Here is a 112,551-nt window from a genome sequence, read left to right as displayed (position 1 = left end):
ACCTGCCCTGGTTAGTTCTCAACCAAAGCTAAGTCTCATGCCATGGGTAGGAGCAACTGTTCCTCAATTTTTGCAGGGGGCAGACATAAGAATATTTCAAATATACTGTCTTTTAAAGTTTGGTACATGAACAGTAAAGAAAATTCCAATTCTTCATGGACATAAAATGGTGTAAATGGTACAAATATATATTTTCGTCGTCAATTTATATGTAGTGGCTATACAGCAATTATTAACACAATTATGTAACATATATAAATATCTGAAGAACAGATGGTTGCTTCAAAAAAAATTTAATCCAAATAATTTTATTAGCTCAGGCATCTTCAGTGCACTTTTTCATTAATGTGGATATTAATCTTTAAAACTACTGATAAGACTGACTCAAATAAATGGGAAAACCTTTGTAGAGAACAATACAAATATATTTGCTTTCATGTAGGAGTATTGTTCTCTTATACTGGAGGAGGTTGTCCCTACCAAATTTCCCTGGGACATGGATAATGTATGCCATAATGGATTATGCACAGTCCAAAACACTGTCAGATAGGCTTAAAAAGGAACTGAAGTTTCTGCTGCTGAGGCCACAGAATTAAGAGGTCTGGCATGATTGACTCCTGGCTGTTTCTAATGTAAGGACCTCTAGCAAATTTCAGTTTGATTTTGCATGCCAGTATTTTTAGAAAATTGGTTTTTCTAAACACTTGTGAAAGACACATTTCCCTCAGAAAACTGCAGCTCAGAGATGCTTGAAAATGTCACCACAGTTCATAAACTATGTAATCACAGGCAGAAGTACAATTTAAGGAACTTGATCTCTAATCCAATGCCTTAGGCATTATGGTCTGAGCTTTCATAATGTTGTATTAGATTGCTTGTTTACAGTTTATTTTTTGGTCAGGAAAATAAGTTCAGTCTTTTACTACTAATACACTTACAGTTCTTTGCTGTAGATGTATAATTGTAGGGAAAAAATTGATTTGTTGCACTCTAATGTTAAAATATGAGTGTGTAACATCTGTCCATCAAATACCAATGAAGTTACCTACTCACACTGAATACTGAAAACATTGTAATTCTGGAAGGCTGGTTTATTTTGATGTTCTACTTCATGATAAATCTTCTTGTATATTAAAAAAACAAACAACCTACCATGTTTTTCCATGCACTTTTTCTCATTAAAACAAATTATTTTAAAAAATACCACGACTTGTCACTACAGTTTTGCCAGCCTGTTCAGAATTGGGTTTTGATGTCTTTACAAAATAAACTGCTATTCCCCCTCTTAGAGCTTTTTGTTTGTGCTCTAAGTGGAAAGAATGCTGTTTGGCAGGTCTCTCTTCAAGGTCATTGAAAGCATGTAGTTAATAGGAAATACACAACCACAAGGGCTCCAGTAAATTCAGTTTCAGCTGTTAAGCAGCTTCACTCACTGCTGTGAGCCTGGTGCTGGAAATGCCCACACAAGGCCCAGGGGGAGGGCCATGGCAGGCACACAGCTTTGCTGGGCAGGTCTGCAAAGCCATGATCAATTCCTCAGGTTCCTGTCACTTTTAGCACATATTTGTTAGGCAGCTGACTGAACTGGCTTTTATTGGGTGCATGATGACACTTTTCACAATGCCTTTGTGAAGGGGGAGTAGTTTGCATGTCTGTAAGAACACCCCTTCATCCTTTCTACCTCATTCACTCCCGAAATAAAAACAAAACCAAACCGAAATTGAACATGCTTTTGTATTTAATGATACCGTCTTATTTAGAGTGAAACTTACCCCGTGCTTTTTCTTTTCACAGCTAAGGTGCATCGGTTTTTGACGTTTGTCAATGGCACTTTATTGGCAGCTACAGGTCTGAATTCACACATTCAGAAAGCAAATCGACTGCTGAGAACAGATGCCATTGCAGAGCTATTTGTGCGTTCCCACTGACCTACCTTTAATTGCAGCAAAGCCTTTACTGCATTCACATCTGAGGTAAACCAGGACGAATTTCAGCACCTGTTTTCTCACCGGCTTTGTCACATTTTGACAGCATCCAAAATACACTCTGTGCTTTCCAAATAAAGATTCTATAAAATAAGACAAGAGGCAGGTAGAAGAGAGACATACATAATGCAAAAACCCCCAGTATAACCCAACTGCATCTATTTCACTTTTGATATACCATGGTTAAAAACCCAAATGTTCCTTCCCTAATTCAAATCCTTGGCTTCTTGCAGCAGCTACCAGTAGCTCTGGTTCCACATTTTTCAGCTACAATGAATAATTCTTCTGTCATTCTATCAACAGGTTGTTGATACCACCAACAGAGATGTGTGGATTGCCTAGTCAAGCACAGGTAACAGACTACCAGTAGCAGTGAAAATACAAACAGCTTTTTGATGCCATTAAATACTCATCACAACAAAATCCAACTCATTTCAAAATTCAAATGCACCTCAGATTTCAGCTGAACAGGATACATTCTGAAAATCAACTGAGGCTAGAAGATGAAAGGTCCTGCATCTGTTGCCAGTCTGTATATATTTTGTGCATGAACTTTTTTTACCTTAAAAATTATTTTCACAGTAATCCCTAATTTCTTAGCAAGGTGATGTGAATAGCTTTACCTAATTTGCCTGTAAATGTACTGATTTACATATATTCACAAATATGCATGCATAAATGTAGTACATTATTTACCTAAAAGAGTTTCTAGGTCTACCAAATAATTTTCTATTAAAGGTACACATTTCTTCTGGAAGTAAAATGCACTTTTTGGGACATAATCTGATTTCTGTGCAGAGCACTCCTTAGTCAGGAAGTCCTTCTGCAGTTCCTTGCTCTGTGGTACCAAGGCATTTGTTTAGGCTGGGTTTGCACCTCTGCATTCCTTTGCCTCACATCCATCAAACCCCATCATATCTGGTAGCTCCCACTATTGCTTCCTTTCTAGGAGCTTTTGCCACAGGGGAGCAACACCAACCTTACACAAGCTTAGTGCTGAAGTGCATTTAGGAAACTCCAGGACAGGTTTCTCACAATCACTAATGAAAGCGGTCATTTTAGTGGTTTCCCCTAATGATCCCTTATCTGTTTAACACACTTTATCCCCTACTTCTCCTCATGTGACACCATTGATGCCGACCCCCCACTCCCTCTGGAGAAGGGCCATGGTTGGCATGATTGCAGCTCATGGTGCAGGAACGGAGGGGGCACAGCCTGACAGAGTCTTCACTTTAACTGCTTCTATCCAGTACAGCATTTGAAACTGCCTCCTCAGACTCATAAATTAGTACAATATGATGCTGGCACACCAAAAAAAACAATGCCTTAGCCTGCTTTGGCTCTTGTATAGATGAGAAAAATATCACATTTCTCAAGTGTGATCAAATAGGTTCTCCCTGCTCTCTGCATGTAGCAATGCAGGGTACCACACAGGCCCAGAAACTGGGTGTTACAAATAGGAGCAACTTCGCTGAACATCAAGAGTGGCAATTTCATGAACTGAAAAGCCTGAGGGATCAATCCATTGTTACAGAAAATGGGAATATGAAACAGGTAAATTGTATGTCTGGTTCCAGGCATTATCTCTGGAGGATATTGGATTATTTCCATCTGCAGCAGATGCATGAATCATTAAAAGTTAAAGTACTGGAAAATTGCTAACCCATCCAGCCACTTTAATGTGTTCTGCCCTGCTTTGAACAAGGCTGCAGATCTCTCTGTGGTTTTCTACTCCGGTTTAACAAGTTTAGCAAAAAATACATTCTTGTAATTGATTTTTACCATGGGAAAAATAAAAATCTCTGCACAGCAAAGCTAGGACAAAACTAACATTGAGAAACTCTGATCACTTTTTAAGGAGCATAAGTTCTGCAGAGTACAGTTGGTTATTATTTGGGTGTTAACAATTTTGTACTGAGAATTCCTTGGCTAAGGCATTTAGTTTATTTAACTTGCATAGAGGTCAATCTCATTCCCCTTGTTTTCAGAGAGCAGCACTAAGCCAAAATCCACCTCCTTCAGAAAAGAGCTAAAACACTTCCAAGAAGGTTGTTAATTGGATCAGTTCCCAACTTTAAGACCATGAAAAGTCATTCAACTAAAAGCTACAGTTCAGTTAATTATCATCACCTTTTTTTCCCTTCTGACTACATAATGCTTTGCAGTGCTTTGGATAATCTGTCAGGAGAATGATTAGAAAAAGTTATTACTTGACAGTAACTTCCTGATTGCAATTAAATTAATCCAAATTCACAGGAGAAGAAACATAGATTTTTAAAAAAGCTTTTGCCCTCTGAAACATCTTCTTCTGAAACTTTGGTATTTTGGATTTCATTATAGTAAGTTAAAATTGAGTTCTTGGTATCAAGTTGCCACCTGTGTTAGATGAAAAAATCCTTGCAGAACTACCTGTAAGAGCCAGAGGAAGAAGTGAGAGCATGTGTGGCACAAGGCAAATCCTATGGAACATCCTCAGCTGACCAAGGACAGCTAAAGAACTTGGACTCTTCCTGGGCATAAATTTGCCAGGAGGGCTTTCTGAGAGGTGGAGAATGATAGCAGAGCAACTCCTTGCTTTGCAGGAGTGAAAATAAAGGTCATCTCTATACAACATAGGGGAAGCACTAAAGGCATGCCTTCCATCGACACCAGAAGCACAATCCCATGCATTTTGTATGACTTGGGCAATCAGGGAAGGTAAACACAAGAGGAACCCACTGACCACATTAGAATTCTTACCCTGAAGTGACAGAACTTGAACACAGAGGAAATACTTGGTTTCTGTTGGCATGATGTAATTCCTTTGATAAAGAAAGGATGGTAAAGTGAGAAAGTTTCATCAACAGCACTCAAGTACATATAAACAGACTCATACCATGCACAATTCTCCACAGGAAAGAAAAGATTCTCATACAGAAAAAAATAATTACATGGTGTAACTCAAACTTGTGAGATGAAGCACATGACAAAGTCCAAACAAAGTCCAAACTATGTTTAGAACATGGCTGAGAACATGTGGAAAAGGCTGTGGGTAAGGAGGCTGCCAGTTTAAGCCAAAGACAGACACAGCTGTCTGGTAAAATTAAATAGTGCAATAAAAGGGTTAACCATTAAAGCCTTCTACCTCATTAGAAAACAGATATTTTATTCAGCACCACTTATTGAACAATATTTATTTGTAATACAGGAGAAATGCTACCAAGGGTGGCACCACCAGGAGACATTTGAAGACATCAGACACACACCAAAGAGTATTTTTTTAGTTCCTATACATACCATATACCATCAATCTAGAATGCTTAGTGCTCAGCATATGGTGTTAATGCTGGCATTCATTCCAATGGGTAGATGACTGACCAGTCACTGCAGGCTTAACCAGACATCATGATGAGGTTTATTTTTACCTGTAAACATTGCCCACAGCACCTGCCAGCACAACTACAGAACTGAATGTAGAAGTGGAAAGTGTTCATGAAAACAAGAAATTGAAGCTGCCTTTACACATATTCCCTACCCTCTTCCTTGAATGAAGGTTTTGCACATGCCAAGGAAGTTGCCTTGGTCCAGGTGGTCCTTCAGTTAAAGGACAACACTGAACCATCAGGAAGTTTTGACAGGCTAGAGGTGGGTAGGGGATCACGTATCCACAAGAGTACTGTGGACTCAAAAGGTACAGAACTGATACAGAATCTCTGCAACACCCAAAGCAACACTCTACCTTTCTGTATTATAAAGGTAATGGATTCAAAAAAAGAAACAAATAAACAAAAAACCCCAAACACAAAAAGCAGAACCCCAAAACCCCAACCTATAAAAAAGAGGGAACAGCTGTTGAAATTAAGAATTTCACGTCAACAAGAATAACTTATAGCAAAGACTATAGAAAGCATTCACCAAATAAGCCCTTTGCCAAAATAACATTAATTTCATACCATACAAAACAAATGAACACAGATTACTACCTACCGTCAAAATTAAGGTCACATATTAAAAAAACAAAATGAAGAATTTGGTATGAACCAGTCAAAATGTGAGAGCTCTTAGTGAAATAATGGGAACTTTGTTGGAGATGCCTGATGAACTACAGAGGTGCTAACAAGTAAAGTCAGGCATTGTGACATCTTAGAAAGAAGGTATTGCCAAAAATTCAACCTGGCTCACTGAGAAGGGAAATTAAAAAGGCAAATGAAAAGAAATGTAAGTAATATTTACAGTGTGACAAGACTGTAATCTTCTACTGTATCAGTCTAATGCATTTAGTCTCCTTCTGAACTCAAAATGGGGACATATTACAATTAAAAGTGGCTCTTCCTCCCTTTAATTCATCCACAGCATTCTCCCATTAAACAGTACACTGTGTAGGATGAAGAAGTTACTAAAAAAGGAGAGGAAGGAGGAGGGGGTGGGGAAAGTTACTTTATGCAAATGAAGTTTAAAGTAATTTGAATTATTAAAATAAAATTAAAATGCTATTTTAGAACTCAATATGGAAAAAAATAAAGACATCACAGTTATTTTCAAATATTCTTGACAATCTATTCAGACTTTTAAACCAGGGCTTTGATCTGAGAGAGAGACTTGACAAAATAGTGACAGAGAAAGAAAAAGTGTGGCAGTGGACTGACAGGAAGGCTTTCATCAGACTGCTCGAGAAAATAGGATTATAACCTATTTTACCTGCCCTCCCACCCTGCTCCTCCTCCCTGGTACTGAATGCGGATCTGACACTTGAATCCTGAAATGAAGCTTCCCCCTCCTGTTACAGGCAATGTTAAGCAGTATAACCTGGCCCTGTGGCACTCTGAGCTCCAGGGGTGTGATGCACACCTGGTCTGGGAGCCCCAGAGCAGGGAACCGCTCTCCTGGCTGCTGACAGCACCAAAGGCTGCCCTGGCTGTTCACCCTCAGCAGTTTGAATTCACAACTCCACACCAGGGGACAAATGTAACAACCAAGTAATCTCCAAACATTCATTCAAGCCTGAAATGCAGAGTAAACAGGTGAACACACTGCAGCAATTAAGACTGGGAAGACACTGAAAAGCAGCTAGAGAGAAGAGCTTGAAGTTGCTCATATAAGCACATCCAACTTGATGGGACAACTTCAACAAAATCTTACATAGACATTGCAGCAAGACAGTTTTGAAGAGCTGTTTAACTGAGTCATCTCTGAAGTCCTGGAGAAGATAATCCAGGGCCACTACATTTTTGAGTACTACAAAGTTTACACAAGAGTATTTAAAGATTAAAAATATTTTATTTACACTTTTCTTTATACACATTTTATACATTTTTTTTTTCAGTTTGAAACCCAAACAGAGCACATATGCAAGTCTGAGCATACTGTATCCATAGCAAGGGAAAATTACTTTCTGCCAAAAAAAAAGGACAAGAAAAAATGCTTTAAAACAGTTAAAAAGAGGCAATTCTTAAATTATTTAGATAAGTTTATAGCAGTCCAAGGGTAATCATTAGACAGGTAATCCAAATGTATATATGAGGACATATACATATAATTTTGATTTTCTATAGGAAAAGTATTTCCAATAGCTAGACACAAACACAGTACAGTTTGAAAATAACTTTTCCTGTTAACTTATCAAATACATTCTTTTCAATACAAACAATCTGACATTGTACACTGGAATTGTGGGATATTATAGTGGAATTGCAATCTCCAGCATATAATAATTTATTTTAGAAAGATCTACAAAAATAACAATATATAGGGAAAAATATTTAACATAAAAACATAATTCACTCTTCCCTTCACCTGCTCCAACACTGACATAAAAGTTAGGTGGGTCCCTCTGAGGTAATAAAAGCCCCCCTAAATATAGCTAACTTTACAGTCCTACAGAGCATTTCATTTCCTAGACTTACAGTAAGATTTTTCTACCATAACCATAAATAAAAACTATCTGCAAATAGAAATTATTTTCCCCTAGCTACCAACATAATATTAATCCAATAAGTATTTAAAATTGATTTTTGAAAGCTATTTTTAAAAGATTACATAAATTGAACTTAGAGAAGTGTAAAAAAATTAGTAGAGGGACACACAGGAAAGCTGTGCTCAAAACAAATTAGTTTTTCCACCACCTGCCACATACAACTATGTTTTATGAAGTTTACCCACACAAAATAGAAATTTTCAAGTTACTCACCAACTTTCAAAAATAGAATACAGATGCAAAAGTAGTCATTAGCATTTATTTTAAGCAGCTTTTAGTTGTTTAACAAACATGAAAATCTCAGACTGTTAGCTACAGGACACCAGCAAGCTCTGTCTAAACAGATAATGTGTTTTCCAGTTATGTTCTTTCCCACTCTCCTTTGGTAAACCCCGCCATGTGTGACAGATGATTTTTCAAGTAACTTCACCAGCTAGATATGTATTTTTTTATTAGCAGGAGAGCAGGAAGGATGTTTTCTTTGATGACCCCAACCCTATAAACTCTTAAGCACAGGCTTAGTAACACATGTGCTTACATGTTTTCCTTCAAGTACCTTAGAGTTTTCTGTTTCTTTGTATTGGACTGTTCACATACGTGAAAGTCCACATCTGAAGTGTTAAAAGAATCTGGGGCCCAATTCACTGTTTATTTTTTTAAGAAAAAGTATATTAAAAAGGCAAAATACCTCTACAAATGCAACTACTTCTAAAAAGACTGACATATGCAGGCTGACACAAACTACAAGTTTATTTTAAAGAACTGTTGGTGTCTCCCCACAGTGCTTACTCTCCCTTTGCTAAAGAATGGACATCATGAGTTAAGCAATGGGGTTTTTACCTCAGTTTCAATTTGCACCTGCTGAATTTTATCTTTGTTTCTTGAGTGCCAAGTGAAGCTTCATCCCTGACACAAGAAGGTACCGTATTATCAGCATGAAAAAATGCAGCACTTGGGATTCTAAGGCAGGAGGGCCTAAAGAATCAATAGCTGCAAAGCTCAGGAACCAGGGAAGTGTTGCAGTCAAACCCTCAGAGCTAGTTCTAACAGGACTGCTATCATACTGCAGGAAGTAGGGCATCCACATTTTTCAAAAGTAACATAAAAGCATGCTGCCAGGTAGCTCATATGCTGCCACTTGCTAGCAGCGCTTTCTGAAACAGCAGGACCTCTGTAAAACCAAGGTCTGCCTTCTTCCAGCTGAATTCATGGGTAAAGTTTCTTTTTGTCAGCTGATGCCTCCCCACAATGAAACTACCAACACTCTGTGGCAGAAAGTGAGCTATTTTTTCCTTATGCTGTACTTATAAAAAAAAAATCTGTCCCTTAAAACCAGACTTAGGAGCATGTGAAATGGGAACTGGCAGTATCCGGTCCCTTTACAGGAACACTGTGCTTTTTGTCCATTGTCTTGTCTGAAAAGAAAATTTCTTCCTGAAGTTGGTTGCTAAATTAAGAAATGAAGCTGATATATTTTTTCTGTATATGTGAAAAAAACCCCTAGATTGTAACTCACTATGTCCACCTTCCTAAAAAAAGGCAAGTACATTTGCTTTTCAAAGCAAGTCATATGTTGAATTTTAAATATGTGGGTGACTTTAGACTTGCTGGTATTCCATTTTGGCATGGGAATAGAAGTACCTCCCCAAATCTAATAACCAAAGATCGTAACTTAGCTATTCCTTGACAAATGAGAGGCATTTAAATGTTTTTTAAAACCCATCTTAATCTGACCATAATGCTCAAAATTTGATAGTATAATAGGCAATTCTTATTACCCATCTTAGGTTTGTTCCTATTCAGGTACTAAATTATCTGGAGCTAAATACTAAGAACAAACATAAAAAAATCAATTTTAAAAAATCCCTCCAAGTAACCAAAGTAACTGTCTCAAAAGTTCCATTATGTTATAAAGGAGAAGAGAAGCTAATTTTTATATTTCAGGTCTGAAACAACGAAAGCACAGTAGATATGTAAACTGACAAAACATTCTCACGTATCCCCACCATTCTAATCCCAAGCAAATTCCAAGCATTCCAAATGCTGGAAAGCTTACAGCCAGCCTCTCAATGGAGACACAGCTTCAGGGAAGCTGAAACCAACAGTTCAATTATAATTTCACTGAACAATTACTACTACAATCCTAAACAAGACCTTCCAGAACTGGGCACCTGAAGATAAACATGAGCTTAAAAGCAAGAGCACCAAAACCCATCTGGTTCATTTTTCAAGTGTCAGCACTCACCAATGACTTTAGTGGCAGTTGCTGAGTGCACAGAGCTTCTAAAGGTGCTTAAATGCAGACTCAAAAATGTAACTTGAGACACCCCTATCCTTACCATTACTTTTAATAAAGTCCCGGCCATGTCTCTAGGACATCTGACTCCTGAACACCAGATATCCAGAGCCAGGGCTGCTCCCCACACTGGCACTGGCCCCACACAAAGTGAAGTGCTCTACTCTATGTAACGTGCCCTTGACAGCTGCCTCATATAGAATTAGCTTGCTGCCCCATTAAGAAATGAGCTGGTGACAAAAAAAGAAATAGTAACAAAAGCACCAAACAAACCAACAAAAAAAACCAACCCCAACAAACAAACAAAAATCCCCCAACCTGTTTTTTTTTCTCTTGTTCCCCAATATTCCATGAACTATGTACAGTCAGCACACAGCCAGCACCTACCAGAGTCAGTTTATCTCTCCCCACGTAAGGTGATGTTCACGTCTCACAGGGAAACTGAGGTTTTAGTGTAAGCCACATTTATTTTTAAGTTAGGCTATCAAGAAAGTAAATTAGATTTCTAATTCAGTAAACTGAATTCTTATTAAAAAAGACAAATTTAGCTGCAAACTAGTCTGCATCAGAAGGCTGAATATCAGTATTTGGTCCAGCCCCTTCTGGTGTACATAACTTATCACTACAGCTATGATGGCAAACATTCCCTCCTTCTTTTAAAACATATGAAGATACTCGATTAATAAATCATTTCTAACAATAAACAAACCCTAAAAAATCTGCTGATTTGCCATATAGCTCCAAATACATTTCAACCCAGAACATAATTCCTACAAAGATCCAGGAACACAACATGAGAAGTTTTACACATTGTTTTAACTTCTATTATTTGAGATTTCATTTACACAACTAGATGTTATTTTTAACATAGAAAATTTAGGGTGATTTTGGTCCCTTTGTAAGTGCATTCTTTTGAACTCCCTGAGTATTGTACATTCCTTTTCTATAGTGAATTCTGACTGGAAGATGCTGAGTAAAGTGGTTTTGAATTGCTGCATATAAAGTCTGTTGCTTAAAATGAAACACAGCAGCATAAGATTTTACAAAATCTGCAGCTCATGTTTCAGCATCTGAACTACATGTGAGCCTTCAGCTTCACCAGATCGCTCCTGTGGGTTCTAGAAGTGGCTAATTTACATCCACAAAGATAATCCAAATGCATTTACTGTTATTATTTATGTCTTGGCAGATAATTCTTATCAACCTACTGTCATTTATACCAGCAAGTTAACACCATGGAATAGTCAAAGCCCTCTTGGACCAGCCATCTCTATTCAGGCACTCCAAGGTCAGTAGCCATAGCTGTGTAGGTTTTTATAAAAGAAACAGAAATTATACTAACAAACCAATCACCTAACTCCACATTTTCCAAACACAGTAGTTCTTAACAGTTAATAATTAAATAATAATAAGATTATACCACTTCAATATGAGTACTCATATTGAAGTGTGAGTATAATAAAGTATTGACAATAAACTGTAGCATATCCAGTATCCAGTTCCAAAAATAATCGTGGTTTACAGCACGGCTGAATATTTGCTTATTGACGTTTTCAGTTTCAATGAAAAAAGAAAACTGGGCAGCACATTGAAACCAAAAAGAAATTCAGGTAAAATGAGTTTACTTTTTAAAAAATAATTTATAAAATAACAAATAAGCAACAGTTCATTATGTAGCAACAATATAAAGAGTTTAAGGTTACTGGATCAATCAGTATATACTAAAGATACTTTTATACCAAATGAGGCTTCCAGTTTCACTCAAGAACTTTGAACTATTTAGCTCATGAAAGAATACCCTAAATTCAACAGATATGGCTGAATCTGTGCACTAGTTAAAATATAATATTGTAACTGCACATAAAAAGATGCATTTATATACAGTTTTTACAGTGTATGCACATGTGTGTATACATTTTTTTACTCAGCAACAAACACAACACAGACAATAGAAGGCAGCATAGAAATAGTGTTTTGAATGTAAAAATGCTTTGTTTTCAATTTAGTAGAAAATGTGTAATTTGCATTTTGGCAGACTTACTGGTACAGCCATACAAAACCAGGAAAAGGGTCATGCAAAAGGGTTAAAATTCTTTTCCAAAGTAAATAAGGGAAAACAAAAACACCTAGTAGATTTGAGAGTACTTTGCAGTTAATAGGAAAAGCATCTAAAAGACAACATAAAATACAGAAATGGTTGGCTTTTACTTTATACCTCGCTGTACCCAAGTACAGGTGATGAGCTGTATTTTGATGCTCAATAAAAAATGAAAATAACATCTTTCTTCTCTTCCTTTCACAAATATTTTTGTCAAACTCAACTTATTTCAAAAGCACAGTGGTAAAATGGCCATTAAAAAAACAGAACAGACTGTGGACATAAAATGTTATCAAAAAAAAGCAGACTCAAAAATATACTTTTTCTCATACTTACAATTACATTTATTAAAAAAAAAAAACAAACAACAAAGCTTTCACAAGGTCAGACCAACTATCACCTTTTCTAATAAACTTGGTAAGTACACTGCCTGTACATCCTGTTTCTCTTGAGAATTGAACCATTGTTCTTATACACAAGGAAATGTCTCTGCAGGAATTCAACTGGTTTGTAATTTTTTCCAACAAATTAGTATAGCTCTTTTGTATTTGACTGGGTTGTTCCTTCTGTTTTAGCTGCAACGTCTAACATGCTCCAAAACATACTCAGGGAAGTGCAGGCTGCAGACCTGTAAGCCATCCAGCTTGCATGGCATCCTTGGATACTCATCTTCTTTCCATTTGTTTTCCTCTGGATCAAAAGTGAGAATTGAATCACTGTAATGACCATTGTAACAAAGGCCTCCAAGAACCATTATCTGCTTGTCCAAAACAGCTACACCATGACCACTCCTACCTATTGGCATAGAAGCCAGTATAGTCCATTGATCGGTATCGGGGTCATAAACCTCTGTAGATGGACATCCCTGAGATTCAAAGGAAGCTCTCAGGATCACACAGACACCACCAAAGACATAAAGCTTACCATTATAAGAAATCATTTTGTGAAAGCATCTGGCATAATTCATTTTGCATTTGTTCTCCCAACAGTTAGTGACCACTTGAGTTCTCCGTGTTCGCTGCTCTACCGTCCCTTCTTTACTGGGATCAAACACACACACTTGCTTAGAAGTTGAAGAGGATGTAATTCCACCAGTGATATACAACTTGTTACCAAGCACAGTCCCTTCATGTCCGTACTTATTGACTGGATAGGGATCCACAAATTCCCATTTATCTTCAGTAATGTCATAGCGTTCAGTGGAGTAAAACGTTTCATCCCTGGTTCTGCCAGCCACTGCATAAACGTACCTGCCAATCACTCCGACAGCGAACTCAGAGCGTGGCACAGACATGTCTGCCATTCGTAACCAAGTGTTCTGTCTTGGGTCATACCTAAACACTTTGGATGAAGCATGGAACTCGCCATCTGGCCCCAGTTCTTCCCCACCTAATAAGAACACGAAGTTATTTACAATGGCAAGGCAGTCTGGTCGTAAAGGTACTTGAGGACCCTCTAGTTCCCACCAGACCCTCGGTTTGTGCAAGAGAAGAATTTTACTGTTTACCATACTGTGTCCTATCATTCCTCTAAATACTGCAGTCTGGGGTTTGGCAGAACGAATTTTGTTCGATTTCATTTCCATCAAAGGCTGTTGGTGAACGCTATGAAAGTAATTCATGGCTTGGTCAACCTCATGTCGCAGCTGCCGGGAGTATCGGTAAAACTCTGATGTTTTTACCTATGAATACATTTAAAAGATATTAAAATTCTGACCAAGAGAAACAATCCAGAAAACCTAAATCACTATATGTCATTAGAAGATTATTTTACTTTGTTTCATTCAGGCAGTCTTGAGAGCAATTGCATTTATGCATGAAGGTTCAAACTGATGTATTGTTATCCAAAATCCAGAAGGCAATTTAGTGATTAAGAGCAGTGACTAACATTTTCAGCAGAATAATCACATGCAGAATTTATGCTGGAATTAGGCACAACTGAAATCCCCAAGTCTAAGAGTCATTATTTCTTCTCCTGAAAACAGCTTCTGTTCATCTTCTGCTTAATCGATAAAGTACCCAAATTAAAAATTCCATCTTTTCTTGGGTTTCAACGACATTCTACACACCCATCCTGTGGTTACCAAGGTCTACTCTAGTCTGTTTTTTTTCTGAATTCTCACAAATGAAGCCTGAGCTCTCAATGATAGGTTCTGCTAACAGGGCTATTTAATTGCCATGGGGTGGGAAGGGAAGGTACTCAACTGCCTTCCTTCAGAATATGTGCTTGCATCACCATGGTTTATGGTTTCCCTCTGTGAGTCTCCACGTTAACACATGCCTTTAACACAAGAAGGAAACATCTCCACCTATAATCCTTTGGTTGTGCATTTCTTTGGCAAATTGCAGAGGCAGGTTTGAACTTCCACTTCTGAGGTGAGAGTTACAACCTAAAAGCCATCCCTACTCAGTTTATTAGAGTTACAGGGGAAAATAAGAATTCCTTCTGGGACCCTTCCTACTATCTAAGCCAATTCAAGTGCCTGACGCTGGTCCTGAGACCACTCCAAAACATATTCCTGTCTTGAACAATTTAATTAATCTAGCTCAAGGCAGTCCTCAGCTCACCGTGGGAATCTCTTCAGAGGCCTCACTCTTCCTGTACAGTCTGGTGTAACACAGCATTCTGAATCACACCTCTAAAACAAATCAAAACCTGCTAGATGTTGCCAAATCCACAAATCCTAAATCAGATTTAATCCTAAATGCCAGTTTCTTTCACATAAAATTGGATTGCTTTCAAACAGTCTAAGAGCCTTTAGTATTCACCAGCTCCAAATAAGAAGCAATGCTTGGAAAAAAAATCAGAGGCCACTCTGAAATTTCAAGTGATCACAAGGTAACACCAGGAGCTACTATTTTAAAGTATCTTTTACCTCACCTCCTCCTATCCTCTGTCCCAAAGAACAAATGCCTCAGGGGTGGTGGTATGAATTTTGACATATATGGAAAGCAATTTGGAAATTAATGTTCTTTATGTCTTGTGAATTAAGTAGCTGTTTGTTCCATAAACACATACCATTAAAATTTTGTTAGCCATCTGGTAATCATATCTTCCTTGCATAGTAATTAAGACATTCTGCTGTCAAAGAATGATTGTTTAAAAAAATCTTTTGAACTGCTATTATTGAACACAATTCACAGTTTTTGAGACAGTTTGAAACACCAGATTTCAAAAAGAAAGCCAAATACTAACCTACGATTGTAAAGCAATGTATTGCTCTAGAGTTACAGTGACTTGATGTTTTTATTTACACTTTTTCTTTCTTCCACTTTAATCTTGACAAGTTCAACTTATCTTTGTTTGAAAAAAAGAGGATGGTCACATGTAGATCATATATATTATTCTTGAAGCATTGTCCAGCCTCTTTCTGCTGTTCTTACCAGGACTGATTTGGGAGCAAAAAGGTCTAGTCAGGTATGGTACTTACAGAAAACCCACAGTAAGCCCAACTCTTCTGAGAACAACAGCTCTGTTTTCTTGTTGCAAATAAATAATATATCATACAGAGACAGACTTGCTCATATGATATTTGTTAGAATAAACCATATACCTTGCCTGACTGAAAAGACTGAACATAAATTACAGAAAATATGCTGGCAGGAAGAACCACAGCACAGAAAAATGGTGACATATAAAGGTTAAAAAAAATGAAAAAGGAAGTTAAAATAACAAAGAATCGTGCCTGGGCTACTTTGTCCTTAAAAGGAACTTTCAAATTCTAAACCAACAGGACTACTTCAGGTATTCCCAAACTGGAGCTATCCTCTTTGGAGTTCAATAAAAATATAAATTCTCTTTTTTCCACCTATATGCAGTTCAGGTTTTCATGGACAATTATGGAAGACAACAGGATCAACATGCTTACAATGTGAAGCATATCAGTAAAACCTGGCAGAGATGGACTTTTTTTTCTTTCTCCCTCAGCATTTACAACTCTGTTATTAGATCTAGAAATTGGAATGCCAGCCAGAAACAGGAATTAAAATAAGCCTACAACCTCATCACTGTACTCCTCCACACAGCCTAAGTCTCACCCCATGAGAGCATGCCAAAGGAAACAAGGAGTATCTCTAATTCCAGAGAGAGACCCTCAAGACCAGGGAATCAATCTATTAGTTTACTACTGCTTATCTTGACAAAGGCACTCATGTCAAAGCAAAGGCTCAAGCTCTTACCTTAAATAAAGAAGACATGATGGAGCAAATGCAACTCCAGTTATTAATACCCCTCTGTGACTGCAGTTATGGGGAAACTTCGACAAGCACAAGTTGGAAGAGCTGAACATGAAAATACACAAGCACTAGCAATTCCTACAATATGCAGAAAAAAAATCCCGCAAAACAAGAGCGATGAACCAACACTTCTGGGAAGAAAAGGTAACTACAGCAGTCCTAGACTTGGCTGTCAAGGAAAAATATCCCTGTTTTTAACCATCCACCTTCCACCAGCATAACCTCTGCCATACAGGAGCAGTACCTCTCCTGAGGCTCAAATGATGAATGTTAGGATATGCCTATAGGAAAGTACAGACTGCTCACACTTGCTTAATGGAAATGAAAACAAAGCAAATGTAGGTCATTTGACCCACTTTCAGTCACACATTATGAAATGTTCCAGAAATATTTGAAAGCCCTGTTCAGCCCCTAGTAAGAAAAACCCTCTGCCTACACTTTCAAGTAATTTTACAGTAATTGTCATTACTTGTGTATATAATCAAAAAAGAGAGGCATTAAAATTTAGGTGGTTTGGTATTAAAACAACTCTAAGTTGTGAATGTCAGCAGATGAACGCCCATGGCCTTTTGCAGGAACTTCTATCTGACACCCAAAACATGCAGAAGGAGAGCCCTCAGCCTTCAAAAGCAAGCTCTGCCACTACCTGTAAGTAGCAACAAGGAGTTGATCAGCAAATATCAAAGTGCTTATCAACAGACCAATTTTCCTGTTAGGTTCAAATGGAGAAGCTCTGGAAGGAATGTGTCCACCATAAACAACACTCAAACACACGGATTTCAGCAGAACAGGTGGAAATGTACAGCAATTGTCAGGAACCCTGAAGTAAAACAAATGTGCATTCATAAAGAGTACATCATCAACTGTGAATTGATAAAAATATATAAATGCTTCAAAGCATTTTTGAAGTTTTTCTTTAAACTGTTCTGTTATCTTGCTGAAGGGTTTCAAAGTCATTTTAAGTTGGACTTCCTTAACAACCCCAGTCATACCTGTTAAAAAAGGAATTTAATCCAACTGCTAGAACTTTGCTCATGTGATTTTCTTTACATTCTTTACATTCTTTCCAATTATTTCTTTAATTTTCTGGAGAAAACCCTCTTAAAGAGGTCATACTGGGACAAAACCTAATGTAAGAGTTTCCACAAGATCTCCAGAGATGGAGAATAGGAACTATCTCAGTGTATGAACTACCAGTGGTTCACAGTCAGTCTTTCTGCTACATAGACTGAGAACAGCATAAACAAAATCAAATGTGTTATTCCATAATAAAAGATGTAAAAATAATTAAAAGCATCCATCCCTCTACTTGCCCTCTGGGGCATCCCTCCAATGCATTTGAGCTTTAATGCATTTCCTCTTCTTCATTTTAAACCAGTGAAACACTCCATAAAAAGTGCTGGCTTTCCAAGTCAATGCAGTGATTAATCATTGCCTTTTTTTCTGCTGTATTGAATTCATGCTTTTCTAGTTGTAGCAGCTATGGAAGTCTCAGAATCTTCCATTTATATTATATGAAGAAGTAAAACAAAAAATTAAGCCATTACTTTCTAATTTGAAAAGTTATCTCCATAAAAGATCAGCTGTGTCCCACATTATGTTCATCAGCTTTCCCCCTCCCCAAAACCAATTATGCTAATTAATAAGCTGCAGGAAGAGCAATGAAATGCAAGGTAAGTGTTCTGTAACACGTTTGACTTCAGTATACAGACTTTAAAAAAAAATTCCTCATACAACCATTTACAGCCACTGCTCTATCTGTATTCTTGTTACTTAGGTTTATAAGAAAAAGCTTTAAAAATCAGAAAAAAGGCTTCTTTTGAACTGTCCAAACTAAACAGCTATCAGTTGTGCACCTGGTAACTGAATTTTAGTATGTTATTAAATGGGGTGGCTATTAACTTGCTTCCTTCGGTAGAACTGGTAAAAAACTGCAAAGACAAACAAAAACAAAAGCACAGAAAAATCCCAATGGCTCATAATGTCACTTTATCATCTCTTGTCATGTAAACAGAGGATTGTTTTAAAGATTCCCACTTATTGTGTTTATGTTTTCTAAGCCTGCCATTTCTGAATATGTGATGCAACTCAAACCCAGCTACTAAGAGTACAGAAGCAATGCTCCACCTTTCCAATGAACAATGATGGCATCTGTATCACATTTCTAATAAACAAATTCTTACTTGAAACAAAACCCTAAAGTTATCTTACTAGAGATTAACCTGAATCAAAACTGAAAATCCATAAACTCCACTAACAAGGATCCTTATTATTTTCACATCTATTTATCTCTGGCCATATTCTAATCACAATTATAAGGTGGTATGAGAACTGCTCAGTACCAGTGAAAGGCTTTGAAGGGCTATTCTGCAAGAACAGAAATCACTTAAGTGTTTTCAGCCTAACCACAGAAAGGCACAGCCTCTGTGCAGCAAGGACAATGCCCTCAAATCGATTACTCAGCTGTTCCTTTTTAGAAGCTTTTTAGAAGGAAAGAGAAATTGTCAAAATCAAGCTGGAGTCTAACTCAATCTAACCTCTCCAATGAGAGTGGAATCAAAAATCTATATGCCACAATTAAGAAGCTCTGCATGTAATAAATACTGCTAGCAAATCTATTCACATCAACAGTACCTTAACACCCAAAAATACTGAGCACAGCACCTATTTACAGTAAGAGGGGCCCCTAACTTCATCCACACTTCTTATTCTACACTTCAGCAAACCAAGTTGTGTAAGTAGATACATACGTATTACTATAAATGGAGGTAAATGGGAAAAAAATTCAACACACTTACGAAAGGTAAAATCACAGTAACATAAAATTACAATGACATCTTCTTAAAAATTATTATTTTCTAGGAACAGGACAGCAGATATTCAAAGATAATGTGCTATTGATCCTACCTCTACAACAGAAGCTCATGAACCTAATGATCAGTAAGTATTTGATTCAAGCTAGCAATTAATAAGCATGAGCTAGTCATAATAAACCTTACAGGCTGGACATAAAAAATTTCTGGCCTTTAAGGATATAGATTTTGAAACAACATGTCAATCTGAGTAGTACACAGAAACTAAATGGAGCTTAAACAGTATATTTCAGGGAAATCATGACATGGTTGCCTCCAGTAACAAGGAGATTAACTCAGTGATCCAGGTGAAAGGCACTCCAACTCCTATCTCCCAACTTCCTCAAGACTTACAGAGCCATGGATATGTTTAGTAAAAAAGGAAAGCACATGGATATATCACATGGATAATATCACATGGATAGTGAAACTTGTGCTTTTCCCCAAATACTTTGCCTTTACTTTCTAACTACTCTCTAAATCCTTACTTGATTTATATACCCATTTTTTCCCATACATCTACATGTACTTTAAGGGCTGAGGAACAAAAGGAGTACCAACTCATAGTTCAGAAGCCATTCTTCCAGGACATTCTGTAGTAAGCAAACATGTTCTACCTCCACTTTAAATGCACTTCAGCCTCCAGGTATTAATCTAGACTCACTGATTTAATTTTTAAATTGTACATCTCTCCAAAAAAAATGATGTAAGGAACAGAATGGCTTAAGAGGACAAAAGTATCCTTACCACAACTTGCACAGTTAAGTTATATATGTTATTTATATCCTACAGTGAAAGGCATCTGAGAAATGGGTATTAAAAAGATTACACTACAGTACATAACAAGTCAGCCAGTGTACAGCAAAACAGAGTTTGGTGAACTGGAAGAGTCAACTTCAGACTGTATTTGGTACATTCATGCATTTACTATGTGCTGGCTTCAGGAAAAGGGTGGATTCTGTTTGTGGATCTCCAAGAAAGGGAGTTTTACCACTATTTCCCTATTCTACACAGACAAGAAAGGCTCTCCCTGAGTTACTGCCAGAACAGTGAACAGACATGCTCTTTTATTAAAAAAATAAAGTGTTGTATATTCTGATGTTGTCTCCAACTGCAGTTGTCCTTTGTCACTTGTCCTGCTGGATGACTTAATACTCTCCAGCCAGGGCAGAACACAAATGCATTCCTAGCTGCAGTAACAAATGACATCATTAGCTCTGCTTCCCTCTGCTGAGCTGTCTCACTCCATAATCTGCATTGGCTTTTCTCTGCTCCCACATACAATTAACAGAGAGGGTATTAGCAGATAAAGCTTTTACACATAGGTACATAACCTGGCATGCTCGAACCAAGTGCTCTCCTGAAGCTGTACCTATTGGGCCATTTGGGAGCTGTCAAGATAAAACACGAGGAGCACTGTACGCAGGATTTATACCTATGATCCCAAAACCAACTCCAGAAGTTATACCCAAATATAATGCTGAAGACCAACATAGACTTTCATTTGCAGTTACAGAAATTTAACTGAAGCACAAACTTGATGCTTGAGCTTGCATCCCCAAAATTCATAATGCTGAAGCAGACTCACATAAATCCTGCCTTATTAGATTAACCTCAAAAAATATGTTGTGAATTCTGCAGGTTTTATTACTGAAGGGATTAAATGATGTAATAATATGGTAGAAGTGCTATTTAATACAAGATACTACACAGTATCCTGCAGAGTTCAGCTCCGACTAGTTAAAAATGTTTTAACCCAATATAAATGTTACATTCGTGTTCTAAAATATGTTTAAGTACTTATTTTATTTATGTCTATAATCCAATATAGCATCATAAATATAATTAATGTATTATTACTTCCTATACTCACTTCACACACACAGAAAAAAATCCAAAATATAAAAATTCACTAGTCTGAAGTAATTAATAGCTCTTATAATCTGAAATACAAATAAGAATTACTGCTTAGATGATCCAGTGGCCCTTAAAACCATTAAACCTGCTTAGATGATCCAGTGGCTCTTAAAACCAATACAACCGTGTCCGTATATTCACTAGATACTAAAGTATAAATATATGGAATATTAATTTGTAAGAAGCACAACAAAAGCATGGGTTCTGAATTCCTATTAATTTGCTGAGAGGTGAAAAATACAGAAGTTGAAGTTGTATCTTATAACACCAAATTAACATTGTTAAAACAGCACCGATCAAGAAATTCCTAACCTGAACACTGTTACTGGCCTGTAAGAGAACTGCTTACAAAGTATTGTAATCCTGTACTGTTAATAAATATTCAGAGATTCTGAAGAAGTAGAAAACAAATTTTTTGTCTGTTTTTCAACAGAAGAGTAGAAAAGGCAAGTTCTTGTTTAACTCTTACTACATACAATGAGAGTTAACTATAAGATCACCTGTTACAAAGAGTCCTCTGATATTTAAAGTAAATAATTACATTTGACACCATCAATAATTTTTTCATTGTATTATGTCTCGTGTACAACCAAGTGTATGTGTAACTTTGCACGATCGGGGCTTACTTCCACCTGCTGTGTAATAGCAGAAGCACTGAAGATACAACAACAAGAACACTCTGCAGATTTAAGAGCAGATGCTACCTTTCATTTGTAAATAACTCTCCCCTGTACTTAAGCCACATAAGATCTTCAGTCACTATTTTTGATTATATTGGTAACAATCATCATAACATACACCCTACATATTATGTGCAGGTCTAAACCCTCTGGAAAGCAAAAAGCAACTTGTGGGAAACAGTTAAGAACATTTGAAATTCAACTAGATACAAGTGACCTTATTTCAAAAGGTCTTTTCCATATTAAGTCACATATAAACATGTACTGCAAACATACCTGTTCTCCAGCCACTGTAGTATTATTGTCTAATAACCAAAGACAACACTTCTAGATGTTTGCCTTCTCTGCTTTTCTTTATTAGAAAAATAAATGCTATCATTTTGTTCCTTTGCATAGCTTCTGGAATCTTACCTATTTAATGGCATGCTGCCCTAGCTAAATGGAGAATCCTGCCTACTGCTTTTCAAATGCACCAACCTTCTCAAAAACACTGGATGGTGTCATCAAACAAAACCTGATGTTCTGAATGATGGTGTCCGTATGTCTCCAGCGTCTTCTATCATGGCGTAGCCAGGCCTGAACAGCTTCATACAGCTCTATCTCTGGAAACCTGCTCAGATGATCATTATCCAAGTAAGACATGAGCTTCTCAAAGCTCAGATATGAAAGAAAGTCAGGTCTGGACATGAGTGGCACAAAATTCTCTAGCAGAAAGGAATCCAATTTTTCCCTGACTCCTTCGATGTTTACACCAAAATCATCCAGAAGTCTCATAATTTCTGCACAGTTTTCTAAGCAGATTTTAGCTAAGAGAAAAGAGCAGCAAAACTTTACCACCTCTATAAGCTGGACATACATGGCAGCCTGAAGGATTTCATGAACAGTGTTCATACTCAGTTCAATAGTTCCATAGTACATGAATTGGAGGACATGACTGAAGCCTGTAGCTGTCAGACCTTTCAAATGGATTTTGTCCTGATCTCGTTCTCGCATGTCTGCTGTGAACATAATCCTGAAGTAATCACTCTGGGTGGCAAGCAGTGCTTTATGGGCCTGAAATTGGTGGTCTTCAATGACAAGTGTGACATCAAGAAGCAATCCCTCCTCATACAGTGCTCTGAATCCTGCAGAGACACTGGTGTCATGGATGGAGGAGCTAAACCCTTCCACGTCCCCTGCCATGAATCACCTGGGGGGAAGAAAGAAAATAAATAAAAATAAAAATAAATCATAATTTCTAATAACATATTAAAAGTTCTTCCTGACCAGATAAATCCTAACTGAGATTGCTTTGATTAGGACTTAAAAGTCTTCACCATTCTTTCTGTTCTGTCTCCAGCTGAAAAATCAACTTAGGAAATAACTTAAAACACAAACTTTAAATATTCCTCCCCAAACCAAATATTCTCATTTTAAAGACAGGGTAATGAACAAAAATAACTATGCAATACTGCCAAAATGATTCCTTACTCCAAGTTAATCCACGGTCACATAATGAACTAAAAAGGTTGTCATGGTTTTTTTCCTCTCCCCCGTCAATCCTTCTAAAGATTTTATCTCAGGGGAGCAATAAAACACCCACTCTTGGATATCAAAGGTCTCAAAAAAAGGAAGCCAAACTTCCTTAACCTCAGAAACAAGCTTCAGTAGATCTGTACATGGTATGATCTTAAAAAAACCCCAACATTTATTATGCTTTAAAATCTATGTCAATTTACTCAAGTTATTTGTAGGAAAATGAACATTTTCACAGATACTATTTGAGATTGTGTGCTTCACTTCTCCTGTAAAAACAGCCCCAACATGTTCCCCTCCATCTCTTACTATAGTGATTAATATTAAGTTATGAGATCTATGAAGTGCAAAATACTAAGGCAACAAGAAGCACTGACAAGAATAGGTCACAAAAAATAATATTCTGTATAGTGGGCTTAGTGAAGCTTAATTGCTCATTAAGCATTTGCAGATATAACATTCCTTATATGTAAGCAAAAATTAAACTGCAAATAAACCAAAAAAATCCAACAGGTGCAGGATCCTACCCTGTTGAAGTCAATTCAATATTCAAAATAAAAACCTATTCAAAATCCAGAAACTTCTCAAAATGTTGCTCAACTTCTTTGGGTTTAGGTAGGGTGAAGTTGCCCAACGCAGCTTGAACCAATTAACAATTCACCAAAGGACCACAGCACACTGCATTCTCCTTCTCTGTCACATTCCAGGATCTGAGCTCCTGCTGCCTACTTAGAGCCATTTCTGGGGCTCACTGGGCTACTCCAGAAAGTCAATTCAACCCATAAACATGACTAAAAACTAAACTAAGAGCCTAGAGGGACAGATGTGAAAAAGACACAACACAAACATGACCACCCCGCTCCCCAGCACACACAAAACCGCAGAACTAGCAATCTTTCTGCTTCCCAGTGAGCTGATTTCTGACTTGACACTGTGGGGTTTGGCACAAGAACCAACCTGATGCAGAGGGCAGGACACATACTTGTGCAGGACGAGAGAGAAAGAGCAACAACTTCCCTACTTGGCATTCATTTACTATTAGAATTGGTTCAGCTACTTTTGTTCCACTTCATCCCACCTTAAATTACACTTCATTTTTCCCTCAGATATTTGTTGCATTTAATTCTGAATTTTCTATAACAAATGAAGCTAATAATGTTTTGGTACTGGTAACGCACATGAAAATCTAAATAATACCACACATTAGAAAAACCTGCAGATTCTCAAGGTCATAAAACTTCACACAAGTCTATGGACCCAGAAGTGACTCCAGGCTGGCCTGTGTTTCACAGCCCCACAAAGCAGTTTCCACTTACCCCCACTTCCTCAAGCACCACATTCTGGCTGCTGCCATCGTAACAGGAATGCATTTTATTAGACTCATCAATGGTTAATCATCTCCTCTCCTTCACTCCTCAGCACACACCCTGGAAAACCAAACTGGAGATACCCTTTGTCTGTGCAAAACTAAACTGGTGAATGGGTGTTTGTAGCCACACCTTGTGGAATTAGCAGCACTCTCACACTGCTGAAGCCTGATGATGGGTTCTGTGCACAATAAAGCCAATGCTGGGAGTGTTCTTTACAATTAAGGCATTCTCACAGAACTCAAATTCCTAGAAGTAAGAGCAGGAGCAAAGAACAAAGATGACAAACCAATCACTTTCTCACCAGTATCCAAGACAGCACCTTCCCTTCAATGTCACTGAAGACAAAGAAACATGCAAACTGCTCTGCAACCTCACATTGTGAGTCTCTTACTCCTCAACATCAAATGCCTACCAGAAAGAAAAATTACCATCAGATATTTTTCTTTGTTGTTGCCAACTCTTACACAAAAGCAGATGAGGAAGGAACCACTTCACGAATTTTTACCACCTCAAAAAGAAACACCCAACTGAAGAGGAAGCATAAAGCCTGACTTTACAGAATTTTGCTTTCTAACTGGATTTCTGATATTAAATAAAAAGGTAAGAACCAATATCAGCTTACTTCCTTCTTTCTTTGGAGTACTTGTAACTCCTCTCCGCCCATCCCCAGCTCTCTGATGTTAAATAATAGCTGAGCTCATCCTTCCTGTTCAGAGATTTAATGATCACTTGCCTTTAAATGGACTACTTATTTTCATAAAACATACAGTGACTTAAAACAACTCTCACTGCTGTCTGAAATCAGCCAAGAGCTCCAGTGGTTACAGACTCTCAGACAGTACAACTGTGTAAGTTACGGAGCTTCAGGAGACCAACTAAGACTTGGCTCAGCATCTGTTCCATGATCAGGGCTAAAAATGGAAAGGACAGCTGGAATTTGCAAATGTGAGAATGAGAACAGAATGATAAAACAATGTATCAGGGGAGAAAAGTAAAAAATGAAGCAACATTCCTCAAGGGCCAGAAGCAATTGTATATTCATCTGGAAATAATGGGATCTCCCATCACACAGATAATCCTACTGAAGGGATTTCTTCAAAAGAGTATGTTCATATCTGTGTACCTGAACAGCACTGAAAATCCACAGCAGCAAGCTCCAAACACACAGGAGGACCTTTGCCCTTACTTTGACAAAGGTAATTACATTATGGATACTCCTCAAAAAATAGCAGACAAATTAACTTGTACACAGGATGGCCCTAAAAGAAAGGCCTCTTTCATCACCCTCAAGAAGTAAAATTGAAAATTTGGAAGTGAAGTTAAGCAGAGAGACATGGTAGATGCACCTCCAGTGTTGCTTTTAAGGAGTAAAACAAGTAAATAATACTCAACAGAATCAAACAAAAACTCCAAATCCAAACCAAACAACCCCCAAACAAACAAACAAAACACAAACAAAAAACCCCAAACCAAACCAGCACCAGAGAGTCCTGGGCAACTGGCCCTAGGTGGCCCTGCAGGTGGCACAGATGACCTCCAGAGGTCCCTCAGGACCTCATCTAGTCTGTGAATCTGTGATCCTGTTGCTTTTGCACAGACACTGCAATGATGTGGGGATTTTTCTGCGATCTTCTTTTAAATTCTAATTATATAGAAATAAGACAAATATATACACACAAAAAAAATCATGTATATGTTATTTCCTTTGAATTTTAAATCTAACAAGGCAGCAGTCACTGAAATACTGAGAAATAAAATCCACCTGTATTTAGGGAACACCCTTTAAGGTTGCAATTTTTACATCTCCCTACAACTGGCTATTCCATAAAAAATATTTAAAACACTAAGTCAGCCACAAATCTTCATAATACTAACAAAGGGGTCAACACTTGGAAATTATTACTTCTGAATGTTTTAAAAATGTGGGTGTTTAAATCACTTAATCCTTCTTTTCACATTCCTGCTGATATTACTTTTAGTAAATCTACAGTTTTCAACATTAACATATTTTTCCTCCTAAACAGCAGTGAGCATTTAATGGATTATTTAGGTAGACACAAAAGCAGTAAGACTTCTCCTTACACCATCTAAAGAGGCTTCAGAATTCTAGGAGTGAAAAGCAAAAGGACTACTTGTCTCTCTGCATTAAATAAAATGAGTAAATATCCTTTTCTTGGCATAAAGCCATAGACATTATCAGCAGATAAAATTTTCTTTAAAACAAAAAAATGCATTGCCAGTGCAAATACACAAAGGGGTTAAAATAGTACAAAAACTGGGAAAGTAGATAATTAAATGCATATTATGCTTAATTGGTAAAAATCTTCATTTCTAAAGCTAACATCCTCCATCAAAAGCAAATAGCAATGTGGTAGTTCAAACATTAAAAAAGCAATACAAAATACTCTCAAACCAAGCATTTTTTCTAAAGCATAGCTATGCCATTCCTCCCACACATACACTTGCAATCTTTGATGTAATTCTAAGCACTATTCAAATGCTGCAGTTATTTCCCAGAGGACAATACATAACAAGGTTTTTTTTCATATTTTCAATAAAAATGGAAAATTCAGTTAGATTTTCTTCATGCATGCAAATCACAGCTGCACCCTTAATCCAATGAAAGACATGGAGCCTGCAGTGGTCTATAGCAAAACTGGAACAAAAAAATTCCAATGTATAAACAATGAAGGGGAGGCAGGGGGCAATGTACATTGACATTTGTTATTGTTCTGCACATATTAAAGCTGATCAGGATAATGCAGCACAGGAAGTAAGACTCTGCTGAAAAGCCAAAAGAGAAATACATTTAACCTTATTAGCTGTTCCTTACATTTTTTCCTCTTTAAGCACATAATGCATTAGATTCTACAGTGCTCTGACTGCAAAACCACTTACTTGGAACACTGATTCCTCATCTTTATTCTGCAGCTGTGATAAAAGTCTGACAACCCTCCTCTAGACTGCTTTTTCTTGCTAAACAAGAGAACCTTCTTTCTTCAGGGTGTGTGAGGCTCTTAGTCACAAGCAGAAGAAATAGAGTCTAAATGCACTGGCTATTGAGAAGCAAGCTATACAATATCTGCTTTTGACTCATGCCCTCCTGGATTTAAAACCTCTCCAAAAGCAGCACTACCTGAAAAAGGGCCCTTTGAATATGCATCTTTATGTAATATGTAAGCGTATATGCATTTTCTAGGGACAGAAATTTATTGTCCTTTACCAAGTCTAGCACACCAGCTCAAAGGAAAATTTCAGCTTTCCTTGACTGTTGTTCCTTAGTAACTCATTTGGGATGTTGAGACAGAATGAGCAAGATTTGTTTTGTTTACTAATTATGGAGTACTTGTTCATTTTACCTATCCCATTAGATATTCTAAGAATCATCTTTGTGGACAAGCTGAACCACAAATTTTCACATACTAAACCACTATTATCTATGAGTTAAACCGTAAGGATATTTCACCAGACACACAGAACCATACTTTGGTTACACAAAGTACTAAAATAGAGCTTAAAACACAATCTCTTCCATCCACTAAATGCAAGCATTTAAATGTAAATTTTAAAGCCATTATGCATGCTTTATTTGGTGAAGTGACAGCAAAGGCTGCCTAGAGCAGAATTCTTTTGACCCTAGTTTTGTTAACATGCTTTTCTGCAGGAAGAGGACATTTCTCCATAGTCAAATGTCATACACACACATGAAAAAACAACAAGTATATGAACACACTAGCAAACATTCACAACTGCACACATGGCTGAAGGCTGGGCCTCTGAATGCAGTGTACTGTGTTGAGTAAGAATGCAACTATAAAGTACACAGTATAAATAATTTATCCTCCAAATTAAACCTTTGTTTACATGGTTTAAAACTAAACCCATTAAATTTTGTCCACCATTTTTCATCACAATCCCCCACTAACAGCAACAGAAGGAGTGATGTCACGTGGGATAGATCAATAACTTGTGGCTATCAAAGTTTTCCATTGCTACAACAACTGCAAATGTAGGGAACAAAGCAAAACATGCAGTTTCCATGTGTTTTATCTGAAATCCTTTGTAATTAGTACACTAAATTTGGGAAACAATTTATCTTCAACACATTGGTATGTTCACATTTAAGATTTCATCCAATCCATCTTGAGAATTCCAAAAGCACTGGATCACTTGAGAATGGAGAAGTTAGGAGCTTACCAATCCCTGCCAGGCAGAGGAAGCAGACTGCCAGAACCAGCCGCCCACACTCCATTTCTTAGGACACTGAGCTGACCAGGACAGCTCCCCTGACAATCCCTGCCTGTGCTGCTGTCTGGGAGCAATCTGAATCAGCACATAGCAACAGTGGCACTTGGTGTCACTGTGGTCATCACTGCTGTGTCAGAAGCATCAGAACCACTTACAACTAAAGCTGCTAAAACTCAGCCTGGATTGTGCCTTGGCTCAGCATGGTTATTCTTCACTCTGTGTGCCAGAACCTGTAACTGCACTTCACAGACACTGAGATAGCTTGAACCATCTGTCTAAAAGGTCCTTGCATCACAACACCTGTACAGAAAAACCTGCTCCCAAACACAGAGCAAGCTCAGCTCAAGGCTCTTCCAACTGCACTGATACCAGAACAGGTGCCCTGTGTAAAATAGTTGATACATCCACCAAAATGAGAATTATCTTTAACTGGAAATACTTGCATTACTAATACCTAAAAGCTAAATGATTAGTAGAGTTGAAAACTACAGATTTGCCACTGCTCTCAAAGTGGACAGGAGTGCTCTATCCTGAATGGTATCAGTCCTTCTTTTATATATATATATATGTATTTGTGTCTTATAGAATGATTAATCTTTTCAAATGTAAGAAAAAGGTATGAATAAAGCCTGATTCCCTCATTGTGAAGATTTTTATGGAGAAAATTATAGTGTATTTTATACAGAAAAGTAGCAAGCTAAGAATCTGTTAGTAACAAAAAATCCTATCTTTTCTGACTTATAAATTTTTAGTATAGTAAGATGGAAAAGAGCAAGAAGTAATATTCAAATTACATTAGTAAAAAATATTTTAAATTAGGATTGCTAAACTACTCCCTCCATTTGTCTTTCTATCTGTATCTTTATTGCTAACTTAGTAAGTACTCTGAGCATCTTCTGAGAAATGACATTAATTGTGCCCTTTGTTCAAGACACACAAGGTTTTAACCTCACTGCCAAATGTCCAACTCACTTGTCAGAAACACAGAAATCTCGAACGTATTTAATTTCTACACATATCCCCCAAACTGGCAGCTAGATGAATGAAAAAGGTCTGACGTCTCCAGCATGAACTCAATGGTTATCTGCTGTACTCTGCTTGCTGAAAGGTAAATCAACACATGTGCAGATCCAAACCAGCCACAGGGTATAATTATGGAAAGTGAAAGGAGATGAGTGTCACTGGGAAAGTTTATAGGACATGTGGTAGAAATTACACACGTTTTCTAGGTGATGGAAGGGAAAACAGAGGAAGTATGTTGGTGCATGGTGGTATGCTCAGGGGGTCTGAACGTGAACTGGGGCAATGGTGGTGCAAGAGCTGGGTTATTCTACAGGTAAGTTTATATAACAAGTCCAAAGAAAGCCAGACTTCAGTAGTTCTTTCCTTTTATCTAGTAATAGCTTTATGATTCTCTTATTCCTCTTCTAAATGGGAGGAAAAAAACCCAAACCTCAAACAATAAAAAGACAAGAACTTTAAATTTTTAAGGGACGTTCCAGCATTCACCAAATGGATCCAGCTCTAGTACCAACCCTGCCTAGCTCTCTCTACTAGTACAGATCACGGATACTTTTTTCACGATCAGCTACGATCGGGGGGGGGGGGGCCAGGTAAAACGGCCATTTTCGGGGCAGGAACTCGGATGACCTACTTCAGCTGCCTGCTGGCCCCGCTCCGCTGGGAGCAGAGCTCGCAGGCCGAGCTCCCCGGCAAGGGGGGCTGCCAGGCCCGGGGTCCGCGACGTGCGGCCGCAGGAACCCGAGGGGCCCGGCGGGGCTGCGGCCGCCCCGGAGCCGCCAGGCGTTCGCCGTGCCCGCCCGATCCCCGCTGCAGCCCGCCCGCTCCCCGCCTGCCGCCCGCGGGCACTCGGCCCGCCGTCCCCAGCCCGGGGAGGAGGGTCCCTGAGGGCCAGGAGGGCGCCCGGGCCGCCCTCGATGGGGCGGGCGACGGCGGCGGGAGGGCCCGGGGATCCTTCACCCACCTCTCGGCAGCGGCGGCGCTGAGGACGCGGCTCCTCCCGCTGGAGCGGCGGAGAGGGGCCCTGGCTCCGTGTACCATACAGCCGGGGGCGGCGGAGGGAGGCGCCGGGGGGCTGCGGAGAGGGGCAATGGCTGAGGCGAAGCCGGGAGGAGGAGGAGAAGGAGGCGGAGGAAGAAGGGGGGATCCTGGGCTCCCTCCTCCCCGCCGTCCGCGCTCGGGGGGGAGGCGGGAGCCGCCCCCGCCGTGCCGCCCGGGCACCGGCGCTCCCGGCCCGGCCTCGCCCCGGGGTTCCCGCCGCCCTCACGCTTGTTTACCTTCCGCGCTGCCCCGCGCGGCCGCGGGCGCCATGTTCCCCCGGCAGCACCGCGCCGGCCGTCACTTCCGCCGCACCTGAGCCGCGCGGGCGGGCCCGGGCCGAGGAGCGGCACCGGCATCCCGGCACCGGCACCGCCCCGTGCGGCCTCAGCCAGAGGCCGGAGCCCCGGCATGCCCTGAGGAGCACGGCTGGAGACAGCGACACCGAGAAGCATCATCTGCGTCCGGCCCGCGAGGACGCGCATCCACACGCGTCCGCTTGCAGAGGGTCCGTGCTGCGCTGCTCTCTCCCACCCGCTGCCTCCGGGCTGCGGCCAATTCCTCCGAGGCTACAGCAGCTCCCGGTTTGCTACGGCAGCTGCCTGGTGTAGCGCTGCATCCCGCCCCGGGCTACAGAAATCCCCGCTCGATTCGGGCTGAGCTCCTCCCAGGACACCGGCCAGCCCAGGTGCTGCGGGCTGATCCCCGCTCCGCTTTCCGCAGTGCCGGCCCGCGTGGGAACCGGGGCACCCGAGCCGCAGGGTCAGGACCGGCAGCCCCTGAGCAGCGAACAAACTGCACACAGGGAGCACTGCCCTGAATGGGGTGAGCAGGGCTCTGCCTTAGCACAAACACCACCCCTTAGCTTTCACTATTTTGCCTTTGCCTGACAAACTCAGATTTTATTGTAAGAGATGAACTAACCTACGTGGACCTTTGGTTTGCCACTACCACCCCCAAACCATTTGCTACCCTTCCATCTCACTCACTGTTTTAATAGTAGGCCACAGGCTGCCATCCTCTCCCTGTTTACTGCTGTTCCCATCACTTTCACAGCCTATTTTCAGTCTCTCATTACCACCCCCTCCCCATTCTTGATTTATAAAACAAGTGTACCTTCTCTATACCTGCCACCCCCAAGCTGAATGTCTTCCTCACCTTTCAGGGCTTCACACAATGAACCAGCTATTCCACGTGGTGCCTCTCAAAGACTTCCCAATGCTCTTTCCACTCTGCTCACCTGCCCACCTACTGCTCCCTGTGCTACAATCAGCTTCCCATTCAATCCTTCATCCCAATGGCCAGGCCTTTCAACCCCTTACTATTCCATCTCCTTCAGTCATGCAGTAAATGTGCCCCATCTCCCCAGTCACTGTTTTAAAACCTGTTACTTGTGCACTTACAGTGAAAAACCCGGCCTTTATGGACTGACCCTGCCAAGACAGCAGGTGTTGCTGCCACCTATGTCTCAAAGGAGAGACATTCCCTCCCTTATCCATGAGGGACATCTGCTGCAGCAAGCACGTACCCACCCATATCAAATGCTTCAACAAAGAAAAATTAGTAGAAACCAGGTTTATCAGATACAGAAATGATACAACCAAAATTTCATGCATCCTTCTGCACCCCTCAGACTTTTGACCTTCATAGGTCAGGAAGGGTGGAAAACCCCAAGCAAGACTTTCATGTTTTACCTGACTGTCATTTTGCTGTCTGCAGTTTGTGTCAGGCTGAGGTGTGAGATGATCTTCAGGTCTCTCCTACACACTGTCACAGAAGAGGACCTCAAACCTAGCCACAAAACAAAACCACAACAGCTTTGACATTTAAAACAGCTTAACATTTCAAAGCAAAAAAAACCCTCCCATCCCCTTCTCACTGAACAATTTGCTTCTACCAAAAAATCAAAATATGTTAATAATGTCTCAGTTCTGGTCTCCTAAATAAAATCAAATTATTATATTTAGGCCTCTGACAATGACCACTGGTATCAAGATTATCTTACTGAATATTAATTTAAATTGAGATTTGGGTTGACCCCTCTGATTTAGGCATCTCTACAAAGTCAGTGGCTAAACAGTTACCACTGGCTTAAATGAGATTATTGCCATGAATAAAATTGTGGATATAGTTTTTTGAGCTGTATTAATACACTAGTTACGATTTAATTCTAATATTTTTAAACTTTAATTAATACATATTCATGTCCAATACACATATATTGACATATAACATAATGTCAACTCCTAGAAATGTTCTTACCTATTTTAGTTGGGGTTGTTCAGCCTAGACAAGAGAAGGCTCTGAGGAATCCTTATGGAAGCTTTTGGTGCTTAAAGGGGGCTCAGAATAAGGCCAGAAAATGGACTTTTAACAAGGGCATGTAGTTAATAGAACAAGGGAGAATGGCTTTAAACTGAAAGAGGGCAGGTTGAGATTAGGCGCTAGGAAGAAATTCTTTACTGTGAGGGTGGTGAAGCACTGGCACAGGTTTTCCAGAGAAGCTGTGGATGCCCCATCCCTGGAAATGTTCAAGGCCAGGCTGGAAGGGGCTCTGAGCAACCTGGGATAGCAAAAGATGTTTCTACCCATGGCAGGAAGATTTGAACTCAATGATTTTTGTGTCTCTTAGAACCTAAACCATTCTATGATCCTACAATAATTAGACATTTGCAGACTTTAGACTTTTCTGGGTTTTCTTTATACTACAAACATTTCCAAATAAGTGAATCAAAATAGCAAGAGTACTTCAGAATATGTAAAATGTACAATCTCATTATTAAAATAGAAGCAACAGTTTGTGTATTTTTTGTATATTTCTGACAGGGTGTTTGGCAAGGATTAAGTCCTTTTTAAAGGCTGTTTCAAATGTGACAAAAACTATTTCCATAATTTTACACACATTGCACTGCATTTATTGCATAATTTAAACAGCTAAGTAACTACAGAGTCCAGTATTTTCAGTTCATTTTCATAAAAGAGGGATTATAGATGTGTGAACATCGAGGCAACCACAACCAAGTATTGCATCATGTTCCCACTACACCTCGTGTATCTCAGTTGTTTTTCCCAGAAGTGAGGTATTTAATACAAAATTGAAAACACCATGTGGCCTGATAAAAGATTGGATATGAAAATTTATTTTCCAGACCAACATACAACATGACTGGGTTGCAAGACAAAATACATTTTGTCATTGGCAACACCATCATAGATACTGGAAGGTTTCTTACAATGTGTTTTTGTTAATTTCTTCAGATCAAGAACAGTGGCAATGTGTTTGCTCTAGGTACATCCAGCAGAACTCACTCCTAGCTCTTGGATCAGGAAAGCATGGAAATAGTAGCATTGGTGAAAGTGGGAGGTCACAACCACTGTTAAACCAGGCACACCAGTTTCACAAGGATTTCCATTATCACGTTTCAGTCACGTGGTTGTCTGCCCCAAACCTGCTTTTTTTGACCTGCAAAGCCAGCCTAAGTTTGAGAACAAACGTGTTTTCCAACAGACAAAGCCACTGCTGTTGGCACAACACACAGGAATTTGAGATAACACATTACCTGCACTGAAACCTGCTTCCCTGACCACGGAGGAAATACTATCAGCAACATCTTCTATGCCTGTAAGAGGTTCCCATGTAGAGGTCCACTTGATTTCCCACAGGGAAGGGTTGGGAATTTGGCCTTTACTCTCTGGTGAACCTCTAACCTGGCTCTCATCATTGGATTAGGGATTTTATTCAATTTATAAAGCATTTTTGTCATAACCAACTCTGGAAACAGCAGGTGTTTGGTGGGATTTTTACCTGTTTTGTACAAAACATTCAGGTTGTTCTTATGTTGGGGCAGCTCTCACATCCACATGCTTTCCCTAACAATAATATTTGTCGCCCAGTCTACAAAGACAATAATAAGAAAAAGGCTGAAATTAGAAAGATCTCCTCATGCTGCTGGCCAGCAGAGGTTATAATACACGTATAAGACGAGTTATAACACGCGTATAACACGTTATAACACAGGTTATGACACACGTATAACACACGTTATAACACGTTACTGTTCAAGCAGACTCCGCGGTCGATGTGCTCATTTCGGTACATACACGGACACCGTGCTTCAGTCCTCCCCCCGGGTGCCTTTCTGCACCGCATCCCCGGGACACCCCAAATAAACCCGCACAGCCACAAACCCTGAGCCCGGCACCCTGAGCCTTCTGCCGCCGGTGTGCCTTTCACCGGGCCCTTCCCACAGCCACGGCGCTGTTCCGCGGCCCGCGCCGGCTCCTGGCGCTCTTGGCGGGGTGTTCGGGCCGTCAGTCCCGGCGGGCTCCGGCTGGGCCGAGCTGCGCGCTCCCGCAGCCGCGCCGTGCCCGCGCTCCCGTTGCCCGCCGGCCGCGCTCCCACCCCGCGCGCGCTGCGCGGTCCCGCCGCAGGCCCCGGTTGCATCACCCGGCGTGAGGGCGACCGGGGGTCCTTTGCAGGGCTGCCCGGAGGCGCGCCTGACTCGTGGCCGCCCCGCCGCGGAGCCGATGGAGGCTCGCCGGCGCTGATCGCTGTTTGTCCTTGAGCTCGGTTTCCGCTCCCGGGCCGGTCGGTGCCGCGCTGTGGGCGGCAGGCTGCGGGCCGGCAGCGGCCGTGCCGGGAGGAGCCGGCAGTCAGGCGGCCGCGCGGGACTCCTCACTTCCTACTCGGGCCAAGATGGCGGGGGACGAGGCGGGAGTGACTCTGGGGCAGCCGCACCTGAGCCGGCAGGATCTCGGAACCTTGGTGAGCGCCGCCCGTGGGGCGACCCAGAGCCACATCGTCTCCCGGGGCTCGGCGGGGGCGGCCGGGTGGGCGAGGGGTGCGGCCCGAGGGGCTCCGAGCCTTCTGCTGGGGCCCGCCGTGGCCGCTGCGCTCCGAGGGGCGCGGGAGGCGATGGCGCCTCGGGGAGCCGCGTTCAGCACGCCGGGCGGCGGGGGACGCGGGCCGAGAGCAGGGAACACGGGCCGAGGGCAGGGAGCGGGGGTCGAGGGCAGGGGGACGCGGGCTGAGCGGCGGCGCAGGGAGCGGGGAGCAGGTCCTGCCGGCCCTGCTGGGTGTGGGGCGCCGGGCGAGGCGCTTCTCCGGCCCGTGAGTGCAAGGCTCAGCGGCTCCGTGTCCCGCCGGCGCGGCTGAAGCTTTTATGGCTCACTGGTGGGTGCAGTTTTCCTCGTGCGAGGTTTGGCCTGTTCTGTGGTATTAAAGACTTTTGTTTTTCCGAAGTGGAACCATAAATTTGAGGTGTTTAATTACAGCAAGCTCGTGGAGTTCGCTACCAGCCCTGTCTTCGTTGGTTTGCCAAGAAAATTTTCTCGGCTATTAACAACTACCGAGAAATACCAGTTCTATCTACCACTGCTGCCAGTTGCAGCGGTCTCCTGGTGTGGCAGCCTTGCCTATTAAATATGTCACCTGGGCTGCCTCACTTATTACGCTTATGAGCTAGTCTAAGTGTGTATGTAATGTGTATTTCAAATTCAAGTGTATTATAATGTACATAGTCAAAAATCCTGCTGCTGTGTCCCCCGTGTTTAAACTGGAGCAGCTAATTTGTCTTTACAGTAATAATATTGGCTGTTCTTGGGGCTTGAGCACAGGAATTCCCTACTGTGAGCATGTTAGTTATTTCAGATAGTTTCTTTTCTTCCTGTCATTGTTGACCATGGCATTTCCTAGTTGGAAAAGGCACAGATAGAGACTGGCTGGAACATCAGCAGGAATTCTCTTTAAGGCCTGTTCTGCCGGCCCTTGAGTGCTTATGGCTGAGTGAAGCTTCTTGCTGAGCGATAGCTTTATACCAGTCTTGAGGCAAAACCTCCATGCGTGCATGATTTCATGCACCAGGAAGAATTCTCCTGGTGGCAGGAATTGCATCACGCTGAAATTCTGGTCGTCCGGCCACATGGTGCCATCTGCAGGTCATGTTCCCATCACTGGGAAGTCATTTTTAGTTCAATATATGAGAAATAGAAATTTAATTATGTGTCTTAGGTGTTCAAAACTTGCTTTGTATTGAAGATGAACATTTTATTCATGTCATACTTGAGAGCAGAATGACTGAGCTTACGTTTTTACACAGATGTGTTTGATAATTTTGCATAGAGCCTTCATGTAACAGTGTAAACAATATGTGATTTAATGTTTGTATTATTTGAATCTTAAATTTTGTCCTGCACCAAGGACTCTTCTGGCATCATGAATCTTTGCTTGAAGTGAGTGGCTCATCCATATGACTTCAATTCAGGATGGATATTAGCTTTACAGAGGAACATTTCAGTGGATTTCAACACTTGTCCATTATTTGGTCTAACAGCTTTAAAAAACCTAAACAACTCTTGCAGTTGTTTCTTTATATATACAGAGTGTATTTGTGAGGTTTCTGTTTTGCCAGTGGCTACCAATAGGTTCACACAACAGACTATTTAGGACAGCAGGATTTTTATCTGGTACCTAAAGCAGCAAGAACAGTATCTGAGGAAAAAAATAGCCACTAAAAAAATTAAAAGCCATAGTGCTAATGAAACTTCTGGACCCACTGACTCCAAAGTGTTAGTTGTAATTAAGTATTGGCTGTAATGGAACCTTACACCAATTAAACAACTGTTTATTGACAAAGCTGTGTTTGTAAAATATTAGTGCAGTTCCTCATTTAGACTGTTAAAAATGAATTTGCCTGTTATGTGTAATTTAGGTTCAGGGGTATTCAGGGTTTGGGGTGTTTTGTTAAAAGTTTCTTTTGAGGTTTCTTGTTTTGTTTACTCCCATCTTTAACACTTTGCAGCCAACACTGATTTACAGTCAGGGTTTTGAATTGAAGCCTGTACTGTTTCACAAGCAGGACTTGGTTCACTTTTCACATGTATTTCACACACTTACAAGACTGGAATGCACATAATATAACTGGATTTTGCTGAATAGAACTATCAGTTAATTTTCAAGTTTCTAAATTTTTAACTTTCTAAACATTTATATACAAGATGAATAAATTCTAAAATCTCCCTTATACAGGATGTTACCAAGTTGACGCCTCTTTCACCAGAAGTCATCAGCAGACAAGCAACAATTAATATAGGTAAAAAATCCTTATAAAAAAGAGGGGTGCATTAAGGTGACTCTTTTTGATGCTCATGCAGTAGCAGATGGTGCCTATGTGGTAACACTTCCAAGAAATGTGTACAGAAACAGTTACATAGTAGTTTTAGGGACTTGTCCAGACCTTTTGACTTGAAAAGCACCAATTTTACTTCAGGAACGCAATTGAATGGCGTGGGGAATAGTTGCTAAAGCAAAATCTGTTTTACCTTGAAATAAAGGATTGAAATGAGCTTCATTAAAATGCAAAGATCTGTCCATTGGGAGCACAATTTCAGGTCTTGTTTGTTTAAACAAAAATGATTACAAATTCCATATATATACCTTATGGACTTACTGGCTGTGGAGAATTTGGGGTAACTGTGTATTGATTGCTGTGAAGCATTGCACAAAATTAAAACTGTGGTTTATTAACAAATATTTCCTTTTAAAACACAGGTACAATTGGTCATGTAGCCCATGGAAAGTCGACAGTAGTCAAAGCTATATCTGGAGTTCATACTGTCAGATTTAAAAATGAACTGGAAAGAAATATCACAATCAAGCTGGGTTATGCTAATGCAAAGGTGAGTCATCACTGTAAATGCAGCAGCTCTGTTGCTAATATATTTCACAGGGGATGTAAGATTACAGGTAACTAACCCTTAAGGAATTAAACCTTTTTTCAATTTAAAAAAATCACAGATTTACAAGCTGGATGACCCAAGCTGCTCTCGACCAGAGTGCTACCGATCCTGTGGAAGTAGCACCCCAGATGAGTTCCCTACAGATATTCCTGGCACCAAAGGGAACTTTAAACTAGTCAGGTAACTGCTTTAAATTACTGGAATAAATTGTGTTTACTTGCCTTTGTATGAAAACAGGATTGAGCTGAGAGCTGAATGGGTTCTGGCAGACTGCACATTCTTAGATGGGGTGCCTCTGGGCTAAGGCATTGTCTAAACTGAATTCATTGGTGGTGGTGAGCACTCCATGGTACAGCACAGCTGTGTCTGCTGGCCTCAGCTACTTGCAGGACTTTGAAGTTAAACATTTCTGCTATCAGTAGAAGTACATTTTAAATCAGGCAGATTGAGAACTAATGTGGACCTCACAAGCACATCTTTAAAATATCTTTTGGAAGGGTGATCTTTGTTGAACTTTTTCTTCCTAAGGGCAGAGTTTCCAAAGTTTTTTAAATGAATATATGAAAGCCGGATGCTTAATGTGAGATCAGGCCTCTCACTGGAGGCCAAGTGTTCTTCATTTACTTGATTTCTGATGAAGTATAGCACTGTCTTTATGCAGTGGTTATGTGGGTCTGCACAACAGTTGCTCAAATGAGAGTAGTCATGAAGACTGTTGTACAAGATTCTTAGCTTGTGTTTATGACACAATACATGTGGGGCTGTAACCATGTGTCTTTCCTTTTCTCAGATTCCCAGCAGAGCACTTGTACTAAGATTAATTTCTTCTGTTGGAGCGTGACAGGCAGGCAGGCAGGCAGTCAGTCATTGTGAAACAACTGGTTAAAAGCTTTGCATTCTTTATCCTACTGGTTATTTGTTTGTAGTAGATTCCTAACATCATCAGCAAAGCACCAAATTAGTCCGTTGCTTTTTGGTGGCCTGCCACTAAGAACAAGGATTCTTCACTAGATAGGTTCAGGAAAGAATATAGTGAATCAACTATCTTGGTCTGCACAATAAAACCCTGAGGTTGGAAATGTAAGATCATGTCTGTAGACAAATCTTTGAAGTGCAGTTATAACCATATAATTAAAGATGCATAGTTTCCTAAAATTGAAGAATGGGAGGTGCCTTTTAAAAGAGTTAAGAGAAATCCCATGTGGTATGTTGGGGTTTGGATTAGTGGTGGTGCATTGGTTTGATTTTGAGCTTTTATAATGGTGCATTTAATCTAGTTTAGAGTAAATTGGTGAAATATTAAAGAGGTACTTAATGTGGACATGTGATATTAAATCTGAAAACTCAGAAAAAGTATCCAGTAGCTGTTTAGTAGCATTTGTGTTCTTTCAGAACTTTTTTGAAAATACTATTTTAAAGATACTTTTAACTTCTATATCTGGCTAATCACTGACATAAATCAGTCAGAGGAATTGTTGATAATGGGCTTTTGGATCTCTCTTTCACCTTCTCCTGCAACAGGCATGTCTCTTTTGTGGATTGCCCTGGCCACGATATTTTGATGGCTACCATGCTGAACGGTGCAGCAGTAATGGATGCAGCTTTGCTGTTGATAGGTAACATTTGCTACCCAAAAGCAGAGCTCTGTTTTGTAGTAGCATGAGGCAGCTTTATGTGGGCTTTAAAATCTCCTGGGATGTGGTGAGCAATTTAAACAAGTGAATGCTTTTGAGATGTGTTAAAGAAAATAAAGTGCTGCTACAATGGTAATGTACTGTAACAAGCTGGTTTTATACACAGCTATCCATACCCACTAGTCTGGTAGCTGGCCCCATTGATAGGAGATAGGTAATGTTAAACCCTCTTGTCATATAGTACTGTAAAATTTTATCACTTTATGGAAACAGATTAGCTGCACTTTGAGTTTCTCTGAAGGTTCAGTTTCCTTTAAATATGCATGTAGTCTTTGTCATACAGTGGAGTTTACAAACAACAGTACAAACAGTAGCCCAGATAAATATAGGCAAAATTTAAGTACGGGAGATGTAGTACAATCCAGATAACTTCTGTTCTGATTTTCAAGCAACAGAAAGTGAGTAGAATGGATTTTTCTATGTAGAACATTCTAGTGTTCTCTAGTGATACATACTATTTATCTTACCTTGATAGGTATGTTAACAAAAGATAATCAGCTTCAGATATTGTAATTTAAAGTCTGAGATAGATGATGAGCTATCATTTCTTCTGCCTGTTTATCTCTAGAAAGTGTGATAGACCAAACTTCAGGCAAGATTAACCACCATAATCACACATCAGCCAATACTGGCTTCTTAGCTGAAGTCTAAACCATGCTGATAGCAGCCCTATTCACATACTTGATTGAATTATAGCAGAATTTGGGGATCTTGGTATTTTTATGACTTTACTGATAAGAAAATATTAAGATACTTCTTGAAAGGTAATTTGTGTACTACACTACAGTCAGCTCTGAGATATCTGAAGAGCTAAAGGATGGAGTAAGCCAAGTTAGGTGTTGGTATCTTTGGATATTTTGGGTGGGTGTTCCTAGTGGGAGCAGATAGAATGGGGGAACCTCTCTGGTAGCCTCTTATCTGTCCTGCATTGTGTGGAGGCTACAGCCAGCAGCTGTAGGGGAGAAGAGGTGCTTACTGACTTGGTGATTCACATGTAGATTCCTGAGAGACAACTGTCTTTTCTTTTTAAAATTTTTTTACATAGTGATAGTAGATGGAAGTAGATATCCTAACTGTAGGAGTTTTATCTATCTTTATAGTTTTTATATTCCACTCACTTTTCTTCTTTCAGCTGGTAATGAGTCATGCCCTCAACCTCAGACCTCAGAACATCTAGCTGCTATAGAAATCATGAAACTGAAGCACATTTTGATTCTACAGAATAAGATTGACTTGGTGAAAGAGAGCCAGGCTAAAGAACAGTATGAACAGATTCTTGCATTTGTACAAGGTAAGTTTTCATGAGCAGAAATCTAGTAAGTGGTGGAAATTCAGTGTTGAGACATGGACATAGTGATTTTCTGTATGTTCATAGGAAAGCTTATCTTGGGCAATGCAGATGTACATGATCTGCTAATGTGAAAAAATTAGACCATGGCAGTTGTGCTTCTTGCCTGTTTCAGCCTGCTGGCATACAACAGTGTTATGGCTCTGGGTCTGAGCTCTAGATGTAAAACTAACATCAGTCACTCTTACATAGTAGCTTTCAGTGGATTTGTGATTTCTTCCTGGAGTGCTTCTTTGGTAGAGATTTCACTGTGATTTTACTGCAGTGCAGGAGAGAAGGAAGCTGTACTTATTAGGGACACCTTGTAGGTTTAAATATATTAATTTTTTCTAACTAATGATAGAAGATTGCTCTTTTATCTGTCTGTGCAAATCCAGTTTGGGCAGTGTTCTCTTACTCTCTAAAGGTCTGCTCACCTTTAGAGTGATTTGAGTCTTATCTTTCCCTGGAGCTTCCACTGTTTTCCCTGTTTATCTGCAGTAGGTGGGGTATGTGACAAGCTGCAGAGCTAGATAGATTGTGCCACCAGAAGTTGCTTTTCGGTCTTTCTTTTCCTTTTTTTTTTTTTTTAAATTTCATAATTGTTGCCTTGCAGAAGCTGTGCATAACCCTGTCAGAGTGGCTTGACATATAAATTTGGAGTTTGAAAACTGGAGTTATCACAAGGAACATAGACATAAGTAAAACTAATGATGTCTAACAAACCTGGATTACTAAATGCATTCTTTTGTAAAATAAGGATTTTTCTAAAATATGCATTTGTGTTGCAAAATTTGAAAACCATAAATCATTAAATTAACAGGAAATTTAGTTTGTCATGATGAAACCAGACTGTAAAATTAACTCTGCTATATCCAATACTGAGATACTGACCTCTCTTAGGAAATCTTTGAAATATTTCTGATCACAGTGTAGGAAGTGAATTCTCCCCTGGAGTGGAAGATTATCTTGCACACTTTCAGAATGCCTCAAAAAGTAGATGTGGCTATGTGAGCTAAAATGTTAAAGGGAGGGATAGATGCTCTCTGATGTTGTTTTGGGAAATACAAATAGAACATCCCACAAAATTCATTAGTATTTTTAACAAGGACAGAACACTTGGTCATATTAAAGCTAAATGTTGAACTTGATTTTGTTTTAGGCACAGTTGCAGAAGGAGCTCCAATAATTCCAATCTCAGCACAGCTGAAGTACAACATAGAGGTGGTTTGTGAGTACATAGTGAAGAAAATCCCGGTTCCTTTGCGAGACTTCACATCTGAACCAAGGCTCATTGGTACGTAAATGTCAGGCCTGGGTGTTCTGAATGTGTCTGCACTTAGAATAGCACATGCTGAGTGCCCTAAACACAGGTGGGTTTAAAAGGAGTATTTAGGATGCTCTTATTTTAAAACTTGCATGTCTTCTGAGAGCTGTATTGTTTGTTCGGTGTTAGTTGGTTTTGTGTATATTCTGTGCTTATAACAGCACTAAAATGCAATAAAAGTGAGAAATTTGTCTGTATCTTAAAAACATCCCTTTAGTTGTTATGAATTTAGGTTTTGATTTAACAAAATATTGGCAAACTGATGGATTTGATAATTCAGTTATTTCCATGGAAATATTTTGGGTAGCTTGGTTAAATCTTTTGTATCAGTCTCCTGTTTCCTGGTTATAATTGTCAAAGTTTCAGTTCTTGTCCAGCATACTGTAAAATGCAGCTCCTATAAGGAATTCATTTGCTTGCCTTTTTTTCCCAATAATCCAAGGGAGTCCCACATTGCATAAATGCATAAAAATTGACCACATTACATCAAGGTTACAAGTGTTCAGCTATGAGTACATTAAAACAAAGTTCTGGTATTCACCATTAACATTGTGAATATTGAAGGGGTTTTGTAAAATGGTTGATCATTGCCTTCTTTCTCAGATCTTTAAGTTACTTTCTGCTATGCAGAAAAAGTCTTATGAAACATTTATATATATGAGTAGTTTAAATGGTTTTGAGAATAAAATTGTCTGCCTAAAAATTGGGAATAAAATGTTGATCTGTTTTTGTAATATTTATAAATATGTGTATCCTTTCAAAAGAACAGAAGCAGTCAAAGTTGCTAAAGAAAGACATTGTTTAAAAATCTGATAGTAAATATAAACCTGGTTGTGATCTCTTCTTTTCAGTAATTAGATCTTTTGATGTCAACAAGCCTGGCTGTGAAGTTGATGACCTTAAGGGAGGTGTTGCTGGTGGCAGTATTCTAAAGGGTGTTTTAAAGGTAACCCTTTCTCTTTCTTGACTGAAATTTGTAATGACAATGTGTAGAGTTTTCCCACGCTTGCTACAAAATGTCTATCTATATAATATTATCTATATAATCGATTTTTTTAAACTTGAATACAGTCACATGGCACTATTCCTTTCTGTCTGTACTTCATTTTCACTTTACAGTTTTAAAATACCAGAAAAAGAAGCACTGGTTTTAATTTTTTTAAATATATTATTGTAGTCTTAATGTTTGCTAATAATGTTAACAGGTTTCATCCCTCACAAAAATGGAAGGAGCTATTTTTTTTCTGTCCTACCACTTCCACTTGCTGAATTATTGTCAGGAAGAGGAGAGCAAAAGAACTTTAAAAGCACCTTAGAAGTGTGTATGAGTTCTCACAGGTCCCACTTCCTCATTTAAGTGTTCTGTATATTTTGATTTTTTTTATTTTGCTTGCTTGCTAGTAATAGACAGAAACTTTAAAATAATTGCTTTGTTAGGCTGGAGAGCAAACTGTATCTTTGAACATTTATACAGATTGTACTTTCTCTGGTTTGCAGTGTATTGATGTCAATCAGTTACACTGATTGAATTAACTCAATTTTTCTCAAAGCTGAAATATTTCTAAACAAAATACAGTGTTTAAAAATTAAACTGAAATTTAATTGTTGGAATTATTGCTGATAAGGATCCTTTGCTAAAGCGGTTTTACAAATTGTATTGAAAAGAAAATCAGATGTTATATTTGCTGTATATATTGTTCAATTTGCATAAAACAGCTCAACAGAAATCCTACAAGTTCTACAGTAGCCCAGAACCAAGGACTCGTATAAAAAGTAGATCTTGGGATATGTAAGTCTTATCTGTGACTAGTCAGCTTTGTGTTCCTGTGAAATAACTAGTTAAACACTTTTTCACTTTTGTCATTAGGTGGGCCAGGAAATTGAGGTGAGGCCTGGTATTGTGTCCAAGGACAGTGAGGGCAAACTCATGTGCAAGCCAATCTTTTCCAAAATTGTGTCACTCTTTGCTGAACACAATGATCTACAGTATGCTGCTCCAGGAGGCCTTATAGGTAAGAATATTGTCTTATGAAAAGATTCATTTCTTCATGCTTATTGAAAACACTTGGTTTCATTCAACAATGAATTTCGGTGTAATTAACAAAAATACCACGAGCATTTTTAGACAATTCATATATGTAGAGAGAGACGGGGTTGGTGTGAAAAATGGATATTTAAGAATTAAATAATTTTCCTGAGTGTCACTGGCCTATGCAGACCAGCTTGCACTGTAAATTGTAGCAACTTTAACAGCAGAATATTTCTCCATCTGTTTAGACAGAGCTCACAGTCTTGCTGACATTCTGAAAGTGCTGTCAAGGCAGTAGGGAATTCCCAGTACATTCTCTGTTTTTTTTAAGATCATCTTCAAATATTTTAGCACATAGAAATGACAGCTACCTTTCAGTTACTCCTTCTGACTCTCTTGTTGTGCTGTAGGTGTTGGCACAAAGATTGACCCCACATTGTGCCGGGCTGACCGCATGGTGGGCCAAGTTCTTGGTGCGGTTGGGGCCCTGCCAGAAATATTTACAGAGCTGGAAATCTCCTACTTCCTGCTGAGACGACTCCTGGGCGTGCGCACTGAAGGAGACAAGAAAGCTGCAAAGGTCTGTGCCCCTTCTTTTGTTTGCAGTGATTTTGCTTCCTGTGCTAATTTTCATTAATGAATATATATTTCTTTGATCATATGTAGATGTTTTGTCTCAGTGTTGATATAAGCTTGTCGCAAAACTTATCTGCTTGTTTAATACTGTAGAATGGTTTTCAGAGGAGTAGAAATTCATATCAGTAATTTAAAGTAGCATAAAGTATTTACATGTCACTTTATGTATTTTTCTAAACATCCTGGTAGTTGTTCTCTTTTGCTATCATCGTATTCATTTGTGCAATAATTAGTTTTACAGTGGTACTGATCTACTTCCTCCTGACATGCTTTTTGTAGGTTTTTTTCACTGAAGAATTTTTTAAAATTTAAATATTTTTTAAATACTCTGTTTGAAAAAAACTGAACTTGAGGCACAGGACAAACTTGTGTAACATGATCTGTTTTACACAAATCAACTAAAAGATCGTAATTTCCACTGTTAGCATTTAAAATTATAAACTGCTTCATGCAACAGTGAGTAAAGTGCTTCAGCGCTCTCTAATCCTGTGAAATTAATTATTTAAATTTTTTTTATGTAGGCATAAGGGAAATGAGAATGCACCATCCTAGTAAATAATCTGTGTAACATCACAGGTTGTAACAATATCTCTGACTGTTTGTGTTTTTAATATGTTACATGAAATCATCAGTATAGTTTATAGAAAATGTAGATCAATACCAAGAAAGTACATCATACCAAGAACCTCAGAACTACAAGTACAACATCTTTATGTATTTGTCCTTCTGCATATAAAACTTTTATCTACTGACACTGCTGCCCATAGTTTGTGTGTGTATATTTATAGTATTTCTCAGCTGTATCTTTTTCTGTGGTAACAAGGTAACAGAAGATAACTTGGTACTGTCTGTGCTGTTTGTTTTTTAGTATTAAAGCTTAGGTTTCAGAGTTTTGTATGTGTGTCTTCAGGTGCAAAAATTATCGAAGAATGAAGTTCTAATGGTAAACATAGGATCCTTATCTACTGGAGGGAGAGTCAGTGCTGTAAAGGCTGATTTGGGGAAGATTGTGCTAACTAACCCTGTATGCACAGAAGTGGGAGAAAAAATTGCTCTGAGTCGAAGAGTTGAGAAGCATTGGCGGTAAGTTGGTGTGAAGTTGGTAGAGTACCTGCTCGCTACATTGTTACAAAAAAATACATGGATCTGGTTTTGTACTAGAATAGGTAAGTGTATGTCTGTTTCAAAAATTCTTCTGGATTCTCGTAACACATTGGCACCATGGTTGTGGAGTGCTTCATTTCATTGCTATCTCTTTTTTAAACAAACACCATGTTTAGGAGAGTACCTATTAGTTAACAGCCAAGGAAACACCTGAGGTTTGTGTTTGTTGCCCAAACTGCCAAGCTGTAAACTGAGCTCAGTAGGGAATCTTGGCAGAGGGGTTGGGAAATTCTCACCATGTTAAGCCAAATAGCCATCTTTATGCACACCTCAGTGGTTTTCTAGCTGTGGAACTGCATGTGATCTCTAGTGCAACCTGGAAGCAACAACAGGGGAACAGAGGAAGGATGTTTGAATGTTTTATGTACTATAAGCACAGAGGAAAGAATAAAGTATCAACTGGATTGACCCATTCAAATTACAAATATAAAATGTCTGACTGCAGAAGCATCTGGAGGCTGAAAATTATGAAAAAAAAAATTGGTTTATCACAGTGCCAGACTCTCTTTAGGTGATTACACATACTGTACCTGTCAGAGGTTTCATAAGACTGGATTGATAAGAACATCAGAGGTTTTTGATTTGTTGGCTCTGCACAGCCCTTGTAGTATGAAAGCACAGCCATTTTTACAAGAAGTCTGTACTGTATGGAAAGGAACCAAGCTTTAAATATCCATGGATGCGTGTTTCTTTTTCAGATGACAAGAAAATGTAGACAGGAATTTAGTGCTTGCTGTCTCAGCGCAAGATCACAAATTAGGGAAGAGATTATTCTCTGAAAAAAAGCCAAGGCAAAAGCTAACATGTCTTGAACAGGAGGAAAAAGAAAGGCAGGACCCAAATTAAGTCAGGTAAAACAGAAGGAAGAGGAGAAATTATGTTAGAAATTATGCTTTTTCCCCCCTTTTTAAGCTGTAGACTGATAGCCTGTGCAAATGATAATGTGTCTTTTGTTGCTTCTGTAGATTCTTTCCCAGTTAAAAAACTTGACCAAATTTTGCCCAAAAGCCCACCTGTCTCTGGATTATGAGGTGGGCACATAGTGGCAGCCTGCTGTAAAGATAGTTAATTGAAAAGTTGATTCCTATGCTGTATTAAAAAGATAAAGACAATATAAGGAAGCTGAAAGTTGAGAAAGGGAAAGAAGGCAAACTGGGAAAACCAGCATAATAAAACCTAGTTGCAGTAAAGATAATATACAGTTGGTACTGTAAAAAGGAACTCGCAGCCTGAGACAATGGAGTACTGAAAATACAGAAGAAAGTTCATAAAGCAGACTAAAAAGAGGTGTAACGTAAAAAGGAAATATACAGAGGAATAGAGAGAGGTTAAACAGCAAATGGGATACACCAGTGATTCCAAGGATCACTGAATTCAAAGATGCTCAAGTTATGACCTGTGGTTATGGTACTAAAAAGTGGGAAGTGCTGCTCTGATAAACTTCAGTTTCTTTTCTGGTGTCCCAAGACAGGCTCTCCTGCAAGGTAAATTGAGATGTGGTTTCTCACCAGAAATTGGAAAGGTTTGAACAGAGTTTTACTAATAATATGAAATACCTGCTGACTGTGGAAATTGATGTATTCTGAATTTTTTTTTTTTGCAAGTGTATTTTTCTGAGGCAATAGTGGCCTATAAAAAAGGTCTTCATTTTCCTGAATACAAATAGCAGCACTCACCGAGAGCTGAGTTACCATCACAGCCTACCATTGAGAGTTACAACTGTTTGTAATCTTACTGAATTGTCATTTCCCTTTGAGAGTAATGCAGCACTTCAGACATAGGGGAAAGAGATCAAGCTGTGCATAGATGTACCATCTAACAGTACAACGTAAGTTATGATATGTCCAGATTTTCAGCTTCTGTTCAGGACTACACCTTTAGCTGGTCATAAATGTCCTCTGTCCTTCATCCTTTTCTATTCTGTGTTTCCACTAAGCAGGTTTGTTCTTGTAGAATGTTTTGGGTGGGAGACAAGTGTAGAAAATTCAGAATGTAGGAACTGAAGGCATAAGAAGGACAGAAGGATGTTGACTTATACAATATGTTTCTGACTACTGGTAAAAATAATCTAAACCTTTATTTTTTTTTTCAGTTTAATTGGTTGGGGTCAGATCAGAAGAGGAGTGACAATCAAGCCAACTGTTGATGATGACTGAAGAACAAAAGAGTGCTTCATTTTTAAAGATGAAGTGCCTATTTCTATTTTGGAGGGGGTGTATTTTCACAGTGGAATTGGAAGCTGTGCAAACAGTATCTTTGAGTTGTATGGCTGTCCTTGTACCTTTTATTGAATTTTACCCTCCTACTAAAATACTAGTCACTATCACCATTAAAAGTGTAAAAGAATTGGCCTAGAAGTGGGTTTCTTTATCCACATTTTAGTAGAAATTAATTGTACATGTCTCGTGGCATGTCTAATTTATGTTACTTTGTGTTTCAGACATATCTGTTTAATATCAGTCAAACCAGCCCCAGTGTAACACACAAACCATAAATCTGGTATTGAAATAAAATATTGCTTATTTTCATTAATTCATACAGTTTTTCTGAGTAACAAAAGACTGCAGTGATTGTTCAAGTACAAGAATTAAAAGCAAGCAAACTCTTCTTGGAAGACTTAGTACTTTTTCTGCACAATTTGTTTTGTTTAGACAACTGTTACCAACAAAAACTTTATTTCTTTGTTTCTATGGTTCTTGATTTTAGGATTCTAAAGTATTACACTTTGTAATTAGGATGGCAGTATTGACTGACTTGAATTTGTCATTTCTGATATTACTACATGTTTTCTTAAATCCCCCCCAAAAAAACCACAAGTAAATTGGATCTGAACTGGCGGTACTGGTTTTGGCCTATTTTAGTATGGATTTATGAAAAGAATGTGATTAATTGGAACATAACTTTGTCATCATGAAACTCTGTGGGAGTGACCTGGGAGTAAGAGTAAACGACTTTAAAATTTTGTTGAGCAAATATAAAATATTGGGAAGAGGCTGTAGAGAGGAATGATTTGAGGTGGGGGCAGAGTAATAGTGGTGGAATTGTGAATAGGATGAGGAAAAAAGGTATAAAACCACTTTTGTTCAGCTACTCTGAATCACATGCCTCAGGATAAAACATAATGTAATAAACTTACTGTAGGGTGCTAATACTTTATTCCATTTAGATTTCACTTCTTCATTTGTACTAATATGCATAGTTCTAGCTGTTTTATATACTATTTAGCAAGTTATGCTACGTGGCACATTTTGGTACAAAGTACTGTGTGTTTTCAAAGCTTGCTTCTGGTTTTATTCAATATCTTCAAGGGCTTTCTAAAGGTAAATATGATTTCACTCATCAAACTGGAATTTGATGAAACAGCTTGCCTTTTGTTCCTGATTTTGCACTATATTGTGTTCCCTTACTCTGTCTACATTCCTGTACTTACTTTTTCCATTTGTAAAGTACTACCTCACATGGTGTTGAGAGTAAATGTATTAATTTTTGAATAGTGCTTTTCCATTTTAAAAGCAGGAGTCAGCTGTAGTTCTCTCTGACTCTCCAGGTACTTGACCAATCTACAATCTTAAATGTGTCTGTTTCAAGGATTTTATCTTCCATGCATGGAACCTCTTTCTGTAACTGTGAATTCTAGGAACTTGGATAAACCTGAGCCCTGCCTAGTCTGGTGGCAGGAGGGGGTGAGCATGAAAGAGAATGTAAGCTACAGCAGAGTGCTTGGATGGCACCAGCTCCAGGGAGAAACTGAGTGCAGTCTTTTCTCAGTGCACTGCACCTGTGACTAATGAAACAAATGCAAAAAGCTTCTGAGAAACTGGTTAAGCACCCACAGACATTTTTAGACATTCAGATATTTTGGAGATTGTGTCTCTCTTGATCTGCAATTTAAAGAACACCAGTGCCATAATCTTGCTGAAGTTGTGCATTGACCTGCTTTCCCCGTGGCTTTTCCAGGCAGGGTGAGGCTCTCACAAGGATCACCTCTTTCTACCCTGCTGTACATCCTCTCACACCAGGATCAGGGCCTGGGGGGCAGATCACATACAGAGTTCTTCTGCCACCAAAATGTTAGATTTCCTCTAATGGAAAGCTCTGACTGCTGACATGAGTGATAATAATGGGATTTTGAGACTCCTGAATACATGGAAGACGTCTCTGCAGCGTTGGGGAACAAGTGTGAACAGTGTAAGTGCAAATACATTGTGTGCTGATGGGTGTACCACACCCTCCTCAGTCACTGAGCTGTGATGCTGAGATGTTGAAGGCAATATGAGAAGGCAATATCAGGTACAGCTAAGGAAGTTGAAAATTATTTTGATTTCTTGGCCAGGATGAATATAGTGACAGATGCCTTGTGAGCTTTCTCACTTTGCCAAGGATTTACTTCAGAGTGATTTTATTTTTTTACCCTCTTAAGGTCATATTCAGCTACCTGAACAGAGGTGTGCATTTGCATTTCTAATGGGTTGGGTACACAAATGTAGATATCTTGTGCAGTGGTACAAAGTTGAAGTGTGTCAGTAGTTATTTCTGAGACTTCACTGTGTATTTGGGAAATGCCATTTCCACCCAAATACCAGATTTTATTCTGAAAGGGATTCCAGTTAACACCTTTGCTGATTTGGTCCTAGAAAAAAAATTAAAATTATATTTCTATTGCCTTCGTTTTGTAGCACTTTGAAAAGTGCTACCTTCTAGCTCAGTGCTGCAGAAGCGGTTCCTGCTGTTTTTCCATGCTGAGTCATGTGGATGAGCCTCCAGCCTGCCTTCAGGAAAGCTTTAAACTTCTGTCCCCGCCCCTTTCCCATCAGTGTTTCTGTCGGGGTAAAGTCCCAGCTCCGCCGCCCCTGCCGTTCTGGGTCACTTCTTGCTGCCAGGCCGGGGCTAAACATTTATAAAGTTCCAAACGCCCTCCCTGAACCAGCACCGCAAAGCCCCGACTGCCGGTCCCGGCTCCCGCCCCTCCTGGCGTGGAACGGCCCGTCGGCATCCACAAGGTCCAGCTGCCTTTTCCGGACATCACCAGACCCTGTGAGCACCGCTCCTTCTTCATCAGGTCCTCCACTGCCACAATTCTTCTGGCACAGCTGCCTTAGTGGCTGATGTTCACTTACCACAGTGCTGAAATTACTAATTTGGCTCTGGCTTCGTGTTGCTGCTTTTGTTTCTGTAAAGCTTCATCTGAAGGTGCTCATCCAATGTTCCATTCATCTCCAGATCTCCAGTCCACCCCAGTGGTGTAGTAAAAGCGCATGTTTCATATTTCCGAGACTAAAAACCCAGCTAGAATAACCAATTCTACAGAAATTTTGGTTTATGGTGAATAACATAGAAGCTGTAATAGTCAAAAACTGTGTAAGTGATACAAGTATGTAAATAAATTCTCCTTTCTTACCCTGAAAGGATTAAAAACCAACCAAACAAGAACTCCTAACATGGGCACTATATATGCAATGAAGAAAGAACAAATTAGCAAGAGAAATTTGTTACCAAGGAACAGACATCTTGTTCAAGGAATTGCCTCAAATATTTAAATAAATACATATTCTTCAATATCTTTTATAAAACAAGGCACTAGAACACTGTGCTCAAGCACAGATGAAAACTGTTGAAATATTTTAGTTGAAGCAATGTTAATATATGTGTTATCTACTTGTGTTGAAGAAGGCTTCATTAAGAAATTGCATGCTATACATTTATAAACCACAAACTTTTCTGTTCAAACAGTTTCTTTCTACAGCCTAGTATAGTTTTTTGACTATTTCAGTAGAGTTGCGGGGGAAAAAAATCAAGATTCATTTAATTAAGTCTCATATTACACAATCCTAAGGATTCAAATGAATCAGGGCAGCAGCTCTCCCTTTTTGCCTCTGTGTGGGCATTTGTAAAGAAATCCAACTTACTAGACTGGATTCATTATGTTATTTAGAAAACCCCTTCCCCTGCCAAACATCATCCTTTTCTATATTTAGTTATTTTCATTTATTTGTTGTTCAATGAAGACCTGAGAAGTGTTTTCTCCTGCAAATGCACCTTAGGGTTCCCTGAACTCATTTCTCTTCCGGGTTTTGCTTAATCATCTATTTGATTAGGTAATCTATTATGTATCTCAAAATACTTCATTTGCACCATCATCCTAACTACCACACAACAGAGTTAAGTCTCAGCTTTTGCAAGTTTTCATTAAAGCAAATTTTTTTAACCTTGGTGACTAGCACTGGGCATACAGAAATAGAATAATCTTTTGTAGTTTTTCTTGGCTACAGCCAAAATGCTGTTGATAACAACGTTTAGCAACAATTATTTTTATTTCTTTAAATTGTATCCCATTTATTGTGTTGGCAGTAATTGTATGTACAACTTAATCCTTAAAAAATCTAACATGGAGTCATACTTCACACCAGAAAAAGGTATGGGGGTATAATTAGTCCTTCCACAGCAATCACAAGCATTCACATATCCTCCATATGATTTTGGCTCCTTGCCTCCTGCCTCATTGTCTATTAGCATGCATTAAAACCACTGGTACAGCCCTGTGAACCATGCACTTGTGTGCTTCAGGCACACAAATTGTCCTGTCAACACTGCTGGGACACTTGTGCACTTGAAGGTGAGCTTGTGCTTTAAGTGTTGGGAAATTAGGATTTAAATTACTTCCATTTTTCTAAAAGCTTAATTCCTCTTTTAAATTCATTGCTACTTCACACTCTTGCTGTTCTGCCAACCTGTGTGTTCATGCTGGGAATTTATTTTTGCAGTTAAAACCAGATGTTTTATCTTTGAAAGCATTTTGAGCCTTACAGGAAGGTGTCTGTTTAGACACATAACATCTCAGGAAAGTGGACTCTTGGTACATTCCAGAGCAACGTGGCTGCTTTATGGACTGGTGAAAGCTGCTCCAGGTGGAAGCTGATCACCAGCTCCCATCCACTCAAGGGGACTACAGTTAGTGTGGCTACAGAAGAGTTTTGCTGGAAAGAGACCAAATAACCCAGCTTTGAACTGACAAACACTAACAATCAGTGCTGTCCCATTGAAGTCTCCCCAAAAAGAAGGTTGGTCCCTCAGTGTAATGGTTTGGTTTTTAATGTCCTGCTCTCTTGTTAAAGCATTTACTACAGAAACAGGGAGGGGCTGTTTCTGTTTCAAAACACAATGTTCATACAGTCACCAAAGCAGATAACCCTCAGGGCCATCTACAGCTCCACCAGCTGAGGAAAGGAACTCTCAACACTCTGAATCTTCTCTACCCTTTCTTTTTCAAGACCCATCAGTGACTTCTAACACTGTGTCAGTTGCACATTTACCAGTCCTTTTACCTTTGTTACATATACTCACCAACAACTCTAGGCTGTATCTTTCATTCATGGGCAAATAAGGTAAATTAAATTTATGGAGGAAATAATGGATTTTTTTAATGTCCATCCCCCCTCCCTGAAATGAGAGTTCAAACTAAGAGCTGTTATTTGAAATTGTAGAATAAATAATTAACCATCCTACCTAATTAAAAATACCTTTAAGCTTGCACAACACTTAATCAGGATGACTAGAAATAAAGTTGCCTGTGAAAGCCTTCCTTTAACTAAGTACAACTAAGGATTAAGAAGCCTACTGAAGATTTGTAAACCAAGACATGTCAGAGATTTTAATGCAAACAAATAACTTACCAGTTCTCCACAGTCTGCAAGGGACTCCTGCTCAACACAAGGACCACCCTGCCTTCTAAATGTAAGATGTTTTCAAGTTTTTTTATATAGCTTTTCAATTTAAAAAACTCTTCTCTTACTTTTTTCCTTTTCTTTCCTTTTGTTTTACTTTTCTTTCATTTTATTTATTTTTCTCTTCTCTTTCTCCCCTTTTCTTCTTTTTCTTTCTTTTCTCTATCTTTCTTCTTTCCTTTTTTTCTTATTCTTCTTTTTTTCTCTTTCTTCTTTTTCCTTCCTTCTTTTCTTTTTCACTTTCTTCTTCTTTCTCTTTTCTCTACTAGGGCAAATAATCTGCATTTTGATCTGAGGCAGCTGAAAAAACTGTGTCTCGAGCCTTCACAAAAAAATTCAGTTTGAGGCCAACACCCCTTAGGGAAAATTTCAGACTTGTGAAAGCTGGCAAAGTTTTATGAGCAACTGAAAACCTGTACAATGCAAAATGTCAGCTTCAAAGTAAGTGACATTACACTGCACTTGGCTGGTGTTTTTAAGTAGAGAAGTTATCTGAGATATAGGCAGCTGTAGAGATACTGGCCTTACATTTTCACTGATTTAATCCTATTAGGTCAGTTCCAACTTACTGACCTTGTATAACTGAAAGAGAAAAGACATAGACTGAGTATCTGGACCCTCTTCTGATCTTTCTCTACAAATACTCTGTGTAGCACAGCACAGACAGACCAAACACAAGAGCCTTGCATTCCTCTTCTGGTCCCAACACCGTGGGATTTCTTACACTGGACACGATTCTCTAAGATACATGCCAATATTGGAATAAAAAGCATGTCAGTTGGTCATCAGCCTGGTATATCTGAACACATTTTTTAAATACTCTTTTTTTATAAGTAGGAACCATTAGAAAGTTTAAGTTCAAATACAGTTTTCAGACCCCAAGCCACAAATAAGATTCTCTGATCATGTTTCACTGTTCAGTTTGTGTATTTCCCACTCCTTTGCTATCCAATATTCCAGCCTTATCATGAAGAAATTTGTCCAAGTGAACATTGCCATACTTGTTTCACAGCTATTCCTCCAATACCTTATTTTTCAGGGTTACACAGATCCCAGCAATGTCTATGCTGAGGCTTGGTAAAATTGTCTTATAATGCCATAAAGACTGTATTTGAAAGATATTTTGCTTTATTTAATGAGCATTTTTAATGTAAATTTCTTCAAAAGAATTTTGTGTACTGACACACAATTGTAAAGGTCCATCTTTGTTTCATTACTTCATTCGTTGAGCTGGTTTTGTCATAAAAAAAAGTATTTCTTACAGCTGCATTCATCTTTCTTTGCCCTCAAGCCTTTGGCTCCCAAGCATTGTGGCTGCCTGCGTGCACAGGCAGTTCAGTGCACATCCCAGCTCTGGTTGTGTAAATTCACCCTAGAATTGGAGAGAAGTGTGTGTGGCACTTCTGTCCCCAGGCATCCTGGGCTGAAGCGAGTTGGTGGCTTTGTCTGCATGTGCAGTGTTGGCTGTAACGTGCCTGTCTCAGTGGCCAGCCATTTCTTCTGACAGACATCAGGCCAGATGCTACCCCAAACACAGGCACTGTGACAGCCTGGGCCCCTCTCCAAGCCTTGCTTCCCACAAACTGTTTGAAGCTTCCTGCCAACACCAAGCCAGTTCTGTCTTCAGCTCTCTCAGGGAGCACCCTGAGCACCAGCAGTAACTGGAGAAGTGCAGGTGGATGGGTCAAAGCCCCTTCACAGGCTCCCAGGGGACGGTGATGGGCAGCACACCAGGCTGCAGCAGCCTCATGCTTGGGCTCCATGGTGAGGATGCTGCCTGCTGGGAGCAGGTCCTGCAGCAAACTCAGGACTGGCAGCTGCAGCAGCCAGGGGACATGGCAGGTGACTGTCCTGGAGTTGCGCGCCTTCAATGAGGCAGATAACTAACAAAGAAGGCTGGGAAACAGGGAAGCCTCTACTTGTGAGCAGCTTGCCACCAACAATGACAAACAACCTGGTGCAGTGAAAGGTTCCCTGCCCGTGGCAGGGGGTTGCATTTAGATGATCTTTAACAGCTCTTCCAACCCAAACCATTCAGTGACTCTGTGAACCATGCCTTTGGAGAGGAATGCAAGGTTATTAAGCATTTACCACTTGGTGCCTATGGATCACATCCACTGATTGAGACCAGAACACTTTTATAGACTTGGGATCTCCTACCCACCAGAAAGATCAATCACATAGGCCTCTCATTCCCTTGTCCAGCATGAATGCCAAGCCCGACTCCTCATAACATTGCTTCACAGCTTGGAGTACCTCATGTTCTTTTGGTCTGACGGTGCCTCTCCTATGCTGTGATTTTGCTTATTTCCATGATTTTGGTTCCTTGGCCATAACATGGTGCAACACTTCATACCATGGATAAAATTCCAGATAACCTGGCCTGTCTTCACTTTTCTGTAGGGAATTTCAAGGGGTTCATCCACTGAGATTTTGCGCACGGCCACATGCCTCTGTCACAGCGGACAGCATCAACCAGAGCTGCTTTGGGAGGTTCCAGCAATTCTTTTCTCATCATGAATTTTGCCCCAGGTGAAAGGAGTTAAGGAACCTTCTTTTCAGAGCTGTTTTAGGCACAGAGGCTGGGATTCAATAATTCCTGCTGCATTTTCTTCTGTGGGTCACAGCCCATTCTTCAATGGTCTTGCATGGAAACTCTTGAGACCATCTGGCCTGGGACATTTTTTGTGAAAGACCAAATGGTTGCTAAGAGATAATGAAGGATCAATGATGGCAACATGTGCTTATGGTGGCCATAGAAATACCCCTTCCTAAACCAGCAGCAAAAAAAAAAAACAGGAATGGGGTGTCAGTCAGCCATTAAAGGCTTGGCAATATCTGCAATATCAATTCTGTAATGTCTGAGAATGAAAAAGAGAGGGACAAACAGGCATTGCTGTCTGAGAGCAAGCAACTCAGCATGTACCCTAGAGGACTCTACAGAACTCACTGTCTTCAGAGGATATTTGGATAATATTGGATAATTACAGTAATTCAACTTACAAACACAAATTAATGTCTGGACAATTCTTGAGAAATTCTAAACAGCACTACAAAGACTACAAAATGGACAAGAAAATCTACTCTCTCATAAGAGTAAGTAGGCCTGGGCATGTCTTGACAGAGCAAAAAAAAATTATTTGAAATTATTCTTAGATAGAAAACATCAGTCTACTAAAAACCAGGACTCCAACAAACTATATTCTTCTAGATACCTCTACCTGCTTCCACCTGTGAAAGGGCAGGGGAGGATTGTAAAAGATGGCCTAATATAAATTTCTTTATGGCATAAGCCATTAAATTTCACTCACTCCTTTGTGAACCAAAGGACTTGAGCAGAAATGCCAGGAAGTGACATCCAATCTGGAGGTGAAGGCACTGAGGGGAGGAAGGCCCATCCCGCCCATTGCTTTGCTTGTGGTTGATCACCACCATGTATCACTTAGGAAGCCAAGTCTTTTTTTTTTTGTTCAAACCTATCTATCTATCCATGTCCCTCTTTAGACTCAAGTGAATTCCTATAACTGGGAAAGTACTGTATGATTTATGTCTACTTTTTTTTTGTTCTTTTTGGTATTAAACAGCTAAAGACTTTTTAAGCATCCAAATTCCTCTGTAATTCTTTGTGGTCCCTCCAGTTTTTGGTCTATTTAAAAAACATGACCCAGCAGATACAAACTCACCTTATTCCTACTACCTACTCCACTGTGAGCATCCCCAAACAGCACCAGCCCTTTTTGTCCCACATCTATATGAGGCTGTTTTTGAGATGTCTTTTGACTGCATTCTTTTAAACTTTTCTAAAGTTTCTGCTTTCCAGGATTCAGAAATATCCTCTAGGTACATGATTTGCATTCATTAATCCTAGACACTTAATTTTGCACTTGGACAGATTAAGGCGTAACTTATTTAAGTGGTTCAACTTACAAAGTAATCCAATCTGTGCGATGTTTCTGCATTATTATTGTCTTTTCCTCATAATCTCTATGTACTTATTCCAGCAACTTTGTCACAGTCACAAATAAAAACAGGAATGACTCTATGATGACTTCTAGACCATGATGGAAGTGTTGGGCCATACCTAAGGTACCACCTCTTTGAACAATCCAATTGTTAAGTTATTTCTGCCATGTTATGTATTTCTTCACAACTCTCAGTCCATCAGCTTTTAAGCCATGTAACGTACGATACTGAAAGTAAGGGAGACTTTAGGTGTGCGTAGTATGAAGCACCTTACCCAAGTCTGCTCCATCTACACAATTATATTGTGCTGAATCTTCTCACTTATTTAAGTAATGAAGTTTGGTGTGCCTGCCAAGATCATTTTTCCCTAAGCCACATTTACTGGCACTAGTTACATTTCTGCCCTTTTATTCCTTACTAAAGAAATCCCAAGTTTCTTTTCAATTCTTTTAAAAAAACTGATCTGAACATGACAGCCAGCTTATTACCAACTCAGACAAATGGGCACTGGCTGGTATCACCCTTCCTGAAGTGGCTCAAGCCTTTTGAGATTTATTGTTTTAAATGAACCAGCTACTTCCTCCGCTGACAAAGGCAGGCAGGAGTGCATTTTAAAGCACATAACTCCATATTTCCCTATACTTTTACTTCTCACTAGGCATTTCCTACTGATTAGTGACCAGAAACACTTTATGAGGTCTTACAGACTTATGGACTGACAGCTTCTCCTTTGTTGCACTCAATTTTAAGTCTCCAGGGTTATCTGGACCTGCAGATTAAACTATCAATAGAAAGACTGTTTATCCCTCATACTTCCTTCATTTTGGGACATATTTTTACAAGGATTCCTTTTCAGTGTAACTGTCCTGAATACACTATATGTGAAAGTCAGCAGAGCTGCTACTACAGTCATTAAGCTGACCTTTATACCACTGCTAGGAGCAATCTAGTCAATCCTCCTTACTCCTTCCTTTTTAGTCCAATGACTGCAGGTAAATATTGGTGCACTTGCAATATTACTAACAATCAAAAGAGAATATTATGCAACATTAGATCCTTGGGTAAAACTGCAGTATTTCCTTTTTATAGACAAATATCAAATAGAAGCTAGAAGACAGAAAAATTATTCCAGAATTTCTATGAGAATATATTAACACAGGACTGTTCTGGGAGAAATTAGAACAATACCCCTCCACTTTCTTTCCTACCCAAACTCCATCACTGTGGTTGCATAGGAAAAACATGAAAAGATAAATTCAGCAGGCTCATGTTTACTGTACAGTGACATAGCCAGCTCACAATGAATCCTCATTGCCAGCTGAGGGGTTTGTCAAGGTCAAAAAATGGTTACTGAAACATGATCAGGTAACTGGATGGTAAAATAACTCTATTTGATCTATTTCACAGATGAAGAAGCAAACACATGTCTGTTTAAAGACCTTCAAATCAGTCACCAGAAAGCTGACAAAACTTAAGTTACTCTCTTATAACCTGGAGCTTGGCAATAGAGGAGCTACAGCTTGAGAAATCTGGGAGTGTTACTCGGCACAATGGTGTTTGCTATGCATGTTGCCACTACCTGGAAAAGGATCTAATTAACACACAAGATAAAAAGGAAGAAACTGTGACTGAAAATGGCTCATTAAGAATTTTTATCATTTATTGACAAGAAAATTATCAGTAAGATGGATATAAACATCAGCCATACTTACTTGGAGCTGTAACCCATTTTACATGACTCGACAGACAAAGTAACTCCTTTTAAGATTACCAAGCTGGAACCTGATCACAACATTGTAAGAGCCATTGTGATAAATAAATGTCCAAGTATGAAATTAGCAGCAGGTATCTCCAGAACTAACTCCATGACTGCTACATTCAAGTATGACTTTAAGAGGACCCTGAGCAAAAGCCACTGACTTCATTTGCTTTTGTGAGGAAAAAGATATAGCGCAGTACCTACTTCTGAGTGATACCAAAATAAACTCTAGAGAAAAATACAAAGGAACAGTAGATCACAAGTAAAACTAGAGTTGGACTGCAAGGGCTCTATTCACTGAGAACAACCAAGCTATAAACTTTTACATACAAGCTGTATTCTCTCTCTGCTGTACCAAATCTAACACAACCTAACCACCAGTGAAGGTCAGAAATCCTATTGCTTACAATGTAGTTTTACTCTTTGCCTACTGAATTCCAGAAAACGCAAGTTACAAAAACATTTCTGCAGGTAAGTTAACCTACGTTGTTCCAAAGTGGTGCCAGCACACCCATGGTACCTGCAGTTTCCAAGTGTGTTCTGCCCTTGCATACCTCTGTTGGCTGTGGGAGCAGAAAGGGCTGTGAATATCAGCTGCAAACACGGCTTCCTTCCTGGCAGCTGCACCCATGGGAGTTACCCTGTTTCTGATCACACCAGGGTGTCTGTGGCCTATTGGAAACCAGAGTGGTTGAGAAAACATTGAGGTAGTGGCTCATCAAGACAAAAATTACACAAAACATTCAAAATATGTTGGTATCCTGCTCCCAAGTGGTGAAGAACAAGGGGGTAAATGTGAAACAGTTATATACAGACAGGATGAATGGCCAGCCAGTCAAGAAGTTAGCAAATAAGTTTGCAAAGAAGATTGCAAAACATCCAGCCATTTGCCTTTTAATGACATTCTAGTTGTCTGAAGCTCTTCCCCTGCAATAACATGACAACTGGCTATGCTGAATCTTTGAGTGCAACGTGCCCTGCATTCTGGATTTCCATTGCCTAGGTGAACAAGAAATTGAATAAAACGTCCTTGGAACCAAAGGCCTTAGAGCATATTGTGCTGTTCGCTGGAATTTTCTATGCATTTTACATTTGTTGGAAAACTGGCTTAGAAATCATAGAATTGTTCAAGCTGGAAGGTGTTTCTGCAGACTGTCTTCCCCAACCCTCCTGCTCAGAGCAGGGCCACCTACAGGAGGTTTCTTAAGACTGTGTCGAGTTGGGTTTCCAAATCCACAGGCTTCACTATCTCTACAGGAAACATGTTCCACTGTTTCAAAGAAATTCACAGTCTTAAATTCAAACATAAGGACAGAGAAATCAATTTTCCCATTTTTTACTTATTTATACTAGAGTTACCTTGCTGTTGATTATGAACTGACCATCATCCTTCTCTATTCTTTCCCTTAGCCTCTTCCATCCTGGCAAAAATATTTACTTAAGACTATTTTACATTAATGTCACATGTATGGTCAAGCTCAGAAAACCTAGTGAAGGTCAGTATTTTAGGATGCCTTCCTGAAACCCAGGTCTGGGCTGAGTCTACAAAAATTTCACTATTACCTTAATGGAATTAAATGAAATAAATTTTTTAAAGTATTATTGTTCCCCTGCTGTTCTCAGTACCATGGTGTGTTGGGTTTATGCAGGTAGGTCTTGGTAGGAGGGGTGCTACAGGAGTGGCTGCTGTGAGAAGCTGCTGGAAGCTTCTTTCATGTCCAGCAGAGCCAATGCCAGCTCCAGGATGGACCCACAGCCAGCCAGGGCTGAGCCCATCAGGAATGGTGGGAATACCTCTGTGATAACTTATTTGAGAAGGGGAAAAAAAGTTTTTTGTGCAGGTGTAACTGCAGGCAGAGAAAAGCAGGGTGAGAACACGTGAGAGGAACAACTGACATCAAGGTCAGTGGAGAAGGAGGGGCAGGAGGTGCTCCAGGCACCAAAGCCAAGGTTCCCCTGCAGCCCACGGAGAACACCCAAGCTGGAGCAGGTGGATGCCTCAGAGGAGGCTGTGAGTCCATGGGAGGCCCCTGCTGGAACAGCCTGCTGGCAGGGACCTGCAGACCCATGGCATGAGGCTTCCTGGTAGGACTTGTTACCCTTTGGGGGACCCACACTGAAGCAGGCTGTGCCTGTAGGACTGCACCCCATCTCTGGTGTGACCCACCTTGCAGCATTTTCTGGAGAACTGCTGCCTGTGGGATGAACTCATGCAGGAGATGTTAATCGAGAACTGTCTCCTGCGGGAAGGACTCCTCATCCTGAGCAGTGGGAGGAAAAGTCTGTGATGAATTGATCATAACCCCCATTCCCATCTCCCTTCCCTGCTGGGGGAAAAGGAGATAGAGCTTGGGAAGAAGAAAGAGGTGGGGGGAATGTGGTTTTTAAGATTTATTTTACTTCTCATTATCCTGGCTCTGATTTTGTTGGTAAAAAATTAATAACCCAGATTCGAGTCTGTTCGCCCTTAGGTATTTCTTGAGTGACCTCCCCTGGTCCTTATCTCAACTCATTAACTTTGTTACATTTTCTCTTCCCTGTCCAGCTGAGAAGGCGAATGACAGATCAGCTTTGGTGGGTGTCCGGCATCCAGCCAGGGTCAACCCACAACACACCGTTAAAGTTTGCAGGATGCACGTTTATCAAACACTGTACTGAAATAAACTCCAAGGACCGCCCAATTTATATTTTATGCTTGTGTGTTAAGATAGAAAAGACTAGTGCATAAAATTAAAGTGGAGTCAAAGCTGAACCAGAGGCTGATTGGCAATATAAACACGACACATTCACTGTTCTCAGACAGATAAGTCACATTTGCATCGTTTGATAAATGCAACAGCCAATTTCCTTCCAGTTTCCTTAAACGTTAAAAACGCCTCTTGAAGAAATCTCCTTGAGGCCTGGCCCCACAATTATGCAACCGATTTGAAGGCAGCTCCTCATATCCATGCGGTTACCCACCTAATTTCTAATGCCTCAAAAACTTTAGGGTGCATCTTTCATGGATCAACAGCAACTCTTTCCTTTAAAGAAAAAAATTCTTACTAACTTTTATAACAAGGATGAGAAAACAACTCTAGACAGGCCTTAGGTTTCAACGCCAAATTACGTCCAATTTTCCATAATCCCCAAAATGCGAACCACCACCCCCCACCGCCCCAGTTCTGCTGTTACGTGAGTGCCAGTGGCCCCCGCGGAGCGCCGTCCGTGTTCTCCGTGGGGACCAGGGGTCCGGCACCGCACCCGCTGCTTTCCGCTGTCCTTGTTCCCGGCAATTCCCGCCGGCAGCCGCGCCCCGCGCCGGGGTGACCCGAGGCCGCTCCACCCGCGGCCCTCGGCCCGCGTCCACCCCAGCGCGGAGTCCCCGCACCCTAAAATCCGCTCCCCGCCGCGCACACGCGAGTCCACGCCCGCGGAAGGGCCGCGGAGCCTCCGGCCCGCACTCCGGGGCCGGGCCGGGCGGCGGGCCTGGCGGCGCGCGGGGGGGCTCGCCCGGTATGGAGGGGTCGGCCGGGGGAGGGGGTCCTGGGGCACCGCTGCGCTCCGCGGGCGCACGCCGAGCCCCGGGCGGCGCGGCGCGGCCGAGCCGCGGCGGAGGCGGCGGCAGGAGGAGCCGCGGGACCGAGCGCCGCCGCGCCGCCCCCGCCCCGACCGCCGCCTCGCCCGCCCCGCACAGGCCCCCGGCCCGCTCGGCCGCACCGGCCTCCGCGGGGCGGGCGGGCGGGCGGCCCGAGGCGGCGGTGGCGGCGCGCTCCCTTCCGCCTGCTCCTGGGCTCTCTCGGGCAGTGACGTGACGTGCTGACGGCGGGCCCGGCCCGGGGAGCTTGGCCGCTTCCACTCAGCTCCGAGCTCGGCCCCCCTCCCTCCCCTCCCGCCCGCCCGCCCGCCCCGCCGCAGCCGCCGCCGCCGCCGCCGCGCTCGGCCCAGTCGCGCTGAGAGAGGCCGCGCCGAGCAGCGCCGCCGCCCGCCACCCGCACGGTAAGAGCCGCGGGCCGGGCCCTGCCGCCCGCCCGGCCCGGGCCTCCCCTGCCCGCACAGGCCGCGGCGCAGGCCGCGAGAGGCCGCAGCTAGGCCGCGCCAGGGCTCCGCCACAGGAGCGGGCCGCGGGCTCTGCGCCGGCGGGTCCCGCACGCCCGGCGCGGCCCGGGGCGGCGGGGGGGAGGTGGCGTGAGGAACGCGGAGAGGAGGTGGGTGGCTGCGGGCCCGGGGGGAGGCGAGTGGGGCCGGTGAGGGGCCGCGGGCCCGGCCGGGGGGCTCGGAGGTGTCTGGAGGAGGAGACAAAATGGCGGCGCGCGGGGGGCGGAGGGCGCCGGCGCCATCTTGAATTAATCGCTCGCGCAGCCGGGGGCCCCGCGCGGGCCGGGCCGGGCTGGGCCGGGCGGGGCGGGGGAGCCTCGGGGCTCCGGCAGGGACCGCCCGCAGCCTCCACACCCTCCCCGCCTCCCGCTGCCACACTGCCAGGCCCAGCGGAGCGAGGCGCGTTCCGGCTCGCCGCGGCTCCCTGCGCCGCCGCGCCGGGGCTGCCGGCCGGGTCCTCTCCTGCCCCGCCATCTCCTTCCTCTCCTGCTGCCGGGGATTCGGGCGGCGCGGGCTCGGCAGCGCCGGGAGCTCTCCCGCAAACGCCTTCGCCCACTCGCCCTGTAAGCAGCCCCCTAATCCCTTGGGGCCCCCTTGGTGCTGGTTCAAAGGTGCGCCTGGGATCGGTCATTTCCCTAATTTAGGTTTTGTTAAGAATTAGCTTATTTCCTTTGGAATTACTGTCGTCTGGCACGCAACATTGCAGTGAAATCTGGAGAAAACCCTTTTCTTTAACCGGTTTCTGCAGATACCCCACCACTGAACTACAACAAAGAGGGGAATGACTTGAGGTGTTTCTTTTTTTTTTACGGAACCGCAGTGAGAACATCAGCACTGATTCCCCTGCCAAAACTGAGGGAGATGCGTCAAGAAGTTAGCAGCTGAATGATCACATTGTTACAACGTCGTTTTCACACGTCGTTTTTATTCTTGTGTTTCTCCACCTAGTGATAACGGGGGTTATTTTCAAGGCAGGAATGAAATCCTCTAGGGAGTGTAGGGTTGTTTTTTTTTGCCATTCCTATGTGAGCGACTGAGGACAGCGTGAGTGTGTGTGTGCCCTGGGTTTGCCACAAGTGGGTCACGTCAGGCGAGTTGTGACACTGCAGCGGTGGCGGGGACTGAGCCCGGAGCCGCCTCAGGAGCTCGGCGGAGCCTCGCTGGCTCGGGGCTCTGACCCAAATGGGACATGCCAGGCGTGCCGCAGTTTTTAATGGGATGGAGCGAGGCACGACGGGAGCGTGGCTGTGGCTGTACACTCCGTCATCCCAGCGTGGGTAGGGGCCAGCACTTGCACGTGGGGAATTTTGCTGCTTTATGGCTTGATTTGTAAGAGTTTTGCTGCTTGGATACTTGGTGTATGGCTTTACTGAAAATTAGGAGTAGGCAAATACTTATGCTATGTATTTCTTTTTCACAAGGATGGCTTTTCTGAAGTTTTCATTTTTTCTCCTTTTCCTTTTTCCCCGTTTTCCTTTTTTTCTTTTTTCTTCTTTTTTTGGTGAGAGCAGAGAAACAGTTTCTTCAGGATATTTAAACCTCTTTTAAGGAACTCTATTTTTAAAGTTTCTCCTTCTTTAAAGCATGACAGCTTGTCTATTTCGTTTTATTTCATCTTGATTACCTTGGTAGGTCTGTTGAGTCAAGGATCTCTAATGTGGCAGTGCACTGTCTGCATTGCTTTTCTTGACTGATTGTTCTCATGATCATTTTTATTTTGGAAGATTATTGCTAATATACTAATACCATTTCTTCCATTAATATGTAATTTTCCATCTGTCCTTCCATTTGAAAATGTTACCTTGACTTCCATAAAGCCAAAACCAGCCAAGTCTCTGAATAAATAGGTGAAAATCAGTTTGTAAAAACTAACTGTATGGACAGAATTAAGTGTATTACAGAGTTGCATTAGTTTTTGATCCATGTGAAGCTGGCATGGACCCAAGCCAAGTAGAAGGTGTAGGTGTTTAGCTCTTTTCAGAGGTTATAAAACCTGATTTGGATACCTCAGATTTTTTTTTGTCCCAGTGGTAGAAGAACAGTGTAACCAGAATTTCTGAGACTTGAACAAAGAGACACACAGTTGAGAAAGACCAAGTGTAGGGACATGGCTGGGCACCATCTTTTCGTTGAGAATTTGGGTTCCCAAGATGGAACTGAAAAATTGATTCTGTTAGTTTTGATGCCAGAACTGGGTCCTGAGGTAAATGTCATCTAGAATGTTTTGGAGGACTGAGAGGAGTTTCTGTCCTTCTTGAAATCTTGCAGAGCAGTGAACAGCTGGAATTGCTTCCTAGCCTTTATGGTACCACAGAGCTTGGGGTGCTTGCCAGGGAATTGAAGGTGTTCTCTGTGGTGCTTGCAAGAAGCAGCTCTGGTATTTCTGGTGTCACAGAACTGCTGCTACAGGTACAGAGCCCTGTGGTGTTCCTTCCTTTGTGTGGCTGCATCTTGTGCCCCTGTGCTCACCCTCTGCTCAGAAGAGCAAGCAGGAAGAAACAGTGTTTTCTCATCTCCTGGATAGAATGCTCAAACCCTGAAGTGTTTTCAGGAATCTTTTTGTATTTTTTTGCCTCAGCCATAGACAAGTTACTTTATGCCTTTTTGGATTGCAGATTCTGATTTGGACACTTACTATTTCAGATAGTTCAGTTAATTCCTGTTTTAAATGCCTGCATCCTCTTTTGTTCATCTTCTTGCAGCAAATTTCTGTGGGTGTGGGTCCTGTGCCCTTGTGGAGCACTTCCAAACTCGTTATGAACCTGCACAGGGGTAGGAGTTGGCTGGGTCTGTATGCTAAAGTGCATTTTGAGAAACATTATTTAATAAGAGGAAAAAAAAAGAGAGAAAAAAAGAGAAAGCACTGAGATGTCTTTCTACTCTGAAACAAGCACCAAAGCAAATGTTGGTTGCCTTTTTAAGACTGAGACTTGAAAGCCACGTGCCAGGAAGTGTCTTTGGTTTGATGGAGCCTGACCCTTTGTTATGAGCACATTTTGCCAGTGTAGATGAGAAGACCTGACCAGTGCAGAAGAGGTCAGAATTATGTGGTGTGCTGGGCTGTCACTGCTGTGAAACTGCAGCTCCTGAACACCACAGGGATATTTTGGGTTTAGAATCTGTTGCCTGGAATCCAGAAAACAAGAAAAACAGGGAAGAGATGGTGTCAGTGGGCACTTACAGGAAACTAGGAAGTAGTGATGGACACCTCTGCATCTCAGGGGTGAAGAGGATAGACAGAAGGACCGTGAAAGATTGCCTCACTTAGTGAAGTGAGGAATTTAGGGAGCAGATAGGATAGAGAAAGTACAGGCATGAATCATAAGGAGTAGGAATTTGTGGTGCAGTGGTCAGGTAGGTGGTGAAAGCAGGAAGCTGAGGAAATGAATGCCAGTTCTTCAGGTGGTGAACTGACACTTCAGGCTGCTCAGGTCGCAGCAGATGGCAGGCTGATGTGCATGATAATACAGCCCTCAAAAGCACAGGCACAAAGGGCATCTGAACTTTTCCCAGAGATCAGGACAGACAGCTCCATCTTCCTGTGTGTCTGTAGTCTGAGGAGAGAGGCAGTTTTATTTCGGCCAACCCTTAGTACCCCTTTGCCTCCTACCGAAAAAAAACCCCTCCTAATTTCCAATACAATCTTTGCTACAAATTGATGAGTAGCAGAGGTTTGTGTGAATGATGGGAGGGTACTGGAGTTAGACGCTGGAGGGATGAAATTAGGAGGTGATATAGTGAACATGATATTGGTGCAGGCACACAAAAAGTTGGGAAAGAAGCAGCAGAAGAGAAGAAACTAAACAGTGAAGGTGGCACAGAAAATATGTCAAGATGAATAGGAAGAACATTGGTAGTAGACTGGATGGGTGTATCCCAGATAGATGGGAAGAAAGCAATTTGGGTATGAATAATTCTTGCTGGAATTACTGTATGGGATTTTGTTACTCTTCTTGTTTCTGTGGCATGGCAGAAGTTGATTGCCATCAGTCAAGCTATTTCTTGCATCTGAGGCTGAAACACTTTTCTTCTGTCTTGGTTCTGAAAAAAGCATTGGGTGAAGAGCTGTTCCTCTTCGTGGTGGGCAGTTCAGGTGGAAGTGCTTGACAGAATAACTGGGAGACAATTTATGTCCAGTTGGATAGCACAATGACTTGTTAGCACAGCTATCTGTCTTTTGAATACAGAGACCTTCCAGCTGAGCATCACACAAATACAGAACACCTTGGAAAATTCTTAGTGTTCCACTATTTTTCTTCCAGTTCAATGTCTGGCTGTATTTCTCCCTCAGCTTCTGTAAAAGAGAAGGCCCAAGTGACTGCACGGGAGGCTGGACAATACCCCAAAAGAGAGTTCCAGAGGTGAAGAGTTGAGAAAATTTGAGCTAAAAAGTGGGCAAGTTCAGAAAATACTTGTTCTAGATTATGGGTTTAGGTTTGTGTTTTGGACTAGTTAATTTTTTCTTTTGTATAGCAGTTTCCCTGATAAAGCCTTAATGAATGTAAATGTTAGTTGATGTAATTTGGAAAGGTTATGATTCTTATGGAAACCTTGGGTAGAATCTTGATGTTTTGTCTGTCTTTTTTGAAAGTATTTCAGAAATGGGGAGCTTTCTGCCTGTGACTGTGAGAAATTCTGTGAGGAAGAAAAAGAACATTTCCACTTCTACAGAAATAACAAGCAGAAACATGAAGCAACATTCTGTTGCCTCTTGCTCATTCTGCATGTAGGAAAGTAGTTGGACTACAGTGCAAGGGAGTAGTACAAGTTTATGTTAGACTGCATTTTACCTAACTAGGTTTGCCTGATCCTAACTGTAATGCACATATCTAAGCAGCAGAATTTAGATTGCAGTTTGACATTTTTATAAGTATTTTAACTTTATGGTCTTGTTTCATTCTTTCATTAAGAAGACTGAAATCCTGAGTCAGTATGCATTGAAATGCTGACATGCTGTTCAAAAGTTTTGGTAGAACATGACATTTGGTGATTTTTGAGAACTAACTTTTGATACTTACGGTACTTTGTCTCAGGGCAAGAGTTTTGAAAACATTTGCGGATCTAGGTTTTAAAACATTTGATGTTATACTCTGGAAGCAGTTTACATTGATGATTTAAGTTCCTGAAGTGACATAAGAGTGAACTCTTCCCGACTGTCCAAGAATGAGCATGAGGACATCAGAACTGGTGTGCATTTCAGATAATGAGCTCTCTGTGTTTAACTTATCATACTGAGCCTTAATGATTTCACAGTTCTGTATTCCTCCCCATCCAATAGGGACTTGAGTTCCTTGAGTAGGAATATGATGGATTAAGGTTCTCACAGGAATATCTCTAGGCTTTGTCTTTTTTTTTTTAAGATGATAAGAAAATCATATTTTCTCATTCCTTTATGAGCTGCTTCTGTGTTTGTGAAGCCATTGGGTTTTGAGAAGAATGCACCCAGAGTGTTGGATCTCACACTCTAGTTCAAACTGTGGGTGATGGTCATCCAGAGTATTATTGCTAGAATCCCACACTGAGGGACCCCAAGTAAAATCTAATTCATCTTCAAGTCATGAGGTGTTGTGTGTTAACTTCCATGTACCCAAAATGTCAACTTTTCCATGCACAGACAGAGGCAACCTTCTTCACCATATACAGTGAAATAACCTTTCTTCTTTGTCTTCTGCAGACACTGTGACTGATGAGAGTTAAAGGCCATGGATGAAGATGGGCTTGAATTGCAGCCACATGAGCCAAATGCATTTTTTGATCCAACAGGTCTGTAAGGAGAGATAATGCATAGATAGGAGTGTTCACATTTGATGCAATTGACTATTGTTTATTCTGCCTTTGCTTAGAAGTGCTGTGCTGCATCAATGCTTTTGTATAGAGTAGTTGCTTTTGAGTTTGGGTTGTTTTTATTACTCGCAGCAATATGAATGAGCTACTGTTCTTTCAGTCAAGTAATAGTTGTTTGGGTGTTGGGGGAGAGTCTAAAAATTGCAAATCGTTTTCAGGAGAGAAAATCTTGTTCATCTTAATTACGTTAGCATCTACTGAGGACTTGCTTTATCTATCTATCTTAATAGTTCATATGCTGTTTACTAAAGTGCAGCATAGTGTGAAAGTTGAAGGGGAACAGAAGTAATTTCAATTATTTACCACCTCATATGAGACAGTTTTACAATTTAAGTGCTATTTTAATTGTGTTTTTCAGGAGCTGATGCAGCACATATGGATGGAGATCAGATTGTTGTGGAAGTCCAGGAAACAGTATTTGTTTCAGATGTGGTCGACTCAGATATAACTGTGCATAATTTTGTTCCTGATGATCCAGACTCTGTAGTGATCCAGGATGTCATTGAGGATGTTGTTATCGAGGATGTTCAGTGCCCAGATATCATGGACGAGCCAGATGTGTCTGAAACAGTCATTATTCCTGAGCAGGTGCTGGACACAGACGTGGCTGAAGAGGTTTCTTTGGCTCATTGCACTGTCCCAGATGATGTTTTAGCTTCTGACATAACAGCAGAGACAATGTCTATACCAGAGCATGTGCTGACAACTGAGTCAATGCATGTGCCTGAAGTTGGACACGTAGAACATGTAGTTCATGATAACGTTGAAGAAGCAGATATTGTCACTGATACTCTGGGAACAGATGTTGTTTCTGAGGAAGTCTTGGTAGCAGACTGTGCATCAGAGGCAGTGATTGATGCCAATGGAATCCCTGTGGAACATCAAGATGAGAAGGGCAACTGTGATGATTACCTTATGATTTCCTGTAAGTGTTTGGGGAAAGCCATCAAAGTTCTTATGGTATGGGCTTGAAATATGTGAGAGAGGGCTTAAGACAATACCCAAAGCAGAGTTTCAGTATTTTTTTATTGAAATGTAGATCTCACAAGTATACTCACACGGAGGGATTTTTAGGAGCGTGTACCAGCTAAAAGTTCTGGTGAAGCTAATGGAGAGAAATACTGGCAAATGCATGTCTGATTATAAGTTTTTTCTGTAGCAATTTATAGCATATGAACAAAAGAGAAAGAATTCCAGTAAACTAAATGCCATATACTTAATAAGAACTGAAAGAAAATTAATGTGTCCATGTTTAAAAATGCTTATATGTGCAGGTTACTATGATGACTATCAAGACATTAGGAAACAAAAATATTTCATGAAAAAGAAAGAGTAAAAAACCGTGGTTTCTGAAAATCCAATACTTGTCTTGTTTTTTTGCTAAGCCCTCACCTCTTGCACTCCATTTATTGTGGATACAGACTGCAATATGGTTTTCTTTGCTGTTAGTATGCGATTTCTTCTCTTGATTAAACAAAGGACAGAGGTATGCAGGTAACAAAAAGAGTAGCTATTGCTGCTCATAGCTGGGAAGTGAATATCTTAATCTCTCTTTGGAGCAGTGGCACAATCCCTTTGAATTGTATTTCAAAAGGCTTAAATAGAGGGTGGAGAAAAATAGCATATCATCAATCCTTTTTCTAGTGAGGATATCCATTTGTGTGAACTACAGTTTACTCTAAGTGTGTTACTTATTGTAGTGATTACTCAGTGCAGCACCTGGGAACATCACAGTGTCATGCTGAACATTTATTTATTGTAGAAATAGAAAAGCCTTGTTAGGTTGGTTTGTTTAATTGCCATTTCAGGCACTTCAGTTTTGTGTGGTGTTAAATGATTTCATTTATGAGGGGTGCTTCATGCTTTGCTTCAGTTACCTTTTTTCCTTTTTTTTTCCCTTTTTCCCCCTTCTTTACTTTTGGACATATTTTTGAAATGTATAATAACTTGTTTTAATTTTATATTCTGTACTTACAAATTTTAATGTTGCTTCTCCTTACCTAGGATCACTGCATTTCTTAATTTATCATCTCTTGAGTTCCTTGAGTAACCTTGTTGCAGCCATGTTTTGAGTTTATATGAGGTACAGTTAATTCTCTATTATCTGGGAAAACAATGAAATGGGATAATGCAAAATACGGATCACACAAAATATTGTAAATTAAACTGCAGGATTGTACTGAGGTGAAATAGGTCAGGGGATCTGTTCTGAAATTGTATTGATCCAGACTGATGAATGCACTCTTGTCTGGTGTGGTACAGATAAGACTTTCTGATTCTGGACCCAAGTTAAATCTGATGAAAGCAGCTCAAATGCTTCTGAACCTCCTGCATAGTTAAACAACAGACTGGATAATCTGCCAGTGGATAATTGAGACCTGATTCTGGTGGTGATCCTTCCCTCTTCCATGTCCTTGGCTGTAGCTCTTCAAGGGGTCTCTGCTCCGCCCTCCTGCGCAGGTTTTCCTCCTGCAGCAGAGCAGGGCCTCTGGGGCTGCTGCCATGGAGCCCTTTGCAAACCATGCCTGTGTAAATGCAGAGAGAGGGGGGTGGATGTGTGTTCATCGCTGGCAGTGGCTGAACAAGGACAGAATGTCTTGGTAGAGGCCGCTTTGGATGATCCCTGCCTAGCTGGGGAGGCTTCTTAGATGTACCAGTTGTCAACAGTTGGTGACTGGCAGGAAGCACAGAAATTCAGTTGTTCACTTGTGCTGGGGTATTCTCCATCTTCAGTCACGTATTTCTGCAGTTTCATACTTTATTATTAAATGTCTCTTGCAATGTACTTTGTTTAGATTCAGAACCTTAAATAAGCCAGCACTTAAAATAATCGTTATGCTACAAAATATGCATTCTACTTGTGTTTAATGTTCTACAGTTCATTTTAAAGGGAAGTCCCTACTACCACCTACTGTGTTTAAAGCCTGCTTAACAAGTTCTTCTGGTTGTGAAGGCAGAGTCTAGTGCTTTTCCATCAAGTAAAGGCTGTCTTGCCAAACAGTCTCTTTGTTGTATGAAAAATATGATTTGAATTATTTTTTTATTATTTTTTGTTTGCATCAGCAGTGTATGTGTTCATTGATCTGATGCCTATCTCAGTTCTTCAGTTAAACTTAGTTTTCAAAAGATAGTAACATCAGCCAATCCAGTTTTGGGTTTTTCATCCTAACTTGTAAATTTGTGTTTAATTCTGGCAAAACTCCCTGAACTGCAGGGGCAGATGTTGGAATGTAATCTTGTCTGCCATTACAGTAGTCAAATGTTTCTGCTTCCCAGATCTGTGAGCTAGACTGTTCTTCAGAATGCCTTTGCCTGTCTTCTTTCAGAGAGGCACTTGAAAAGCAAGGGATGACACTTCATGTTCTTCCTGTTGTAGGTTTCTCCATCTGTTTTCTTCAGTGGAAGCTATTGGCACAATCTTTTTGCTTTTTCCTGTTTTGTGGCTCTCTATAAGCATTTCCATTTTTGTTCCTAATGAGCCGAGTATACATATATTTTCTTAGGGTCATTTTCTTAGCTTTATCCTGAATACATGTGATTTGGAATGACTAATCTGTGTGTACATTTTTTTATTATGTGTTTATACCTTCTTTGTTAGTTTCAGACTGATTTGTCTTTTCAAAGAGTACAGTTCCTGTGGGTTTCATTCTGTGACTTTGCTTCAATGAACTCAGTATTTTAATACTTCTTTTCCCAGTTAGATTTAATTTAGCTTTGGCATTAATATGACTTTGCTGTCTTCATTTTCAAGGCAATGCTTCTTGGCACAGCTTTGTATCACCAGTTACTTTTTGATGTAGTTATTTTTTTTCTTGGATACTTTGTCTTTGCCCTCAAGATTCATTTTTATTCCATGGTAGATTCGAGGCACTTACAGCAGAGCAGAATCAGATACTCATTCAACTAAGAATGCAAACTTAGCAGTTAGTGGCTTGAAAAAGATGAAAGGAGGTTTGATAATTTTTTTTTCTTTTGCATGTTCCATAACAAGCCAGTTCATGAGTTGGGTCAGGAAAGTATAAATTGTGCTGTAACTCACACTGGTACTAATTATTTGGTAGCTTGGAAAACCATTTCTCCCTAAGTGAAGCAGTAGTGGTGAGATGAACTGGTGTTTGTCAGAACAAAACAAACATCCTACATTTACTAACCCAGGAGAGCAGCACCCTGTGCCTGGCAATAGGATGGAAATGGAAAAATTTTTTTTGTCTGATTTCATTCTGTTTGGCAATGGTAGACACATCCTCTGGCATTAACTGATTCTGTAAGATGAAAAATTGTATCCTGATATACTCTTACTGCAGTAAAAATAGTGAGGGACAAAAGTTAGACGAGGAGTCTGAAAAGAGTGAAGGGCAGCCTCACAAGGCTTAAACTGCAGCTTTAAGAATTTAAATATTTGCAAAAATGGGACCTGTGTTATATCCATCCATCCATCCATCCATCCATCCATCCATCCATCCATCCATCCATCCATCCATCCATCCATCCATCCATCCATCCATCCATCCATCCATCCATCCATCCATCCATCCATCCCTTTGCTTTTCTCTGACTTAGACATGTCTCATGTTTGTTTTGTCTGAATTAACACTTTCCATTACAGGAGTCTGAGCCCAGGGTAACTCACTGAGAGAGAAAGGTTTCGCCTAGGCCTCTGAAAATCAATCTTTTTTCGTCCTTATTGGATGTTTAGGTTGAAAGCAATGGATCTGATGTACCAAGCCATAGGGTTCATGCTTTTCCTTAGGGCCATCCAGTAGCCTTCAAGTCAATAAAGCAAAGTGCTTTAAATTGCTTTTTTAGCATAAGTATCTCCCTTTTTCCCCTGGAGGTTGCTAAAGATGCAGGAAATCACATTTTTTTCTCAGAAATAGAACTTGCCATGCCTCTGTCTGACCACTGGAGTGGCATCAGCAGCTGTTGCAGCTCAGGCTGCTCAGGAGGTTGCCCTGAGAGGTGATGGAAATAAGAATTACCTTGGGCTGAGGGATGTCTCAGAGCTGTCTGGTTTGTGTGCTAGGGGCAGAGCACAAGAAGGACAAGTGTTAGATCCCAGCTGAGAGCTCAGGAATTACACCTCTGCTAGATTACTGCCCTGGGGGGACCTTTAGATGCATAGGATGTACTCACATGTAAAAGCAATGAATTAAAATGAAAATAGAGCAGATTGCTCTTTTGTCAAAGGTTAGGAAACCTGCTTTGCCATTCAAGAAATAAGTGTATGGTAAAAATAGCTTCTTCAGTGGACTAGGGATTGTCTGCTGTTGAGTGAAGTAGATGTTGCTGTCACAAATAACAAAGTCGGGGGAAAACAATGCTTTTAATCTGTTTTAGAGAAAATAGTAATGGCTTTTTTCATTAAGAATGCTTAAATAGAGTTGTTTATTTTATGAGCAGACAAGTGTCCCATGATACACATTTTTTAGCAGCTTAGAGAACCATTTGGGAACATAAAGGCTGACAAAATAGATGATTTTTGTTTAATTACTCCATTGACACATTTTTAAGACCTGTTTAACTGGTGTAAATAGATTTTTCCTTAGGTTGTTTGTTTTGGTGTGTTTTTTAGGAATAAACAGTGGGTATTTGAAAAAGGTGGAAGGTGTCTGTGCTTAAGGGAATTTTACTTTTTACAATCCTTTTATTTTCCTCATTAATCCCACATAGAGGAGAAATGGTAGGAAAGAAAAAGTTTAGAAAGTTATGGAATCTATTAAAAATAAATGGAGTTATATTTGCATTTCTTAATTAGAAATAAACCACAGTAAGGGTACAAAGTCTTTATCTGCCTATCCCTCAAATATCTGATATAATAAAAAACTAAAAGCAACATCTAGGGGAAAGTGTATGGTTAAAGAAAAGGTGTTCTGTTGAAGCAAATCAGGATGTTGGCCTGACATTTATACTTCTGTGTGGGGAAACTGGCCTCAACAGGGCTTTAAGTATGGAGTTTATTATCAATGCATAGGAACTTGTTTCTGTCCCAGAAATGCCATTGAGCATGTTTTAATAGAGGGGTAGAGATACTGGAGAAAATTGTTCTTTGGCTGTTACTAGTTTATGATATGATTTTTTAAATTAAATTTAGTACTTTCTAGGAAACCAATGCTGTCATTGTGATAGATCACATAGAATCTGTTGTCGTTGCCTGGATCTTTTATTTCTTCACTTTATTCCTTGCTCCTTTTTTTACCTGTTGGTCTCTTATTGTTGATTTGCTTATAAGTGCTAACTAGACAGGTTTTAAATATGCTGTGGCTTTCGTGTTGTGTGACCCCTTTCTCATCTGTTTGGGCTTTTAATCACAATTCTAGCATTATCTTTATGTGGAAGCAATTGTTGCAACATTGGAGAAGCACATACTTATTTGTTTCTTGCAGCTCATTGTATGCACAGAGCAGGCTGCTCTAATCAGTGACGCCTGTGAAGAATTTTGGCAAACTAACCATAGACTGCATTCTTGCAATTCGTGTAGATTCATACTGTGTCTGGTAATTTTTCTGGGTTTTGTTTGGTTTGGGTTTTTTAACTTTTGAGATTTAGTCTTCATCCACTTGTTTACTGAATGAAAGCTACCAGCTAGTACAGGGGGGAAAAATCAGACATTTACAGTTTTTAGTGTCCAGTTCATATCTGATAAAATGGAGCCACAAGGTATGACAGCACTGGAGTAATGCTAGCCTGAACTTTTTTCTAGCATGTGACTTGTGATTAGTTTAGTAATGCTCAGTGGCTCTACTTAAAAGGAAGTGGTCTCTCAGAAGTTTAACTAATTCTTTGAAGTACTTTCTTTTGTTTGTTTGGGTTTTTTGGGGGGGTTTGTTGCTGTTGTTGGGTTTTTGCAGGGTTTTTTGTTTGTTTGTTTTTTGTTAATGTCCAAGAGGAGCAGTACGAAAGAAGATCAGCCATGGATGGTAATTTGTGGGACCCCTTGATGGGCTGTGAATTCAAATGAAAAATTAATATCACCAGAGTTCCAGCATGAAACATTGATCAGTCAAATATTTCTGAATATAATTTTCTCTGATTGTGAGACTGAGATACACGGAGAATATAGAAGCTTTGGGCAAATGTTAAATAGAAAGCAAATTTCATAAAACACTGCCAGTGAATTAGTAGAAATAAATGCTTGTGTAGCCATAGGATAAAATACCTTGGAACTGGTACTTTCTGTAATAATACCCATTCTCTTCCACCTTGTTTGGCTCTTCCTTTGATTTTTATCTTTTTCTTATCTTTTTCTTTCCGCACTATTTTTCATCCTGTTACCTGTTACTATACTGCAAATATTACTGCTTTTCAAGCCCATCAGGGACTTCAGTTTTTAAAGTATTACCACCTGTCAAGAGTGAATTTTTTTTCCTTTTGGATGAGAAAAGTTGGCCTCATACCTCCCTACACATCAATTTCCTTACAGTTTAATGGCTCTGTTAAAAATATTTAAACCAGTTGTTATATTTTAAAACAATGCTGAATATAAAGGGGATGCAGGGATAAACAAACTCTGAATTGTATGGCAACTTTTTTATTATGTTGGATAAAATAATACTTAGAATCTTGGAGAACTTATTTCAAGACATGAATAGAGCATGTTTTTAAGACCTAGAATTCTTCTGTTGTGTGAAAGTTATTAATGGATACTTCCATGTATAAATGGAAGTAAAAAAACTCTGGATTGGGCCTGTTTCACACCATGCACATAGGTTTGTTTTCTCTCTGATTGACTCAGCCATGCTTTTCCTTCCTCGTGGGTATGTTCCAGCATCAGTTGATCTTGGTGGCAGACTTCCCTTTTGGCTTCAGAGGTGTAAAGTCAGTCTACACTGATTTGAAAGCCTTCCAAGTAAATGTGCCTGACACTGGAAACAGCCAAGTTAAGGGAGAACAGCTACATAAATGTAGTGTAGGAACAAAAGCAAGTTCTCTTTTTTGTCAGAGTTCCAGTGACATTTGGTATGTCACCGATTTGACAAAGTCATGGAAGTCTGTTAGTAACTGAATATACACACTGTGGAGCTACATTGTTAATGTGATTCAAAAGAACGTCTTAAGGGTTTTACTTTTAAATGCTTTGGGGCTCAGCTACAAGATGTTTTGTTGTCCTGTGACACAAAGTAATTTTTTAAACATCCTACTGCTTGAAACAGTCTGTACCATGGCCACTGAGCCTGATCTTGGCATTCAAGTATTTAGTTTTTTTTGCTGTTCTTTTGGTAAGGAGAGAGACAGACTAATTTATGTTAGTGCTTTATAATTTAATGTTATTCATATTTTTTTGTGAGTAATGATGCCTGATTGAGAAATTGTACTTAAATACAGTTATGTTGGATATGTGAGACAGAATGTGTGATAGTTTATCTAATTCAAAGGCTAATTTATTGGCTTCATGGCAGGAAAATAATAGTAATAACATTTTGAGCTTTTTTAAGGTACGTATTAAAATAAATTTAAGAATGCAGTTACTGAGTAGTAAAGCTATGATTTATTTATGAGAGTAGTTCAATGAGTGCTATTAAAGTAAGCATACTTTGTGAAGTATTTGGTATGTCCTAGGCTTGGAAGTTAAAAATTATTCACCATTTATAGGACAGTTCTTAGACTTCTATTAGTATAAATTCCATTCTTTCTGCCATGAACTGAAGTCATGCATGACTGAGGGAGTGACAGTAAAGTCACAAATTACCAAAGTATTTTGTCACGTTAAGAATTCTTAAATAATTTCAGTACTGAACAAACATTTGGGGCTTGTGAAAATTGGAGGATTCTTAAAAGGTCTTGACAGCTGGATTTGGTTTTTGTGAATGCATACTTACTATTTTTTTCTTGAAAACCTGTTCTTGGTAAAGTAAGATGGGGGAGGTGCTCACATACAGTATACCTCAAAAATCCAAGAGTGTTCCTTGTAAAGCTGGCTGTCAGCCATGGATAATGTGGGATTCTGGGCAAGTTTCAGCAGCTCAGGCTGGAGCATGGTGTGAGTGCCCTTCTGGAGGCAGGAGAGCCAAGTTTGGGAGTACAGGGCTGCAGCAGGAGTGCAGGGCAGGGTCTTGCAGGAAGGACACCAGTGCACAGGGCTGCAGCAGGAATGCAGGGCAGGGTCTTGCAGAAAGGACACCAGTGCACAGGGCTGCAGCAGGAGTGCAGGGCAGGGTCTTGCAGGAAGGACACCAGTGCACAGGGATGCAGGGCAGGGTCCTGCAGGAAGGAGTCCTGCAGTGGGAGGGCAGTGCTCAGTGCTGTGCTCCGTCCCCAGCTGTGGAGGGCATGAGGAAAGGGGAGGAGTTTCTTCCTGAAGTTGCCGTTCAGGTTTCCTCTCCTGGCAGCTGGAAAAGCATCAGTACCAGTGCTTGGCAGGGAACCAGGTCTGAGGGCCAGCAGTAGTACCACTTGCATCAGAGACAGGGTTGAGCAACAGATAATGCTTTTGAAAAGAACAATTAATAGCTTATTAGTGAAATTATGCCACAGAGTGAAGTATTTATGTGTACTTTCTTCCTACCATCATCTTGATGCAGATCACAGTTTCCTTATTAGCATTGCCTGGTGCGGTGTTCGTGCCTCTAGTTCTGTCGTTGCAGCGTTCTTGCACTTCCACCTTAACTACAAGATAACAGCTTGGATTTATTTTTGTGTTTATTGTCACTATTTTCAAGGATATAAAAAATATTACTGGGTAGGTTCTTTATCACAACTTTTTAATTTTAAACTGCTTCCAAATTTGAGTTATAAATTAATAAATATGTCTTTCATATATGTCTGTCTGCATATGACTGGGTAATTGTAATAACTTGTTTTTGTAGTGGATGATGCTGGTAAGATAGAACACGAAGGTTCTGCTGAAATTACCATGGAAGCAGAGTCAGAAAGTGGCTCTTGTAAAGTGGATGGCATTTGTCCAGAAGTCATCAAGGTCTATATATTCAAAGCAGATCCTGGAGAAGACGATTTAGGTAAAATACACATGTTTGAGAATACTCCAACCTGACACTTGAAATTTTGCATGAGACTTGTTTCTCTCAAGTGGTATGTAAAAACCTGTGAGTCTGATACTAAAGAGTTGACAAACTTTGAATTTTTTGTGGTTTAGCATAGATTTTGGTGAAGTGTATTTAAAATATTTTGCTCTGGTCTTCCTAATTAGGGGGCACAGTAGACATTGTGGAGAGCGAGCCAGAGAATGACCATGCAGTTGGATTGCTCGATCAGAACAGCAGTATTCGTATTCCAAGGGAGAAAATGGTTTACATGACTGTAAATGATTCTCAGCATGAAGACGAAGACTTAAGTAAGTAGGTGGCTTTCCTTTGGGAGCAGGGATTTTCACGTTCAGCAGTGCAGCATTCCTATTTTTTTTGTAAACTTCTTTTTATCTTAGATGTTGCAGAAATAGCTGATGAGGTTTATATGGAGGTGATTGTAGGGGAGGAGGATGCCGCAGCCGCCCATGAACAGCAAATCGATGACACCGAGATTAAAACTTTCATGCCCATAGCTTGGGCAGCAGCTTATGGTAAGTAATACTGGAAAGAATTATCCTTGAGTGACACTGCAGCAAAGTACCACGGATTGGTTTTTGGAGGGCTGTCTAGAGTACTTGTGCTTTTGTGTTTGTTTCTAGAGTTTTAGTTTAAGAATGGTTTTTTAGCATAATGAGCCTTAAAAAGAAAGGAAGAGGGAAGTTTTAAGGCAGGTTTCTTCTTGCTTCTATTTAACAGATATTTTCCTTCATATTTTCATGGTGTGAAAGGGGAAATACATGAGCTTCCAGCTAAAAATTGAATCTCAGTACCTTTATTCCTCAGAGTTTTGGGACACAGTGAGAGCTGGCTTGAAAAGAAAGCAAATGGGAATATGTAAGATTCAATGTAGCAGTGAAAAGCAGCACTGAGGTCTAGCTTGATTTAAGTGCTTTCTAGAAGGATCATATAAACACATGGTTTCACTAATGGCAATAATTAATTGATTAATAAATAGAAGTTTGAGGGAGATATTAAAGTCGTAGCAGAACCTTGAGAGTATTTCCAGCATGCAGAACCATTTTTCTTGATTGTTGTTATGTGAACACCAACTGGTGCACAGACTGGTTTGCCAAACTTCTGTAAGCTTAAGACCAGAATTTCATCTTTGCCCTTTTCTCCTTCTAAACAAAACAAAAGAAATAGTGGAGTAGAGGACAAAACTTGCATGTCTGCATGATGTGGATTGTGGTGATGGTGCCAGCAGAGAATTGTGCTGGGAATACAGTGGGGGTTGGAATCTTGGACATAAGTCAGGAAGGGCAAGATTTCAGGGAGCAGTGTGTGTTTAAAAGTTACTTAGGGGATGGATGGTAGTGCACCCAAAGCCTTATCTTAGGCCATATACTGGTGAGCCCAGCTTGAGTGAGAAGGAAATGACATAAGCTACTCTGAGTGGGCATTCAAAATGAAATCGGGTGAACTTGAAAGAAGTTGGATACTAAACATTCAGTGGTTTTGGAGGAGGGAGAGAAAATTGAGCAGAATGTGTTAAAAACAATGAGATGGAATTGAAAGGAGAATTTAAGAATGTGGGAAACAGTGGGGTGGTTGCATTGTCAGCACTAAACAGCCTTGCATACAGGGTGAGAGATAGTGGGGACAGGGAGAAGTTCAGCATGAAGGCCTGAAAATGGCAGAGGAACATTGGAGCCAGCATATAGGTGAGAATCCTCAGGCTCTGCACATCTGCCTGGCTCCGAGTCTCCTTACATTAATCACGAATATTAATGCTCAACACCCTATGAAAGGAACAGCTGTTGAGCATATTGCACTTTCTTGAATCTTTCTGTCCTACTTGTGTACTTTGCTTTCACTAGGAAATGTTGGCTTTTATTGATTGAAGTAAATACTTGACCACAACATTTATTATTGAAAGTTCACTTATGCTCTTAAATCACCAATGTTCAACTGCTAGCCAATAAATACCTTCTTGAATGTATTTGTAATTTTCACGTTTGTTTTACATACAGTGATACCATTTGTGTATTAAACAAAAAGCTCTGTGAGGCAGAGACTCTTTACTTCTTTCTGTTACACAATACTGAGCATGCTCTTTGTTCCCAGTAGAAAGAATTTGTAAGTGCTAAAGCATCAGGTGTCTAAATAGTAAGTAGTGTACTTTGTTTGCCACTTCATGGGCTGTTCAGAAAGATTCTTTGATCACAGCTCCAGTTCAGAAACTTGGTGTGTGACAAACTTCAGTCAGGTGAATTCAGACAGACGGAAGTGAATGAGAGATCACACACAAATGTATTTCAGGACTGAGAAGAAAATTGGGCAGTGGATACTGTGACATGCTATTATTTACTAATGTTGAACATTTTGGGCATAATTAGCAACCAAAGAGATTCAAAAAAATGCTGCATTTGAAGGAGAATTCTCTGTGTAATGAAAAGCCATTAATTCTTGTACATGATGTTCTCCTGTAAAATTAGGTTAACAAAGCTAATGCTCATGATACAAACATAATTCCTGAGTTACCTGGTGAGACATTTTCTAGCTTATGCTGTACATGATTACTGTTTGATTAAATGTCCAGATAATAGTTTATAATTTCTGTTACTACCATTGTAGAATTTGTGCTTGAATTACCTGCAGTGTTGGTGGGTAACTTTTGAACTTACCTTGGTAGGTAATAATAACGATGGCATCGAAAGTCGGAATGGCACTGCAAGTGCTCTTTTGCACATAGATGAGTCATCTGGACTTGGGAGGCTGGCCAAGCAAAAACCAAAGAAGAAGAGGAGACCTGAGTCCAGACAGTATCAGACAGGTGAGTATGTGGTGCCTGGCTCTCATTCATCCAGGCACTTGCCCATAAACAGATCCATGTGGAGTGTCTTGTAAAAAGAGGGATTTGGGGAATTACTTGGTTGACAACACTTCTGCTTTATAAATGAGTACATATTTTATTTTACAAATTCTAAATACATGGGTGATTTTGACTGCAGCAGGTGTTTTAAAGGAAGCCATCTGACATAGGAAAAAGTATTATAGCAGAAGGTTAAAAAGCTATAGACTTATACTTGCCACACCCATTTTAATGTTTATTGTAACTTTAAAATGCGATGTTAGATAAATAGTATTCTGTAATCATGCCTTTTAAACCCCCCCCTTTTTTTTCTTTATTGAAAATATGTAGAACAATGCATTTCATTATATCAGCTCAGTAGGTAACTGGAAAGTCTGAACATTGTATATTAATTTTCAGTAGTGCAACTTCTATACCCTTTCCTGTTTTAATGGTGAAATAAAACTGCCTTGACATTTGTGCCTATCTTTTTCCTTTCATCTGTGAGAACAGAAGTGTTCTATGGCATAATTTGTTTTCTGCTGTTATTGTGTTATGGTCAGAATATTTATTTGGTTTGATAAAGTTGAAAAAAACACAACTTTTTTTTCAGTAGCCTTGCCTTAAATAATACTAAAAGTTTCTTTCCAGATTGTGACTTAACTGTAGGAGTTCTATTTTGTTTAGCTTAAGTTAATAAACTGCAAATTAAAGTTGGCCTTTTCTATTTCCAGCTGCTCAGTTCTCCTTAAAAAACGTTTTTGGATAAGACAGCTTTTTTAACTTGCCTAGGCAAATTCAGGACGAGTGCAAATAATTTCCAAAGCTTTGAGGTTTCTGTATGTGAAATATGTTCTTATTGATTCTTGCTTGGTACCTCTTCAGATTGTAGCTGTAACAGATGGTGCAAGAAGGAGGTGTTAGTTTCAGGGCATCTGAATTGTAGTCAGTGGTAGGTGATTAAACTGCAAGATTAAACTTTTTCTACCGATTTGTGGCGAGTCAAGAGAAGATTGTGTACTTTGCTTACTAGATGATATTCAGTTTAACAAGTTGGCTGCTGTTCTTTGCACCAGCCATTGGTTTGTGCATGTATTTAATGTGTGAACTCAGTCAGAATTCTTCAAAATAGAATTATTTGAGGTGAAGAACATCTGTATAGTAAAATGTATGTATCCCATCTTTCTCCACAATTCATCTTATTGTTAACATCTGACATTTACTGAAGTGTAGTATTGTTGTATAATATTGATAAAGGGGTTTTTTGTTGTTTTTCAGCAATAATCATTGGCCCCGACGGTCATCCATTGACAGTCTATCCCTGCATGATTTGTGGAAAGAAATTTAAATCCAGAGGTTTCTTGAAAAGGCACATGAAAAACCACCCAGAGCACCTTCTTACTAAGAAGAAATACAGATGCACAGACTGTGATTACACTACGAATAAAAAAATAAGTTTACATAACCACTTGGAGAGTCATAAGCTGACCAACAAAACAGAGAAGCTTATTGAATGCGATGAGTGTGGGAAAACCTTCTCTCACGCAGGAACTCTCTTCACTCACAAGATGGTGCACAGGGACAAAGGAGTTAATAAAATGCACAAGTGCAAATTCTGCGATTATGAGACAGCAGAACAAGGGTTACTGAGTCACCACCTTTTGGCTGTCCACAGCAAGAACTTTCCTCACATTTGTGTGGAGTGTGGCAAAGGGTTCCGCCACCCGTCGGAGCTGAAGAAGCACATGCGGATCCACACTGGTGAGAAGCCCTACCAGTGCCAATACTGCGAGTACCGATCTGCCGACTCTTCCAACTTGAAAACCCACGTAAAGACTAAACACAGTAAGGAAACGCCACTCAAGTGCGACATTTGTTTCCAGACTTTTTCAGATACCAAAGAGCTGCAGCAGCATACGCTTATGCATCAAGAAAGTAAAACGCATCAGTGTTTGCATTGTGACCATAAGAGCTCAAACTCGAGTGATCTGAAACGACACATTATTTCAGTCCACACAAAAGACTATCCTCATAAGTGTGATATGTGTGATAAAGGCTTTCACAGGCCTTCGGAACTGAAAAAACACGTGGCGGCTCACAAAGGTAAAAAATTGCACCAATGCAGACATTGTGACTTTAAAATTGCAGATCCGTTCATTTTGAGTCGCCACATACTCTCAGTTCACACAAAGGATCTTCCATTCAGGTGCAAGAGATGTAGAAAGGGCTTTAGGCAACAAAATGAGCTGAAAAAACACATGAAAACACACAGTGGCAGGAAAGTTTATCAGTGTGAGTACTGTGAGTATAGCACTACAGACGCCTCAGGCTTCAAACGGCACGTGATTTCCATTCACACAAAAGACTACCCTCACCGGTGTGAGTATTGCAAGAAAGGTTTCCGAAGGCCTTCAGAGAAGAACCAGCACATTATGCGACATCATAAAGATGTTGGGCTGCCTTAAAGTCTCTTTCACAGACTTATGGCTGGAATTATAAAGGAAATTTGCCTTTCAGGCAGTTAGCTTATTTTAAAGCCAATCACCTGCGATCACACACACACACACAAAAAAAAACCACACAAAAAAAACAAAAACAAAAAAAATACTGTGCATTTGATTTGTTGCTGTATAAAAATAGGATTATTGCTTGTAGTCGACTTTTATACCTTTTGTTCAATAGCGTGTTCTGAATTCTATTCAGTTTGTTTAATAAATGAAGAAAAGATGGCAACAATAAAGTTGCATTTAATAAAGTAAACCCTGTCTCTTACTGAATTTTTCAACCGTAATAGTTTATTTAAGTATATTTATCTTACTGATCTCGTTGATACTCACAGTGTCCATGTTAATGCAGTTTTGTCGTGAATTTTAAAAATACAAAATTTCTCTTGATAAAATTGTCAGAGGTGTGTATAAAATGGGGAATTGTCATGTTGACAGTAAAGTCACTAGGGCCCACCTGATTGTCCTGTTTTAACTATACAGACTTCATGGCAAGTTAACTGTTTTCTAGTTGAGGAGTTACAGGTCTCACTTTGTGTTTTCATTCTGGTTTCAGAGAGAAAAATACTTAAAAAATGGTTTGGGGCGGTTTTTATCTTTCCTGGGCAAATTCAAAATATGCGCAAATATTACATTTATTGTTCTGTGCTTCTTTGTCTTTGAAAGATTTTGTGTGTTACAAGAGTTGGGTTTTTTCCACTTTATTGCTGTCTTAAATGTTGGAAACGTAAAATACTCTTGTTCCATTTGCAGAGTTAACAATAGATCACAACTGTCTGTATGTGCTGGTAAACGTACCTCAAACTTTATGCTTTTATGTATGTTGGTATTTCTTTGAAAGAGCAGTTTGTGGTTCAAGTCACATTTTTATTGTTAGTTGTTTTAGAATAGAATTCAAGACCAAGAGGTGCCTCAATTTTGGAAACCAGATATTTACAATGAGAGCTTAAGAAGAGAATGGAGTGGAGCAGATGAGTTCATAAGGAGTAGAGACGTTGTAACGTAGATATCCTTAATAAGAAACGTAAATTATGATAGATGCTGTTCTGTTACTATATTAAATGTTTTTCCTGAGCCATTAGTAGCTGTTTAATAATTAGTACTGTATCCAGAATTAACCCAGTTCTTTCAATCTGTTTATAAACAGCTGGGAGAATATTACAATTATTAGATGCAATTTTGCCACCTGAAGACTATTATAAAGTAGCTACATATCATTTGCTAATTGCAGTGTAAATGCACCAAGCACAAAGTCATGTACTTTAACAACAACCTTGGAGCAAAAAACCCAAACCATTTTAATTACAGGCCAGGTTTTAGGACATGGCCCTGCTCCCCTTGCTCAAATTCTCATCCCAGCCACTGATGATGGATTGCAGAATTCAGTCCCAGCTGCCTGCCAGATTAGGTTAGATTTGTAACCAACAATTCCCTAATGGAAAGGCTTCAGAGGCTGGGCCAGTGTTAATTCCTCTTTCTAGGCAGGTGAACTTCCAATTGAACTCAAACAGGAATTTCAGTGGTAGTTTCAAGTCTGGGGTGATAGAGGGACAAAGGTTTCCTTTCTGGATATGCATCTTCTAGGCCTTTTGTAATTTGTCTTGTTACCAAGCCCTGCCCCTATTGCTCATCCCTCCTGTCTCACTGTAAGCTGAAATTCTCGTCTGTAGTGTGCAGTTCAGGAGAGTCCAATGCCATGTCACTGCCTGTGTTGTAGGATGTTTTTTTCTTTCTTTGCCTGCTTGCAGTGCCCCCCAGACTTACTGGGTGCTCTTGTGTAATATTGCTACTCCATGACTCTGTAGTGTGTAATTCCTGGCTGTGCTGCGTTGTGCCTTCCCTGAAATCCCCGCTGAAGCCAGTGGATTTCCTCATGGCCGTAGTGTCTGTTGCCTGCTGATGCCAAACCAGATAAAGTAAAACCCAGCAGAGATTGCCACTCGCTTCTTGCAAAATACTTGCCTGTGACTACTTTTTTTTTTCCTCTCTTATGTTCAAGCATTTTTTAACTGGAAGCCTGGAAAGTGTACAAAATCTGCAGAAAATCCCATAGTAGTGCTGAGGATTTTAGCCATTTTGAACTTTATTTTTTTAAATAAGCTGAAAGACAAAGAACACAATTTTACGCATTTTCTTTCTCTTACGTAGCCTGGAATCATACCCACTTTTTTTTTTTAAAGCACAATGTTGAAACTTTTTTTTTAATAATTAAGGGTTTGGTCAAGTGGATTTTGTAAAATGTATTTGTCTGTATAAAGAGAAAATGAAGTTATAGTTATTGTTAATGTACTGACATTAGTTACAGGTTAGTTTTAATTCTTAAATAATTTGCTTAGCAAATGCTATAAAATGGATGTTTCAGTTTAATGTTTAAAAAAGGTACAGATTTTTACAAGGACATAATATAAATTATTGTTCTGTAGAGAATACCCTGTTAAATATTGTATATGTCCTTCCCTCTGTACACTTTGTAAAAAAGACAAAAGAAAAAAACAAAATACATAGAACCATATAGGGATGTGTGACATTATTGTAATTGTGTACTTGATAATAACGTGAAAAAATAAAATTCAAAATATTTTCCTTTTAATGAACGTTTAGTCTATTTGATGCCAGTTCTGAGATGGAGCCTTGTTCTGAGGGACACGGTCACCTGCAGCTCTCCTGCACTTTACCTTCCCTTCTGCTCCCTGTCCTCGGCTCATTTTGTGCAGTACTGGGGCAGGAGCCATTCAGTCCCAGCTGTGGCTGAAACGTTCCTTTACCTGGAAGTTTGCAGAAGTGAAAGGGATGGCAGATCTTCGAAATCCATTTTAATGCCTGGTTTTATATTAAAGAATTCACATCTGATCAACTTCTGATAATGCCTTTGTGTCTTTCAGCAAGGTCGTTACCTGCTAAGTGCTACTACACTGTCCCAAAACGTCCCACCAGACCTTGAAACAAATAAGGGGCGCTGCTGTTGTTGGGACTGAATAAATGTTTCCTGGTGCCTCTTTAGCCATGTGAGCCTCAGCAGGAGCCCAGCTGCCCCCTTCCCGCTGGGATGGCTGAGCAGGGTGAGCTCTGCGGGGAGGTGCCTGAGCTCACTGCCTGTCCTCGCTGCTCTGCCGGCTGCTGCTCCCTGTGCAGGGCTGGCAGTGGCCGGCTGGGGGTGCAGAGGGCTTGGGGCTGTTTTCCCCACTGCTCTCCGAATGCTTCAGCCCAGTTAAATCCAGCTGGGCAGTGGGAGCTCCTCTGGCAATGGTCTGTCTGGCACATTCTGTGCTGACAGCACGTCACCCAGTGCCAGCCCGCTGGTGCCACGGCTGGCAGAGGTGCTGCTGGATGTCACTGCCCTCTATCTGCACCTGCCTTCCCTGGGAGGTACCTTCAGGACATTTATACCTGTTAGTTCACTCTCACTGGTGCCTTCAGGAAATGCTGACTTGCTCCTCATCTCAGTGATTCAGCCCCACTGAACTGGGGCATTGGGCAACTCTTCACAGCAATCATCTGCCACACTGCAGAGCCAGCAATCTCCCTTTGATATGGTTTGGTTTTCTGTTTTCTCCATCTACCTGATGTTCCTCAACCACTCATCAGGAAATTGTACATTGAGTACCAGAGACATTCAGGGCCCTGGAGGAGAAATGCATCCAATTCTGGCTGCATCATTCACCTGTGAGGAAGGGCCAGGAGCAGTTACCAGCTCTAGGCTCCTGCACAATAGCAAGTCACCCCCTCCTCTAGGATCTCCCCTTCTCCTTCTTGGATTTCTGTAGCTGTGGGACTCTCACTGCTCTGCTGAGGGATCCTCCACTTGCCCAGGTGCCTGCAGCCATGTGGGTGATTTCCCCCTCACTGGCACACAGTAGCCAAGGCATCCAGAGCCTGGATGCCAACCTAAGATTTCTTTGACAGCTTTATTTGCAAGCCAAAGGCTGTGTCACTAGTCAGGAAAATAAGCAGCTGGACAGCTTCTCACTGCTGTTCCTTGGCTAGTTAAAGTAGGAATTAAATAATATATAGTTAGTAGGAAATACAATTAATACATTAACAGGACAGGTAGAAAACTGACCAAGGAGGGGCTGACTGGAACCAATCAGGAAGTGAGTAGAGGGGCCGGGGGAAAAGAAGTGGTTGTTGATACACACAAAAACCTTTCCTTTGGTTTTTGTGAAGTTTGAAGAGGGGATGAGTTGATTTGGTTTCCTGTAAGCACTGATACAGAAAAGGCAAGCGTTTTGACAGTTTATTATTCTATAAAAATAACATAAGTATCAAATAAGGCTGGGGATGGTTTTTTCCAGACCTGTGACAATCAATGCTATAGACCAAGAGCATTTAAATACTACAAGTACAGGTGGTTCAGAGGCCATGTAGCACACAGACTTTTGTAATATTTACTGGAAATCCACAAATCTGGAAAAAATGTTACTGTTCCATTGAAGATAAAAATTTGAGAATCATCTCAGCACAAGCTCAGGCAAAATCAGGATAAAGAATTACAGCTGCTGGCACCAAGTAAAGAAGGAAACATAAAAAGATTTAAAGAAAACAAACACATCCTATATTATAGTTAGAGCATGTGTGCCCTAGCTTTGAACAGACTCCTCCAGTGCTGTGGTAGTGCAGGTTCATGTGCTGGGCTGTCCCTGGTGTGATAGCACAACTCTCCAGAGCCAAGCCCCATGTACCACCACTGCTCAGCCCTGCTCTGCCTCTCACCTGATTTTCTGCTGTGGTTTAACCAGTGTTGGAGATTCCCTGTAACCAGTTCCAGTGGAGCCAAGGGTGAGGTGTCAACAGCCTCTGACAGGTGACTCCCATTGTAGCTGGTGCTTGTTCTCCTGGGAGATGTCTGTCAGACCCACCACCCTGACAGGCCTGACTCAGCTCCTGTGCTGCTCAGGGGCTGAGTGAATCTCTCTTGAGGAGCCAAGTGCTTGAAATCAAGGTTTTGATGGAAAAACTTGTGGTCTGTAATCAAAGCCCAACACAAAGAACCAGCCTTGACAAGAGTGTTTCCAACAGGGACCACCAGAGGTGTTCCTGCCCTAGGAAGCAGAAAGCCACATTTTGAGATTTTTAAACTAAAGTCTTAGCAAGTTGGCTAGAAGCTTAAAGAACAACATAGAAGTACAGTGTCAGACAGGGTTCAAAAGACCTGCCTTGTCCTATTTAGATTTCTTGGTCTCAGTTCAGTTGCTTCTATCCAGGCACAAAAGTCACCTGTGATTGATTGTCTTGGGACTCCCAGGGGCTACACATGTTCTGAGGGGAATCTACACATGATGGTGTGCCCAGAAACAGGTACAGGTGAAAAGACACTTCATGACTGGAAAAAGAAAGACGTAACACAGACTTGATTTTTCTCTTGCACAGGCATGAGAAAATTTTTTTGTTAATCTGATACTGTAAAGTTAGCTCTAAGAAAACTAGGGCATATTTTGTTTGACACAGCCCAGAAAAACAAAGAATGCCAGGATTGTATCCATTTGAAAGCATGAATCACAATTAACAAGCACTCATAGGTACAGAAGCTGGGATGTTACAGCCAGTCAAATGACTGGCAGAGGTAGAGAATGCTAAGAATAAAGAAGTGCTTGAAACCAGGAGAATTAGTATATACTTTATATATTTACTCTATTTTTAAATGCCATTATGGTATCGTTAATACCATTTTGCCTATCTATCATGACCTTACTAAGAGAGCACTTTCATTTCCTTACTTCTTAAGCTTTTAATGCAGTAGTTGTACTGAAAAGTTGCTGGCACGGAGCAAAGTGAATTCTCTGTGGGTAGACAGAGCAATGTCAGCACTTGTCCAGACTCGCTGAGCTCCTTTGCAACAGTACCCAAAGCTGTCACCACACTGGACAGTTGACCAGTATCACAATAAACCTAACATGGATGCAGGAGAAAAGATCCCACAGCCCCATATTGCCATGGAAAAGATCTTCTGTAGTGCAACAAACACCTTGCAAAAAGACCCCAGCAAGCCAGGACAGTGATACCATCTCATGGTCACTGCAGAGCAAGAGGAGCCCTAACCCTCCTCTGGTTAGAGCAGCTTGGGGCTCAGGGCTGTCACCACAAATCCAGATACTTCACATGTGCAGGCACGGAGCCTGGGAAGGATCAGAAGGAGCTGACTGCTGCAGAAAGACAGACAGCCTGTGCTGCAAGTGTCCTGTGCCAGGATTTCTGTGTGAGCCTGAAGAGAATCCCAGCAGGAGTGCAGGATTGGCTCCTGTGTGAGGCTGGGGATGATGGATCCCTGCCACTGAGGCCAGGTAGCTTTACCTGCAAGTGCAGACCAAAGCCTTCCCCACAACTTGGATATTGAGTGCCTGCTCTGCCAAGGCTGGCAGGTAGGATCCTGGTTTGGACACTTTCCCAGGAGTCCCAACGTGTGCTGGGTCATGGGGGCCTCCTGACAATTGCACACAGAGATGGAACCAGCCCCCTCTCCTCCCCTGGCACTGGCTGGAAGGGGGAATGGCTGCTGGGCTGCCAAGAGTGGCTGAGCAGCAACTCCTCTTCTGACTAGGTATTCCTTTTCTTCATTGGGAGCTTTTGAAATGAGCTGAAGACAAATGAAACTTAAGTACCAGCCTGACCACTTGCAGGAGGTCAGTTACACAAAGGACTGGATAAAAAGAGATTTCCCTCTTGCATCAGGGAGACAAGGAGGCAGGGAAGGGTGCACCAGCAGCTAAGCACCAGCTGCCTTGCATTTCCTGATGTGGAAGACCATTAAAGCAAAGAGAAATCCCTGTACGTGCAGGACCATCCCTGGTTCCTCAGGGAGGGGAAGGACTTGATTTACCACTTGTGTTCAAACAAGTGATGTCCCCCAGAATTCACATCCATCTGTGAAATACACCGGTGCTTGAAAGACAAAAACATTTGGCAAGTGATGTCTCTTCAGTATGACACAGCTCTTACATAAAAGAAAACAAAAATTAACATGTTCTTGACTTGAAAGTGATTCCAGATTACAGAGCAGACTCTTAGAGCTGAGCTCCAAGCGTCCAAAAATAACATTTGTTCCCCTTCTTCTTTATTTATTTAATTTATTTATCTGTAATTTTTGGAAGAGCATACAATGAGATGTAATGCAAATGGCAGGTAACATGCAACTAGTGCTGACAGCTCTCTCCTATAGTAATCAGGAGGCTGGACACCAGAAGAGCACCTCTAAAGGAGAGAATCAATGCTGAGGGCATCATATCCATCCTTTAGTTGCCCCAGTGGCTTTTGCATGTTTGGATGCCCAGGGTCCATCCTGTGGTGCAAGATCACCCCAGCAGTGCTGGGGATGCCACTGAGCCCTGTGCCAGCACACCCTGCTGCTTTCCTGCAGGTGGGCTTTTCTTCCCCATTGCACAAGGGAGTCAATTCCTGTGTCCAAAACCTTATCAGACGTGCCACTGCTTAGCTTATTAGTACTAAGAGGCTCGTGAGTCTTAAATCACTGATCCTATTATTGGGATCAATATTAGGAACCAGTATTAGGAGTCCTGCTCCCACTTGGGGCTGCCAAGTCCAAGGGGCAGAAATCACAGGGTTTCCTTTTGGTTTTTGTTGGTGTAGCCAATATCAAATTAATTTCTGCTGATAGACCAAAGGATGGCCAGTTCAGGAGTGCATGGCTGCTCCTCCTCAGTCACTATGGAGGAGGCTTCATGAGCAGAGAATGGCTTTGAGCACCAAAGTGACACTTGGAGAGCTTTGGGGAGAGGTGGTGAGGGATGTCTCCAGGGGAGAGGAATGCTGGGCAGTTTTCCCAGCTGGTGTCTGCTTAGAAAGCTTGTGGTGCTCCTGACCTGTGGTGGCCAGCTTCAGGAGGCTTCTGGAAAGATGGTAATTCAAGACAGAGTAAAGGGAGTTACAGGCTTACGCTGAAATCCAACATTTAACTTAGTGGATGTTACTTTTGCTTCTTTTCCTTGAATTCTCTTATAGAGAGGTTGGTAGTACTGAGAAATGTGTCTTGTACCATTTCCTTTTGCAGGGCACCGACAGTCCCAAAAATAGGGGAATTTGATGCACCTAAGGGAGAAGTGTTGCCTTTGCACAGGAGTTGAATTAGTAGCTGAAGTCCACACTTTGAGCAATAAGGTTGGTTGCCCATTATGTTAACAGTGGATGCTACTTGGTTCTAAGCGGTGACTAGGCAGATGACTTGGTGTCTGATTCTGTCTGGGAGAAAGTTATTTGATTAGACGTGAAGGTGTCATTTTGAGGCCAGCAAGAGGCAGGAGGGGCGGCAGGAGGGCAGGGCTCCGGCGGAGCAGGAAAGCCGGGCTGCTGCAGCTCTCCCAGGGTCACCGTCCCGGCCCCTCTGCGGCAGCCCCGAGCTGCTCCACGGCAGAGCCCTCCAGTCCCCGGCACCTCCCTCGCCCCCGGCGCGGCCGCCCCGGCGGGCCCGGGCCCGGTCGGCAGGTGGCGGTGCCGGATAAGGCCGGGCCGGGGGCTGAGGGGGCCCGGGGGCTGAGGGCGGGGGGGGGCGGGGGCCCGGGGGCGGGGGCCCGGGGCTGAGGGGGCCGGGGCGGGGAGGGCCGGGCCCGGGGGCGGGGAGGGCCGGGCCCGGGGGCGGGGAGGGCCGGGCCCCCTCAGCCCCGGAGCGGCGGGACCCGGCCGGGAGCCGCTGCCCAGGGCTGCCGGAGCTGCGGGCAGCTCGGAGAGCCCCAGAGGGAGCCCCGCGGGCTGTGGGCCCCTCCCGGCATCAGCTGCCCTAAGCAGGGTCTTAAACACGGGGATCTGCCCCGGCAGCCGGGGCACCGGGACCTGCCCCGAACCCAGTGCTCAGACTCAGCGTGACCGGTGTCCCGGATAAAACCCCAAAATGCCCACCCTGACAGTGGGCGAGGAGAGCAGGACAGGCGTCCCATGGGACAGCCAGCCCAAACCCGAGCCACTGATTCCTCCCCGAGGGATGCTGCTTCAGGCAAAGGGAGGACGGGATTATCCATTGTCTCCCTCACCTTGCAGATTCGTTCACCACAGCTGCTGTTGTTACAGCGAATACCAAAGGAATTAATGATTCATCACTTAATTTCCTCTTCCCCTCCTCCCTCCACCTTGATTTTGCTTTAATAAACTGGTCTGGAGCCAACTGCAGCATCAGGTTAATAATGACTTTAGCACCATTTATGCTGCTATCGTGGCAATTTAAATTGTCACTTTCTATTAAAAGGTCTAACTCCAAATGGGTTTAGCTGAAAGCATTGGCACTGACAGTGCAATTAAATAACAAAACTCTTTTCTTGGGATGTCAGTGCAAACACATTTTAAATAGGGGGTCAGAAGCACCTAGCTAATTTAAACTACAGTATAGCTTTCTTGTGAAGAATAATACCTGATGCAGGGAGTTTTTTCCATGCTGTGTGACAGTTTTTATTGTGAGTGTAAGAGACTTAAAGAAGTGATGTGCCAAAGGAGTTCAGCAGCCTTTGAAAACTCTTGTCTTCATGATAAACTTGGGCAGTGCTGCATAAGCAAAAGCCATCATTTCTCAGCAGATACACATGAAAAGATATTGATCCTAAAGCACTCTGATTTACAATCTTGATTTCCTCCAGACACTTTGTACAAACCAATCACTTTACTGGGCATCCGTCTGATCCTTTGTCTCCAGATTTACTGCTTATCTTTCAGAAACATACTGTGTATGGTGCACCTTGCATGTCTCACATTCTTTTCACCTGTGGCTCTGGAGGCATTTATGAACCATATTGTTCTGTGGGAAAATACACTCCTGTGTATAGGATTTTTACAGCTCACCTGTAAAAATCACATCCAGTTCCTCAACTGGCTGCAAAACAAAAGCTCTTTGTTTGCAAGCTCTGTGTAGCAGCTGCAGTGCCAGTGCCAGGCTGGCCAGCCAGCTCCTCCTTTGCTCCTGCTCTGCCTCCTCTCTGGGCCTGGCCCTTTCCTCCTGCACAGGGCACAGCCTGGTCCTCCTTTACCAAACACCTTCTGATCTTCAACTCTACCCCACATGTTAAGCTGCTTCCTTTTTTGGTATTGATGCCTCAGGTTTTGGCTTTTATATTTTTCAGATTCTGTACTGCTTTGGTGTGTACTTCTGAGCTTCATATTAGGGGATAGTAAGCTCTCTTCACAGAGCAGGGAGACAAGATAATTCCTTCTCTAGCTGGGGACCAAGAACAACAGACCCAAATCTCAGGCCCAAGAGCATAAACAAGGGTGGAATGAAGACAGAAAATCAGGCAGGATGGGACTTCATGGGCTGAATCTATAATTGGACAATTAACTCCAATATGCAAATGGATCAGAACTTATAAAAGTGAGAGACCTCGTGACCAGTTGTGCATTTTGTGACCATTTTGGGTTCATCTTGGGTGTAGCCCTGGCTGGGCTCTTGTGCTGCCCAAGGTAAATCTGTTGAGACCTCCTAATAAATACCTGCTTTATTCTTTAGCTCCATCTAGTCTCTGTTCTAGGTCAGTCTACACAAGGCATCAGTATCAAATAAAAATCCTTTTGCTGCAAAAGGGAGACTGAGACTATTTCATGTGTAGCAAGTGTTTAACATCCTGATCAAATTACCTAGCATGAATATTACAAGTCACAGCATCACAGAAAGATGCCTGCTCAGCTTGTGTTGATCTTCCTAAAATCAGCTTGTGTTTCCTTGTGCCTGAGAAGAGGCAGCCTGAAAGCACAGCCCTTTGCTGGACATCAGACAGAAAACACAACTGCCATCCTCAGTGTCTATGCCTCAAACAGGAAGTTAAAATACACCTGAACAGCTTTAATGGTTTGTATTTTCATTTTAATGCCTTTAAAGGCTCTCCAGTACAGGGCACTGTCCCCTGTGGTTTTTCTGAAGTGCATTGCATGTGCTGGGAATAAATGAGTGATTGCTCATCACATTTAAGCTCTCCCATCCCATTCTCAGTTGCTGCAGTTGTTGCTCTGGAGGACACAGAGACACATCTTGAGGTGAGTATTCCTAGGATGGCTAAGGATAATTTTTAGACACAAAAATTATTTATGTCTGCACAATTGCATTTCTAGCTGCATAAACTCCACTTTTTACCACTTCACTGAAAAGAAAAAATGAAGTGGCAGGTTGATTTATGGCTGGCCCTTACAAAAATAACATGCAAGAGAATAGGATCAAAAGTAAATTTCTTTATGAAATTATCAATGTTATTCTGTTGTTTTGTTTGGTTCTTTTTTTAAAGATAAGGAGAACAAGAAGAAAACTCTACTGGTATTCTGAGGAATGAAAGAAAGGAATGAAGAATTGTAGAAGTGAATCGAGAGTACATGCTGTTAGAACTTTTTACTTAACAATTTTGTCATCATAAATGCCACATATTTGTTCAAATGAAAACTTTTCATGAAAACAACCCCATTTTCCAGTTTCAGAGGAGCTCACATTTTGTGCAATGCCTGAACCCTGCCTTTCTCTAACATTTATCTTCTGCTTTTTCTGTCTTCAACCTTGCTGGACAGGGGATTCTCTCTGAGGGTGCTGTCTGTGCTCAAAAGTCCCCAGCCAGTGTGTAATTCTGTGAAATCCAGCATGACAAGGGTGATAGGGCTGGGTACAGAACAGGCAGAAGCACATGAGAGCAGTGACTTTCCTGGGCACAACCTTGGTCCTGACCTCCTGAAGTGGCTGCTGATTCTGTTTTCTCAGGGAACACTCAGCTCCTCATAGTTTTATACATGGCAATAGACTTCTAGTGGGATAGAAACAGCTTCCACAAAGGTCACCATGGCAGTGGGAACTGCAGGAAAAGGTGAGTGAAGGCAAGGGAGATCCCCCCTTCTGCCAGAACTGCAGGGGCCAGGAGTACATGTGTGCATTTGGGAGCCATGCTGAGTATGGAACCATGCTGTGCTCTATGTCTGTTTTAAAACATAAGGCATTACACCTGACTTTTTAAAAGGAAACAGGTTTGTCAAGTGTTGCAAAAACAGCCAAGAATTATTAAAAATATGCTTTTGGTTTGAATACATTTTCTACACTATTCTAATTTACTGGACTAAGCTGATAAAAGCCTACTTGAGAAAACGGTGAGATTTAAATACATACACATATACATGCATGTATATGTATATACACTCCTTTTACAGTACCCTGTTAATTTTTTTTGGTTGTGCATGTTTGTTTTTTCCTTAGGATATAGATCAGATTTTCAATATTTTTTGGATGAAAGCATCTTTTAAAATTGGACTTTTGAGTGAAATCTGAGATTTTTACAGAAAATAAGACTTGAAGAAAAATTTGAATTGTTAACAAAATTTAATACTTAAATACCAAGTATTTTGAGGCTTCTGTTTTTTCTACAGAGATAACAGTGTAGCTTTGACAAGTATTTCACTGAATTAGCTGTTTTTCACTGAATTTACTGTTGTAAATGAATGTTTTCAGTCATAGGAAACTCTAAGCAATTGTTGACAAATGTTTATACAAATTACTTTCTGGACATGCATATGTTTGTAGTGCAGAAATTGGCCCCTAAGTGTTACCTGTCAGTCAGACAAGGTAATAATTTTCTGTCGTGAGACTTGAACACCTCCCCCCTACCCCCAAATACACAGCTCAGCATTTGGGTGGAACTTATCCAAATTCTTGCTTTCACTTACAAAGTCAGAATGAATTGGTGGGGAGTAAATATCAGAGAAACTGTAAACTGACTAGGTAGAATTGAGAGAGAGAGAGAGGGAAAAGAAACAAAGGGCATCAGAGAAATTTTTCTCTGAAAATTATTATGCAGGAATGACAGTTCTGAACCAGGACAGGTACCCCATTATTCAGCTGTCAGCAAGGGCTGAAGGATGCTGGGGGAGCTGTGATAGTTCCTATATGAAGGTGCTAGTCAACTTGTCAGATGCTCGAAAAGAGGAAATTGGTGGCAAGAGGAGATAATAGAAGAGGCAAGTAGAGATAAATCAGAGAGATGTTAGACTAAGGGAGAGATAACAGATGCTGCCATGGGAACTGCCAAGCAAGAGCAGAAAAGCTGGCTTGGGTCTCAGACAGACCACACGGCCTGCAACTTACACATTAACATGAACAATGTATCCTGTGAAACAAAAATATATTCTAAGAAAATAACAAAATGATGGAGAGAGGAGAGAAACAGGCTATTAGGAATGCAAGAAGTATCTGGGAATACTTAATGAATTTGTCAAGACAAGAGAAAGATGTGTTAAAAAGGTCTCTCTATAGTCTAGCTCAGAGTACGTTAAAATTGCTTCTGCCTTTTGAGCTTAATTGCTGCCTAAGGTTAGAGTGTGAGCCATGTCACTGACACACCACTGCCTCTGATGGTTCTTACATCTGAAAGCTTTCCTGGTTTTTCCCATTTTTCTCAAGTCAGGCTAATAAAATTATCACTTCCTACAACTTTGCCTCACTAGCATGCAAAACATCTGTTTCGCTTTCTCTTTCCTTTTTATTTTTTAACAATTTCTGTATAATGATTTTTGTCCCCTCGGGAACTCTGAAATATATCTATTCCATGTCCTGAGATGATGAAATGTAAGAGGAATAAGTAACAGCTGTTTTGAAAATGGTTCAAGAAATACGGAGAAAGTGCCCAGCAGTGCAGTTCCTAGTGGCTCTAAATCATCTCCTTCCTTCCTGAAACAGATGCTGATGGAATTCACCTTGATCCAGTATATGCATTTGCATTGGGAGAACAGTGTCCTGAGACAGGGGTGAAAAGAGGCTTTGCTGGTACTCAGGGTGGGATCTGTGATCTGCTGCTGCATCTATCCTCATTCCTGCAGAAATGCCACAGAAATCATCTGGCTGCCTTCAGAGCAGCCCACAGAGATGGGGCTGGTCTCCTACTAAATGTCAGCTGCTGGCTGTGGGTGAGAGCCCAAAGCAAGTCCTGCATGCTCAAGGTCCCAGTCCTCACTAGAAACATCCCACAGATCTCTCCTTCCCCAGCCCCAGCCTTCCCTACAGAGGGAAGAGGAGTGGGATGTGCAAGGTGTGCCCAAGCCAAAGGTGAGTCACCTCAATGGATCTTGCTTGCCCCAGTCTTCCACCAGGTCGGTGTGGATCTTCTGGAAATGCAGGAGTGCCAAAAATCTGACGTCTGGAGCTGGAATTTCTATTTCAGCTCGACAGACACAATTAGGACCTTCCAAGCTGTCTGCTGAAAGAGACTGCTTGTTCTTCCTTATGGGAAGACAGGCTCTGAGTTTCACCTAATGAAATGGGCACTGAGCCTTTGCCAAAGAAACCTGTCCTGAGTTATGCCAGGTGGGATGTCCTGAAAGTCCTGCTCTGCAGACTTCTGCAAACTGGAGCCCGAATCCACAGGAGCCTGTGCCCCCCTCAGGATGGCTGTGGTGTGTGCCCACCTGTTTGCTCCAGATGGAAGAGGATGACAAATTAACACTTAAAGTACTGAGAATGAATGTGTTCCAGGAGTAGAAGAAAACTGCACTCAGATAAAATCAAGGTATGTACATAGTAGATGACAATACTCATTAGAACCCTATTCCACTTCAAATTGCTTTTCATCTCTGGCAGGTCTTTGCAAATTTGCTTAATTTGTAATCTTCCATATCAATGGATCATGAGAATTATTGCTGTCAGGAGTATGTCAGGGCTGCTTAGGCAGAGCTGCATTAGGAGAAGGTGGCATTTTTTCAGCATAATTTCTTGAAGCATAAGAAATGAGGAATGGCTATCAGATTCCATTCAAAGTTTTGAGGGGGCAGAAGTGCAGAGAAAATGAAACTTCTAGGTATAAATATGTGTTATATATTATATATGTTATATAATGCCCTTTTTTATTTTTTAAGGCTGCTGTGTACTGATTCTTACAATTATTTGGTGGTGGCTTTTTGTATTACTCCAGACTCCATTTTTGCTCTTTGGACAGTCACAAATTTCTAGCTGTATCCCCTGACAGCTGCTAAGATGATGTGACAGATGCTGATAGGATGTGATTATTTTTAGTAATTTATGGCTCATAGTGCTCAAGGAATAAGCTGAACTGCACCAGTCTTTTAGCTAACACAAATGCCAGATAACAGACCTATCCAGACTCCCTCTGCACATGAGGCCTTTAACCTTATACTTTGGATTAAATCACAATAGTTCTGCCCAGCAAAGACAAACATTTGAATTTGGTTGCCACTTTTTAAAATTATTGAAAAAATGATACCATTTCAAATAGGACAAGCATCAGAGGAATTCTTTTGTCTATTTGTGTGATTGTTGAGGACGTGACCAGAGTCACAGACTTGGTCCAGGTGTCTGAATCTTGGAAAATAACGAGCTCAGCTAATGAGCTATGAATGTAACAAGCCTCTGTATCCTTGAAGCAGAGATACAGTAGTTAAAAACAGCTTGAGAAAAAGAGAATGTAATTCTTAAAGTATGTAAACACAAGGTGGACCTGACATTTACAGAATAACCAATAAGTTGCTTAAGTTACAGAATATGCATTAGCTTGTTAATCACTGTATAAAAGTCTGATGCCCGAATCAATAAATCAAAGCTTGCTGTTCTCTCATATTGAGAGCCCAAGCTTTTCCCTCCACCGTGACAAATGGCCTTGAGAAACAGCATGTGATGATCAAGAAACATTAATATTTCTTGTCCTCCTGCATCCATCTCTGGAGGGACCCTTTCCTCCACACAGGTGCACTTCTGCCATTGCACAGATAAAAAAGCTCAAACTCAGGCTGCTTGACTTCCAAAATAGTTCTTGGCAAAACTAAACAGATACCACAGCTATTGTAAATCTCCTTCACTGTATTCACAAGACCCCTGCTTCTGCCCAAATGAAGATGCAAAGGAAACAAAACATTTTAAGAGAACAGTATCATAAACCCCAGAGTGGTACAGGTTATTCATTATCAAGGCAATATCAGCACAATGTGAGTATTTTGCTGTTTTATACCGGAAATCACAAAAAATGACCATTGGAAGGACCCAATTGCTCTCTTCAATGCCTCGTTTGCCTCTGGCAGCCTGAGGTGCCCCTGCCTGTCTCTGTGAGCTGGGGGAGAGTCAGTGGAACCCCCAGGGGTGACAGTGCAAGTACCCCACACACACCAATTACAAAGGGAAAACCCCTCATGGGTCACCACAGGTTGTCAGAGGTTGCAAGAACCTCCAGGGGTGTGCAGAAGAAGGCTACAGGGTCTTTTGCAAGTTATTGTTTTAGGGTGTTTTTTTCCTTTTCTGCAGAACCACAAACAATTCAGCAAGGTTTGTGAGTCCTTGAGCAGGGGCACCCCCAGCCTCATGACACGACCTGCCCCTGGATTTGCAGTTTCGTGTCTGGGGCACAATTCCTCAACACATGGATCAGAGGCACAGACGTCATTTGCCCAAAGGCAGGGAGATGCACTAGAGAGGCCATGCAGCCTTTCTCTTGCTAACAAGTTTCAGAATTTTCTGGTTTACTGTGACCTGTGCATTGTTTCATAGCATCCCAGACCAGGCAGCTATCCCTGCACACTTCAGGTGTTTGGCTGAAGCCCAGCTTCCAGTTTTCATCTGCAGACAGTGCCTCTTTGAGCTATTACAAATGTGTACCTAATGTTTATTTGAAGCATAATTCTGTGTTTTCTTTCCAGCCAAACTCTGCTTCAGATGCTCTTCCTTCTCTACCAAACCTATTCATCTCTCCATTTGGGTCTGTTTGTGCATGGACTAGAGGACAAAAATTCAAAATTGAATGTGGATGTTTGTGCTCTTCTTTCACCTTCACAGTTCACTACAAACTCAGACACTGCCTTTGGCTTTTCAGTGTTTTCTAAACCACTAATTTCCCATGCATGTAGGAAGAGCTGTAGCACTGAGGTAGCTTTCAAACAGCAAGAAACTGAAAACATATTTTTTTTCCTGACTGTAACTTTCAAAATAAAATTTCTATTAATTATTTAGAGGGAAAAAAGCCAAACAAGTAGGAGCTTCAGTTTTTCCACAGACTGTCTTTATATAAAGGTAAAAAGTACAGTTTCAGGCTGTAGAACTGATTTTGTAGGTAGGCAGTGCAGGATTTCACTCATGCCCAGGCTGCTGGCACAGGCAGTCTCAGTGCCATGGTGACTAAAGCCCATGCTGACAACATTTTGCATTCATATGTGCTTTTTTCTCCTTGCTCCACAAAATAATATATCCCTAGTTTTGGAGCATGTTGTGTTTTGGGTTTTAAATTATATTACAATATTTTAATTATAATATCATATTACAGTTTTGCAGTTTTGTGTGCATGTTCTGGCTTTGAGTTTGGGTTTTGTTTTCCTTCCCAGTAATAGCAGTACAGAGAGAGCAGAAAACATTTCTGTCATGTTGTGACCTGTTGGGAGAAGTGCATGATGTGTCCTGCCCAGCACCGACTGTTGTGAAAAGAGCAGGCTGAGTCATTGAGGGCACAGTGCCTGAGCTGCCCCAGGCAGATTAACTGCAGGAACTTCTGAAGGGACCCCTGCTCTCCCCTCCAGGAAACTGCTGGAAACCATAATCTCCAGAATGGTTTTGGCTCTGGAAACCCTGTTCCATAAAGAGGTTCTCAGCTTTTCCTGGTGTCCTGAATCAAGCTGAAAAGCAGAAACTTCCATTAAAAAAACAAAACAAAACAATGAATTTGTGTGTAATTTCCTCACTTTGAAGCATTATTATATTATAAGTATTTTTATTTACATTACTTTTTTATTTTAATGATTTTCAAAATGTTTCATATTTCAAAATTTGATTTGAACAGCAGATGCAAAACAATTCCTGTAGGAAATGTCAAGCTGAAATGTTTTTACATAAACCAAAGTTACAAAATAGCTTCCTGACAATAAATCTTTTAAAAATCACCACTCTTATCAGAATCCTCCCTTCAGATGAACTGGCATTTTTGACACAAAACGTCAAAATTCTTGACAGCCCTGTCTAGAAGTTGGGGGTTTTAAATCAGGACTGGAAAGGGAAAATCCACATAAATTCACCCTAGAGACAGAACTTCTTAATCCTTATCTATTCCCTTTGATGCTCAAGATCTGTGAGGTTTGTCTTTGCCCATCAGTCCCCTTGGATACCTGTGAGATGCTCTCAGAGTGGCATTTACCTGGTCCTTGAGGCATATTTGTCTTACTGCTCATCAACACTCCTTTGGGGAAAAACTTCTCCCGTTGCTGAAAAGCTCTGCAATCAAATATGTGTACTTTATCAGAGCAGGGAAAATGCACTCCCTGCCTCCACTCTCCCTCAGGACGCTGATTGTTGGCTACCCCCCTTCCCACCAGTTTGGGATCCTAATTTTATAAGGTTCTTTCAGCTCTTTGTTCTACCATGAAGTACCGTGAATTTCCTTTCTGTTATTCTACTGACACAGGCAATTGCTCCTAAGTTACTTTCAAAGGGTAAGACAGGGCAAATGATTACTTGTAACTGGAGGAAAGTGTAACAATACATTAAAAAATTAATAGTTTGATTCTGTCTCTGTATTTCTGCCCTTTATTGGCTGCCAGAAACTGATCTGCTGCTTTGGAAGTAAGATAAAATCACACTTGTTAGCTTCAGATTTAATGAAAGCCTCCCTCTTTTCTCTTTTATTGCTTCTGTACTGATAAGAGTCTTTGTCTAAGCTTTCCTCTTAAGAGCATGAAAGCTTCTGGCACACCTGATATTCTTTTTAATGTAGAAATTTGTCCACCTGAATAAGCACTAAAATTACAATTCAGTTTTGTTATCCTTATTTCATTGTCGTGACTGTATTTATTTCTTTTTATACTTGCTGTCATAATCCAGAGAACAAGCAAATCCCCTTATTAATTTCTTTTACAGTGATACAGATGTTCCTTTTCTTACATTAATGATCCCCCCTTTCCTGAAATGGGTAGTTTATTTCTGGTGGTTGGTGAAAAATCCACAGATTTATAGTGGAAAAGGCAGACTTGCATGTACATCCAACTGTATATTATGCCATAGCTGAAAAACAGGATTTAATTTAATTATTAAACATGTACATTCCTTTGAAATCTGAACAATTTTAGCTGACTCTTCTGGTTCCTATCTGGGTATCCAAACTTGTGAGAAATTTAATGTACAGTTCCCTATAGCACTGAAAATTTATGACTTATTTTTCTAACACAAATTTGTCCTGTTATCTTGAACTCTGCTGAACAGTTCAAGAACTCAAAAAGTTGGTTTTCCTTTCCTGTAATTTCACCCAGTTGCTCTGAATTTTCATCTAGTGCTTCATGTTTGACTAAAGCATAGCTTTGTTTAGGCACAGCACACAGAGGAAATCTAAATTTCTTCTACAGGGAACTGGAGATACCTCTCTTCCTGAGAGTGAAGGAATTAAGTCTAGGTTTTGGCATTATTTTAAATGATCAGTTAGTATTATTTTTCCTCTCATATTTAATTTTTTCCTTCCTTTGTTTGAATGTTCCTTTTCTTTATAGTTATTTCTTTTTGCTCTCTGTCCATCACAACAAAAAATGAAGAACCAGTTGCTTTCATTGTATTGAGATATTAACCCAAGTTTAAAGACTCCTTTACACGAATTTTTACTGACATTATGAGTTTCTTGCATCAGTATAGATCACATCCTTTCATATAAGCATAGCTGCAAGTACTTCTATAGTGCTCCCTGTGTCCACACTCTAGCAGAGGTACTGTTGAAGCTCTACCTCCTTTTCCATGAAACTAGTGTACAAAAAAATGCAGCATTTCAAATCCAGCAACAGCACTTAAAAGGATAATTTTGTCTCCCATTGATGAGTGTTAGGCTCTTTCTGGGATGATTCAGTTTACCACCCTGCATCACTTAGCCGCAAAATTGTCTTAAGCAAAGGCAGTGGGAGGAGGTTAAACAGCTCAAATAATTTGTCTCTGTCAAACTGACTGGTTTATCTATGTGATTGGAGGTCCACGACTGTCACCCTGGTTTTTTAAGCCTTCTTACAGTCTTGTAACGACCTTTGTCACACACTTTATGTAAGTAACTTATTGTTTTGCATTCTTTTACAGAAGAAGAGAAATTTGATAAACTGTTGGTTTATCCAGTGTCAGTGGAGAAGTGGCACTGTCATCCTCCAATCCACTGCCACTTTTAGAAATCTATAAATGTTAGAATCAAAAATTAAAAGTACTCGTGAAAGAACTACTCTTGAAAGAACTGTGTGTCCACGTCATGTTATTTTGTGTCCTATAGCAACACATGACCAGAGCTGTCAGCAGAGGAGAATCAGGCAGGCAGAGTAACCTTTCCTTCTGGCACCTCTGGAGTTTGTTCATCTACAACTGGAATCCTTTACTTTGTACAACTGAACCTGAATTGCCTTGCCTTGTTTTTCAACCTGACTTAGCAAAGGCAGCTGCTCCACATATAGGTATCTGTCCCTGGAGCTCACAATTGTTGAAGCCCTTTCAGAATCAGCTGAACCTTCTCCAGGTGATGTACATTTTCACTGACTAAAGGAATGTAAAGGTTTTGAAGTCTGTGTATCCCTCCAGGAGGTGGGTTAACCTTGCCTCAGAACTGTTTGCAGTGTTAGGTTTGTGGTTGGACTCAATCATCTTAAAGGTCTTTCTCAGAACAAATGATTCTGTGAAAGGGGCTGCATTTCCCATCTTTCCCATGTGTGCTGATGATGCTGATGTCTGCTGTCCTTCCTACATCCAAAAGGCAATAGCCTATCCTATGTATCCTGTGCAATGGAGCTTTGAGTTTGTCCCATAAGATAACCTGCAGGGTGTTCTGCTGTTCAGGGCTGACATCAGGATTTTACCTGTAGGTTTAGCCCCCCAACATGGGGTGGAGGGGCTGTGTCACCTTCTGAAGGCCAATATTGCTCCTTCAGGGAGATGCCACCGATGGCATCAGCTCCTCTGGACCCCATGCCGTGGGACAATGACTACAACAGGCATCCTGTTCCTGTTCCACAGAGCTGAGAGGACCCACTAATCCCTGCAGTGAGGCAGGTGAAAATGAAAATCATCACAAAAATGGAAGAAAGACAAGCACCGGCAGTGCTCTTTAAAAGATGAACAGAAGCGGAAGCAAAGGGGCAAAGTGGAAGCAAAGGTTTCTTGAGAAGAACAAGTCTCAGCTGTGCAGTGTCTGGAGGGGGCCTGAGCCACAAAGAACTCGACAGCCCCTGGTCAACAGAGGAAGGGAACTGTGTTCAGAGGTGGTTTTTATTCTGAGGACCTGTGACAATCCCTTGATGCATCTAAATGGATAGGTGATGCATTTATAAATACTCATCCAGTGCAGAAGGTGGCTTTGGGGTTTGGTTAGTTGGTTGATTTTTCATGGAAAATACAATATATTGAATGAAAAGGTTAAACCAAAAACCAAACAGTGAAGCTAGGAGAAAACCTACTCAGGCTTATGGGAATGTAAAGGATTCATTGTTGATGCTTAGAGGGCAGAGCAGAGAGGGCAGAGCTGAAGAGCCTGGTCTAAGAAAGTGAGCACAGAGCAGCAGACCTCTGGTGTGGTAACTGAGGGATCATGGCACATTCTTCAGTTTGCTTTATCACATTTAAACACTGTCAGGCAAATATTTTTGCCAAGACACAGCCCAGAATGTGAGGAAGAGGTGATGCACGCTCCCTCCAGGACATTATGGCAGCTTTTAAGGAAGTGGGTCCAATGTTTGACCCAAAAATGGCAAATGGAATCACAGTAGGTCTGTGGTTCTCTTTTTAGACTCTATTTTGCACAAGATGCTCCAGTAGAAGAAGAGAGCTGGAGAGTTGGACCCCTACAGCATCAGGTGGGAATTAATCCTTAACCTCTAAACTTCAACCTGGTAATTTTCTATAGGTTTGAGACAGGAAATTCTCTAATGCCATGTTCAGTGTCTGCTGCAGTATTTGTTCCAAACTGGTATTTCTGAATGGCTTAAATAATACTGTCAAATCCAAAACTGTTATTGAGTTCAAGGAATTCTTGAGTCTCTTATACTTAGTGTATGAATGTCTTCAACACAAGCATTGCCAAACCTGCCCCATTCAGAAAAAGGAATTCACAAGTAAGGGGGTTCTATTTCTAGCTTTCAGGAGCTGGCATCCCAAAGAACAACAGATGGAAATCCTGTTGTGTCTGCTCAGGAAGAACATTCAAAGGCCTTGGGCCATCTTTAAATCTCAGCAATCCTAATGAGTTTTTGGTCACATTTTGGAATATGTGACCACCTGAAAATAGTTGGTAAAAAAATCAAGCAAACACTGTAGAAAATGAATGGTCTTTTGAGGTAATTTCCCTCTCTACCAGCAACTGTTTCTTCAGGATGAGAAAACAGACTTTCAAATACAAAATAAGCTGGAACAGTGTTTCATGGATTTTGCCTGTATGTTTCTGCAGCTGGGCAGCAGCAGATGTGCTGGGTGGAGAATGCTCTGGGCAGATGTGAGAATTGGGCAGACACCACATTCCAACAGCCGCTTACTGTCACATCCCTTCTGGTGAAAGGCTTTCATCCTCACCTCTCAATGCAGTGAAAACAACACCAGCAATGCCAAGGAGGACTCAAAATAAATTACTTTGATCTGTAACCAAGTCTCCTGACAGTAGCAGACCAGGCTGTCAGTATTCTCATCTGTCTTGCTCCCAAATCCTGCCACTCTGGAAGGAGCCTGCCTTCTCTCAGTTGGGTACCTGCTGTGTTAGACAGTAAGCAGTCCTGTTCTCCCCGGCATCCTTGTGTTCCTGCTGGCAGTGTTTCAGTGTCCGGCCTGTCCTTCCTGTAAAAACTGTAAAAACTTTGGAAATCCTGGAAAACTGCAACATGACAGCTCTTACCACAAGGGCCCTTGGTGCTTAAAAATGCCCCTAAATTCCTCACCTCCCCACTCCAATTTGTTCCATTTTCTAGAACACCACAATGGTGTAGGGAGGCCTCCATATGTATTTTAGCTGTTTTGTGTCTTCCTTTTTCTATCCACAAATTTCTCACAGTCCTTTTATTTTGTCTCATGCTGATTCTTGCTGTCATTTTTGAAGACTGTCCACTGTGCCCCCAGGATCTTTTTCATGAGTGGCAATCGTTTATCCCTGCACAGGTAATAAGGACTGTCCTCCTTCCCCCGACACCCTCTGTGCTCATTGTTACAGCGTGTCCCTGTCCTTTTGTCACCCAGCGCAGTAACCATTAGGGTTGGCCAGCCTTCAGCCCGAGTATCCGGAACAACCTGGTGGGTCACAAAATCCCATCATTTCAGTACTCATTCCCTTTTCCTGGAAACAGCCTGGAAGCCCTCGGGCTGCAGAAAAGAATCCTTCCAGCAGAGGGAAAGCGTAGAATCTCTCGGTACATTCCTGCCCTCCCTGCGCTCCCCATCAGCATCTCACCTCGTTGCAGCCAAGTCCATCGGGAAGCCTTTGGTGAAGGGCTCCATGAAAAGTCCCTCAAACACCTGCCCCACTGACAGAGCAGCTTCTGCCCGAGCCCTGGGGCTGGAGAGAAGGCGGACACGGCCCTGGGGATCCCGCCCGTCCCCCCGGGCTGCTCCAGCGCCCCTTGGCTGCCAAGACCCGGCTCCAAGTGCCCCGACACGCTGGGGCTGTGAACATGGGCCGGGCAGGGCCGGCTGGGCGCCGCAAGCAGCTCCTCCGAGGCCGGGTAGAGACACAGGGACCACCGGGAACAGCCGGGCCCGTGGCAGGCGGGGCGGCCGCCGGGTGGCCGCGCTGTCCCGGGCTCGGCGCTGCCCCGGGCTATGCACTGTCGCGGGCTCGGCGCTGCCCCGGGCTGGGCACTGTCCCGGGCTATGCACTGCCCCGGGCTGCATGTCGGGCTCCCGGGCTATGACCCCGGACTGTGCATCCGGGTGCTCCCGCTATGCATGTCCCGGGCTATCACTGCCGGCTATGCATGCCCGGGCTCGGCACTCCCCGGGCTCGGCTCTGCCCCAGGCTATGCACTGCCCCGGGCTATGCACTGTCCCGGGCTCGGCGCTGCCCGTGCCGCCGTGCCGGGCGCCAGGAGGCAGCGCGGGCTCGGTCCCTGCCCGCCCCGGCTCGGGGTAATCATTAACCGGGCCCGGCCGCCGGCACCGCGCCGCGCATCGCCGCCGCACTCGGCAGGGACCGGCGGCCGGGCACGCACCGAGCCCAGCCCCGGCACGGCCGGGGCTCCGCGCAGCCATGGAGGGCGAGGCGAACGGGACCCTGGACCCCTCCTGCGGCTCCAGCGAGCCGCCCTACTCGGAGGAGCTTCTCCGGAGTAAGTGCGGGGCGGGAGGAGAGGGGGCTGCCCGCCGGACAGCCGGGGCGGCCCCTGCCCGGCAGCGCCCTCGGCACCCACCCGCGGCCCTGCCCCTGCCTCTGTCCCTGCCTGTGCCCCTGCCCCTGTCCGTGCTGCTGCCTCTACCTGTGCCCCTGTCCCTGCCTGTGCCCCCGTCCCTGTCCGTCCCCTTGTCCCTGCTCATCCCCTGTCCCTGTCCCTAACTGCGCCCCTGCCCATCCCCTGTCCCTGTCCCTAACTGCGCCCCTGCCCACCCCCTGTCCCTGCCCATCCCCTGTCCCTGTCCCTGCGTGCCCCTTCGCCGTTTTTCCCCGGCGAGGAAATCCCCGAGCGGAGGCCAGCACCCGTCTGTCTGGGGCAGGGCGGGAGCCCGGCACGGCCCCGGCCCGGGCTCGGCGGGGGTGGCTCAGAACAACGGGGCGGTGCGGCAGCACCTGCGAACCGAGCCCCGAACCGGCCCCTGGAGCCGCGCCGGGTCTCGGGCTCCCTCCGGTGAGATTTAGGGAGTGGAGATGTCACTGAGACGCGCCCTGCCCCGCCTGCAGCCAAGTCTGGAAGTGCCGGGGTTTTTGAAGCAGGTTAGGTTAAAGAGGCTGGGGCAGAGGCTCTGCTTTGCCTTCTGATAGGCTGCGGGTCCGGCAGGAGTTAGTACTGATGATGAGCATGAACTTCTCCTGAATTAAGCATGACTCCACTTTTTGTCTCTGGAAACACATCCCTTGGGAGAAAATGCCCTTCAGCTGTCAGTTGTGGGTCAAAGTTCATACCCATACCAATGATAAAACCTATAATCTATGGGTAAATGTTGAAATGTTTAAGGGAGAAGCAAAAAAGATTTTGGTGAAGACACCAAGTTTTATCTCAGGCTTCGGCTATCAGGGACTTTTCCTTACATTGCTCGTGTGCCCGACAAAATTCCACCGAGCTTCTAGTAAGTTTGCCTGCCTAAGGAAGTTACTTGTAACATTCCTATAAGTGTATGATGGAAGCAGAGAACTAATACTGAGAGAATACATGTTTGCTTGTAGCCTGCCTGGAAAAGTTCCCAGATTATGTATTTATTTCTGCTACATATTTACATTCATCTCAGGATATTTGTCCTGGTACTCCCCCTTTCTGAAAGGCATATTGCATAACGCTTTCAGAAGGTGAAGGCGTATTCTTCCTGCCTGCTGTCTGTGGATCCTGGAAAGATTTAGTCATGAACTTCAGTACTTGAATGTTCTGTGGAGTCAGTGTCTGCCTGTGTAACTAGGGATGAGTGCAAGTATTTGCAGGAATAAGGCAAAGAAGCCCCTCAGAGATGGTATGGTTACATCAATATTTGAAAAACTTATGAAATAAATCAGAACTGTCTGTTTTCTTTTCTCTCTCTGCAGGCCTTGACCTTCCAGGGAGACTTCTCTTTGCAACCTTGACTCTGATGACGCTCATTGCCATTCTGGTGTTTATAGAGGAAGCAATCTACATCTACAGGAAAATCCCCTCCTCCAAAAGATCAATCATAATTTGGATTAATGCTGCAGCTCCAGTAAGTTAACATGGAAACGAGATAAAATTCAATGCTGAAAATAAGGCTTCCCTGAAAATCCACAGGGGCCACATGAGCTCTCTGCCCTTCATACAACCTTCCTCCCTTTTCTTTGTAGGTGATCTCCACTACTTCGTGCATTGGTATGTGGGTTCCTCGCTCAACAATGTTTACAGATTTCACAGCAGGAATGTGAGTATTCTGCTTGTGTCTAGGTGTTGCTCCAAACCCTGAATTTCTTCCCTTTAAACATCTGCTGCTCTTGGTAACACAGTCATTCTGTAAATTTAACAATTCAGTAATTTCTTTGTTTGAATTGAAATCTCTTGGCAGCTCTTTCCTGGGAGGTGGAAAATGCTGAAACAGTTCCCAGTGCTCCAGTCCCCTAGTGTGGGAACGTCAGTGTGGAGGATCTGTGACTCACATGAAACTGATTCCTTGGAGTGACAGTCTCTTTGGAGCAGCAGTCTGTCTTTCCTCTCTCTGCATGCCATGTGGAATCAGAGTCTGGCCTGTGACTTCTTCCCTGCACTTTTACTAATGATGAGCCATGGAGGTCTCTTATTAATGGTGCCAAGTAAGCCCCCAGTGAGCGCATCAGTGTGAAAATGTTCCACAGTTGTCCTGATGAAAGCACTTTATGTGTGAGCATGACAGCTCTGGCATGCACAGAGAAGAAGGGAGAAATGTGCTCCCTGCTTTCTGCAGGCGATGGCACAGCCCTGGTGGCCAGGACTGAGTGGGGGTGTGCTGTGGCCCTGAGCACTCCACATCTGGAGATGAGTAAGAGAGGAGGGACAACACAGGAGTAGGGAATACTGTTGCCATGTGGCAGTGTGTGCAGGTAGTGCAGATTGCCCGAAACTTCCAACAATCCAGTCCTGTAGCACTTCAAGCATGTTTAAATCCCCTCTTCTCCCTTGCCCAAGCTGCAGGCAGTGCAGCAGAGGACCTCTTTTATTGATTGGATTTCCATGTTTGGTGGCACAATCTGCAGTTCCTGGGTAGGGTTGA

General features: G+C 41.4%; 4 protein-coding genes across 11 annotated transcripts in view; 3 read left to right on the top strand and 1 right to left on the bottom strand.

Moving 5' to 3' along the window:
* Positions 1–6,705: 6,705 nt before the first annotated feature.
* On the bottom strand, positions 6,706–35,674 carry KLHL15 (kelch like family member 15). 6 transcript variants are annotated; one of them, XM_030943956.1, is made up of 6 exons: positions 35,396–35,588; positions 35,013–35,102; positions 32,902–32,998; positions 31,134–31,244; positions 22,494–23,205; positions 6,706–14,013 (listed from the first exon to the last, which is right to left on the bottom strand). In XM_030943956.1, exons 5-6 carry the CDS (start codon positions 23,196–23,198, stop codon positions 12,904–12,906), a joined length of 1,815 nt encoding a protein of 604 aa, XP_030799816.1. In that variant the 5' UTR covers positions 23,199–23,205; positions 31,134–31,244; positions 32,902–32,998; positions 35,013–35,102; positions 35,396–35,588; the 3' UTR covers positions 6,706–12,903. The 6 variants fall into 6 exon arrangements, with proteins under 6 accessions (XP_030799816.1, XP_030799824.1, XP_030799834.1 ...); XM_030943974.1 differs by lacking the exon at positions 35,396–35,588 and adding an exon at positions 35,655–35,674 and having other exon boundaries at positions 12,904–14,013; XM_030943964.1 differs by lacking the exon at positions 31,134–31,244 and having other exon boundaries at positions 12,842–14,013.
* A 147-nt stretch (positions 35,675–35,821) lies between these two features.
* On the top strand, positions 35,822–49,958 carry EIF2S3 (eukaryotic translation initiation factor 2 subunit gamma). The gene is made up of 12 exons (XM_030946420.1): positions 35,822–35,972; positions 38,235–38,298; positions 38,757–38,884; positions 39,003–39,124; positions 40,466–40,560; positions 41,771–41,929; positions 43,128–43,262; positions 44,144–44,238; positions 45,160–45,304; positions 45,732–45,901; positions 46,868–47,040; positions 49,214–49,958. The coding sequence occupies exons 1-12, from the start codon at positions 35,904–35,906 to the stop codon at positions 49,275–49,277; spliced, it is 1,419 nt and encodes a 472-aa protein (XP_030802280.1). The 5' UTR covers positions 35,822–35,903; the 3' UTR covers positions 49,278–49,958.
* Positions 49,959–64,479: 14,521 nt separating this feature from the next.
* On the top strand, positions 64,480–88,392 carry ZFX (zinc finger protein X-linked). Of its 3 annotated transcripts, none has more exons than XM_030945165.1 (8): positions 64,480–64,542; positions 70,316–70,404; positions 70,844–71,410; positions 80,289–80,438; positions 80,630–80,773; positions 80,864–80,998; positions 83,140–83,280; positions 84,577–88,392. In XM_030945165.1, the coding sequence occupies exons 2-8, from the start codon at positions 70,344–70,346 to the stop codon at positions 85,761–85,763; spliced, it is 2,385 nt and encodes a 794-aa protein (XP_030801025.1). In that variant the 5' UTR covers positions 64,480–64,542; positions 70,316–70,343; the 3' UTR covers positions 85,764–88,392. The 3 variants fall into 3 exon arrangements, with proteins under 3 accessions (XP_030801025.1, XP_030801042.1, XP_030801033.1); XM_030945182.1 differs by lacking the exon at positions 64,480–64,542 and adding an exon at positions 64,967–65,204; XM_030945173.1 differs by lacking the exon at positions 64,480–64,542 and adding an exon at positions 64,967–65,918.
* A 21,514-nt stretch (positions 88,393–109,906) lies between these two features.
* The window catches only part of LOC115909154 (organic solute transporter subunit alpha-like), a 9,203-nt gene continuing 6,558 nt past the window's right edge, over positions 109,907–112,551 (top strand). Inside the window, exons 1-3 of the mRNA XM_030958268.1 lie at positions 109,907–109,985; positions 111,386–111,537; positions 111,656–111,729. Of these exons, the coding sequence (XP_030814128.1) occupies positions 109,907–109,985; positions 111,386–111,537; positions 111,656–111,729 (305 nt within the window). The remainder of the gene's footprint in view (positions 109,986–111,385; positions 111,538–111,655; positions 111,730–112,551) is intronic.

Source organism: Camarhynchus parvulus, chromosome 1, assembly GCF_901933205.1.
Source record: "Camarhynchus parvulus chromosome 1, STF_HiC, whole genome shotgun sequence".
Taxonomy (NCBI): domain Eukaryota; kingdom Metazoa; phylum Chordata; class Aves; order Passeriformes; family Thraupidae; genus Camarhynchus; species Camarhynchus parvulus.
The sequence above is the reverse complement of the archived record's forward strand: the minus strand, read 5'-3'. Positions and strand labels throughout refer to the sequence as shown.

What these genes read in the sequence shown, in the direction of transcription:
- ZFX (XM_030945165.1), top strand. Translation starts at nt 70,344, where the DNA reads ATGGATGAAGATGGGCTTGAATTGCAGCCACATGAGCCAAATGCATTT. An exon ending in TGATTACCTTATGATTTCCT is followed by an intron (nt 71,411 to 80,288) that starts GTAAGTGTTTGG and finishes TTGTTTTTGTAG; the next exon opens with TGGATGATGCTGGTAAGATA. An exon ending in AGCTTGGGCAGCAGCTTATG is followed by an intron (nt 80,999 to 83,139) that starts GTAAGTAATACT and finishes TTACCTTGGTAG; the next exon opens with GTAATAATAACGATGGCATC.
- KLHL15 (XM_030943974.1), bottom strand. Translation starts at nt 23,198, where the DNA reads ATGGCAGGGGACGTGGAAGGGTTTAGCTCCTCCATCCATGACACCAGT. An exon ending in CATCCAGTGTTTTTGAGAAG is followed by an intron (nt 14,014 to 22,493) that starts GTTGGTGCATTT and finishes ATGTATTCATAG; the next exon opens with GTAAAAACATCAGAGTTTTA.
- EIF2S3 (XM_030946420.1), top strand. Translation starts at nt 35,904, where the DNA reads ATGGCGGGGGACGAGGCGGGAGTGACTCTGGGGCAGCCGCACCTGAGC. An exon ending in TGGGTTATGCTAATGCAAAG is followed by an intron (nt 38,885 to 39,002) that starts GTGAGTCATCAC and finishes AAAAAATCACAG; the next exon opens with ATTTACAAGCTGGATGACCC. An exon ending in GGGAACTTTAAACTAGTCAG is followed by an intron (nt 39,125 to 40,465) that starts GTAACTGCTTTA and finishes CTCCTGCAACAG; the next exon opens with GCATGTCTCTTTTGTGGATT.